Consider the following 144,179-nt stretch of genomic DNA (forward strand, 5'->3'; position numbering starts at 1 on the left):
AAAAAAGTCTGTCTTTTATGGATTTCTTTAAGTGTCATGTCTAGGAACTCCTTTTTACCTCTTATGCTTTATGCTAAATTCCAATGTCTTATTTTAATTCTATGAACTGTTTTAAATTAATTTCCAGTCCAATATGAAGATTAGATTGCGTTTCATTTTGTTTTTGTGTATAGATGTCAGATTCTTCTTGCACATGGGTTGAAAGCATTGCGTTTCTGTCCTTGCTTTCTCAAAAATCATTTGGTCACTCGGCCCAGATCCTGGGGCCTGCCTTCTAGGTGGGTGTTGAGTTGGTGAACCCCAGGATGGGGTACATGGCAGGGCTTGGGTCTCCTGGCCCTATCCCAGGGCCCACTTACTAGGTGGGTGCCGGGTTCATGAGCCCCAGTGGTGGGGGATTGGGCAGGGCTCAGGTTGCCTGGCACACACCTACTTGGACTAGCCTGCAAGAACATGTCCTACTTAATGAAAAAGGTCAAACAGTAGACACAGGCCCTATTGGAAAAGATCACTATGGCAACACATTTGGTGCTGTAGCAGGAGACGAGAACAAAGTGGACAACTACCCCAAACAAATGATGACCGCAAAAAATTTCGGTGAATGGAGCCAATGGACATTGAAAGAGTCACATCATCCTTGGATCGGTGAAATCAGCAGCATTTCAGAACTATCCAAACCACTTGGACAGAACCCTGGGAATATGTACATCTTGAGACTCTGGGTTGACATGAGGTGGCTGTTCCTCATCCCTGGGCACTGGGATGTGTGGAAAGTCATGAGTGACTTCCCCCTTTGTCTCTCCCCTTCCACCAGGAGCAACAAGAAGAAATGGCAAATTTGGAAGCAATGAATACACCCAATATTCTCTAAAGCTGGATCCTTCCCACCCTGATCAACCATGTAATCATTACTAAAAAATAAAATTAAAAAAAATCATTTGGACTAATTTATGCTCTATGCAAGCTGGCATTCTTTTTTTTTTAAAGATTTACTTTATTTTTTTTAAAAGATTTATTCATTTTATTACAGCTAGATATACACAGAGGAGGAGAGACAGAGAGGAAGATCTTCCATCCGATGATTCACTCCCCAAGTGAGCCGCAACGGGCCGATGCGCGCCGATCCGAAGCCGGGAACCTGGAACCTCTTCCGGGTCTCCCACGCGGGTGCAGAGTCCCAATGCATTGGGCCGTCCTCAACTGCTTTCCCAGGCCACAGGCAGGGAGCTGGATGGGAAGTGGAGCTGCTGGGATTAGAATCGGCGCCCATATGGGATCCCGGGGCTTTCAAGGCGAGGACTTGAGCCGCTAGGCCACGCCGCTGGGCCCTACTTTATTTTTATTAGAAAGATTTAAAGAGAGAAGGAGGGACAGAGGGAGAGATCCTCCGTTCACTGGTTCATTCCCAAAGTGGCCACAACAGCCAGAGCTAAGCCAATTCGAAGCCAAGAGCCAGGAGCCTCCTCCGGGGCTCTTGTGTGGGTGTAGGTTCCCAAGACTTTGGGCTGTCCTCTACTGCTTTCCCAGGTGACAAGCAGGGAACTGGAAGGGAACTGAAGCAGCTAGGGTATGAACCCTGTATGCGATCCCAATGCATTCAAGGTGAGGAGTTTAGCCACTAGGCTACTGTGCAGAGCCCGCAAGCTGGCATTCTTATTTTATTCCATTGATTTTTTTTTATTTATGTATTTATTTGGAAGGCAGAGTTACAGAGAGGGAAAGAGAGACATAGAGATCTTTTATCTTCTGGTTCATTCCCAAGTTCATATCAACCAGGGCTCCCATGTGGAAGTAGGGCCCCAGGCACTTGAGTCCTCCTCTGCTGCCTTCTCAGACCTATTAAGAAGGAGTTGGATTGGAAACAACTGCCAGGGCTCAAACCAGTGCAATAGGGGATGCTGGCATTGCAAGTGGCTGGATAATTCCCTGTGCCACAACACAGGATCCTTCCCCATTAATATTGTGCACATCTCTAAAATATTTTCCTGGGATTTGATAGAAAATGCATTGAACTTACAAGCAATATGGGGAGAACTAAAATTTTTACTGTATTAAATCCTGAGTCTTCCAAAAAATGAACTATATTTCTGTGTTTACTTACATATTTTTGTATCAACATTCTGTAATTTCCTGTGAAGAGATTGAGTTCAGTTTAATTTGTACCTAAGTATCCCATTTTCTTTAGAGCATTTGAAAATACTATGTTTAATTTCCATTTACACATATTTGTTTCTAATACACAGAAATTTCAGTTGCGTGTTGATCTTATATCTTGAAACTTTGCTAACTCTCTTATTAATTTTATGAGCTTTTATTAAAGAGTCCTTGGTATCATTTACATAAGTATCCATGTTATTTCAATAGGAACATCTTGTTTCTTTTCATTTTCTATGCCTTCATTGTTATTTTTTTTTTATTTCAGTGACCAGAACTTCCAAAACCATGTTGAATAAAAGTCATGAAGGTGCACTTCCGTGCCTTGTTGTTGATCTTTGAAGTCAATTAGTCATTGGCCATTTCTTATTATATTATCTGTGGACTGTTCAGTGCTGCTCTTTATTAAGTTGAAGAACTTACCCTCTACTTTCAATTTCCTCAGAAGATTTTAAAAGTTTATCCTGAATGCATGTTACTTTTATCAACTGCTTTTCTTCATCAATTTGTATGATCTTTCTTCTTTAGCTTGTTGATATACTTAATATAGTAATGACTGATTGTCATATATTAAACCAGTCTTGCATTCCTGAAATAAATGGCCAAGGTGTGTGACTATTATATATTGTTTTTATTTAGAACTGGATTCTAGTTTTCAATATATTATTGATGGTTTTGTATTTGGGCTCAGAAGAGAATGTTGTCTGGAGTTTATTTTTGCACTGTATTTAATTTTTACATTAGGGCTTTATAAAATGAGTTGGAAAATGTTTCTGTTTCCTATGTTTTCTAGAAGAGATCATGTAGAATTGGGCCAATTCTCCTTTAAATGATTAGTATAATTTTCCAGTGAAGTTATCTAGACACGGACATTCCTTTTTAAATATATGGAATAAATTTTGTTAATAGCTATAGAATAATTCAGATGATCTTTTCCACAGTGGATAAGTTTTGGTAGTTTGTGCTTTTTGAAGGATTGATATATTTCATCTAAGTTGTCACATTTATATATATGAAGTTCTTTGAACCAGTAGCCCCTCATTATTCTTTTAAAATAATAACATCTTTCATATCTAATTTTTCTAATTTATCTTCTTTTTAACTTGATCAGTCTTCCTAGTTTTTTTTTAATAATCAGCTTCCCATATTCACTTCCTTGTGCTTTTCATTATTTCAAGTGATAATCTGGGATTAACTAGTTTCTTTTCTTCTTTTTCTTTTCTTACTTGAAAGGCAGATTTACAGAGTGAAGGAGAGACGGAGAGGAATCTTCCACCCTCTGGTTCACTCCCTGGATGGTTGCAACAGCTGGTGCTGTGCCATCCAAAGCCAGGAGCCTCTTCTGGGTCTCCCACACAGGTGCAGGGTCCCAAGGCTTTGGGCCATCCTTGACTGCTTCTCCAGGCCACAGGCAGGAAGCTGGATGGGAAGAGGAACAGCTGGAACATGAACCAGAGCTCAATGTTAGCACTGCAAAAAGATTAGCTTGCTGCTCCACTGCACTGGCTCCTGCATAGTTGCTTCCTTAAAGGCTTATCTTATTTCCCTGTCTGCTCTCAAGACTTTTCTTTTCCCTTTAGTTTTTCAGGAATTTCATTATGATGCATCTTTTTAAATGTATTTAGTTGGGTTTTTTCTAACTTCTTAAATTTGCTAGAGTCTTATCTTTTTATAAATTGTGGAATTGTTCAGTCTTTATTTCTTTAAATACAGTTTTCATTCTTTCTGTTTTCCTGCTGGAATTCCAGTGACACAAATTTAGATCTTTTTTATTATTGTCCTGCTAGTCCCTGAAGTCTGTTCCTATTTCTGCCCTATTTTCTCTCTGTTGCTTTGAGTTCACTGATTTTTTCTTTTGTTGTCTCTAATTCACTGTTGAGTCTGTTTAGTGAGTTATTTATTTATGTTCAGTTCTATTAATTTTCACTTTGATTTTAATAGCTTTTATTCCCCTGCTGAAATTTTTCTCTTTTTTTCCATTTGTTTCAAGAGCATTTGTAATTGCTTGTTGAAACATTTTTATGATTGCTGTTTTAAAGCAATTGTCAGATAATTCCAACATCTGAGTCAGCTTTGTTGGTGTCTATTGACTGTTCTCATTTAATGTAATTGTTCTGGGTCTTGGTTTGATAATTCGTCTTCTATTGTATCCCACACATATGTGGCATGATGGTAAGAGATTCCTATTTCTGCTTAATCTTATTAGCAGCCAGCGATTCTACTTGGGTATAGTGTGTAGGTTCATGTCAGAGGGAAAGGTTAGCTGCTCACTGGGCCTTGTCGACACCACCTCAGCAAAAGTAAATAGTCACACTGCCTCATTGCAGATGGATAGGTGGAAGTTCAACCCTCACCTCTTGACTCCATTGCTAAAGCGAATCACTGTCTCACATTGCCACATTATATTCTGTTGATGCTAGATGGAGGTAAAGAATGATTGCCCTATTAGACCCCACTGAACTTTGTGGTGGGTTGTGAATCAGAATGTAAAATAGAAAGCCATTGCATTCCTATTCTGTTTAGTCTCATTGTTACCTAATGGGGGAAGGTGGAGGCTCAGCACTCCACTTGGCTTTGCTGTGACAGTGCCCCAGCAAAATAATCAGAACACAGCATGCTTATGCTGAGTGATGGGCCCATGATGAGTTCTTTATTCAGCCGTGCTAAAACCAAGGGGGCTATTTTCAAATGGATGTTCAGCTGGTAGAGGGCAGATAATCTCATATTCTTTTCTAGTCTACCAGGTCACTCTTTTCTTGGCCTTTTGGCAAGCAAGAAACTTCTCTCAGAGCCTTTTTTGATAGTTCTGGGTTTGGTGCTTCCTCCAGTACCCTGTCCAGGGACTTCCCATCAGAAGTACTCAAGGCCTGTGATCCCAGGTACTCAAGTACTATGATCCCAAGACAGACACTTTCACCACAGCTTTCAGAATCCTCTCACAGCTGTTTCTTTTGTTGCATTCAGTATTAACTGTTAAAGGGACGACCTGGGAAGAATCACCTACTACAGTTTGACTAGAATCAGAACTCAGAATTTCTGTGAAAGACTACATGCTTATGCTCCCAAATCTGAAAAGGTGTGCCATAAATGGGTGGAAAGTGTGAAATCTTTGTTATTGGCTCAGCCATATTTCTTCTAAATGAGTAAGTATGGATCACTTGAATGGGTAACATAACAACAGAAATTATAATTATCTGATACTTACTAAATGCCAAGTACTATTCTAAACACGTAGGGCCATAACAATCAATCTACAATCTCCAAATTCAAAAGGTTCTGAAAACTGCAAGTTTAAAAAAAAACTCACTTGGTGGCAAAAAAAACCTGTCCTGAGATGACACTAGCTTATTTGTGTCTTTATTTTTTCTACTCAATGTGATTATATATCTCTTTAACTGAAGAAATATTTTTAGAATATTTTATGGGATATTTCTCTAGGCCCCATTATGAGTGTTAAGTAATATAAAGTATATTATCATATACTCTTTCTAAAATCTAAAAATTTATGAATTCTGAAATGCAGCTGGCCCCTAGGGGTTTTAGATAAGAAATTGTGGACTGCTTCCAGCTTATGTGCCTGCCTCCAAGATTCCATTAAGGAAAAAAAAAGATTCCATTAAGGGAACATTTTTATTAATGGTCTAAAGCTCTTTCCAAATTATAACTGGAATAAACTACAGTGAGAAAAAAAAAAAGAAGAAAGAGTTGGATAAACCTAAGCAAACAGGCTAGGCTGTTTTACAAACAGGTTGTCTATTCTATTAACAACCCAACATCCTTCTGGGTCAAACAGATCACAATTTGGTGATGTTAAACACTATGACCCTTACTAGTTTTCCAATAATAAAGATGAAAGCTTGCTTGGGTGTGGTAACACATATATTCAAAAATAAAGTATCAGAACTATTGATAGATCAGCTCATGAATCAGAATTCTACCTCTTGTTCACTCAATTTAGTCTTCTGAAACAGCCACACGCGAAAAACTGCTTAGTTACAATAATTTATTTAAAAATTAGCATTAGCTCACTGATACAAAGACTAGATATCTGCTTTGCGTGTAGGTATTCCTAAACTGGAATATGACCTGACAGCTAAATTCGGTTTCATTGATCTGTGTTGGGAGCCATGTTAATTTCATTCATTCATTCATTCACTCATTTAATATTATTGACAACTAATTATTAAAGAACCTACTCTGTATAAGTCACTGTGATAGACGCTACAGACCCAAAAATAAACAAGATAGAAATATTTTCAGATGTATTTGCCTAGCAATATCTTGAATCTCAAAGTTGAAACATAAAAAGGAATGTTTGTGCTGTTTCTGATTTCCTGAAAATTGAATTATTCATTCCATTAGCTGGCAAATTCCCAAAGTATCCCATGAAGTGTCATTTACACTGGGAAAAACATGAAAAAGCACACTGTCATACAGATTTATTGATAAAATTCTATACTTTCACAAGAAAAAAAAAAGGAGACCAGAACGCTATACATCCATCAATTGATCAATGTGGTCATTTATAAGCACTCAATCCTACTTGGAAGGCTCTGACTCATCTCTAGGGTTTGTTGGCTTCTCTTTTTACCAGGCAATGTCAGTTTGACGCCCTGACCCCACTCTGGACCACGACATCAATTCTCAACCCTTTTTGTACACTAGGAATCACCTTGAATGTTTTTGAAAAAAAAAAGCATGATAAATGCTAAGAACCCCATCCAATCAATTGATATAGAACCTCTGGAACTGGGGGCTACACATAAATAGCTCTTCAGAGATTCCCATGTAATTCCAAGGCAAAGTGAAGATAAACAGCCACAATAAATCTAACTCTGCCCTCTGGTTATTGTTGCTTATGTTTGGTCTTGTAGACCAAATTGTGCAATTGGATTTTGTTAAGGTTCTACTTACCACATGCCAGGTGCTGTCATAAGCAACTTATACATACTTACATAAACTGTTTCATCTTCACAGATTGTGAAGATGTCAAGGAGCTGCTTGAGGGTTGCAAGAAATGGGTTTAACCATCTGCCTCTATGTCTATTAGATTCTGGAAAACAGCTCCAAACAAATATATTCACAAAAGAAAAAGTTGCGTTGTGTGTTAGCCCATACAAGACAGTTTCCCCTTGGCTTTCTCCCTCTAACTAGACTGTTCCTAAGTCACTTTTTCATGGAAATCTAGAAGCTGACATTGCCTCAAAACGAACTGGCATTATCCCCCTTATTTAACAGATTGGAAATCAAGTCTCGGGTAGTTAAGTGACTTGCCAAAGACCACAAAGCTGCTAGTAGAGCTGCCTTCACAAGAGTTTCAATAGAATTTATTTGGAGAAAGAGCCTTAAGAAAACAAATGAGGTTTAAATGAGTCATAAGATTGAGCCTGCCACAATAGAAGTAATGTTTTTTAAGAAGAAATATCAAAGAGCTCATTCTCTTCTTTCGTGCTTCCCATACTACATGATGATGCAATGAGGAAGGAACCAAATCCTCTAGCTGTTAATTGGTGACTTCTAGCCTAAAGGGCTATGAGAGAATACCTGCCTGTTGTTCAAACAAGCCAGTCTATGGCATTTTGTTGTGATTATCTGAGTAGACTAACAGAACTGGAATCAGCTATTCCTGGTTGTGACCATATGCCCAGCACCCAACCCAATGTCTACTTGGCACATGCTGGATTCTGTGGTTAATGGATAGACTGCAAATCTGTGCTCTCGGTCATTCTGTACACAGCTTTCCTGAGGTCCAAACCCTTTTTCAACACTAGTCCTTCTAGTGCCTGAATCTATGCCTTTCCTCTGAACCTGATGTCATACCTAGGACTTTGGTCTTCATGGTCTGGCTCAGCCATCACCGGCTATCTTGTTCTATTCTGCTTAAAGTTACTGGATATCCAAACATAGCATACAATAGCCACTGATCCCAAGGAATTCAATTCAAAGATTCGTCTATTTCCCCAGAACCAAACTAGGCATGTGCTTCTTCATATTTCATCTTCTCTTTTCTCTTCTCTCCTCTCCTCTCCTCTCCTTTCTTTTCTTCTTCTTCTTCTTCTTCTTCTTCTTCTTCTTTCTCTCTCTCTCTCTCTCTCTCTCTCTCTCTCTGTCTCTCTCTCTCTCTCCTGTCAATATTAGGAAAATCTGTTGGCAGTGATCCAAGGACTGCCTTTCATGTACCATTCCTGGGGCAAGAGAACTAACTTTCCTATGTTCCAATGCAGGAAGAGGAGAGGGTGAGAAAATGAAATTGATTCTGATCCTGGAGACATTTCCTCTGTGTGTGTGTGTGTGTGTGTGTGTGTGTGTGTGTGTGTGTAAAATAGGAGCCTGCTTGAAGAATTTTTGAAAAATGCCAGAGGCAGACTAATTTCAGGCAATCATCTCAGTGTGCATGATTGGAGATCAAAAGATGCAGAGCAGGTTGCCTGGGAAAGGATTTATCGGCAATAATGAGTGTGGCTGAGACTTCTGATAGCTTCTGAACAGGCAGATGTAATGGTTTCTTTAAAAGTCATTTGGTTAGGAATGACTTAATGCTTTCAACTGTATTTGTCCACAATTCACTCTTGGCATTTGATTCACTGTATCAGGACTCTTGTGAGCGTCCTTACACATATGTTTGTGCTGGCTTTCGACACTCAGCTCAATAGGAAAAGTCTACCTGCTAGCAGAAAGCAACTGCACTGTGACAGAGGTACATCAGTGTCTTGTAGTTCTTGTGGGTAAAGGACTTAAAAATTCAGGAATAGGTTGCATCAAGTATATTGCCACAGGGCACTGAGGATGACTCTCACTATACCTGAAGAAATCTAGCACTTTTTGACAGATGCAAGGCAGCCAAAAAGCATAAGCATGTCAGCCTTTGCAATGTCTTCTGTAGGTACTCCCAGATGAGCATACCACACATTCAGACCTCTCCCTGGCTTCCTTGCTACAGATCCAGAAATGATTAGTAGGAACCAGTGCTTATGTGGCTCAGTGGGGCTCCATCTTCCCCAGAGTGAGTATGCATGCATAATCAGAGACTCCTTCTACCAAGCAGGCGAGGTACCAGGTGAGTTGGTGGGGTAGAGAGCTTAGGGAAACTAGGGAGGGAACCTTCACATCACAGTTCCATCAAAATAGTGTTACTCACCACGTGCTTCTCATTGAGTAGAAATCAAGACTTTCACCAAGAATACTTGTCACACAAAGTCGTTTAGTTGCAGTAAATAATACCCTCAGAAATCAGGTACAAAGTTGTGGCTCCCCAAGCAAAGGCAAATGGAAATCTTTTACCTTATGGAAATGAGGAAGCAGGTATGGAAATACTTGTCATCCTGTGTACAAAGGTACACAGGCTCAGTTTAGAAAATGTCTGGAGATGCATCACATGTTACAGTAGTAACGATTACACTCCTCCTGAGGGATAGAATTTAGAATTAACATTAAGGAGAGGATAAACCACAGACACCTGCACCTGCTCAGTTATCTCGACTATAGCCATGATTGCTTATAGTTAGACTTTTGGATGGGTGGAAGCCTACAATTTTCTCATTTGAGGCAACTTGTTTCTCTTTCTATCCCTGAAAGATAAATGTTGCTAACACTGTACTCTTTTGCCCTCTTACCCAGAGACAGAGCTTCCTCCAATTCTTCCATGTGTGGAAGTAGGAGTAGGTAGCAATGACAGCTACCAGCAAGGGGGCACAAAACCAGTGGAGATCTGACCATGGGCTCATTTGGTTATGATTAGCTTTTGTTTAAGAGACTTCCTTGGAGAATGGGACAGGCATAAGGGTGAAGGGATGTAGGATAAATAAAGAGTTGCTTGGCTACATATAAGCATCATTAGCATCAGAGGTATTTGCAATTTACTTTGGCTGGCTGTAGGTGAGATTTTCACGCACCAAAAAACATCAAAGTCTTCGTGAAAGTGAAAAAAGATTGAGTTTTCCAGATTCGTGATTCTCTAAGGCAAAGACACTGAAATATCAGTGAAAGGAGAACAAAAAGCATGTAGGTACGGCATGACCAGGCCTATTGGCAAAACAGGCAAGGCCCGAAAAGGGAGCACTGCTGATGACAGAGTAACTACTTTTCCATAATGTTTCTGCCAGTGCACAGAATGCTTTCAGATGTTGCTAAACAACGTCAGCCTCTTTAGCAAACCAGCCTCGGAATTATCTTCTAGCTCACCACAAAAGACAGGGATCACTATTGGATTTTTATTCTATTTTTATTACAAAGTCAGATATACAGAGAGGAGGAGAGACAGAGAGGAAGATCTTCCGTCTGGTGATTCACTCCCCAAGTGACTGCAACGGCCGGTGCTGCGCCAATCCGAAGCCGGGAACCAGGAGCCTCTTCCGGGTCTCCCACTCGGGTGCAGGGTCCCAAGGCTTTGGGCTGTCCTCGACTGCTTTCCCAGGCCACAAGCAGGGAGCTGGATGGGAAGTGGAGCTGCTGGGATTAGAACCAGTGCCCATATGGGATCCCGGCATGTTCAAGGCAAGGACTTTAGCCGCTAGGCCACGCCGCCGGGCCCAGGGATCACTATTTGGTGTACATATTTTCACCACAAACCTATCCCCTAACCTATTCACCCACACCTATCCCCTCCACAGAAAACTCAAGAGTTATAGAAAGACTGTGAGTAATCCCAGGTGCCTGTCTGTAAGGATAGGAAAACAGCTGCTATATGACAAAAAAAGAGCTCTCCTACACCTGGTGTTCTCCACCATTTCTACCACAGACTGGGGACTAATGCCAAGAGCGCTGTCTGGTCTGCAACCTGAGCTTAGCCTATAGAGGTAGTCACTACAAAATGAGAGCTAGTAGAGACAGGGTACCAGTTTGTCTCTGCTGTTCCTGTCATTATTTGCACTGATACCAAATCTAAGTATCTAACCAATTCTTCCTCTGGGCTTCCTCCCAGTCACCTAGCTGGCAACAATGTCTCTTGATTCATCCTCCTTATAATCAGTGAATAACTGCTTTAATCAGCGAATAACTACAGAGCCAAGCATTTGATCCACTTTCTGCTGCTTTCCCAGGCACATTAACAGGAACCTGAATCAGAAATGGAGAAGCTGGGTCTTCTATCAATGCCAATATGGGTTACTGGCATTGTAGGTGGCAAGAATTCCAGCCTTGAATTCTTGTATTTTAAAAAACTATTTATTTATTGCAAATGCAGAATTAGAGGGATCTTTTATAGATTGGTTCACTCCCCAGGTAGCCGCAATGGCTGCAACTGGTCATGCTGAATACAGGTCCAGGAACTTCTTCAAGGTCTCCCTTGCAGGTAGAGGGAGCCCAAACACTTGGGTCATCCTCTATTGGTTTTCCCAGGCCATTAACAGGAAACTGGGTCAGAAATGGAGCATCTGGGATACAAACTGGCATCCATTTGGGATGCTAGTATTGCAGGCAGCGGCTTTATGTACTATAGCACAATGATGGCTCCTAAATTCTTGTTTTCAAAGTCATGATTAGGAATCTTTTAAAAAGTCTTCATGATTGTATATCATTGAGTTATTTTTAAAGGGTTAAGTATTACTCGACACCCTCATTTTTTATATCAAAAGAGCTAGTGTCCCCTCATCTATAGTAGACACAGCATAAGAGTAGTCCATTATTTAAATCCATTGTCCTAGCCCTATAAAGGCTCTAACACAGCTGCATTCATGTAAAAGGGAGCTAACAAATAGAATAAAGCAGAAAGCTGCAAATTCCCAGGTCTGTGAGTAGTGGAATGGACTTGAGAGGACTTCATAATGACTGCATTGGCAAATTGTTACTTCAGCTTCAACAGTCTAGCTCACTTTGGTGCTCATGCTTGATGTGATAATACAACCATTTCTGGATCTTCCAGGAGATTATCTCTGAGAGTAAGTGACTTTATATAGTGATATGTATTGTAACATGGTGTACATGAGAGAGATCTCTAAAACAATGTATTTCATTGTCCTTGTACAAAATCTTGCTACATACTTTAAAAGATAGACTGAAATGAGGTAAATGATAGAATGAGTCCTGTTTTGATATTTTTTCCCTTATCTCAATTATATTGAATAAATTCAGATAAATCTGGACATGCTCATACCCCGCCCACATGTCCATCATTGAGACCTAGTTAGTTATGGGAGGTGCAATTCAGGTTGGCATCTAAGTCTTCTGATGAGGAGCCTGGCACACACAGAGTGACCTCCCCAGCTTACACCACTACAAGAAGCAAACCTGTACTACAGCTCCTCTAGGGATAGGAAGGGCACACTTGAATTCGAACAAGAAGGGAAAAAAAAAACCCACAAATTCTGTAACAGTGATGGCCTGGGAAGACATTTCACAGATGAAATCGGCTTTGTGGCACCATGAATTCTTAGATGATTTCTAGCTCTTTCGGCTGCTCCCTGCTGGTGATGAGGCAATGTTCTCTCCACTGGGGCTGTGAAAGGGCTGGTTCCCTTGCATTCACACGTGCTGGGTGATGCATTGACCTAGTCTCCACATCACTATGCTGGAACAAAAGTAAAAGTCAAAGGAGAGGCATCTCAGAAATAACAAAAAAGAACACGTGAGTTAAAGTGTAATTACAAATCCACAGTGCCACAGCAGTTTGCCTTGCTTGTCAGGAGTCCATGATCCATTTCTTTGGTGTTTTTTGTGCATCTCTGGCACTTCAAAGTCTCTTTATTATTCATAGCTATCAACTCAGGCCATCTATATATTTATTTCCCTACTATTCTTGTTACTTGGTGTCTCATAGCATGCTGTGTTTTATTATTTAGATTTCTGTATTTACACAAATTATACTCAGTAACAAAGACACGATGGGCCTGATACATAGAGCCTGCAGCCTATCTTTGAAGACAGTGTTATTCTAGTATGGGTTGAATACTGTACAGTAAAATCACTGTTACCTTGGCCCAGGCTTTAAGTGGCCCACATGGCCAGGCAGAGGGACAGTCCTACTCCTGTCACATCTTAAACAGTGACATCCTCCATTTCTCATTTTCAGGACCAGCTCTAATCTCCCATCTAGGCATTCAATCCCACACTTCAGTCCACATGGTGAGTCTTGTGAGGGATCTTCAAAAAGTATGTGTGACAAAATTGTGTGTATATTTCAAGATTTTTTGCAACAAAATAAATATATTTGTAAATTGCAATTTCTATGACCTCTTTGAGGTGCCTTCATATGAGGCACATTCACCCTGCAGTGAGAGCTCAGTTTCAAGCTATTTTTCTGTCTTTTGTTGCTCTACCTCACCTTTCCTAAACTTGAGTCCAAATCCTTCTTTTGATAATTTACAAAATATACTTCATCTCACTTTCTGGATGAGGAGCTTTCTTGGTTCTTGGTGAGGACAGAGATTAGTAAACCGTAGGTCTCTGAGTTCTCGTGAGGCTGTGAGGTTCGAAGGGACAGCATTGTGGCACAGCAAATTAAGCTGCTACCTGCCATACCAGCACTGGTTAGAGTTCCAGCTACTCCACTTGCCATCCAGCTCCCTGCTAATGCGCCTCAGAAATCAGAAGATGGTGTGTTTGGGCCACTGCTGCTCGTATGGGAATTCCATATGGAATTCCACCTTGATGGCCCTTGCAAGTGTGGCCATTAACAGTTGGAAGATATCTCTTTCCATGTGTCTCCCCCTCTCTATGATTCTGTCTTTCAAATAAATAAATACATGCATACATATTTTTAAAAATCCTTTCAAGGAGCTAAGGATCACCAATCCTCATCCCCACCCATTCTATAGTGGACTATTTTCTCTGACTGACACACTCCTATTTTCTCTCAGTTGAGACTCTGAGACAGCTGTAGCTGATAAGGTTCACTGTTTACCATCCCAACCCACTTAAATAAAACAAACTCATACAAACTAGGTCACATTTAGGTAGTCAAAACTACTCCAGGGCTTTGAAGTTCCCATGGCAGCGAGGAATTTTTTTAAAAATATTTTTGTTTGAACAGCAGAGTGACAGAGAGAGGACAAGACAGAAACAGATATTCCATCCACTGGTTTACTTGCTAAATGGCTGGGATTGAAACAGGTCAAAGCCAGGAGCCTCAAACTGCATAAGGTGTCCCCTGTGGGTGTCAAGTATTTATGTTCATCATCCTCTGTTTCTCCAGGCACATTAACAGGACGTTGAATCAGAAGCTGGACAGCTGGAACATGAATTAACTCTCTGATAGGAAATGCCAGAATTGCAGGCGGCAGCTTCATCCTTTATGCCATAAGGCCAACCCTGGGAATCTTAACTGAAATTCACCCAGGTCATTAATCAGAAAAGTCATGATCTTAGAGGGTAGATCTCTTAAACAGCCGGATCTGAATTTTCTCAAAAGGGAGTGCCCCTACACTGTCCTTTCAGACTCCACTATTAACAGCCTTGACTCCTTGACTTTGCCCTAGTATCTGGCTTTGTAAATAAACAAGAAAATTGAGCTTAGTCTATAAAGTTTTAGATTTGAATTCTGTCTCTTCCATTTATAAATGTGTGGGACTTTATGCAACTTTGTCTTCCGCAATTTAGTTTCTTCACCTCTAAAGTGCAAAAGCGTGACATCTACATCTCAGAACTACCTCCAGATTAAGTGGGGCAACATCCTTGCGGAACATATCTAGCGTCCAGCATACAGTGGGTGGTTGTTATTCTGTATCACATCAAACCACTGAGGTAACATCTAGTTTGTCTATATTTAAGGCTGACACAATTTAATGGGAGCACAAAGGAAAAATATGTACTTGCTCTTCATATTTGAACCTAGCTACTATTTTTACTTTAGCTAGAACTCTTCCCTTGACAACTGTGTGGCTTAATCTTCCCCAGAGACAGCTTCAGCAAACAGGCTTTTCTATTGGCTTGGCCCTAGGAATCTTCTTATTTCCAGCCCTTCCTCATTTCCAGTCCTTCACTACATTCCAATAAGCCTTGCTTGTACTGAGCAAGGCCAGAAAACAAGGACTGGAGATATAAACCTGCATCAGATCTCAAAACTAAGCAAGAATTGGACATAGTTAAGTGAAAACAAGGGAAAGTATTGGGATGGATGTTTGGCACAGCAATTGAAACCCTGCTTTGGCTGTCCACATCCCACGTCAGAGTGCTTGGGTCAAAATCCTCACTTTGCTTCTGATTCCAGTTTCTTGCCAATGTACACCCTTCAGGACATCAATGATGGGTCAAGTGCTTGCATTTCTGTCAATTACATAGAAGACCCAGAGTGCCAGACTCCTGGCTTTGATCTGGCACTGCCCAGCTGTTATGGGCATTTGGCAAGTGAATCTGTGCATCTCTTGTTCTAGCTCTCTACCTTTCAACTATAAATATATACATGCATAAAAAGAGAAGTATGAGCATATCACAGGGGCATAAGTAGTCTGCTTTGGTACACCCCTCAGGTATGGTTCAGTGCACCTACTGAGGGACAAGTGGAACCTGTATATTTTTAAAGAAGACAAGCTGATATAGACACTTATTCACTCAAGTGAATATCCAAACCGTGAGTGCACTGTGGCTACTATGTCCATAAATTGCCAACCAAAATAAGCAAGAATGACCTCCGTGTATCTGGTCTGAGTTGTGCAGATGGACATTCAAAGCGATCATCCTGCTATACAAAAATCTGAGACAACTTCTCATTCCCTGTTGAATGAAATACAAATGGCCCACAGCATTCAAGTGTTTTCTGTAAGGTCACTTCCACTGAGCCTGCCAGGCTTATTCATCTGGCTTCTGTATTCACATCCATACTGCAACTGCACTCAATGTTCCATCCCCTGAACACACCTCCATTCACTCGCACTTCTGTGTCTGGGCTGCTAACTTTTATGTATGACCATGTCCTTGTATCCAATCTCTACCTGAAATTCTGCACCATGCTTTTGGAAAAAATATATACTCTCCCATGAAACCTTTCTGATGCCCATGTCCTCCTCTGATACATATGATCTCTTTCCTTGGAACCATGATAGATTCGGGTCCTATTTTGAGCCCAGTTTGCAGCCCTGGCAGGGGTTCAGAAGTACACAGAAGGCCCAGACAATTGAGGGAATGGTGCTGGGGCTGAGAGTGTCTGAGAAGGTAACACCTTTCTAGGGAACTAATAACAAAGCAGTACTGAGGCATCAACCTCAAGTCTGCAGTAGGAAGCAAACATGTGAAGGTCTATACAAATGACATTATCTAAATATGCCCCAATCCCAGATTCCTCAGGTCCTACCCAGGGACCTATTTGCTTTTTGGTATATATATATATATATATATATATATATATATATATATATATATATATATATATTATTTTATTATTATTTAATTACATTGTATTATGTGACACAGTTTCATAGGTACTGGGATACCCCCCACCCCTCCCCAAGCCCTCCCCCCCCATGTTGGATTATTCCACCTTATTACATAACCACAGTTCAAGCTCAGTTGAGATTCCCTCACCGCAAGCATATACCAAACATAGAGTCCAGCATCCTACTGCCAGGGACCTATTTGTATCCATGAAAAAGTCTGTGGTTGCAAAGCAAATGACATACTAAATTTCTTCCTACCATGACCCACTGGAAGATCAAAGGCATAAACGTTGTGCAATGGCCTAGGATGGTCCTAGTGATGCCAAACTGCAGAGAAGGAACACAGTGCAGTACTCTGAAAGGACATTTTCCATGGAGGAGGAATGAAACGAAGTCCCGGGAGCCCGGCTCCTCTCAGGACACACGGTCATCCTGGACATCCCGTGTATGCTTCTCAAAAGCAAGAGCTGAGTGTAAAGCACTAAGAGTTGAACACCTGGGGACATAGATAGTGTTTCTTTGGGACATCTTTGGTCTGCATCTGTGTAGGTACAGATGACACCTTGACAAATCATTTTGATTGAGATGAATCAAGCCAGTGTTGTGTGCTGCAACCCAAGGAAACTGGCAACATGCATGGGACTAGTTCTGCCTGATGACAACCACAAACTCCAGAACCATTACCTTGGTTTTAGCTTGATCATTTAATTTGCCCTACACTTCACCTTCCTTGGATAGAAATGGAGACAATAGAATCAATGAACTGATTGCAGCAAGCTGGACACGCTTGATATTGGCAATTGGGAAGTCCATTTCAGGTAAGACAGTTGCCAATCCCCAGCAGACCTGGACAAAGTAGAGGACCAAGGACTGCCGTGTGGACTGAAAGTAATCCTAAAAATTCTTGAGTTGCTTAAAGAGGGGCAACTATTGAACTTCTTCCTGAAAAAAAAAATCGGAGAAGAATGTCTCAATTCAATTGCAATTTGGATATTGAAGGATAAGAGACCTTATTTTTAATTTACAGACTTAACATACCTTGTCATACTGACAGTTCCCTAGCACATTATGGGTGATTTTTGGTCTGGTGGAACAGTGGAGAAGACCACAAGACTTAGAGGAACAGAGTGGAGACTGCAGGGCATCATGTGGAACAGCAGCAGTGCCAGAGAAAATCTCCTGCAAGAGACTGCAGGACTCAAGCAGAGCTTCAGCCTCAGCTACCCACTTACTAATTGGTTTTTGGATTATTTCCATTTTCTTAAAGATTTATTCATTTTACTTGAAAGGCAAACTTATAGAGTGAAGAAGAGATAGAAAGCTCTCCCATCTGTTGTTTTACTCCCTGTATGATTGCAATGGCCAGAGCTGAACTAACCTGAAGGCAGGGGCCAGGAGATTCCTCCTGGTCTCCTACATGGGTGTAGGGTCCCAAGGACTTGAACCGTCTTCCTCTGCTTTCTCAGGCTATTAGCAGGGAAGCTGTATTAAAAGCTGGGGCTGGCTCCGTGGCCTAGCACCTAAAGTCCTCTCCTTGAATGCACTGGGATCCCACATGGGCACTGGTTCTAGTCCTGGCAGCCCCACTTCCCATCCAGCTCCCTGCTTGTGGCCTGGAAGGGTGGCCAAGGATGGCTCAAGACCTTGGGACCCTGCACTCGTGTGGGAGACCTTGAGGAGCTCCTGGCTCCTGGCTTCGGATTGGCACAGCATCGGCCTTTACGATCACTTGGGGAGTGAATCATCGGACAGTGGATATTTCTCTCTGTCTCTCCTCCTCTCTGTATATCTGATTTTCCAATAAAAATAAATAAATCATAATGCTAAGGGAAATGAGCCAATCACAAAAGGTTAAATACCACATGTTTGCCTTAATTTAAGATGATATGATGTTATGTATAACATGTTATGTTTTGAATGTTATATGTTGTGTATAAACTAAATTGAAGTATAGATGAGGTGGTCACAGAAGGTGGCTGGGAACTCGCATTTACTTTCAACATGTTGGTTACTCATTACTATGTCAATTAATTCCATAATGATGTAAATTTTTGCTGATGGTATGATGGAGCTTTCAATTGACTGGGTTAATACTCTGCTAGCTCTGTCTTCAGACCAGAGAGGGTATACCTAAGAAGACGTTGAACTTGACTGGACAATAAGATGCTGGACTCTATGTTTGGTGTATGCTTGCAATGGGGGAATCTCAACTGAACTTGAGCTGTGGTTATGCAACAAGGTGGAGGAATCCACCATGGTGGGAGGGTTTGGGGAGGGGTGGGAGAACCCAAGTATCTATGTAACTGTGTCACATAATACAATGTAATTAATGAAGTTAAATAATAAAAAAAAAAAAACAAGTGGAACAGCCAGGATTAGAACCGATGCCCATATAAAATGCTGGAACTGCAAGCAAAAGATTAACCTGTTGAGTTACCACACTGGCCACCTACTTTTTTTTTTAAGAAAGTTCTCTGATGGTTATTTGTCCACCAATCTTTGTGTAGATGTTGGCTTTCAGTTGGAGTCACTACTTCAGAGTGGAGTTGTGGGCCCGTATGTTGAATGTCTGCTCATCATTTCTTTGAAGCATATTAATAGCGATTTACTTTGGAAGGCTTTCTGAAAGTAAACCCCATGAAAACGAGGCACAAGAGCATTCAAGAAAAGGGAAGATTATGGAGAGAAGAGATAGAAATTCAGTAAGAGGGAGAGGGGCTGGAGTTGTAGCCTGGAAGTTTATACTGATGCTGGATCATCCTAACCCATATCAGAGGGCCTCAAGTACGAACTACTCAGTGCTTCCACTCCAGTTTCTTTACTGACTCCTGGCTTTGACATGGTCCAGTCAAAAAAAAAAGGAAATTTGCATGCTTGAGTACAGCCAATCTTCCCCCTCAACAGACACACACAAATTAGAAACTCTGGTGTTTCACCCGGCAATCCTGTGTTTTGATCAGCTTTCCAGGTGATTCTGATGGAAACTATGATATGAGATACACTATTCTGTTTAATTGATGGCTCATGCTTAACCTTAGAGTCTAACCTGCAGCCTCCCAAGCAATCACCAGTTTCCTAGTCCTTGCCCTAACTCCTACAAGGCAAGGAAACTTCTCATTATCTGTGCATTACCAACTCCTTGAAGATTTAAAAAAAAAAATTTTCTCACCTGATTAAATGAATTGGGTTTAACCAGAAAACTCAACTTCAGAAATTTAGTAATCTAGTTGTTTAGTGCCCTTTTCAATTCAAAAGCTAAATTAGGAGTGTGTTGCAGCTGCTGAAGCTGTAACCAAATAGTTTTTGAAAAATTTTAGACGATGATATTAGCCAACTTCACAGTAAAAAAAAAAAAAAAAAAAAAAAAAAAACATTGTTTTGTATAGGCTAAGTGTCTTACAACTTTAGTTAGGAACGATTAACTAGACATGATTATGTTTTCAAGTAAATTATAAACATGTGAAACAGGTAGATATGAAATAAGGCACATTTAAATGATCTATCATGAATTGCTGATTAGCCTGGAAATCTCCTGTTCTTGGGTTAGTAGAACATATAGAAAACCTAAATCTAAGATGCCAAATGAGCAAATATGGCTCACTGTCAGGAACAGAGTGTTATTCAGCTCTTGTCGCTGAGTTAACCTTTCATAACCCAGGGAGAATCCATGTTTCATTTCAGCCATGACACTAAGTACTTGAGAGATGAGATGGTTTCCTTTTCTGGACCTGATTTCTGTTGCTGAAAACTGAGAATGTTTGATTTGTCTGTAAAATCACCTCGATGCCTTATATTCTGGGATTTTAGAATTCTAGAGATCCAAAGCCCGCTGTGCCCTGACACGAGTCTCTCATGATCTTTCTTTACCAGAAGGGAGAGGGAGAAGGAAAAACAGGCTGGTGGCTGTGGCTGCTGCCTGCTGAAACAATGACAGATCTTAGGAATTCAGATAATTTCGTAACTCACATGCCAGCATCTGTGTCTTACAAAACACTGCTCTGTAGAGATCAATTGTGAGAATTGAGAGCTACCTACTGTTCACTCTTTGCTAAATGAAATGCTGGAATCCCAGGGGTTTTTAATCACTGATTTGGTGAGAACAAGATATGACCAAAATGGGTAGACATGATCTAAAATAACCAGCCCTATACATGAAATTATTTAAGTGATTATAATTAAAATCTTAGACACCTAGATTTATGTAAACATCCCCTACCCTGCTCCCATCAAATACATCAATTTAGTTAAGTAGCTCAAGCTATGGAAATAATTTCATGGTGGGTGGAGGATAGGTATAGTTTGGGGGCTTCAAATTAGCCAAGTAATTGATGCAATTTGTCCACTTCTACTTTCTCTGTACCACTGATTACAGCCACTCTGTTAGTACAAACAGCAGCCTTTGTCTTGCCCCATATGTTGTCTTACCAAGACAAATTTCTTGCATGGTTATAAATACCTTACTGCATAAGATTTTCCTGAGATGAGAAGTTTTTGATTGCATTTGATTACTTTACAGAATAGTTCTTAGCAAGTTTTATTATGAACTCTCTTCAAACTGGTCACCTATCACTCCTAAACAACCTGCCACATATCACCCCATGCGTAACCTATTGCACCTGAACAAATACATTTCATACTTACATCTTCTGTTAAAAAGAGGCTTTTCTTAATGATGTTGATTCCCTTAATTTTTTACTTCCTTAAGTTGGTATAAATGCCGTCTATGTGCTGATCATCTTCGGAGCAACTTGTGAATTTCCTTATCTGGAAGTAATGATTTTTGTTCTTACTAGTCCTTTTGTGCTAGGAACTTGAGCAGTGCTCCATATTACCTTGTTTTGGAACAAAGTAGGTCATTTTAGCCTTTTCTAGACAGGAAAACTGACCATCTCTTTAAAACTGCCATTAAAGCGGGCCCAGCAGCGTGGCCTAGTGGCTAAAATCCTCGCCTTGAGCGCCCTGGAATCCCATATGGGCACCGGTTCTAATCCCGGCAGCCCCACCTCCCATCCAGCTCCCTGCTTGTGGCCTGGGAAAGCAGTCAAGGACGGCCCAAAGCTTTGGGACCCTGCACCCGCGTGGGAGACCCGGAAGAGGTTCCCTGGTGCAGTACCAGCCATTGCGCTCACTTGGGGAGTGAATCATCGGCTGGAAGATCTTCCTCTCTGTGTCTCCTCTCTGTAATATCTGACTTTGTAATAAAAATAAATAAATCTTTAAAAGAAATGCCATTAAAGCAGATAGGTACACAGAAAATTGTTCCTATTAGGGCATTTAAAATCAAAGCAACTCATGGTGTGCTTGGATTTTTTCTTTCTAAATGATTGCTTTGATCTTGTACTGCAGAGCTTCAGTAATAGGCAACTTTAGGAATAAGCATGTCTGACATTGTGGTGTCATCCTCAGGTCACCTGAATGCTGACTCCTGAGAGGTGGTATCTGTCCTGTTACCCGAGTGAATGATTTGTTACTTCGGTTTCTCTGTGATAATACATATTGAGAAATGGGTTCAAGTTTGCCTTGTGGGGGTCACCAACCCTTAATTATCATGTAAAAGATAATGTATTAGATTACCACGTGATTGCAGAGGAGCCAATGAGGTGTTTTGGAGGGAAAAAAAAATTGACAAGACTTACATGGACCGTTATGGACAGAAATGAAGACAGGGTGATTCTGATGAATGGTAGGGTGATTTAATACTATGTACTCATTCAAAAGAGTCCCCAGGGGGTGAAAATGAGCAAATGCAGAGCATTTTCCAGCCCCTCCCTCCCCTGTGTCACAGAAGCGCCAATAAAACTCCTCCACCTCCCACTCTTCAGTACCAGATCCGTAAGCGTTTAGCCAAGCATGCTGGGAGACACAGAACCACTGAGGGAAAGGAGTATCCGGATGTCTTGGATTTTCTTTCCATTCTGTTCTGTTCTGGTCTCCTGATACTACCTCATTACTAGATGTAGGCAATAGATGTGACATCTGAACTGAGCAGAAGAAATATTACAGGCACACTCTCAGGAGGCAGCAGAAATGCCTCAGAGGCAGCCTCAGCCACCTAATCAGACTTTAATTTCAATCACAAATGACACAGAATCCTCAAGCTCTGTCATTTCTAACGACACCACAAATAAAGGACAGACCGGAGACAACTCTCCAGGAATAGAAGCATTGTGTGTCATCTATATCACTTATGCTGTGATCATTTCAGTGGGCATCCTTGGAAATGCTATCCTCATCAAAGTCTTTTTCAAGACCAAGTCCATGCAAACAGTTCCAAATATTTTCATCACCAGCCTGGCTTTCGGAGATCTTTTACTCCTGCTAACTTGTGTGCCAGTGGATGCTACCCACTACATTGCAGAGGGATGGCTGTTCGGAAGAATTGGGTGTAAGGTGCTCTCTTTCATCCGGCTCACTTCTGTTGGTGTGTCGGTGTTCACGTTAACGATTCTCAGCGCTGACAGGTGGGTTTCTTTTATCTGTTATGTTTGCCGGGATGTGACATTTGGCAAAGAAAGGAAAGCTTGTGCTTAACATTTACAGGCTACTATTCTGCTTTTCTCGCGCTCTCTAACCTAGATGTAAGACTGGAAAATCTGGTAGCATTTTAAATAAACTTGGTGTAGGTATGTTAAAATTCCTGCATTAGCATCTGAGGAAAGGATGCAATTATATGCTTTAGGGATCATTTATTCTCTTTGAAGTGTGATTGCTTGCTTTAGAGAATGCCGAACGGTGTTTTTATTTTCCTCCAGTTTATTAAGTAAGAGCAGATTGTTGCAGGTGTAAAAGAAGTCATGCTTTATACATTAGTGCAGCCTAGTGGTACAATATAGTCAATGTGAAAACATTAATATAGGTGTGAAATTCAGCACATTTATATTGCATTTACTAGGAGGATGTTAAAAAGGTACATGCATGTAATTGATTTGGAATTAATCAAATTAGCTAATGGTAGAAAACTGATGAGTTTTCCAGCTCCCTGGTGACTGAATGTAGTGCGATCGCTTAATTCTGTGTATTTTCTCTATAGACATTCAATGACATTGTTTCCAGGGAAAGAAAGAAATCCTGATTGACTTTTAGAGCTCTCTGGGCAGTGATCGAGACCCTCTGTCTCACCGTCCAGGTGGTCAGATTTCAGTATCAGAATATTTTCAGTCTAAGTATCATGTTTTTCTGTGTTCCTTTTGTAAAACGATCACTGTGAAAGAAAAAAAAAATGAGGCTCCAAAATGTTAAAAGAGATGCTTTAAAAAGCCTTCCAGAAGCCTGTAAGTAATCAATGCTCAGTAGCGCCAGGAGACACAGCTGCTTCTGAGAGGAGAAAATGCTTCTCCCCGTGTCTTTTTTTGGTTTTTTGCTTTAAATGGTCATATATGCTATTTGAGAGTAGACTGGCAGAAAGCTGGAGATTTTCAGATAGATTGGTCTGAATGAGAAGGTATCTTTGCTCCGGTACAGGGCTTCCGATTTCACCCTTAACTTGCCTAAATTTGCCCACTGATCCATCCGCTTAGGCAACAAATGAGCACTTATGAATAGGAAGGAATTAACTCTTCTTTACTTCGTAAATGCGTGGAATTCCTTTCTAGGAAGGTTGAAGACTGCTCACTCAGGGGGAAAGAATTAATTCGGTTTAACATCAGTCACACACAAATGAAGTCTTTTAGAGCACAGAAATAACACACAGGTGGTGAATTACTCTCAGTCATGCACAAAACCATGCCAGCAAATATTTATTTTTCCTAAATAGGGGACCTATACAAAGATTTATAAATTGGTAATCCAGAGAACATCATAGGAGTGACTAAAGGAAAAGCTGATTAACATTAATAAAATCCTGGGATGTGCCTTCGAAATCATAACCAATGCTAGTTAGTGGGTTGATGTTGCCTTGGCTGTACATATATGGATAAAAGATAGAGCTGATGACCGCTGAGATGACTTCTACCCTCAAGATTCTGTAATGTTATGTATTTTAACCTTTGCTTCTGATTATGTATTTCTAGATATAAGGCGGTTGTGAAGCCACTTGAGCGACAGCCCTCCAATGCCATCCTGAAAACGTGTGCCAAAGCTGGCTGCATCTGGGTCGTGTCCATGATATTTGCTCTCCCGGAGGCTATCTTTTCAAATGTGTATACTTTACAAGATCCCAACAAAAATGTGACATTCGAATCATGTACCTCTTATCCTGTTTCTGAAAGACTCCTGCAAGAAATACATTCTCTGTTGTACTTCTTAGTGTTCTATATTATTCCACTGTCTATCATCTCTGTCTATTATTCTCTGATTGCTAGGACCCTTTACAAAAGCACCTTGAACATCCCTACTGAGGAACAAAGGCATGCCCGGAAGCAGGTATGTATTAATCAGGACTCACACAACTGTAATTTGAATTTAGAACTGACATCCCTACTTTTACACAGGAGCAACTGTTCATCTGCCTATGTATGAACACAACAACAATGTAGTATTTTTGTTGTGGCATTAGCCCTGGTTTTAATCCCAGCTGTATCACTTATTTGCTGAACAATCTTGAGCAAGTTCTTTAACTTGTCTGAACTCCAAGTTCCTCATTTGTAAAAATACAGGCAGGGACCTGATACTATAGGTGAGATTCTTGACATAGCTAGTTGTACAGAGCAAGCCTTCAAGAAATGGTGAGACAGCTATTTTGAGGGAGGGAACAGCTGAAGTTGGGAAGCAGTCAGAGCTATGTGCCCTGTGGACTAGTGAGGAACATTGCTCGGGCTGAGACTGCAAAGCACAGCAGCTTTGGTTTCAGAAAATGTAATAGTAAAAATGGAGTAGAATCGAAATAGGATAAAAATTAGAACAGAAAGATAGAACTGGCAAGAACTCAAAAGATTGGGGCCTAGCGCAACAGTGCAGTGGCTAAAGTCCTCGCCTTGCACATGCAGGGATCCCATATGGTCACTGGTTCTAATCCTGGCAGCCCTGCTTCCCATCCAGCTCCCTGCTTGTGGCCTGGGAAAGCAGTAGAGGACGGCCCAAAGCCTTGGGACCCTGCACCCATGTGGGAGACCCAGAAGAGCTCCTGGCTCTTGGCTTCGGATTGGCTCAGCTCCAGCCGTTGCAGTCACTTGGGGAATGAACCATTGGACGGAAGATCTTCCTCTCTGTCTCTCCTCCTCTCTATATATCCGCCTTTCCAATAAATATAAATTAAAAAATCTTTTTAAAAAAAGAGTATCTAAGCCACTTGCACAGAGATAAGCAAAGAGAGGCCAGTGGGGGAGGGGGACTGTGGGAGAGGGAATGCAATGCCAGTGCAAAGAGGACATGGTGACTCACAGCAGCTTGATTAAGACCTCTCAAAAGAGCCAGGTGCACTCTCCTTCCAGAAATGTGGACAGAGCAAAAGGGATACTGCTAGCAGGATTCTATCTGATTTTTTAAAAAGGATTTCTGTCCTCTGGGGGAAGAAGGGGGGTATGGTTCCTTTGACCTTGCAAGCAATACCCAGAGAGCTGTGCTGCCTTTTTGGTGCTAGTCCATTCCAGCGACTCAAGTAGGCTCAGGAGGCTGCAGTGGCATAGTGAATGCCCAAGTGAGCTGGTGATCTTCGCTCCACCTGTGGCCACAGGCTATGTCTATTTAACCTGGTTTTTCTTCTGCATAGATGTAGGTAGCATTATTTTTACATAAGGACACCACACACACTATTTTTATTCCTTTGACTGTACAGTTAGAATTACCATAGATTAACGTCATGACACCAATTTGACAACTTTCAAAAACTCCACAAAAATATTCTCTTTGTCAGCTTCTGCTGATGCAGTGTAGTTTTGTATAGTGTCTTTTGCTGCCTTTAATCCAATTAACTTCCAGAATTCCCGAACAGTCCTTGAGTTAACTATAGTCATCCTACGGTATTTCAAAATCAGGGGTCTCTGAATCTGGGATAATAAGAGATTACAGAATACCATGACAATTAACCTGTATTCTGGAGCCACAGGCTAACTTCCTGCCGTCCCAGCCAGTAAGCTCACAAACACATATTCAATGGAGAAGAGGTGGTTAACTGCAAACTTTCATGCAAATCTACAAAATGACTTTTTAAAATCTCTGCCAGTTAAATGGATTTATTTATTTTTTATGTCACTTTTCTTCCCCTATAGATAGAATCCCGGAAGAGAATTGCCAGAACGGTGTTGGTCCTGGTAGCTCTGTTTGCCCTCTGCTGGTTGCCGAATCATGTCCTGTATCTCTACCACTCATTCAGTTATGAAAACTCGGCGGGCGTTCATTTCATTGTGACCCTTTGCGCTCGGATTCTGGCCTTCAGCAATTCTTGTGTTAACCCCTTTGCTCTCTACTGGCTGAGCAAAACCTTCCAGCAGCATTTTAAAGCTCAGCTGTTCTGCTGCAGGGCTGAGGTACTTGAGCCTACTACTGCTGACACCCCTCTTAACAACCTGGCTGTGATGGGAAGGGTCCCGGCCACCGGGAGCACACAGATGTCAGAAATTAGTTTGACCTTGTTCTCTGAGTGTGGTGTGAAGGAGGAAGACAGAGTCTAGATTTTTCCATTTAGAATGGGGTTTTTCCTCCCAGTGGGTATATCCAACTTTAAAGTGTGCATAGGTATATGGTATCTGGGCTTTTGTTTGTTAAAATCTTCAGGAGCAAAGGATTCCTATGAGTAAAAGACAAATTGATTTTCTTCAAAGTATAAAGAGTAGTGTTACTGCGCTTTCTAATTAAAATGCAGGCTCACTACGTGCAGAAAGACAAGTCTGTGTACGCCAGTGTATTTTAAGGGAGTTTGAATAGGAGGGAAGGTGAAACAAGTTGAAAGTCAGAACTGAATTTATTTCCATCACATCTCTGATGTCTCTAAGTTGTCACATATATACATTATTTGCATAAAATTGTGTTTGTGTTTACTTGTTATGTGGTGTAATTCAGAAATGATATGTTGTACATGAAAAAGGGATCAAAATGAGGTAAAACATCCGTTATATGATGTTCTTAAAGTGCAGATCTTCATAGAGAGACAGTCCTTTGGCATTAATCTTTACTCCTTAACTAAATCTGTGCAATTTAAGTGGAAATGTTTTGGGGTTAGCAAACAGAAATTACCAAGTAAAGATTTAGGGAGAGTGATCAGCTTAAGAAGGTCAACACTAATCCACACTATGGTTCTACATGCAACTGCCAGTGATTAACTGAGAAAAGTTATTTCCTACAAATACTGTGAAGCACTTGCCTCACACTCAGGCAAGCTAAGTGGCCATGGTTGAGTGTAACATAGGATCCCTGCAGAACAATTTCTGATATTGTCACAGTGACTGAAACTCTTCCTTTAAGGAAATTCTTTTCTGATAAGCAGTGCCCTCTTTCTAAAAACACAGAGAACTACATGAAATTCCTAACACTGTGACTGCTAACAGTTCTGCTTCCTGCTTGGCTTTGTGGAACCCGACTGGTGCCCAGGTCCCATAGCATCCGGTCTATTCAGCCTCTCCCCTTGGAAATCAGATGGCAGGATATGATGTTCAATGCTCTATTCGTATTTGCTAACCAAACCCCTATTGTTGTCACTTCCCAAAACTGCTGCCAATAGATGTGTTCTATTTAGACATGTGGTTTTAGAAACTGTATTCTTGGAGTAAATTAAAGCATATGTTTGGTACCATTGCTAAATTTGTATTTTTTAAAAACTTGATTTTGAGTGTGCTTCTGGTAATTTTGAGCTTCCTGTAATGACTTGGGTAGTTGTGAATTTTTGCTAATGATGTGGGTCAAAAATGGAATATATATATATTAACATTAGACTTTAAATATCTGTAAAATTGGTCTACTTAAAGTGGAGGTGCCAACACTGTGTTATAATGTCTTTATATGGACATTGTAAAAAGTGTAAGAAATAAATATGAAATAAAAATTCAAATGACTTATGTCATTGTATAATCTAAAAACAATATTTCTGACATAATATAGCTGAGGACCTATTTCAATCCTAAAACTTATTTTCCAGTTGAACCCCAAAATATTTTTACTGTTTTCCTCACCCTGAGCAAAAACTATATTCTCACTTCAGAAGTACCAGTGAAAAAAGCCAAAAGAACACTTACCAATCTGTAGTTGACTTACGGAATTCCCTGGGTGGTTTTAGGGGCATCAGCCTCCTCCCAACCAAGAACTGTAATTAAAGTTAACAGCCCTGTTTTGATTTGGGGGGAGGAGTGCCCCCTCCCTTTTAAAACAGGCTATTTTTGTTGGTGCTAACCTTACAAGTCAGCTCCAGAATTCACAATTTCATTCACACCATCTATTGCGATATCAGAACTGTTCCCATAGGATTTCATTTTCTTGGAAAGTCCTAAATGATACACAAGAGATGACATAGGCAAAACAAATTTTGTATACATCCCAATTTTGTTAAGTCTTTTCTGACCCAATACTTTGAATACAACCATAAAAATACACTACAACACCCCCACACATACACACAGACTCACAAAGATAGGTATAACCAAAAGGCAAGTTTTCAGCACTGAAATTGCTACACAATCAGCAACACTGAAAAAAGGAGAAATAAAAGGAACTCCATCTAACACAAAAATCATTTTTTTCTGTTCCTTACTTCATTCCCCAAGTGGCCACAACAGCCCGAGCTGAGCTGCTCTGAAGCCAGGAACCAGGAACTTCTTCCTGATCTTCCTTGTGGGCACAGGGTCCCAAGGCTTTGGGCCATCCTTGACTATTTTCCCAGGCCACAAGCAGGAAGCTGGATGGGAAGCAGAGCAGCCATAATACAAACCGCGCCCACATGGGATTTCAGCGTGTGCAAGGCAAGGACTTTAGCCACTAGGCTACCTTGCTGGGCCCGACACAACAACTCATTTTATTTGACACTATTTATTAATGGATCCCTGGCACAGAATGGTTCAAACTGGGGAAATTCTTTAAACTAAGATGTCTTTAAATCTTAAGAACACAGAATGTGGGGAGAGGAAAATTCATGAATAGAGTGGGCTTGAAAGAGTGATTTTGAAAAACTCTAGTTTGGTATAGTTGAGCAATTTTTCCAGCACTGTTCCTAGTCCAGGAGAAGTGACTTCTGCAGACAAGCAGGCTTTACTTCCGCAGGTTAATATATTTTGATCCACCAAGAAGGTCATGGCCTAGTAGGCTAGAAGTGTAACGTGGACATTACAAAAGTCAGGGAGAGAAAAACGAAGCCAGAAAGGAGCCCACTGCCTGGATTCCAACAGATTCTTCCATTCTGACAGGCTCTTAAGCAGTCTATCTGTATCGTGGGACCGGAGATTGAGGCAACTCCCCTTTACCTTTTCAGCCCTGACTTCCTTGTTACCTTGAATGTTTCTGTAACTTGCAAGCAATCTGGAAGAAAAGTTACAAAGATGCTTCCAGATTATCTCACTTTTCAGAGAGTTGCTTTATGAATATATAGGGAAATAAGAACAAATAGGAACCAGGCCTTATAGAAGATCTTTCTTTTACAAATAAAGTGAAAATAAATAAAAAATTATATACAATGCTGTCAGATCTCATGGCCAACACAGTGCCATTGCAGGCACAAACTTCCAATTTCATCACTGTACTATGACGACTTGGTAACCCTCTTCCAGCCCATGCTGTTTCTCTCACACTTGGGGAACTTCTTCACAGCAGTTCCCTTTTCCGGTTTTCACACTCCCTATGTGTGTCCCCGTGCTATTATAACCATACTCCTGTCTGTTTCACTGCCAAACTTCCTGGGAGGGGCTCTTATTGGCTTAGTGAATCCCAATCTAGACTGCAGAGCTATCATGCCAGGTCACTTACACGCATCTGGGCAGCCTCTGCATTGGGGTGGCAGGGTGACACAGGACTTGGGCCTAAGGAAACTTTCTTGGACACTGTCTCAGGAAGGGGCTGTGGATACAGTAGACAGAGTGTCACGTGAATGGGCTGGTGTAGCATTATCACCTGTGCTATGAACTCGGGAATGAAACTGGAGCCGAACAACACATTGCTGAAAACAGCTGTATACTATTTTTGGATCCAAGAAGAAATAACTAGCAATGTTTAGACGAGCGCAGTAAAACTCACATTAGTCTGTAATATGAAAATGCCAGCAAGTTCAGTTCTCCCACAGTTTTGATCAGAACAGTAATGAATAAAAAATGAAAAAATAAACTATCATTCCCAAGCTGTTGGTATGGTTGAAATCATAGATTCGCATAGCTGGCTTGTGAGGAAACAGGACTTTGTAGAACTCAGGTGCTATGTTTAGAAGCACATGGCATTGGAATCATAAGTATTTCTTCTGAGCAGCTTTTCTCCATCATCAATTATGCGTTATGATATTTATGTTGACACCTCAAAGGTCCATTTCTATTTTGAAATGGACTAATAGTTCCAAAATATTGGTAAATATAAACCACATTAAGGAAAGTTCTTTGGACTCTTGTAACAATTTGAGGGAATAAAGTGTCCTTGGTGATGAAGCTTTGAGAACCAGCATTCTCATCCGGAACGCATCTCCCATGAGCTGTGCATAGCTTGCTGATTGCTGGGTCCTCAGAACCTAGAACAACGTGACACTTACTAGTTCATTAATTAGTATACCAACAAATAAATATGAACCCTGTCGTTTTCAGCAAATCGTGTAACTTTCAGGAAAAAAAAGGTTAAACCGGTTTTGGAGCAAAGGTGTGCTGCTGTTATCTTTCTAAAGGAAAGGGCCAGTATGGGTGGTTACACTAGGATTGTCTACATTTATGTTTTACGTTTGAGATTTGAGTGCTTCTGACGCCTGGAGTACAAGGCCCTCAGAGTCCATCTCCGATCCAGGGGAAAGCTAAGACTGGGAAAAGGCTGACCCTTCCACGCATCTTTGGTTCATTCATTCGCCCACTGCGCGATATATACCTATCATGATGAGTCAGAGCCAGCGCGTACCCCGGAGCCGTCATAAAGAAATAAGTAAAACACGTGGCTTCTGAGCAAAGGAAAGCTTTTTGGGAGACGGAGACGCGACTTTTTTGCGTTTGTTGGAGGCTTGAGAAACCTGTCCTGCTCGCCCCACCCACCACCCCCAAGATGGCGCCCACTGCAAGGGAATATTCCCATGCCTTCCTTCAGGGTAATGCCGGGGCCGGCTAACCAGGCCTAACCTGACGATCACCCACGGCGCCTAAGGAAGCTTCTGGGTTGCATTGCCCCAGTGGACGTCATCCCGCCTCGGGGAGGGGCCTGGTGGTCGTCGCCGAGCGACAGCAGCGCATTCCGTGGCACCCCGCCCCCTCCGGCCCCTGCGCCGCGGGCGCGCGTCGGCGCCTTTGCACGCCACAGTAGGCGTGTCGGCGCGACCCGTGACGTCAGGGCCGGCTCACAATGGCCACTGCGTCAGTCTGAAGAGGGTTCTGTTTGAAGTCATTTCCTGGCGTTGCCGCGAGAACCTGCAGTCCTCTCCGACTCGATCGGCCGCGGCGGCGCGCCTGCGCGCTCTCGCGCTCCTGCCGCGCCTTGGACCGAGCGGCGGCGCCGAGGCCCGGAGCTCCCAGCCAGGTGGACGGCGGCGGGTGTGAGCTGCGCGCGCGCGCAGTGGGCGGCGGGCGGGCGGACTGGCGCGCCGAGTTGGGGGCTGCGCGGCCGCGAGCTGTCTGGACTTCCCGGGGACTGCTGGGTCGCCGGGGGGAGGCGGGCCTGGGGGCGGCGGAGCGGGAGCTGAGCTCGGGCGACCTTCTCAGAGCCTCTCTCCGGCGTCGTTTCGGCCTCTCGGCTCGCCTGAACCCCGTGTCTGGGCTAGGTAGGAAACATGAGCGGAAACAACTTGGGTGCGAATGAGGAGTTTGATGAGCAGTTGCGAATGCAAGAATTGTATGGAGACACCAAGGACGGCGACACTCGGGGCGATCTCGGCGAAGAACCCGATTCTCTGGGGCAGCAGGCGGCCGACACCCCGTACGAGTGGGACCTGGACAAGAAGGCTTGGTTCCCAAAGGTAAGCGAGAGGCACGGGCGTCACTGCGGAGCGGGCCGTCTGGCCGCTCTCCGAGCTCGGCTCCTGCATGTGCTCTGCTCCCTGCTCCTCACCTCTCTGGGTGGTAACGCTTGTTTTTGTTGTGTCTTGCAGCGCTGATGTGTGAGGGAACACAGATCTTTCAGATGAGGTCTTAACTGCCTTTCTGTGCCTTGTTAATTTGGTCTGGGAAGGTCACTCTTGGCTGTTGCGTTGCTGACTGCTTTTTACGGCAAAGAGGAAAAACGCAAAAAGAAAATGTAGTAGCTGGTCGGTCTCAGTAGCTGTGGTCTCACTGATGCTAGGGATTCGGATGTTGCGTACTGTACTACTGTACAAAACATAGAGCCTCTTTGTTTACAGAAAGTTGCTGTTTACATATCTTACACTGAATGAACTTTGCTGGCTCCCTGCTTTCTCTGCCTCTTGAACTCGTTGTTAGGCACGTGTGTTGGAACCTGATACCCACAGCACTGCGAGGAGAGATGTACAGATCTTAGATGGAGATCTGTGCACGCCAGTTTGGAATACTTAGGAATTGTTACGTGTTTTCTTCAGCTTGGAATGACCATAAACAGTGAAACTTGGTTCTGTGAACTTTGAGTAAAAGCACTCTGTTAATCCAAGTCTCCTTTGAAGGCAGGAAAGGCCACTGCAGGGCAGGACGTGAGAACCAAGACACGATGTGTCTCCAGCATAGGACTGGACTGATCTTTTTCTAAATTCTTCACTTCTACTTTTATTTCCCATTTTGTATGTGTATAAATTCAAATCCTTCCATATTGTTAATATTTGTGCCAGTTGAGGCAAATTGCATTCCTTCGGCTTTCTGAATACATTTAGAGGAGTCTGATAGTAGATCATGTGCTATTCCACCTTTCTATGTAATTGAAGCCGTTACCTCTTCAGACTCACTTTCCCCCTTCCAGTGAGTGCTCAGTCTTGATGGGCATGGTCCTAGGATAGTACATTCTTCCTCTCCCCCTCCCCCAAAGTAGCATGTGTGGGATTGGTTGGGTTGGTTCTTATACTATATGATGTGATTTTATTACTGATAGATTTTAAACGATCATTTAGCTTTGTAATTATTCCTCATTCTTTCAATGCCAAATCACATTTGCATTCAGTGTGTTCTTTGCAGTCACATAAGCAAATACTAAATGGCAATATACATGTGTGTTTCTATACAGCAAAAAAAAGTGGATTGTGTAGAATAGAATAGAATGTTAGTTTACGGTTGGGTTTTTTCCTGTTGTATTTCCTTGTGTTTTCTTTGTTAAATATGTTTGTAGCCTTACTCATGTGGACTGTGGAGAGGTAGTAATTTGTAAATCAATCAACTAGAAAAGGTACCAGAATAATTTTAAAAGCTTTAATAGTACTGCAGACTTGCGTTGATAATTTAAGTACTTGTATCAGATGACTATTCTTGCATTTACGGCTTTATTAAGAAAAACTAGAGTTGTTATCCATGCAAACATTTTAGGGGGAGGCTACGCAACCATATAACATAATTTGAACCTTAAGGGTGGAAATAACTGAATGTGTGTGTGTGTGTGTGTGTGTGTGTGTGTGTGCTGAATTTCTTGGTTAGATCACCGAAGATTTCATTGCTACGTATCAGGCCAATTATGGCTTCTCAAATGATGGCGCATCTACTTCTACTGCAAACACACAAGACATCAGCGCCAGGCCTGCAGAGGACCCTGTGCAAATAAAAACCCCTGAACCCACTGACTCCAGAAAGAAGGGAGAGAAAAGAAAATCGGAACCAGGTAAATGGTTCTAAGTTGTGGAAAAATGAATGTGAAAAATAAAAACATGAGGGCATACTTGGGTAGTTTTTCTTTTTTTGGGGACAATTCTAATAGTTTTGAAAGAATAATGAGATTTTTTTCCCCTTAAGGTAGTGGCAGGCACCTAACTTCCTGATTTGATTAGTTCACATCCCTGTGTATGTTGAAAAATTGCACTACAGCCCATAAAAATGTACAAGAGGGGGTAGGTGTTGTGGTACAGTGGGTTAAGCTGCTATTGGGAACTCTGAATCCAATGTCAGAGCTCTGGTTTGAGTCATGGCTCCTTGGCTTATGATTCAGATTCCTGCTACCATATCCTGGGAGGTAGCAGGTGATGGCTCACCTGCTCGGGACCCTGCTACTCGGTGTGGGAGACTGGGTGGAGTTCTGGGCTCCTGGCTTCAGCCTGCCCCACCTCGGATGCTGTGAGCAAGATGAGAGCGAAACAGCAGGTGGAAGATCTCTACCTGTCTTAAAAGTAGATTTAGAAAAAGTCTACAAAAAAACACGTGTTAATCAAGAATTTAAAGAATAATCAACAATCAAGGTAAACAGGCCGTCTCTTTTCAGGCAAGACTGAATCTGCCCAAAGATTCAAATACTTTAAAAGCTAGGTAGTGCTTTGAGTTAGTGTGTCTTTGTCTTCTAAGGATAAGAGAAAGTTCCTGTTTCTAGACTGCCACAGAATGACTGTTAGATTTTCTTGTGCATTATGTATTCTGTTTCCTTTTTTTTAGGATGGTTTCATGTTGAAGAAGACCGAAATACAAATGTATACGTGTCTGGTTCGTACTCCTTGATCATTGAGATTTTTTACAAAGTGATTTTTAGTCTTGTGTGTTTAAAGTTCATTTCTTGATTTCTTGCATGTGTTTTTTTTTTTTTTTGCTGTTGTTCAGCTGTATTTATTGGTTAGAAGTATTATGTTCACTTATTACAGAGGTAAGAAAAATTAGGTGTATATCATTTTCATGCTATCTTTTCTCTCTGCTTTAACCAAACTTACGGAAGCTTATTCCTGCAGCTTTAGTGAAGTCTGTGCAAAGCATAACTTTAATGCATGTTTGCATATACAGAAAATGTGAAAATTTCTCAGTTCTGTCAATGTGAGTTGTTTATACATTGAGGAAATCAACATAACACTCACTTTACATTTCTAACTGGTAGAATGCCAGGTAGCTTTCATGTTTATTGTAGATACCTTTAGGAATGTAAGAAAAAGCTTTCTTAATATTACAGGTTTGCCTCCAGACATTACTGTCGATGAATTTATACAGCTTATGTCCAAGTTTGGCATTATTATGAGAGACCCTCAGACGGAAGAATTCAAGGTGAAACTTTACAAAGATAATCAAGGAAATCTTAAAGGAGATGGGCTTTGCTGTTATTTGAAGGTGAGTTACTGTGTCTCCACTTTCACCTCAGGAACCAGAACTAAAATCTTTTCTAGATAATTAACGAGAAATAAGACCAATAAGTGTTCAAAACTGGAGATGAGGAAATTTCACATGTGATCTTGTCAGGAGTGATGGAACAGACGAGAAGAAGATGCTTAACGGAGAAATGATTCTGTTACACTGCACTGCGGCCATCATCCATGCTTTCAGGATGATGCACCTTGTCTAAGAACATACAGACTTACATCCCAAAAGGCCAGGGTGAGAAAACTCTTGTTACAAAGGCCAGGATATGCAAGCTTTTGTTAAGCAATATCTTGGAGGAAGCTAACGGTCTCTTTGGGTTGATTTTTCTGTGTTAATTAAACTTCAAGAAATTCAGAAGGGAAAGGCAACATAGCCAGTGAAGGAAGGGAGAGAGGAGGAGATGGCCTTGGGGTTAGTTAGCCTTCTTTGTGTCCTTGGCTCCTGGTAAGTCTCTTGTTCACTGACGCTCTCAGCTCCTTCAGTCAGTGCCTGTATGTATTGCCTTGGTATGTAAGGTTATTTACTTGTTTTAAGATAATATATTATCAGTGTAAAATATAAGTGTGTAACTGATTAGCTTCTTTTATATTAAAAAAAATGCCCTTGGAGAAAGGGTTTTTCTTGATGTACCTAATCGATTCAGAATTCTGTTTGAAAATTCGAGAAAAAAAAGTCAGTGTCATTTTATTTACCTGCATTCAGCAAACACTAGCCTGGTACCTGTTTTGATAAAGTTTTATTGGAACACAGCCACGTTCATTCAATTACATGTTTGCTTGTGGCTGTTTTTTTTGTTTTATTGGCAAGAGCTGAGCGGTTGCAGTACAGACCTCATGGCCCATCAAACCTAAAATATTTGTAAAAGGACTTTTCTGACCCTTGAATTGGACCATCAATGAGATGGTAATTTTTAATGGGCAAGAGAAAGGAATGTTATTCACAGAAATGTACAGAACTTCGTGTGATCATCGTATCATAAATTATGTGGGAGAAAGGTCAGTGACAGGCAGCCATCCTCTGGTACATCTGCCACCTTAGGAGCCTGTGATATGCGTCATAGCAGGATGCAGAAGAAATGACTACGTTGTTGACATGCGCATCGGTTGTAGCACCTGAGGTTAATTACACAGTGAAATGGAAGAGGCGAAGCAGCAGACACCACACTGCGCGGTGACTGCAGTGTTCTGGTAGGGTCAGTGGAGAGCAGGATAGGCTGACAGCTTTTGGGGAGCATGGTTTTTGAGCTGGGTCTTACATGTGATGGTTTAGGGACTTGAGCAGAGTAATTTTTGGAAGGTAGTCTTCTAAAGTTCAAATCTAAGAAAATTTGAGCCTCTTGAGAAATCAAGATTCTTTAAGGATTGTCTTAAAATCTCTGTGTAGATTTTAAGAGAGTATGATTGGATATTTAAGTTTTTGAAGCCAAAAAAAAATGAAGTTTTGAGAAACTGTGTATGTGTAGTTATGTGCACATGAAAATTGAAGATTGTCAAACCAGTAATTGAGTTCCAGAAAAATTTATTCCACCAAAATGAATTCTGTGTGGTGCAGGCTTCTGAGTTGAGTTGTCCTTTTGTATTTCCTTTGGATCTTTGATGAGTGTGTAAGGTTGCTAACTACTTCCCATGTGAACTACCCACGATCCATAGACCTGCTTAATGTGTAAGCTGTTAAATAATTACCTTGCTTCTCAGTATCTTAGAGACCCACATTTTATGTGGCGAAGGAAAGTTAAAACTTTGGCTGTACTATTCCCAACTAGTTTAGTCATCTTATCTTTTAAATAGGGGTGTTACAGGATTTTGACAACTGAGTGCACACTAGATGTCATTCAAGTCCACTTGCCTGGTTCTACAGGTGAGAAAATGGGGCAGCAGGAGGCAAAGCCCAGTGAGAATAGAATTCATTGGTTACCTGCAAGGTGCCCGTCCTTAGCCTGCCCAAGCATTATTTCTTTTAATTTTGTCAGGAAACCTAAAACAATGGGAATACTTTTATAGGTAAAGAAGTTGGGGCTCAGGGAACTTGAATAACTTACCCAAGTTCACGTAGCTGGTTAGGGACAGCTATGTCATAAGTACAGGTTGCCTGATCTGCATTCCAAAATTCTTTATCACTAAAATGAGGTAATTTTGTTTACGTGTTTGTTGTTTGTATAGTCATTAGTTAAAATCCGTTGAAGTTTTACTTCAGTTAACTTATGAACTGCATTTTTGTTGTACATTTGTAAAGAGAGAATCTGTGGAACTTGCATTGAAACTTTTGGATGAAGATGAAATTAGAGGCTACAAATTGCATGTCGAGGTGGCGAAGTTCCAGCTAAAGGGGGAATATGATGCCTCAAAGAAGAAGAAGAAGTGCAAAGACTATAAGAAGAAGTTGTCTCTGCAACAAAAGTTTGTCTTTTCTTTCCTTTTTGAAGAGTTTCATGTAAATGCTCTAGAGTATTTTGATAATAGCTTCCTGGTTTTGTTCCATCAAATTTGTGTACAAACTATTTCTAAAAAAATTTGTTAAATCGTCTAGAACCTTCAGAAGCTTATAAGCTTAAAAAAAGGGGATGTGGGCCCGACACAGTGGCCTAGCGGCTAAAGTCCTCGCCTTGAACGTGCCGGGATCCCATATGGGCGCCGGTTCTAATCCTGGCAGCTCCACTTCCCATCCAGCTCCCTGCTTGTGGCCTGGGAAAGCACTCGAGGACAGCCCAAAGCTTTGGGACCCTGCACTTGCGTACAAGACCTGGAAGAGCTCCTGGCTCCTGGCTTCGGATCGGCACAGCACCGGCCGTTGCAGTCACTTGGGGAGTGAACCATTGGACGGAAGATCTTCCCCTCTGTCTCTCCTCTCTCTGTATATCTGACTTTGTAATAAAAATAAATAAGCTTTTAAAAAAATGGGGTGATTTGGAAGTAGTGGGGTTTTTTGATAAAATAGTTTAGGTTTAAATATCAGGATCATTAGTTCATTTTACATGAGTAGCTAAATTTTTACAGGTAAGTTTTTAGTAGGACTAGAATTAGAAATGATAAATTTTATCATTGTATACTGCATATATAAATATAATACATATATTATAGATATATAATGCCAAACTTCTATGAATCAGTTTAAACTTGCTGAAATATGCTAGTTTTAGGAAATAAGTTAAAATAATGAATATTTTTATAGTAAATGATAATGACTTTGTAAAAGATTTATTTATTTTTATTGGAAAGGCAGATACACAGAGAGAAAGAGATACAGAAAGATCTTCCATCCACTGGATCACTCCCCAAGTGACCACAATGGCCGGAGCTGAGCCAATCTGAAGCTAGGAACCAGGAGCTTCTTCTGGTCTCCCATGCGGGTATAGGGTCCCAAGGCTTTGGGCCATCGTCGACTGCTTTCCCAGGTCACAAGCAGGGAGCTGGATGAGAAGTAGAGCATCCAGGACACAAATCAATGCCCATATGGGATCCCAGTGCATACAAGGCGAGGAATCAGCCATTAGGCCATTGCACTGGGCCCAATGCTATTGATTTTTAACACTTGTAACACTATGCTCAAATTAATAAGATGATCATAAAAGCAATTGTGATGTTTCATAGTTTTTGCAAGAGTAGCTAATATGGATACCTACAAATTTTACGAACTCAGTAAAATTTAATGTTTATGGCAAAATTCCTAAAAATCCATCACTACAGTTTAAAAATGTTTCTTCTGTCCTCTAAGTATATTGTTCTTGAGAATGATAAGTAATTGACAATTAGAAATTTTCAAGGAGTCTCATTGAAATTTTTATATAATTAGTTTCCCTGAAAAAAAAATATATATATATATAATCTGGGGATTTTAGACAAGTCTATTTCCCCTTGTTCAGTATTTTTATTTCACAAAGTTCTCTGAATGGAGCTATAACTAAAATACATACTTTTGTTTCAGAATCAAGTAATTGTGATTATTAAATACTTAAGAAGTGATAATATTAACAAGTCATGTTTTTTTTCTCTCCAAGTCTGAATAAAATTCAGTTTCTTGTTACTGCTTCATTGCCTTAGGCAGTTGGATTGGAGACCTGAGAGGAGAGCTGGACCATCCAGGATGCGCCACGAACGAGTTGTCATCATCAAAAACATGTTCCATCCTATGGATTTTGAGGTAGGAAGTGGTCATCATACTGATAGAAATGCTGTTCTTTCAAAGGAGCTTACAGCTTGCTTTGCATCAGTGTTGCTAGTTCCCATCCTGCCTGCCTGTGTTTTAGATATGACAGGAAAGTGGAGGTAGGAATCCGTCTTAAGTTTTAGGATTTCCCTTTTTTTAATTTAGTAATCCTTGAATTGTAACCCAGGTAGAACATACAATATGTATCCTTTGGGGATTAGCTTATTTCATGGAGCATAATGGTCTCCAGTTGGGACAGTTTTGTTGCAAATGGTAGAATTTCATTCCAAAAAGAGACATCTTTAGGTAAAAATAATAAAAATGTCATGCTGCATAATTAACACAGATAGTTCTGGTAATCTGGTCAGGAGAGACAAAGCAAGCACCTCACGTCTTCAGTTTTAATGTTTTGTTCAGTGCTTACTGCTGGAATTTCCTATGCATTTCTTGTTGAATGACTAAAGTGGGCGATGACAGTGAGGATCCCTGGCATTTACTCAGCCCTACCCTGCTCAGCCTTGGGATAGGATGAATTCCCACATTGACTGCATTGGGCTTGTTTCTGTCTTGTGGTTTAGGGTTTATATGAGCATCTGCATTGATAATTGAAATTGTAGCAGTACCCGTGGTGAGGTGGATGTGGCTGCTGATGTTGGGCATCACCCACTTGGGTTTCCTTATCCTATCTAGGCTGTCTTTGCTGAGGAGGACTTCTGTGAAATTGTGGACTGTAACCCTAATACACGTTCTGTACCACTGGTCTACCTTCTCCTCTAGCAACCTGGCTATCCAGCACCTTCTATCTCCATGCCCATGGTGTACACATGAAGTGAAATGGGGCCCTTCAGCTGCAGTAGGGCTAGTGCTGTGCGTCCTGTCCTGCAGGAGCACTCTGATCTTTCATTCATTCTCCCACCCTCACTATTCTGTGATGCTGATGTATATTATTACAGTGTTTCTGGTCTGCTGCATACTTACTGCCTTGTACTAAAACTCTGCCAGGGCCTGTAACTTTCACTTCTTTCTGTCCTTTGCTCCTTCAGCACTATCAAACTGCATAGTCTCTTATCTCCTACCCTGTGAAGGAACTTGTAGGGTTACTATTTATATCAGCCTGGTGTACAAATGCATCTTCCTTGGTGTCATTCCTGTGGATGAAACCATATCCATTTGTGATGACCTTGTCTGCACCATCAAGTGCCGACAGTGTCGGGCTGCCAGGACCACTGCTTACTCTGCCGCTACCCGATGGTGGCAGGCTTGGTTTCGATAGCACTGAGGGTAGGAGTGGCGGGCAGCTGCTGGATCTCAGCCTTTTGAAAGCTCTGAGTGGTGGTCATGACGATGAGGTCCAGCTGTGGCAGCCGTGGTGACCAGGTGGGTGGCTAGGCCAAGGCTGCTGAGAGCTCTCTGGGGTCTGCTCTTTGCTTCAGCTACTGATCAAACTGCTGCCTTGGCCGTTGACCTGTCTTATTTGAATCTGTCTATCACCATAGGTTGACTTAGCTCTTCTTAGTTTAACAAATACTCTTTCCCCACAAAAACTGATATTGATTTTACCTTGACCTCTACAAATTCCCTCCAGTGAATATTTTACAAAGTGGAAGTTTCAGGCTTCCAAATCCTGATTGTTTGGTATAAACTTTAGAGTAACAAAGTCTTTTTTGACCCTGCTTTGTTTGTTTTGTTTTGCCTCCTTTCCGTTTGGCCTCCTTCAGGAGTCCCTGGACTCCAGGAGAGCCAGGACTTTGCCTGCCTTGTTTACTCTGCACTCCCAGTGCCTCTGTCTGCATTTATTAATAGGCTGCCAATATTTTATGAAGAATAATTGGAATGCTGGTAAGATGAAACCCCTGTTACTTACAAACCAGGGTCTTCTCATTCACCCGGTGGTTGAAACATTTTCTCTTCAGCATCTTTGCCAGTAGAGGCAGGTTTGCTTTTCCGGTGTTTGTGTCCCAAAGGGCTTCATAGATGATGAACAGAGATCCTTGCAGGCATTATTCTTGTTTCCCCACTTGCCTGGGACCATGTTGTTCCATTACCTTGACAAGAGCCCATGAACACTAGGGCACATGTACCAGGGTAGACCTGCTCTGTGAAGCATGGTAGACTAGCCATTTGTGAGCATTTGAATATCAACTAATTTAAATTTAGCAAAATGAGCAATTCAGTTCCCAGTTATATTACCACATGTGGTTAGTAATGATCATGTTGAATAATGCAGATGTCTGACAATTGTGTGAACACACGGCGTTCTGGAGTTCTGTTGGATGATACTTGGTTTAGATACTGTTGGCTTTCAATGAAGTAGGACAACTTGACATGTTTTGGGGAAGTATTTGATTGAAGATGCCATGAGAACTCATAGAATACGCATTAGCATTGAGCCTTTGGGTGGAAAACAGAAGCTTATTTTGCAGTTCACTCTGAGATATCAAAGGAAATCAAAGTTTAGGAGATTGACTTATTATTCCAAGCAGCATACCTGAAAATACTCTTTAGTGTCAGAATGAAGGCTAATGCTTTTAACTTTAGGAGATCTTTAGTATTCAATTAAAAGTCTTATTTCAACAGGCATTACCTGGAGCTACAGAATGAAAATTTAGATGTAGAGGTGGATTTCTCACTGTTTGTAACAGTACTATCCAATAGAAAAATAATGTGATCCAGGTATATATTTTAAGCTTTTTATAGCAACAAAAAATCACAACATGAAACCAGAGAAATTAATTTTAAAGGTCAATTTTATTTAAACCCAGTATATCCAAAACATTAATTATTTTGACATGTAATGAATATAAAAATACTAGTGTATTATATTACATTTCTCTTTTTCCTCTTGGCACTAAACCTTAAAAATCTTACAAAACATCTTAATTTTGATTAGTTACATTTTAGATGCTTGGTAACTGTGTGTGTGACTACTGGCTGCAAATTTGGCCAGCATAAATTTAGATTGGAAAAACACAAAAAAATGTGTGGTTTATTTCTTCCAGGGATAAACAAAACAATACCCTGAAAAAAAAATCTTCAGAATTGACTGCTGAGGGCTTCGATACCTGGGGCTGGGAATGGGCCTGGTAGTGAATTCTGGAGATTCCCCTGCTGGACCACAGCTCCCACTATTGAGTGTGAGAGCTGGGGCTGTGGGTAGACCAGGCTGGGCAAGGCTACAGCACCCATCAGCAACTTGTGGGCAGGGTCTGGGGGCAGATCACATTGGACTAGGCTCCAGCACCCACTGACACTTGAGAGAGCCAGAGTGATTGTGGGACAGGCCAGGCTAGGTCATGGAACCTACCAGTCACATAAGAGTTGGTTGTTGGGGTGGAACAGGCTGGCCTAGGCTCTAGCACAAATCAGTGAGAGCCAGAATCAGTGTGGGCCAGGAGGGTAGGCCACAGTACCCACTGATGGGTGCCAGGATTAGGGGCTGGCCATGTCAGTCTGGGTAGCAGCATCCACTGGCACACACAAGATCTGGGGCTGGGAACAGGCCTGACAGGGAAACTTGGGGAAATCCACTGCTTGGCTTCAGCTTCCACTGGTGAGTGCAATAGCTGTGGCTGGAAGCAGGCCAGAGCAATGGGCTGCAGCACCATTGACATATGTGTAAGCCTGGTCTGGGGGGTGGACAGGGCAAGGTGAGTACCTGGGGATGTGACAGCCAGTAGAAGAGGTAGGGGATGGAACGTTGAAAATGTTGGACCTGTCTTGGCCAGGCTTGGCAGCGTGTTCCTGGGCGTGTGGATGCACAGAGTAGACTTTGTGAGCCAATAGACCTTGGGAAGATTTTTTTCAACCCTGGTGCAACAAAACAACATCTCAGAATTCTCAAAATGCTTGCAGTCACGTACTCGGAGCACTCTAGCTGCCTCAGGGTCTCTAAGGTGTCGTCAAATGACCGCCCTCTGTCCCAACGTGGCAATAAGGAGCGGCCTCCTCTGCTTCCACCCCTGTGGACACAGGGAAAAAAAACTGAAACTTTTGATCCAGGAAAACTTCCTGCATACTTACACCCTCGCCACCCTAATCTGAGGCCCACATGGGGGTACATCTCTTGCGACTATATTAACAATATTAAAATTAAAAAAAATTTTAAAATTCTCTTCTTCAAAATTATATTTGTAAATGAAGAAATCCAGTCTGTTCAATGTAATTTCAGAAGCCTCAGTTTTTGCATTTTGAGAGAACTTTAGGGAAGGGATACCACTTTTTTTTTTTTTAAATAGTTCTTTGTGTGGCCTCTTCAGTTGGTAAGAAAAATAAAAACCTCTGTAGGAAAAATAGATGAAGTGGTTCCCCACAATGTCCAAGTTGACTTACATAGAAATTCATAGGTGGAGATCTTCCTTGTGTACGTCTGTCTGTGTAGTTAAGATTCATGTGATTGTGTTGCTTTTTCTGTCTTTTTCATGCGTGGAGGCCTGGAGAGAGATGTGTTTATTTCTACAGGGAATCTTTAATCCTTTTGTTATTATGGGGAAGAAAGTATACCCGACTTTAAGACCACCAGAAGCAGCCTGAAGGTTCTTAGTACAGTTGTTTTACACTCATGCAAGGAAGCAACAAGAATGTATGTTGTTGTGTGCTTAACATTGGATATGTGCAATTCTCTTGCAATATGGTAAGAGAGTAGAGGATCAGGACTCGTTATACGTTTTAGCCTGTGATTAAAACAGACTCCTAGAAGCATGAAAAACCGATTATTGAACCCTTGGTCAATGAAAAGGCTACGTGTCTTGTCTTCCAAGATTTCTGTTAGTGGGGATCTGTCCAAACATAAAAGCTTCTTATCACTACCATTATGAGGGCCATGGAGAACATGGGAGCTGTAAGTCTCTGACTTAGGCTCCATGTTTCTTCTGCCATCACAGTTTGGAATTGCCATTCATACTTGTTTTTTCATTACTGTGGCGTACCCCTTCTGCTGTCTGCCATATTTGTCCCTTCTGTTTTAAAGCAGAGCATTCTGTAGTGATAATAATGGCTATAGTAGCCCAATGTCATTTGATTTTATTTTTATGAACTCCAAACAAGTGAATCATACTTAGGTAAACCCTTTTTTATTTGTTAGTTAGAGTAAGAAATTTTTCGGGATTTATAGTGAAAAAAAGGGAGCAAAAGCTAATTTTGATCATTTTATTTTTGTAGGACGATCCATTGGTGTTGAATGAGATAAGAGAAGACCTTCGAGTAGAGTGTTCCAAGTTTGGGCAAATTAAGAAGCTCCTTCTCTTTGATGTAAGTTCATGAGCTAGATAAGTGAGTCGTAATGCAGTTTCTTCCCTCTGCATAAGTGAGGATTGGATATTTGGATGTCCATGAACTTTAGATGGATGTTTCTATAAAAAAGATCTGCTTTATGTTTCCCTTTTGCACCCTTTTTGTACTTCTAAAATTAAAGCACAGTAATAAAGAGTTACTGTTGTTTGTGTAGTGCAGGATAGGTTGCATGTTAACTCATTTGATTGTCACAACTCTTTGAAGTGGTTACTGTTCCACCCATTTTATGGATGTGGAGACTAAAACTTTAGAGATTGAGCACCCTGCCCCAGGTCATTCGCTGTAGCCTGAAGAGCCAGGATTTCATTGCAGGGCTATCTGCCTTCAGAGTTTACACTGTTAACAGTTCCATTTTGTTGCCTTTCGTGAGACAGTGTTGTCAGCAAAAACATTTCCAAGGACATTTCTTGGTTCTGGGTAAGACTAAGCTAAAGGAGTGGCTGGGGGCAGAAGGGAAGGAAGCTATTCATAAAGTTGTTGAGCTTAAAGGAGCAGAGAGAACACTATTCCTTACCTACTATGTCAAATGCATTTCTGTGTTTTACCTTTTTATTTTATCATTCATTCCTTTTTCTTTGTGTTTCTAGCGGCACCCCGATGGCGTAGCCTCTGTGTCCTTTAGAGATCCGGAGGAAGCTGATTATTGTATTCAGACACTTGATGGAAGGTGGTTTGGTGGCCGTCAAATCACTGCTGAAGCATGGGACGGGACTACAGATTATCAGGTAAATTCTGCACCTAACGACCCAAACTTCTCAGCCATCACCACAAATACTAACAGAACAGCTCTTTATATTTAAGTTCTGGGTTCAGTTTAATCTGTTCAGTGTTGGAATACCTATTTTAAATACTACTTTCCATTCAGAGGTTAGGGAGAGAAATGTTTCGGTCTTCCCATCTATGGGCCTGCAATTTTGAGGCTGGCTTTGGTATTGTGTTATGACAGTGAGCCAAAATGTTTATGTCCTTTATGTGTTTTAAAATACAGATGGAACTAAAATGTGAACTTTTTAAAAGATGAGATATTTTTTTCTGTACTGTTTGACATTTATTTAAATGGTCTTATTTATGGTTAACTATGACAAATCAAGACGTAAGGGTTTTTTTTTTAACTAATTGGTTTGACAGGAAGTAAGAAATCTCCCATCCTCTGGTTCACTCCCCAAGTGTCCTCAATAGCCAAGGCAAGGCCAGGCCAAAGCCAGGAGCCAGGAAGTACAGTTAGGTTTTCCCTGTGAGTTGTAGAAACTCTAGCACTTAGGCCCTCATCTTATGCCTCCCAGGGTGAATATTAGCAGAGAAGTAGAAACAGAGGTAGGACTCGATCCAGGCTGGACTTGGCATGCCAAGTGGCAGATCAACATACTGTATTGCAATATATGCCCCAAGTGGAAAAGTTTTGAAAATTGAAGGAGTAATTCTTTCAATTTCCTGAGAAGAGATAGATATCATAACATTGTGGTACTTTGATTAATATTTAGACATGCTCAGAGAGGTTATTTCTTTTTGTCTAAAAGGTGATTTTAATGACTGTTTCTCATTATCTGCAGGTGGAGGAGACCTCCAGAGAAAGGGAGGAAAGGCTGAGAGGATGGGAGGCATTCCTTAATGCTCCGGAGGCCAACAGAGGCCTTCAGCGATCAAATTCTGTTGTTGCATCAGATGGGGCAGGGCCTTCTAGAGTAAGGCATTTTTCAGAGCACCCTAGCACATCTCAGATGAATGTGGAAGAATCCGCAACCAAAATGGCACTTGAAGAGCCTATTGATGAGAAGTTCGAGAAGACAGAAGATGGGGGAGGATTTGAAGAAGATGCTGCTGAAAATGATGCTAACGGAGGCGGCCCCGGAAAAGAAGGCGAAGAAGATGACGAGAGCAGCCCGGAGCGAGAGTGTGAAGAAGGCAGTCCTTTACAGGAGAGGGCAGAGAGTAGTCCCAAAGAGGAGTTGAAGGAGAATGGGCCCAAAAGAGAATCTCAGAAGAGATTCAGAAATGATGATGAAGAGAAGAGCGCTGTGGAGGAGCCTGAGGACGATGAGCCCCATGAAGATTCTGAAGAAGGTGATGACTCAGAGAAGGAATCTGAGGAAGATCAGTCCCAAGAGCACTCCCACGACGGCTCTGAAAAAGAGTTAGGTGGCAGTGGTGTTGAAAGAAATTTTGACGAAGAGGGCTCTGAGCAGGAGTTTCATGACAATGTTCCCTACACTGAGTTACAGGAAAACGACACAGACCGGTCAGATTTTGATGAGGGCTCTGAAAGAGTGTTAGGTGAGGATGGGTCTGAGAGAGAGTGTGAAGATTCAGAAGAAAAGGAAGAAGAAGAGCCATATGAGAAAGTTTTTGACGATGAGTCCGATGAAAAAGAGGATGAAGAAGTAGATGGAAAGGAGCCTGAGAGTGCTGAGACAAAGGAGGGAGAAACCAATGCAGAGGGAAAGTTCTTTGAAGATTCTGATGAAAAGGAAGAGGATGAAGATACAGATGTGAAGGGAGACGGTGGTGTAGAAGACAAGTTATTTGAAGATGATGATTCCAATGAGAAGTTATTTGATGACGAGAATTCCAATGAGAAGTTCTTTGACGATTCTGATGAGAAGGGGACTTTGGGTGGTTTTGAGAATGTTAAGGAAGAAGGGACCCTGTCCACCGGCAGTAGCTTTGTGCTGAGTAGTGATGAAGATGATGATATTTGATCTCTTAAATTTGCTTCTTTGGGAGAGTCTGTCATCTCCATCTGCCTGTGCTTCAGGGTCATTACTACTAGTGTTACTTGAACACATGCATAGTGATAGGATGCCATCAAATCAATGCATTAAAGTTTTTTCATCGTTACCTGTGCCTAACAATTTTAAATATGTTCCTTGGCTGTTCAGTTCCAACCTCAGTTACGATGCAAGCAAACTGGATACTTGTCCCTTTGTCAGATTTGTTAAATGCATGCAGAATAATATTTTTAAAAGTATTCTGATTGAAGTTTGTGATATTAAAAAATAAGAATAAATTGATATTATGCAAAAACGAAATATTGTGCTTTGAGTTAAATTGTATTTTAAGTTCTGGCTATTGTTTTATTCACACTAAAGGTTAATTTTTTTTTTTTCCTAAGAACTAAAATCCCACAGGCGTCTGACTTTCATCTTGTGTTATCATTTATGTCCTCGTTTTGTTCCTGTAAGCTGGAACCTGTTGCTAAGCCCATGAAGGAAATAACACTTTGTAGTATTTTCTTGCCCATTCTGCCCATGTTCTAGCCTTTTGTCATTAAAATTAACTGTTAGATGTGCACATACGGTCTTATTGAAAATATAGGGAAGGGGATTAGAATTCTCCCCTCTGCTGTTCCTTAGCCCCTTTGAGTTCCTTAGAAGTCTATGGAAATTTGGAAACTTCTCGCTGGGAAGATGTATACATACACACAGCCAAGTGGCTTGTTTGCTGAGGTTCACGGATCCTCTGAGTGTAAGAATATCTGTCCTGTACATTTCGGCTTGCTTTTAACCTTTGTTTTAAGATCACAGTGCCTAGTGTTATATACAAAGTTGTATAGTCCCAATAAACTTGTGGATTTTTCTTCCTTATACTTTCCAAATTCAGAATTGTTTTTATTGCTAATGCGCTCAGCAGTTACTATAGAAAATAAATTGCATCAGTGTTGTTTCAGCATGCCTTTATAAGTGTAATCATTATCCTCTTTAGACAGAAAAAGGAACCCTATTCTTCAAAACAATTTGTCTTAAGAATTTTACCTGTTGTCTAGGGGTTACAATCTTTAAGATATTACCAGGGATGTTAAACTAAATGGAGAGTTAACAAACCAAAATGGTGTTCCCCCTAAAGATAAACAAGAAGCATTTACCAGATGAATTTGCCAAATGAATATGTGCACAGTGGTTGGGACACATAGCCCTGTAATGTAAGATCACTATAAGGGAGGCATTTTGGTTTACATTAAAATATGTACTTTTGGAAGTCCAGAATCAATCAAAAGAAGGTAACAGGTGCATCTAGTTTGCTAAGTTATTAACCATTGTGTAGTAAGAACTCCAGCGTTAGGGTATGGGAAATGCATTAATGATGTAGGGCTGCATTAACCGTGGGTGTGTGTGGGTGTGTGTGAGAGAGAGAGCGAGCGAGAGAGGCTCTTCACAAAGGTTGATCTCTTCCCCTAACCTTTAGTTTGGTTGATATTAAATAGTCCTGTCCTTTTCATATAAACACTGGAAGAAGGCACAAACAACTATAAAGTGGCAAATGTGATGATAGAAATTTACAAAGTTGTAAAGCAAACAAAGCCACATTATTAGTAATTATTAGGTTTTATTGATATTGAAAACAAAGAAACAAAACAGAGAGGCAAATTGAGGCAGAAGTGAATTCTATGCTCAAGACTTATGTGACAATTTCAAATTTGATGCTCGCTAGGCTATTTACAGAGAATACTGAAAACTACATTCAGCCATAAATTGATGAAACGTGACTTCCCTGAGTAAATTGTATTAGAACCAATGTAAATTTCACATTTGGTCTTAACAATATTACTGAAAGGTTGAAATAATTATTTTGTTGACACAAAAGAAACTTCAAAAAGATAAAATGTTAATTATTATGAAATACGTCTGTTTTCCTCTCAGGTAGTAACACTTAGCTCTCTTTGGCACCTTAAGAGTCAAATTGAGCCCATTTAGAAGCCACTACCTCTTCCTTTTCTGAGTGTCATCTGTTTCCCTGATGTAAATTATTTGGTCATTTCTCAGGTTTGGAGAAAAAGTAGAAATTAGCCATTGTATATTTTCCAAATAATAAGTTGAATCACAATTTTTTAGAAAGCCAAGCACTTTCATGTAATGCAAAGAAGTGGTCTTAATTAATTTAAAGAAAACCATGGCTTAAACTGAGAGGCTTGTAAATTTGCCCCTCAAGAATGCTGTCAGGATATATTTTCTAAAGATTTATTTATTTTTATTGCAAAGTCAGATATACAGAGAGCAGAAGAGACAGAGATGATCTGTCCCCAAGTGACCACAGTGGCCGGAACTGAGCCAATCTGAAGCCAGGAGCCAAGACTTCTTCCAGGTCTTCCACATGGGTGCAGGGTCCCAAGGCTTTGGGCTGTCCTCGGCTGCTTTTCCAGGACACAAGTAGGGAGCTGGGTGGGAAGCAGGGCTGACTGGGATTACAACCAGTGCCCACATGGGATCCTGGTGGGTTCAAGGCGAGGACTTTAGCCACTAGGCTACTGCACTGGGCCCGTCAGTATATTTGTAAAATAAAGATTTATTTGTTTAAACAGTAGAATTACAGAGAAATCTTCCATCTGCTGGTTGGTTCTCCCAAAAGAGTGCAATGATTGGGGCTAAATTTAAACTCAAAACAGGAGCCAGAAAATCCAGTTTGATCTCCCATGTGGGTGATAGGGGCCCAAGCTCTTGGACCATCTTCTGCTTTTCCAGGCATATTATCCGGGGCCTGAGTTGGAAAGGAAGCATCTTGAACTCGAACCAAACTGGCAATCTGATATGGGCTGCCGATATCAGAGATGGTGGCTTAACCAATGCACCACAACCGAGCCTGTATTGCCAATATTCTTATGATTTTCTATAGAATTCCAGATAGAACCTTTATGCAATTTTTAGACCCTTACTTCAGTTCATTTCAAATCAGCTATTTTAGGGCCAGCATTGTAATTCGCTGTTAATGTGCTTGGAAAGGGGGCTGTAGATGGTCAAATTACTGGATGCCTGCGACCCATGTGGGAGATATGGAAGAAGCTTCTGACTCTTGATTCTGCCCAGTCAGCTGTCTGTTGTGGCCGTTTGGGGCTGAACCAATGGATAGAAGATCTCTCTCCACTTCTTCTCTTTCATTCTGCTTTTCATATAAATATGAACCTACAAGAGAAATTTTGAAGTCAGTTGGCTCAAAAGATGTGTGCTTCTTACCACACTGTATGTTATGTGACTAGATTTGTTTAGATAAGTAAAACATTTTCTAATGTAAAAAGATAAACACTCCTTTCTAAAATCACAAATATTGCAAATAGCCAAAATCTTAAATGCCGTTTGGCATAAGGTATGCCTGCTTAAGAAAGATAGTTCATTATCTAAAGTTAATATTTGTTTGTTTGTAATCCTACAGGTTTATTTTACCAAGGTTTTGGAACCAAGAAAATACTAATATTATGATAGTCAAGATGTGCCACCATCAGAATGCGTAAACGCTGTCTTGTGTTCATATTTGAATTGCCGACAGCATGTGAAGGCTGTTACAGTAAGATGTATTGTTTGTTCAACCCAGGCTACATTACAGAAAGCTAGGACAGCAGGAGCAGTACATAGATGGCTTTTTGCTGCCAGTCTTTTATTTTGTGCTTCTACTTGGTTTATGCTGAAAATAGTGCTTATAATATGAGAAGTCATGCTCAGAATGGAACATATCAGAAAAGATGTCTATTTCATTGAAAGGCGGAGAGAGACAGAGTCGGGTACTCCATCTGCTGGTTCACTTCCCAAAGGACTGCAACAGCAAGGGTTGGGCCAGGCTGGAGCCAGGAGCCAGGAATTTCATCCAGATCTGCTGCAGGAGGTCCTGTTCCATGGATGGTAGAGGCCCAAGTTATTGGGCCATTATCTTTTGTCTTGCAGGTGCATTACCAGCATGCTGGATGGGAACTGGAGTAACCAGGACTTGAATGGTGCTCAGATGGGATACCAATCACTTGAGTGGCAGCTTAACTTGCTATACTACAATACTGGTCCCCAGCATAAAATGTATTTTTCACTTACATTTTTTTTCCAGGCTCATCCTAGAAGTTAGGCTTAAACATTATTTGTAAACCTGCAACATCTTAATATGGAAATTTCCATATTCAACCAAACATGTATATCTTAATTTAATATTTTAAAATGCGATTATCTTGAACTCTTCTAAAGCAAGTTCATACTGCCTCTTAAATTAAAAAGCATAAGATTGAGTTTTTATGGGATTCCTAAGAAATTAGATTAGGAATAATGACAATGTGTACAGTGCTTCTGATAATCACCTTCCTGGGAACCTTGATTGTCTCACTGACATACTGGTATGGGTACTGTATTCACAGTCATCCTAAAATCTGCATAGTTTGGTTCAGTCACTTAGCAAATACATATTGGGCTAGTGTGTGCCCAGTAATATGCTGGATGAAATGGAGCAGCGAACAATACGAGCACGGATTCTCTTGCAACGGCAGTTGCTATGCCTGTATTGAAACATACAGCCTAAAACCAATGTGATCTTGACCCAGAAAAACCACTTCTGGATTCTGGACTAGGACAGGCACATAGGCAGTAAAAATGTGTTACGTGGATTCATTTGTCCTTTTCAGACACTGGCAGCTTCCCACCGCTTCACGGGAGGCAGTTTGTTGGCTACACCAGTACCTTGTGATCAGTCTTCCCCCTAGTCTTACCACCTCAGCCCAACTGTGCAAACCAGAAAATCTGGTTTTTGATAGCCAAAGCCTGTTGGCCCTAACTCATATCTAGAAGCTGAGCACTTTTCCCCACCTCCACTGCCACCACCCTGGTACAAGCCACCAATACCTCTGATTTGCTTGCCTGAAAGCACTTCCCAGCTCATTGCCATGTTGTCCTATTTCAAGAAAAATGTTTAAACATATACTCATTTGAAAGGCAGAGGGCTGAGAAAGGAGGGACCAAGATCTTCCATCTGCTGGTTCACTCTCTAAATGTCAACAATGGCTGAGTCTGAGTCATACTGACGTCTGGAGCCTGACACACTAGCTGGCTATCCCATATACGTGACAGGGGCTTAGGCACTTGGATCATTGTCTGTTACCTTGCCAGTCACATTAACAGGATTGAAGTAGAGCAGCTGGAACTCAAACCAGTACTCTAGTACGTGATGCTGAGGTTGCAGTTAGTGTCTTAGGCACCACAATGCTTGTCTACCAAGAATATTTTTACAGAACAGCCAAGGGCATTAAAAATGATCAGTGCCCCAAATGTCCTGACAGCTTTTTTATTAAAGTACTCTAATAGTGCATAGAATAAAATCTAAACTCTGCACTAGGGTTTTCTCAGAATAGTCTTGAAACATCTTGCTCTTGCCTGACTGTAAATTCATCTCAGAACTCTCCTTTGCCCGTCACTGTTCAGTCGCACAGGCAGTTCAGTTTCTCTTGCCTACCTCAGGACCTTTGCACATGCCTGGGGTGATCTTTTTTTTATTTTATTATTTTTTTCCCATTAATTACAATGTATTACGCGACACAATTTCATAGGTACTGGGATTCTCTCCCCTCACCCCAAACCCTCCCCCCCCCGGTGGATTCCTCCATCCTGATGCATAGCCACAGCTCAAGTTCCGCTGGGATTCCCTCATTGCAAGCATATACCATACATAGAGTCCAGCATCCCATTGTCCAAATTCAACGACCTCTTAGGGAGGCCCTCTCAGGTCCAAAGGCAGAGCCAGCAGAGTGTCATCCTGTTCAACTAGAAGCTCCAACATATCATCAGCAACAATCCAGGTATGATGAGGCTGGTGCAGAGTCCACTGACTGATATAGACCATCAAAGCGTCTCCCCTTGTCCAGTATTTTGCTGCCAACACATAACTGAGGTGGTTGATTGATCTATTCCATCCTCCGTCTTTTCTTGGTTAATGTTCTGATTCCTCCATTATGATTAAGGGAGTTCCCAAAGAAACTTTGAGGTGTTCCCAGACCAGGTTCCTACATGTACTAGTAAGCACAGTGCCCACCACAATCCATCACCCCATCAGCTGGTGGTTGCAACTGCTGGGTTGGTTCTATTCTCAGCCCCGACCTCCACTGGAACCAATGAGTACTGCAGCCCATCCTGGTTCTGGCCATCACACACTCATCCTTCACTTAAACCAGTGGGAGGTGTGCTGGTTGGGTGCTGCATTCCTAACCGGCACAGGCAGCCTTGCCTTGGCATTTTATATTGTATACTTTTTTTTTTATCGCAACTGAACCTGGCCACACCCCCGCACAGCTCCAGCGCACAGACTTGCCAGTGGATAACGCAAGCTAACTCAGCCTGGTCCGCCCCCAGCCTGAGCCAATGTATGCAAGTGGGTTACTTTCCAACGCCTCTTCTGGGTTGTTTACCTCCTTGCTTCCTGCGTTTATTTGTAGGGTCAGTGTCCTGTCAGAGGAACTGTTCAGGTTCCTCCATCAGACCCCTTCCTGGTGTCAGGCTTCACGCATACCAGCAGTTCCTTGGGCCAGCTCCGCTCTTCAACCCACTCTGGTTTCTGCTGTTGGAAGTTTCAGCCCAGCCACGGCTCGTTCATACCCACATATAGCTCTTATATGGCTCAATTGAGGTTGAAACCTAGCCGAGTCCGTCCCACGTCTACCCTGGTCCTCCAGAGCACCAAACTGTGCTGTGGTCTAATCTGGCATGGTGCGTCAAGTCTCAATCCATATTTATGCCAAGGGACTACAACTGTGACCCGACCAGAACTCAGCCCCCTTCCAGTTCCTGCGTTCCTTAGTGGTAGACTCCACCCAGCCATGGCCTCCCCCAAGCTCCCCAACCAGGCCTGTTCCCAGCCAGTATTAAGTATGCCAGTGGTTGCTCTGCATCAGCTCAGCGCGCCCCATAGACTGTCATACCTCCTGCATTGTCTCCACCGGCCCTCCTAAACCATCCAGTGGGGTCAGAATTTCCACGGGGATTGGCCCACACAGCCCGACACATTCTAACCCATGGTATGGTTCTCAAATGCCAGACAATGTCATGGCCTTGCCTACTGTGACCCCTCTGCTAATTCATCATCCTATTAGGCAATGGGGACATCCTGCTGGACAAGCCCGTAATTTTGCCTTTAAATGAACTGGTGATTGGCAATCTGCACTATAAAGTGGGTACAGGATCGTCAGAGGAAGATTTACTGCCTTTGAGAATCTATAGGATTGATATACGTCCCCAGAGCACTGTGGGTTCAGCCTGGAGCCATTCATGCAGTATATCAAAGAACCCAAATTCCAGAACACCCTGGCCGGACGGCCAGCAAGCACAGCCTGGAGCCAAATGGCGCACTCGCCGCCCGGGAGTCGCTCAGCCCATGTACCTGGGTGTGCCGTGCTGGAGATGGGGCGAACCCGAGCCCCCAAGCAGCATGGCTGCCCGGGGGTTGAGGCGCTCAGATCTCAGCCCCACCGCCTGGGATAATCTTTAACCAAGATGGATTTTTCTCATCCTTTAGACTGGTTAAAACCACATGCTTAGAAATCCTGATCATCCTCTGTATCCATAGGAACCAATCCCTTCCCCCTACCCAAATATCCTTTGCTGCTATTACTATTGAGCCTTCCTCAGTGCAATTATTATACTCCTACTTTCATATGTGTTCCTTGCCATCCACCCCATGTCCTGCCATCCTAGCAGCATGGGAACTCTGAACAATCAGAGCTTGTTCCAGGTCTCCGCCCTATCTCCAGTGCCTAGAATGATGAGTGGCATGAAAAATGCAAGCAAATAATTTTCTCAGCATTGTAAAGTGTCATCCTCAAAGTGCTACTGTTAGTAGTTTCACATTTTTAGAAGAATGTGAAAAACTTCAAGTAGGTCAAGGGAAGAGGAGCAGCAAGAGTTATTTATCTATGAAACCAATGAGATAAGATTTGGAGAACATAAGGCATGGTTAATTATCATTTGGGGACACATTATTAGTTTCATTGTAGTCCTTTCTTCCAGTAGTGTAGGAAATTGGAGTTGAAGGATGGAAAAAGACCTTGCTGAGACCTTAGGGGTCCTAAAAATTTATGGAAAATGCATATTATGAAAAATCATGCTTGAATTTCAAAAATGTTGGTACCATAGGAAATTCACGCTTGAACTCCAAAAATCACTTAAACCTTCTAAAGTTTTCTTTTTAAAAAAATATTTATTTTTATTGGAAAGTCAGATTAACAGAAAGAAGGAGAGATAGAGAGAAAGATCTTCCATCTGCTGGTTCACTCCACAAGTGGCCACAACTGCCAGAGCTGAGCTGATCTGAAGCCAGGAGCCAGGAGCTTCTTCCGGTCTCCCACGTGGGTGCAGATCCCAGGGCTTTGGACCATCTTCTACTGCTTTCCCAGGTCACAGGCAGGGAGCTGGATGGGAAGTGGAGCACTCGGGACATGAACCAGTGCCCATACGGGATCCCAGCGCATGCAAGGCAGGGGCCTTAGCCGCTAGGCTGTGGAGCCGGGCCCCTAAAATTTTCTGGCATTTCATCACTAGCACCTCTAACTGAAGAACTTGTGCACCTTTATTTTCATGTATAAAATACCTTTCTTTAATGAACCATTGGAAAAAGTCCTCTGCAACATCTCTTGATTTGATCTCTAAAATAATTTGGTTCTCTTACTCCCCTACATTCTTTTTCCCTACCACTTCACTCTTCCTATTCTGTGAGCTGCTAGAAATATGGCCAAAGTTGGATGCATTTACACCTTGTTTGGATCCCTTATAGAGTAACTACACATGTTATTCTTAACCATTGGGAGTAGCTATGTGGTTACAATGAAGAAATGAGAGCCAGATTCAAACGTAACTGCCAATACTTTGGTTACAGAAATAGTCTTTGGAGTACCAAAAGACTGTGCTTCACTTTCAGTCCCACTTTGACAATGAAATCCCGAATAATAATAGGTACATGGTGAACTCAACGGAGGACTTCCAGTGAATGAGTGGGAGTGTGCAAATACATCCGTAGAATGCAAGAACAGCCCTGCAAATCTTGCTACTTTAACCTTTTTGTATCCAAGTCTCATACAGTTGGAAGTTTACTTATGCAACTTGCAGAAGCATCCATTCATTCCATGAATACAGGCTGTGGGCAAGACATTGCACTATGTCTGAGAATACAAGAAGTAACCAGAGGAAACTGTGGAGACAAAGGCGGTGAGTATATATCTTTCAAATGATAAATTTAGATGGCAGCTGTGGGGAACCAATTGAATCAGTGTGATTCACTGGAGAAAGGATGGAGAGAGAATTCTTTAGCTGTGGTGGTAAGGAATGAAGGTCCTTGAGAAGGAGCCATTCAAGACAATAGCCACAAGCTGAGAAAGCACCTGCCAAGTGAAGAGTTGGGGCGAAATGGTTCCAAGCAGAGGAGATAGGAGCAGGAAAGACTGAGATAGGAATGAGCCTCATGTGTCCCACGCCATTGTGCCTGGAGCAGAGTAAGCAATGGCAGGAGTGGTGCAAGATGAGCTTAGAGACATCTTGGGAACTAGACTGGGAAGGAGCTTGCTTGAGAAGCATGGAATGGAGTGGGTTTATTCAGAGTGGAATGGAAATCCACCAGAGAGTTGAATACAGCTAAAGTAAGCAGTGCTGCAATGTGCTTTGTATGGAAAATGAACAAAAAGGAAGAGCATAGAAGTGAGGCTATCCCCAGCTGAATGCAGTTGCCTAAGTTGGCTTGTATCTAGGCAAGTGTTACACTGCTGGAACAAAAGCAACTACTAGTGACAGACATTCTGGACCTGGTTAACGCCAAATTTGTGTTAACTGTTTTAAAGATATGTGGGAGGCAGTAGCCAGCATGCCGCAGACGGGGTCTGGGGACCTGTGCTCGGGGCATGCATGGGCCCTGGACAGGCAGGCAGGCAGGCAGGGCCCCACACACTGTTGGAAGACCTGCTGCTGGACGCACTGTGACACACTGCTGGAAGACTAGGCTTGGGGACCTGTGCACTCGTGGGCATGGGAAGCTGTAGATTGTTCAGGGAAGGGAGTCTCGGGATGTGTGGTATGGAGGATTGCTGAGGGAGAATGTGACAGGGGAGGGATTTATACTGACTGACCAGGCAACTGCATTTGCAGGTAGACAAGGAAGCTGACATCAGGTAGTTTGGAAGAGGGAAATTGAAAGATTTTTCAGAGTCAGATCAATGCATCTGCCTACCTGGGAGATCTGAGCCAGGCTAGTTAGCATTGACCACCACCCTCCTGCACACATGAAAGCTGGGGTTAGGGTGCCTCTCTGGCAGGGCTAGACCACAAAACCCAGGGCAGTGTCAGGGCACAGGGTGGACCACGTTAGGCTGGGCCATCATACTAACCAGAATGTGAGAGAAGCAGGTCTGGGGGTAGATTTTGTGGTGGATTTATGGGTTTACCCCTGTGGGACTTCCATACCAGCTGGTTTGTTCAAGAGCTGGGTGTGGTTATAGCGCAAGCTACGCATGATCATGGAACTCACTGACACTTTCAGGACCTGGGGTTGGAAACAGGCCAGGCTGATCTTGGCTACAGCACCGGAAGCGCACCTAAGAATTGGGCGTAGGGTGGGCAGGGCCACAACATCCACTAACACACACAAAAGCTAAGACCGGAGTGAGGGGTGGAATATACTAGTAGGGGCCTACCACCTGCTGGCATGCATGAGATCTGGGTGTCAGTGGGCTTGGTGGGGGAACTTGAGGAACTTCCCTGGAGGGCTACAACTCACAATGGTGAGCATGAGAGTTAGGGCTGGGTGTGTACCAGAACTGGCAAGGCTGTTCCACATGTTAGCAAGTGTGTAGGCCGGATTGGGGGCTGGGGAAGTGGAAGGGAAGTGGAAGGGACAAGACTAGGCCAAACTGTAACACACTGGCATGGAAAGGAGCCAGGATGGGGTGTGAGCCATGCAAGACAAGGCTACTACACACATAGGTTTGCATAGGAGCCAGAGATGGAGGTAGATTGGGTAAGCCTAGGCTGCAGCATCCACCAGTGAGAGTTGGAACTAGGGCCATGCTGGGCCAGGACAGAATGCAGCATCTGATGGCTAGGGTCAAGATAGGGGGTAGGCTGTGTCAGGCTGGATAAGAGCAACCACCAGCATACACAAGATCTGTGGCTAAGAGTGGACTTGGTAGGGGAGCTAAGGGGACACTCCTGTTTGGCTATGGTCCCCACTGGTGAGCACAAGGACTGGGAATGGGGCAGGATGGGTTGAATATGGCTACAACATATGTGTGGGCTAGGTCTGGGGTGTGTCAGACTGAGCTAGGACCCAGCAACCACTGGCACTCATGAGAGCCAGAGTGGGTATGGGATGGGATGGGCTAAGCTAGATTGTAGCACCCATTGATCTACATGAGAGCCAGGTCTGAGAATGGGCCAGGCAGGGCTGGACTATAGCACCAAGTGGTAAGAGCCACAACAGGTGTGGGCTGGTCTGGCAAGGCCACAATACCCACTGGTGAAGTTCATGACTGGAGGCAGAGGTGGGGGGCAAATTAGCCTGAGCCAAACACCCATGGAGTCTATCCTGCTGGGCTACTGTTCCCATTTGATGAGTGTGAGAACTGGAACTGGGGGCAGACCAAGCTGGGCAGGGCTGAAACAACCATCGGCCTGCATATGAGCTGAATTTGGGGGAGGGCCAAGCTAGGCCAGGCCACTGCATCTGCTGGTGTATGAAGGGGCCAGGATAAGTGTCAACACATCCACTAGCAAGTGCTGGGATAGGGTTCAAGTTGTGTCAGACTGGAGCACAATGCTACCTGGAAGGTATAAGACCCAGGACAGGTCCTGGGCCTAGCAGAGAAACTCTGGGGACTCTTCTGGGCTGCAGCTGCCACTGATGTTCATGAAAGCCAGGGCTGGAAGTGGGCCAGGCTGGACAATGTGGCAGCACTTGCTGGCATACATGTGTACTACTAGTTAATTGTTTCAATGAGAGCCCTCTTTTTATTCAAGAGTAGAGATGCCCACTGCAATGTATCTTCAATTCCTGTTATGCTTGAGGAGCCCTAATGATGCAGATGAATTCGTTTTAATACTTTTTCTGACTTTTTGACAGTACTTTGAGTTTTTCTTATTATGTTTCTTTTGGCATTTTAATGGGATCTTGGAAAGGGATGAGATTAAATATACTAACTCTATCCATCATCTTGAAATGAAAGTGAGTACCTTCCATTTGAAAATATAACTAAATGAATCCAAAGTTGTTGATTTTCTGCAGTTTTAGACTTTATCTTTTCTTGATTTGCTTAGAATATCATAGCTATGAGACAGTAGAGCATCCTTAAGAAATGGGAAAAAACTGAGGAATATCTCCAGCAATATCATGATTCTATTTGGAGATGATGGTCAACTGTAGTCAAGATGTCTTGTCTCCTAATCCAATTCTTCTACCACTAAAAGTAAGTAAATCAATAATATCTACCGCATGTAGCATAATTACAAAACTCACTGTGTCTGTGCCCATCTTAGTTCTCTGTCTTACTCTTACAGGAGAGCACTGCTTCCTCCTATAGATAACAATTCCTCCCATTTGCACTTTGACCCCATCATCTTCACACAATAATCACCTTACATTATTAATAACATCTTCCTCTATGGTATATTCAACCTCTTGCTGTCAGTGCAATCCTGGCCATTGACAAATAATCATGCTGACATACATCTCTTTATAACAACCTTACTTGACCCCTGAGTCTCCCACCCTCAGATTCTGTTCTTCCTGCACCTCCAAATTCCTGCAAACTATTCCCTATATTGTCAGTGCTAGCCTCTTCCTCTCCTCTTCTGCTAGGCAATGTGGGTATGCCTTTGACCTCATCACTGCAGCAAACATCTCCCACTAAAGTCAATTGATCTCTATGAGTCTAAATCTAAGTGTAATTTTTCAGGCATCAGATTCTCATACTTCTCAGCAACACTTGGTACAAGTGATCAGTTCCACTTTCTTGAAACACCTTCTTGGGACTATTGAAAAACATCTCGCTGTTATTTATCTTATGTCTTCGCTCATTCCTTTCTAGTAACATTTATAGGCTCGTAACTTTCATCATGCTGGTAAACGTTGGACTTACACAAAACTTGATCTTAATGATCTCAATCTCTCTCTATCTCCCTCTCTCCTTCTTGCTCTCTTTCTCTCACTTTCCCTCCCTCCTTACCCCCTTTCTCTCTCCCTCCCTCCTCCCTCCCTCCCTATCCTCTTTAGTCTCCCTCCCCTCTTCATGCCTTCTTACTCTCCCTCCCTCTCCCTCTCCTCTCCCCTCCTCGCCTCTCCTTTCCTCTGGTTAGCTGTATTCTACGGCTTCAACACCCGCCTACACAATTCTGACTCTCCGTTTACATCTCTTAAACGTCTCTTGCCTAACCAGCTATTCCAAGACCCCTCATGGTCAATCGCTCACAATAAAAGTCTTTCAGTCTTCCAAACATGAAGTCTTCCAATATTTCTTATCTCAGTGCAAGCTGCATTTGTAAATCAAGTATGCAACCCCTAAGTTCAGGAATTATCCTTGATACCGCTCCTTCCCTGTATGCAATCAGAGAGCAAATCTGTTGATTCGATTGACTTTCTGACTACCTTTTGAATTCATTTGCTTCATCCTCTTTCCATTTCTTTCCCCACAGCTCTCTTCTCTAGACTGCAAGAACAGCTTTCTAACTGCTCTACTCATATGCACCTACTCCTTTAGCCTTTCTCTACACCATAGCCAATAGTTCATCCATGTTTTCAAAATGCACATCTTACTATGTAATTTCTTTCTCTTCCCTAATGCTCTTTAATATATATTTATGTTAAAATATTGAATAGCTTCTTATTACTCTTAGAACAAAAAGGCAAAACTCCTCATAGTGCTTTGCAAGGTTTCTGTTGCCTTCTCTGTTCTTTTTGTGTGTTGCTACCTCCCATTGTCTCCACTTTAAAAGCACTACTTTGTTTTCTCCTGTTATTCATATTGATCTGGTCCCTCCCACCTCAGGGATTTTGCGCATGCAGTTTCCACTGCTTAGAACATTCCTCCTTCTCTTTGTTTGGTTAACTCCTTCTAAGACTAGGGTGAAGTAGCCTACTGGGTAAAGTCCTTGTCTTGCACGAGCCTGGATCCCATATGGGTGCCAGTTCTAATCCCGGTGGTCCCACTTTCCATCCAGCTCCCCTGCTTGTAGCCTGGAGAAGCAGGAAAGGATGGCCCAAAGCCTTGGGACCCTGCACACATGTGGGATACTCAGAAGAGGCTCCTGGCTCCTGGCTTGTGGCTTTGGATCGGCCACTAGGGGAATGAATCAATGGATGGAAGTTATTTCTCTCTGCCTCAAAAAAAAAAAAAAAAAAAAGACTATCAGGTCTGGGTTCAGCCTTATGTCCTGTCTTCTATGATGACGTCAGCATTCCCTACCCTAGACCTTGTTCGTGTTAGGCACTGACTCATCACCATTGCAATTATATATTTATTTCTATGAATATCTGGAGAAACAATTATATCTCCCTCCACTTATTCCTCATTATTTAATATTTAATGAGTCTCCAGTGTATACCAGAAACTACCTTTCTTGTGTATGAATCAAAATTTTTGAACCAAAATGAAAATATTCTAATTGCATTTTCAAAATCTTTTGAAAGTGTCCCTTCATATTTTAAAAACAAATAAATAATATGAAAATACTATGCAGAAAAATGAAATGGAGTGATAGGGTAGAATGAAAGATTGCCTCTTTGAACAGAACAATTAGAAGGTTTCCCAGGAAAGTGACTGAAGTGATGGAACAAGTTATGAGGATGCCTGGGGGATGCACATTCCAGGGAGAGCATCTAGCTATGGTAAAGACCAGGGAGTGTCTAACCGGCTCAAAGAACAGACATAAAGTCAGTAGGGTGGGCTTGGAGCGAAGCGGACAACAACTGGAAAGCAGGACAGAGATAGAGTTAGGGTTTATGCTCTTGAAAAGCTTATGGAAAGAGAAGCTATTCGAAACTTTTAAAGCAGGAGTAGATGGATTGCATAAATGTTCTAAGGTGACCCCTGTGGCTTCCTTGAAGTGAATGGATGAGAAAGGAGGAAGGGTGGAAGCAGAGGGCCCAGCTAGGGAACTGTGATGATAACCTGAGAAGCACTGCTATGGGCTTGCACTAGGGAAAGTTTTGAGGAAGGTGATTAGGAAGGACTGATCAGAAAGCATTTGGGAGGAAGCAATTTCAGAAATTGCTACTGTGTTCCCCCAACCCCTTTTCTTGGTCTCCTTTTCACTTATAGGAAAAGTCAAAGCCTTTCGGATGACCAATGAGGTCTTGTATGACCTGGCCCTAATCTTTCTCCCCTCACTCCTTGCCCTCCAGCCATACTGGCCTCTGAACTGTCCCGCGGACAGATTAAGCATGCTCTTATCTTTTACATTTGATGTTCCCTAGGATGCCAGGAAAGCAAGAGTCCACATGACTGTCTCCCTCAGGGTTATGGTCAAATGTCACCTTAAATGAGAATTGTTTCTTGTCCACACAGTACAAATTAGCACCCACTTGGGCACCCCTGATTCTTCCCTGTTCCATTTCTCTTCACAGGATTTATCAACGCATACCATTGTACATATAGTGTACATTTGTATATATGCACAAGGCATATAACATGTATTTGCATTTATTCCGGGAAGGCAGAGATTTGATGTGTTTTGCTTATTCCTGAATAGAATTTCCAGAATGATGCCTGGTTCACAGTTGATGACCAATAAATATATATTGAATTAGTGCTGCTGAAATAGAGTAAGAAACAAGCAGAGGAGCAGATGCAGGGCATAGGGCCTGAGTGACAGTGCCACTTACTTAGATAACACTGAGGATTTGCAAAGTGAGAATTGGGATCTTCTGCTCTGAATTTTCTGCCTGTGTCTACTACAAGTTCACAAAAGCCTTCACGGGAGACTGTGACAAATCCAGGATAAGGGGTTCTGAACTCTTCATTAACCCTGTTAGTAAAGACTTCATGCCTGAGACTGAAGTGACATCAGTTTGAGCTAAACCTCATGACTGATGTTTTAGATGCTGTTGATGCTCCTCCCCTCCTGCGCATGGTTTCAGATAAACGACTGGCCTTTGAGTTCAAGCGACAATATCACAAAGTGTTCTTTTTAACACAAAAAATTATTTTTTTAAGAGCTGCCCATTTTCCTCATTCCTGTAGATGCCCAACCAGGTTGACTCGTTGGAGTGCATTTTCTGCATTCTTAATAGATAGCTAGCAGGAAACGCCTTTATATAGCCCAGCTAGCGGGGTAGAAAGTAGCAAGGAGAGGGTATAAATGCCCAGCTCTTGCTTCCCTGAGCACAGAGCCATCGTGGAACAGGTCACACAGCTCTGACCATCCAAACACAACTTTGCCTGACGGAGGATCTTACCCTGTCTCAGGTGATGAGCCTGAATTAAGGTAGGGGAAACCCTGATCTTTTGAGGGGGTAGAGGGATGGAACCCCAACTGGGATGGAATTGGTGGACATCAATGATTTTTTTTTTTTTTTTTTTTTGGTCAGGGAGGTACAATCCGGATTCATTGTGCGTTTGGATTCAAGATCTCATTATGACAACCATCCCTTATGACTGCTCACCCCACCCTCAGAGTTCTGGGTACCATTTTGCAGAACTGTTAAAAAGGTGTCTGTGCAGGCAGACTGTGGGAGAGTTGAGGTCAAACTGCTGGCTTTGGGGTTTGTGTTCAAAGACTTTTTGTAGAAGTTTGGGCAATGTTTTCACATCCACTGGTCTTCATGGTTGGTGACTGATGTCCCCTTAGATGCATCGTCACAGCGTTTCTCTTGCCTAGATTGGAACCACCCCCAAATTTGATCACAAATGAAGAGACCTGTTATAGAGGGCTCTTTTGAAGATGCAACTGCTACTGAAGCTTCTCCAGGGGTGCACTGAGATCAAGTTCCTTTTAGGACTAAGCCATACAGTGGCATGTATATGTACAGTGCGCAATTTTTGTTTATTTATTGGTGTATGTATTTTTAAATTTGAGAATCAGGGAGAGAGAGAGATGGGGTGTGTGTGTGAGAGAGAGAGAGAGAAAGAGAGAGAGAGAGAAAACCTTCCATCTGCTGGTTCACAATTCAAATATCTGCAACAGTTGGGTTTTGGCCAGACCAAATCCAGGACCCAAATGTTTGTGCCATTCTCTGTCGCCTTCTCTGGAGCATTAGCAGGGAGCTGGGGTGGGGAGCAGCCAGCACTGGAACTCCAACCCATAAACTTTGACAAAGGCCACTCTCCAGCAGTGTCTTAACTGTTTTGCCAAACGCCTGCTCCTCTTCTCACTTCTTATATCCCTCAAACAGGAGTATGGGTTCTCTCCATTGGGGTCAAAGTTTGACCCAGGGAATCATTTGGGAGCTAGATTCAGAGAAGTGGCCCATTTCTTTCATTTGGAGTGTGTGTCGTACATTGGGGGAGGGATGAAGTGCAGAGATGTTAGTTGTGGTTTATTCAGGACCCCCAGTATCCCAGGCTGAGCATCTGGGTGTGTTGGGACTGCAATGTTGCCTCTGACATTCTCTAACTCTCCCAACTGTGATCAGTTGTTCTGTGGACTCGCCCCAAGGAGCATGCTTCAGGGTTCTGTTGATCTTATGGTCCAGCAAGCTCTTTCAACTGTGGCTTCAGGGGGAGTTTGCAAAGATAGCTTGCAAGCTGTGTCAAGTCTACAGCAGTGACTCGTGGCAATACTGAGAGTGAAAAGCACCAGTTCTTCAAAGATGCTACCTAGCAGATAGGAGCTCCCAGAAGAAGCCTCAGGGGGAAGGACAGGGGGGCGGTGCACACTCCCTGGAGGAAACCATTTGGCCAGTTTAGAGTCCTTGCTTGGGGGTTTACGTGGCATTAAGGGCCGTCCTACTGAATAGAAGGGGAGGCTGTAGCTTACAGACAGAAAGGGATCATTTGACCGACCACTTAAACAGTAAAAATGGTAGAATAAAGACAGATGCTAGAACAAAAGATATGGGGCCAAGGGCCAGATATGGCTGGCATTCTGGCACAGCAGCTAAAGCTGTCACTGGCAATGCTGGCATCCCATATGGGTGCTGGTTCAAGTTCCGGCTGCTCCACTTCTGATCCAGCTCCCTGTTAATGGCCTGTGAAAAGTCCACTTCTGACCCAGGTCCCTGTTAGTGGCCAGGAAAAAGCAGCAGGAGATGGCCCGAATGTTTAGGTTCCTGCACTCACCTGGGAGGCTTGGATAAACTTCTTAACTCTTGGCTTTGGACCAGTTTGGTCTAGTCCTGATTGTTGCATCTTTTGGGGAGTAAACTAACAGATGGAAGACCTCCACCTCCCTGTCCTTGTCCCTCTCCCTCTCTGACTTGCCTCCCTCTGTCTCAGCAGGGAGGAGGGTTAGAAGTATCACTCTGCTCCTAGATATGTGCTGTGAAATATGTCTAGTTTGTCCACCTCATATAAATAAACAAACAAATAAATAACTTCTTAAAAACATTACTTGATAATTCATGGCTCTTTGATGTATTTGTACATCTCCAGGTATCTGAAGATATAGAGTATTTTTTATTGGGGAATAATTTGCTTACGGTGAAATGCCTAGATTCAAAGCATGCAATTTGTTACATTTTGACAAAAATGTTTATTCATGTAGTAACCACCATCCTCATCAAGATGTAGGACACTTCCTATGTCTCTGAAGCGCTCCTTTGTCCTCTTTCCTTTCCTGGTTCAATCTCCTCTCCACAGGGAGCCACTATCCCAACTTCTAGCAGCATAAAATGTTTGTGCTTGATCCATGTGTGTGAAATCATACAACATAGAGTTTTTGTAGATGCTTAATATAAATACCTTGAAGTTGATCCATGCTGCTGTGTGGATTTGCAGTTTGCTTCTTTTTATTGCTGAGAATCATGCCTTTGCATAAATATGGCAGTTTTTTTTAATTAGCATAGTGACAGACACCACATCCTTCCATTTTTGGGGCTATGATAGATAAAGCTGATATGAACATTCATGTACAAGTCTTTGTGTGGATCTAGTTTTTATTTCTCTTGGTTGTGTGTTCCTACAAGTGAGATTATTGAGTCACATGGTAAGAAATGCCTAATGTTATAAGAAGCTACCTAATTTTCCAACTCATTGTTCACATATATGTAATGTATTGATATCTTCAGGAAATGTCTGGTTCTGGCATGCTGTCAATCAGTGCAAACAGCATGGCAGTGCTCAAATACTTCCTCTAGGATACATCTAAAATGATTCTGGAAGGAGAACTGAGAAGGAACACCTTACTCATTGCCTGTACTGTTTCCTCAATATAGTACGTTGACACTTCTAGTGGAATCCTAAACAATGAACTTACAGTTTTTATGTGCACCAACTCCTTTTTTTTTTTTTAATGTAAGATGAGTATGGCGCCCAGAAAGGCCATATAGTTCCTCTGAAGTTAGCTAGACAAGGGTGACCACAGGTCATCTGACTCCTTTTCTGATGTGATTTTTTTTCATTGTGCTTTTTCTGTGTGAAATGATAGTCATTGAACCATCATTTACGGATCAAGTGCTTGTGCTATTGGCTATGAATAAAGAATATGGAATGCTCTGGATCCTCAAATATCTCATAGATTTAAGAGGGAGATAGCTTATTATACTCAAGTCATTTCGATTCTACACAGAAAAATAAACAGATTAAATTCATGTTTAGACAGAGCTCCAGACAATTCAGGTTGGTCAGTTGAAGGCACAAAAGATGGAGATGGGCCCTTTGCTGCTTGGGCGTGGTCACAGCATATTTATGATTGCTAGTTTCTAAGATGGAGTGTGTGCGGTTGAAGCCCACAATCTTACTCAGATTAGGGCATCAAGAGCAGTAGGAGGATTTGATGTGTTTTATTATTTTGCATGGAAGTGATCAACCTGGAAGTCAGTGCTGATCACATGGGCTGAAATTGCCAGTCTCCCATCAGATTGTTTAGCCAGAGCCTCTGGGGAATCTGACGCCCACAGATATCTCTGGCCTGACCTTTTCTCATTCATTTGGGAGAAAAGAACCTCCTCAGAAGATAAATTTTGCTGCTTTATTGTCTCAATGATCTTCCACTTCACTCTTCATTTCTTGATGCATTCATGGTCATGTTGGCTGATGATTCCTCTCACTGGTAAGACAAAACCCCTTTGAGTATTTTCTACAACTTTTCTTCATGTTTCCTGAACAATGATTAGATAAGGTTGATCCTAAGACGAGCAGAGCATTGTTGTTCACCTTCAAAAGCTCAAAGACTTCCTGAGGCCCCAGTGATAGCCTGTACTGGTGGGAACAGACTGCTTGTCCCCAAAGATGCTGTTCATCTAAACTACATCCAAGTCATTTGATAACATAGTAACAATGACACTTTGCATTTGGTCCACAGCTCTCGTATTTGTGGCTCACCAACAATGGAAGAAATGAGGAAGACTGACGGCCAGCAGGCCAGACGTAGGCAGAGGCCTGTAAAGACAGAGTGGAGTTCCAATTGTGTCATTTTCAACTATTTCCAAGGAGACATTGGCAGCGTAGTGGATGAGCACTTCGCCAGAGCTCTGAGCAATATCAGGAGTCCCCAGAGACTGATAACCTCAAGCATGAATGAAGATGTGATCCTAAGGAATGGTGAGCATGTTAAGAGGGATGTGGGTGGAATTTCCTGTGAACTACCCAGCTCTGAAGTGCTTGATGCATTAGATGTGTGTATTCACTAAAGACAGATTCCCTTGTCCAGTGAGAAGTCACAACTCTTCTTAAAAGTTTAGTATAAAAGGGACCTGCTTAATCAACTTAATTGACCCATTTCATTATTTCTGTAACCACGTTAAATGCTGAGTGTATTGCTGAGCATGCACTGAGAGTTCTACAACTGTGTCCAATTAACATCATTAACAATACTATTATTATGGCTATCATTTTAATATTGGCCATAATGAGAAAAATAATGTCCCAGTAGTTGTCCCCAGGCTCTTGTCAACAAATACTAGATGAGTACATGAGCAAGGGCTGGAGCCAGAGGGAGAGCTGAAGACTCTTGCCATATTCCCCCAACACAATCTTTCACAGAGCCAAAGGTGTGTGTCCCACATATTATTTGGCAATTAAAACAAGAGAGAGAGACAAAGCAGTTTTGAGAAAATGAAAATGTGCAAGTTTGGAGAAAGATGTAGACACTAAGCTGACAGGGGCTGCAGTCTGACTTTTCATGGAGTCACATAGAGTCATTCATCTGGCCCCTTCCTCCATAAAAATGCATGTTCCAACTGCTTTTGTATAGAGGCAAGTGCAATTCAGACTAGCTTCATTTTTAAATATATTCACTATCATTATCATATTCATCTTTTTCCTTTTGGTTTCAAAATATTTTAATGGGTACCTGAAAGCATTCATGGCCTCATGGGTGGCTCCTGGGCATAATGAAGAAGTTCTCCCTGTCTGGTAATGTGAACTAGTTCAGTGTGTCTACTTTTTTGGAGTGTGCAAATTTACCAGGTTATGGCTGGTTTTTTAGAAAGATCTTTATTGCTGGTGCCAAGCACACATGTTGAATGTCAGAGGACCTGTGTGCCTCCAACAGGGCTGCTTCATGCAAAGCAGATGAGCAGGCTCTCTGACTTTGGAGTTTAGCCGTTTCCAGAAGCCAACACTTTTGAATTTGTACATGGTGGTGGTGTGTAGGTGTTGTGCTAACTTTGGAAGAATTCTCTTCTCTCCTAGAAATTACTTTACTGTGAAGTAATGTGATTTTCTCAAGGAATATTGTGGGTTAAGTCAGTATGTGGAAGAGCAAGTGGTAGCAGCAGGTGCTGAAGAGAACCACTGTGAGGCTTATTGCTAAAATGGGCACAAGGGGGCAGTGGAGAGAGTAGAGGTGGTGACCCTGAATGTGTTAAATAATGATTGTGATCTTGAGTGGCTTGGGGGAGTGACGCTTTGCAAGAGCTAGTAAATGTGGTGTATAAAATTTGGAAGATCTAGCTAAGTGCTTTGTAGGATCAAAATCCCAGGCACTTAACACGAATAGGCTGACATCAGCTATTTGACTTTAAAAAATTTTTATAAATGTATTTTTTCCACATGTTTAATACTTCATTAGGTAGCAAAATCAGCAAACGGAAAGCAGAAAATAAAAATAATGACAAGGAACACAAAAACATAAGCCCAGCAAAAAAATTTAAAAACCTATTGTTCCTCAGGCATATAAACAATATAAACAAAGGTTCTGTATGTTTTCTCTCTTTAATCTGTGATAACTAATACACAGAGTACAAAAATTGCAATCTACTGATACGAGAGTGACACTCTGGGATTTGATTATTATAACTCTATTTCTGAAAACACAGGCTCGTATTCATTAAAGTCATTTCCCTGTAAGTACCATCAATCCATACTCCCTCATTTCCTCTGTTCTACCCGCCTCTTAAAAAATTAAACTGAGATGAAAACCAGCATTTGAGCTACTACTTTGGATCTCTGCTTTACTTGCAGCCAAACTCAATAGTGGCATTGAGGCACATTTTTCCTCTTCTCTCCTCTCGTGCTCTTTACACTCCACCCATGCTTTTATTATCATGAGATCTTGAACCTTCATGTGATGCGGCCAGTTGGAGAGTGAACCAGCACATGGAAGATCTTTCTCTTTTGTTTTTCCTTCTCTCTGGAAATCTGCCTTTCCACTAAAAATAAGTAAATCCTTAAAAGAAACCACTCTAATTAAGATTACCCTTTCTCTCTCCTAATCTTGTTTGATCTATTAGCCACATCAGCTGCATTCAACTGCACCCTCCTTCCAGAAACACTTCCTGTTGCTACTGCCCTTAATCTCCTTTGCTGATGTCCCTGTCTGTCCAGCTTCTTTCTAAATGTTCCAGAGCTCCAGGGCACCGATCTTAGGCAATTTCCTGTTAACTGCATTCATTCCCTAGGTGATTTCTCCTACTCCCTGGTCCTAAATGCCTTCTATTTGCATGAATCCCAAATACTCATCTGCAGCTCAGAATGGATATTAGACCTATGTAGCTGCCTCCTTGGGATCTTCACTTCTTGCATCTAAGAGAAACAAAAATGTCTGCAACTATCAGAGCTAAGGAAGGCTGAAGCCAGGAGCCCAGAATTCGATCTGCGTCTCCCACATGAGTGATGACGACTCAAGTACTTGAGTCATCAGTGCTGCCTTCCAAGGTGCTCATTAGCAGAAAGCTGAGCTGCAAGCTCAGTAGTCAGGGTTCAAACAGGGCACTGCTTTGGCAGCTGAACAGCTGCTCCAAGTGTCTGCTCCTCAAATGAACTCTTAGTCTCCACTTCAACCTTCTCCTCTCAATATCTCTTCAAGCCCACCTCAATAAATGGCGAATGTATTCTTTGAATTCCTTGGAGTCGTGTTTAACACCTTTCTTTATCTCACACTCTATATCCAATCGTTTGGGCAATTCTGTTGACTTTACCCTCAAAATAGCCAAACTCTCCAAGCCTCCCCACTGCCACTGCTGTCACTTCTGTTCTAGAGGCCATAGTCTCCCCCTTGTAGTAGTTCAATAACCTCCTAATTGGTCTCAGTCCTTTTGTCTTTGTTTTCCTTCAGTCTGGTTTCAAGATAATGGTGAGAATGGCACCAGTCAAATGAAAGTCCCGTCATGGTACTCTTGAGTTCAAAATGTTTCAATAGCTTTCCATGTCACTTGGAATCTAATCCAAACTTTGTAACAGGTCTCAAGCTCATCTGGGCCCTTGATGCCTTTCTCATCTCCTATCCTACCACTTTCCACTGCACCCACTTCAGCTTAGCCTCCTCACTGCATGTAGTCTGTGCTTAGAAAGTCCTTTGGCAGATTCTCATTTTGCACTCTCCCAGGAATGCTGTGTTGCCAACATCTGCATCGTTTCCCTTTCCCTCATATGAGTTCTCCAGTGTTACTGCTCCAGAGAAGCAGCCTTGTTTGAATAACCTACATACAAAACAGAAGCTGCTACTCAGTCACTCTGTCTTCTTGCTGTATTTCATTTTTATTCTAAGCATTTGACATCACCTACCATATTCTGTGTGTATATACTCCCTTGTTGACCACCCTCCCCTGCCTTAGACTCTTGACTCCACTGTAGCAGTGATTCAGTCTGTTGACTGCTACTTTCCAGGTACCTGGCACAATGCTTGACACACAGAGAAGGTACTCAATGAATGGTGCTTGAATGAATGAAATTGTGCTTTGAATCAGACAAGGTTACCATAGAAGGGTATGTGGTATGTTGTGTAGCTTTCACAGGCTGATTGGGACCAGGCTGCTTCTACTAATAGTGTGATGTGAAGGTGTATCAGATTGCCTCTCAGTGATTTCCTCACCTCAAAAGCAAATACTATTTAACTCTACAGGCGTGAACGAGGAGTGAATGAGGAAATGCATGCCAAGTGTTGCATAGTAAGTACTATGTTGGGGCTAGTCACGTTGTGGGCAAAGTGTTAATGCTGCACACATGTTTTTGAATGGCTAGAAAGCCAGAATTAAAGGCATTAGGATCACAGAAGAGCAGGCTTTTCCCATAAGTGTGTAAGTTCTCTGGGGCATTCTGTTGGTGGCTGCTAAGGTGTTTTCTGTGCCTTCTGACTCCACCTCGCATCACTGTGGGAGGCCTCTGCACCCTTCTGGAACTTGGCTGTGGACCTGTTCTTTGGCCAAGAGAACTTTTCTCTCTGCCCAATCTCCTAGTTGTTTCATTTTCCCTGCTGAGTATCTCACAAAGTCTTTGTGAAGATGTTGCTTCTCTCACAAAGAGGACAAGTGAAATATTTGTCTGCTACAAGGGAAAGGCTGTGTCCCTTAAGACCCCTCCTAATACATCTAGGATTGAAATTTCTCCTCTGTTTTGCTGCTTGGGGCAGGCCCTGTGAAAGAACCCTAATTCCAGATTCTCACCGGAGAGATTGGATGGCATACACCAAAATTTAAAATGGTGCAAAATCTACAAAGTGACCTTTTGTGACTGCCCTTTACTTAGTGTGCTCTCGACTCCTGCAGCCAGCATTAGGCCACTCAGCCCTGACTATGCCGTGCCAAGAAAAGCAGATCCTCATTCACTGGTTCCCGTTACTGATTCATCTCCATGTTAAGGACGCTTTCTCAAGCCAAATAAGTGCAACGCCCATATTTAGACACCCATGTGGCTAGGAAATGCCATTGAATTTTCTAGCTGGTTTTCCCAAACCAAAATGAGTCTTAAAATACTCTTATCTATCATTTATACTGAGTGTGCTTCAGGAGAAAAGAACTCCACAATTTGAAGGTGTTTTTGAGTCATCTCCCTTTAAGAGGACATCAGAGGCTTCGGAGACTATGACTTCTCGAGTAGAGGGTAAAGGAAAGCGCACACACAGTGCATGAGCTTGGATGCTTTCTGTTATGCTCCAAGGTTGTTCCCCAGCCTGGCCACAGGCCTGATGATGTGCTCCAGGGCTGCTCAGAGAAGGTGGAAGGATACACACCTGCGCACCCAGCAGACCTTTACAGCTATGCTTTTTAGAGGCTTCCACTTCCTTTGGTCTCCCCTCCTTTCTGCCCTAAGTGGTGCAGGGAAACAATGCTGGGTTTGTGTTTTAGTGTAAGTATCTACGAGAGATCCACATATTCTAGTTGCTTTTGGTTCCTGTGAATACTGACAAATTCATGTCTTCCTTCCCAGCAAGGAAAAGTTGTCTGCACACACATACATTGAACCCCCTAGGTGTCAAACAGTTCAAAATCCACTGTGATTAGCAAAGTTCAAGAACAGGCAAGTAAACCTATGGTGCCAGAAGACAAGATAGTGTCTGTCTTTGGCTGGGTGATAGTGGCTGCGAGGGGGCGTGAGGAGGACCCATGCAGGGTGTGGAAGGAAAGTGTTCTTGTTGGTTATACTCCGTCTGGGTGCTCATTCTCCTTTGTGCAAATCTCTCCAGTCTCATGTTTGCAGTGGAACAGTTTTCTGTATATGTTATTGTATTTCACAAAACTGCTTTGCAGTTGGTGTAATTATCTTCAGATTAAAGAGAAAGAAGCTGCAGCCCAGCCAGGTATGCTCCTGGACACTGATCACACAGTTGTGTGTTAGAGATTGCAGTGCAGGTCTGTCAGACTCCTGGGTTAATTTCTTCATGTCTTTTCTATCCTGCTTGCCTTTATAGACCCAGACAATGGCCCCTGTGAGAAGGTTAATACGTATAAGCACTAGATTTAATGATGTTGATGATAACTACCACATATTCTAAGGACCAGGCTCTCTGCTAAGGCCTGTCTATCGGATTATGACGTCAACTCTTCACACCAACCCATTAATTCTCACTGTGGACATTAATCCATTAATTCTCACTGTGGACATTTTCTTGGTGAAGAATTCAAGGCTCAGAGTTAAATGGCCTGCTTAAATTCCACCCCTATTAAGGGCTAGCTATAACATTTTTTGCTAGGTGACTTTGATGTCGTGAAACTACTCACTTAATTTTAGTTAGCCACTGTCTTGCCTTGCCTTGCCTTGCCTTGCCTTGCCTTGCCTTTTTTCTTTCCTCTCCTTTCCTCTCCTCTTTCTTTCTTTCCTTCCTTCCTTCCTTCCTTCCTTCCTTCTTTCCTTCCTTCTCTATCTCTCCCTTCCCTCCGGAAGAAAGGAATTATTAGTTGGAAGTAAATAAGGTAATTCTGGATTGATCATTCATAACTGTGACTCATCTTTTGGGATGCTATTTGCTTACTAAATAATTTTCCTAATTACAAAAATAAAATATGTCTTTTTGAAGATTTAGAAAACAGGAAAGATTCAGGAAACCAAAAGGATTGAACATAGTCATAAACATATGTCGATGTCATCACATATTTGAATACATTATTTTAATTACTCAGGAGTGTCATTTCATAGATGTACCAAATGTTAGACTTTATGAACATTTATATTGTTGCTAAATTTTATTTATTTTTAGCATCATTTTGAACATCCTTGCAGCTAAATTTTTACATGTACACTTTATATCCTTAAAATAAATCACTGTAAGTGAAATTACTGGGTCAATGGGTCTGCACAAATTTTGTGGTTTTGATATCTACTGACAAATTATTCCCCAGAAACATTATGACAATCTGCTACTCCTCAAAACCAGTGGTGTGTGAAAATGCCGTACTCACCAATTGTTTTTTTTTTTTTTTTTTTTTTTTTTTTTGGACTACAACCTGAAAAAAAAAAAAACAAAAAAAAAAAAAAAAAGAAAATAAGCTCTTGCTGTATTTTGACTGTTTATTTTCTCTCTCCATAGGAAAAAATTATGGAAAAAAATCTATTATTTCTCTTTGTGATTCCTGGATTTTCTTTTTTTTTTTTTTTTATTAATTATTATGCATTATGTGACAGTTTCATATGCTCTGGGAATCCCCCCACCCCTCCCCACACCCCTCCCCCCTGGTGGTTTCCTCCACCTTGATGCAGTATTACAGTTCAAATTCCATCAAGATTCTTTCCTTGCAAACATATACCCAGCATAGAGTCCAGCTACTCATTGTCCAGATGGGTTGAACAGTTTGTTGGGGAGACCATTTCTGGTCCAAAGTCAGAGCTGGTAGAATATCATCCCAGTCAATTAAGAGTCTCAATATAACATTAACAGCAATTTGTAACATTATGGAATTGACAAGGTTTTGCGTAACCAGTATGTTAAAAAAAACAAAACAAAACAATACAAAACAAAAAAGAAGCAAGTTCTTAACCACAACCTATGATTAGCTCATTGACATTTCAATTTTAGTTCATATACAGGACCAGCTGCTATATACCTTAAAATGGCTATAAGGTACCATTCAGCTGTCTCGTGTCTGTTTCATTTTAGTATTTAGCCATTTGTTGTGTTGAAGTCTAATTTTACTGATCTTGGCAGATTTTAGGATAATCTAGACTGGCTTGTAACTCTAACAAGACATTTGTCAGCAGTTAAGGTGCAGAACATTTTTTTTTTGGGGGGGGGGTGTGCAGGAAAGCCCCCAACACCATGGTAAGGAGTGACTAATCTTTGTGTCCTACCCAGGAAGGCATTAGCCAATCCATGCCAGCTCTTTCCTGTCGGATTTCAAGCTCTACTTTTTGTTGTTTGTCTATTTATTTTAGGTTTTTTTTTTTTTTTTTTTAGTTTGTATGATTGTTTGTTTGCTGTGAGGGGTTTTCGGAGCGATCCTGATGGTCATTGCAAGGGAGGGTGGGGGTCCAGAGGTGGAGCCAGGCTCGGTCCAGAGAAAGCTCTCCTCCCTGGTCCCGAGGGACGTTTATTGTTCTTCTGTTTCTGCGGACCGCTCAGGGCTTCTGGTTGTCATTCCGATGACGTTGGTTTCTGCGCGGTAGTGTTTGGACTTCTTCCATCCCCTGCGGGAGCTCCGGTTAGGGGTGGGTGACCTCAGAGTACTCGGCCTCCGAGGGCATCCAATTCCCTGTGGCCTCCTTGGCAGTTGGGATATAGTCCTTGTTGCTCGTATTAGTAGTTTGTGGTGAAGGTCTGGGAGTCTTCATGGTTGGGATCCAGGCTTTCTCCTTGCCATCTGCTCTACCCTGGAGTGCCCCCCTGCTCCACGCACATGACCTCCTGTTAAGAGGTTGTCAGGATCGCACCCGATTCCCCCCTCATGCATTGGTATAGTAGTTTTACTATTGTTTAGTGCTGCTTTGAGTCTGTTGTCTATGAATTACCAGATTTGATCATGATAGGCTATATTATACTTTTTCCTCACTCTTTTTATGGTCCTGAAAGGCTTCCCTGCACTCCCCCCCATTACGGATTAACATAACGTATTGAGGGTATAGTAGGTTTTACAGTTTTTCGATGTAGATCTTAAGTATTCTGACATTAATTGTTGGTTTATAGATTATATCACATTATCTTATTGTATTGGATACAGGTTGTTAGAGATTGCAATAATATTACAATATACAGGTACTATCAGGTTGTCATCTTTTCATCTCAGATTAAGGCAAACATGTGGTATTTAACCTTTTGGGATTGGTTCATTTCTCTTAGCATGATGGATTCCAGTCGGGCCCATTTGTCCACAAAGAACTGCATTTCGTTTTTTTTAATAGCTGAGTAGTATTCCATAGAGTAGATGAACCATAGCTTCCTTATCCAGTCTTGTATTGATGGGCATTTTGGCTGCTTCCAGGTTTTTGCGATTGTAGATTGTGCTGCTATGAACATTGACGTGCATGTTGGTTTCTTGAGTAGGAGATGTTTTGGATATATCCCTAGGAGTGCTATTGCTGGATCATATGGCATGTTGATTTTCAGTTGCTTGAGTATTCGCCAAACTGATTCCCATAGAGGCTGTACCAATCTGCAGTCCCACCCGTACTCACCAATTGTTAAATTGAAAAGGCAAAGCGAGTAAGAGCATGGGGTTTAGAATGCTGCAGTGCTACCAGTGTGACCTCAGGCAATTTGCTTTAACCACTTGGAGTCTGTTTTCACATTCGGGTTGCTGTGAGGATCATATGAGATCATGTATGTGGAGCAAAGTGTCAGGCTATTGTAAATGCTCAGTAAACATGTTATTCTCTACTTATAAGTTGTTTCTGCCTGCCTCGGAAGTGTTATTACCTGAGAAGGGATACAGACTGGGTAAGACTTCTGAAATCTCCCTTTGAATACCAATATCAAACCGTCATCTGTATCTCTCCTGTCTCCAACATTAGGTGACTGGTAACAGTGCAGATTCTGAGGTCTCACACTAATTATCACCTTGGTTTTTCTGGATTCATTACACTGAATGTTGCAAAGTAGTAAAGAAGCTCAAAGTGGGCTTGTGTATGGGAAATTATTAAAATAAGAATAGCAAGAGGAATCATTTATGGATCAGCTACTGAGTGTCAGTGTGTGAAGCCCTTTACATGGATTATTCCATTCAATCATATAACACTGTCATGAGTCTCAGAGGGGCAGGGGAGAGGCTTGCTCAGTGTCATGCAGACAAGAAGTGGACTCCAATCCTATCTGACTTCAAATTTGTGTTGTTGACCAGTTTGAATGCTACTGTCCTCAAGGTTTAGTAGAAAGCTGGGCACATGAGAGAGTGTGTATGTGCATATGCATTTGTGTGCAGTCATGAGTTGCACATGTGTATGAGCACATGCACGTGTATCACTAGAACAGTATTTAGTCAGACACTAGTATGTGTCAGGCCCTGTGCAAGTTCTTAGGGATGTATAGTGAATAAGAGAGAACTCATTCCAACCATTTCCAGTGCCTCCTAAAAGACCGACAGTAAATGAATAAGTCAATTAAGCAATAAGGACATTACAGATTAACATTACAGTATGAAGGACAGAAAACTGTATAGTCACAGAAAGCAGTTAACAAATTCCAGATTGAAGGTCCAAGGGAGCCTTTGGTGTGTCCTGAAAGTAGGCTGGAGTAAGGAGTCAAGGCCACCTTGCAAGCATAGGGTGGAAGGTAGACCCCCTGGGGTGGAGGCAAATGCTTCAGTGCCTGAAGACATATTCCAGAAGATTCTGAAGCTCCCCAAAGTGATTATGGGTGGGTGTGGGCGGGGTTTCTGCGTGTGGGCGGGGTGCTGGTGGAGCCTAAGAAGAATGACCTACTAGTTTTACCCGAAAGAAATGGAGTGTGAACTGGTGACTAATACTGTCAAGGCAACCTGCTCTTAGGACCAAGTGCCTCAGTGATTGCAGAGGCATGGATGGAACTAAGAAGTAGAGCCTAGGTGCCTGGGATTAAGATTTTTGGAGCAGAAGTGTTTTATAGTCCCACTCGAAGAAAAATCTGTCTTTCCCAAGTATTCATGAAATAATGCCCAATGCCTTCCCCATTCTCCTGTGCATTCATTGATACAGTTTAGGGTATAAGAAGGCAGCAAAATCTCCAAAAGCTCTTTGTCTCTTGCCTCCTGAGGTAGTTAATGGGTTACTTGCATAAGAAGATGTCACCAGAACCACTTCTAGCACCAGTGGCACCACAAGACAGTCCAAGTTATGGTTTCAGATACCTTCACACACGTACGAGGTGAAAAGAGTCTGGTTGTTGGAGTGGTTTGTTTAAGAAGCCACATGCGGCTCATCAAAATTCAGCCACCTCCCCCTCTAGAATCCACCAACACTCAAGCCTAGTCTGGAAAGGTGGGTTTTCCCAGAACTCATGAGGTCCACTACGGGTTAATGTGAACTCAGGGTTGCAACACCGTGTGTTCTCACAAACTCCCAAACTGTTCTCTGGTGACCCTGTGAGACCTTGAACCATGCTCTTACCTCTGTCCCAGAATTCTGAAGGGTAAAGTAGTTAGGAGAAATAGTGAAAACACTCTGAGGCCCTGCTTTCCTCATTTCAAATACATAGTAAGAACCTAGGTCATATGCATGAGCTCTGTAAAGCGTGTTCAGCTGGAGTCTGCCCAGTTGCCAGAGGGTTTTTCTTTGCTCCCAATCTGGGAATAGGACATGTAGTACCTTCATTCAAGAAGAAACATGGACAGTGATTAACCAAACCATTTAATCAGTGATTTGTCACAGAGTGCCCTCAATTGCTTCACACCTAGAGCTATGAATTTTCAAACATAGGATTCATTCTCAGGAACACATCTCAATATGCTCATTTGCCCATGATTTCATTACAATTCTGCCAGCACACATAACTGATTGCCAGTGGTTTGAAGTGCTGGGCCAAATGTTCACATAGCATAGGTATGAGTTCTTTTTTTTCTGTATTACACAGAATGTCGTGGTGAGGGTAGAGGTGAAAGAACTACAATAACACTGTGTAGGTCCCGTGTTTTCTGTGAACTTTTCACTTTTTAATATTTGCTTTTTTTCTTTTTTGTAACTCCTTTTTATTTTTAACTTTTCTTTAAATGTTTTATTTTTGATGATATTTACATAGCTGATCGGGGCACAAAGGGTCAAGGGCTAGAGGAATGTGGGTAAGACCATTCTTTCCACATTCTCTTTTTGCCTTCCTGTATAGGGGGGGCGTGGGGGTAAAGGGAGAAGTCACACCCAGCCTTCCAACCATCCCCGGGTCCCTAATGTGGGGCATGCTCTGAAGGCACTGCTCAAGTGGTTTTGATAGTTCAATAGTTCTGAATTGCTGCCAGTCTCGGCACTCCAAGCATGATGAAATCTCCAGAATCCACTGGCTGACATAGTCCACCTTAGAGTCTTCATTTGCCTAGATTATTGCTTTTTAAAGATTCGTTTATTTGCCTTGAAAGTCAGACTATAATGGGAGAGAGGGGAGGGAGAAGAGGGAAAAAGGAGAACTAGGGGAGAGGAGAAAAGAAGGAGGGAGAGCATAAGGGAGAGGAAGAGATCTTTTATTGCTTCACTCTGTAGATGGCCACCGTAGCCAGTGCAGTTCCTGACTAAAGCCAGGAGCCCACCTCCTCCTCTGGGTTTTCCATGTGGGTGCAAGAGCACAATCACTTGGACCATTCTCTGCTGCTTCCCTCAGGCCATTAGCAAGGGAGCTGGATTGGAAGTGGTGCAGCCAGGACTTGAACTTGCACCCATTTAGAATGCTCACACCACAGGCAACAGCTTTATCTGCAATGCAATTTTTATTTTAGTTGACAAATAATAACTGTAAATGTTTATAGGGGGCATTGTGCTAATTCCATACATGTATGCGGTATGTACATCTCCTTAAACTTCATCATTTCTCTAAACCTTCAAGCTCTTGCAGCTACTTATAAAATATGCAATTCAGATTTTTTTTAACCTTGGGTGAAGCCAGTCAAACTGAACTTTCAGGAGAGCTGCAAGAGGCCTGTGTCAAACGAAAAGGGGCCAGCATACCAGGCAGCTAATCCTGCTTCATAGTCATACCTACACCCCTCTTTTATTATCTTGGATACATGATTGGCTCCAAGATTAAAGCACCACCTCTGAGAGCTCCTTCCCTCCTCCCCTTCAACTGAGTGGGTGCTTAGAACGGGGAAAACACCTGTCCATAACATGAACTGTCCTAGAATGTGATATCCTGCATTCAGCCACTTAGCAAAGGTGCAGGCAGAGTGAGGTCTGTGGAACTAAAGGAGACATCATTTCCACTCAACTGTGCAAGAAAAAATTTGAATCATCTCTTGATCTTGAGCATTCTGTATTTGCAGGACAAGGTCCAAGAAACTCTTTCCCTATTCATCACTCATCTCCCCAGCTCATTCCCCACTACTCGGCATTGCTGTTATGGCTCAGTTTCTTGTCTTTTCCATGTCCCCAAGTCCTTGGCAAAATAGTTCAACTCCAGAGCTTTGTGAGTGGTCATCACAGTAAACACTGCACAGTTTATACAGTTCTATGGAATTCCGCTGTTCAATGTATGTGGAATACTAGCTATAAAGTCACTGACAATAAAGAAGCTAAACAGCAGTAGCAACCAAACACAAATCAATCATTATCCTAGAAAAGTTCCACAAAGAAGCTCATTGGACAAGGAGATAAAGATGTATTTACAACAATGCTCACTAAAATATTGCTTGATAACTGGGTGGAAATGACTGAGCTGCCTACAGATCTGCCTCTGTTAGCCATATTCCTGTTGTATGATGCAGTACTGCTCAGCCATTCAACACGTTGCTGTTTGATGCCATTCATTGTGATGGGAGGATAATTATTGCTATTTTAAATGAATCAAAAGCAGCTTTAATGACAATATGAATTTTGGAAACAATGTGTACATAACTGGGAACATGTTCTAGAAAGAAGTGCAACTAAAGTAGAATATCTGCTAGTTTTGGATATTATGATTGATGTTTTTAGTCTTTTCTATATTTTCTTCAAGAATGTGTTAGCAAGAAAAACATTCATCTACTTCCATTTTGAAAACAGCAAATGGACACCTAACATGTCTTTCAAAATCTTTCCTTCTCAGATGGTGACATGCCTCCATATAAGTGGCGTTTCCCTTCATGGACAAATTCACAGCCAGAAGGGTTTCTTGCAAATGACGTCGGCAACTATAGCTCGGATGTGTCTGTTCCTGTGGCTGTGGATCAGCACCCACTGACCCTGACTGGGACCACTTCTGCTCAGCCCACGGAGCTGTGGCATTTTGCCCCCACCGCCAGCTCCAGCCGTCCAGAGGCTGGTTACTCTAATGCTGTCTCCACTGGGTGCTTGGTTCCAGAGCGCCAGTCTGATGGGAAATGTGAGCCCCTTCTAAATATCCTTCAGTAAAACAGATTTCTACTCCTTCCTCAGGCCTGAGGGAAGCATACACACCTGTCTAAGTAACTGGAAGTGTAGGATGGCTCTTTTCCCCATAGGCATCTCCTCGGTGGACTATGAGGAGATACCTACTGGCATCTGCAGGATTGCCTTTGATTGGTGGTAGTGGGGAGTGAATTGGCATGAAATGGTGTGCCCAAGATAAATTACTGTCTCTCTGGATGTAAGACTGCTGAGGAACACAATGTTCTGCTTAAATGTTCCATTTATCTTCACTAAGCTTCAATGATGTGCACAGTTTAATGACTGAAGGTTACATATGTAGCCAACCAGTCAGAACTGACCTCAAGTATTCACCCAAGTCTTTTGACTTGGCCTCACCTTATAAAAATTATGGGCTACTGTTGAGAATCGTAGAGTCTTGCATTTGCCTCACTGGGAGTCACTAAATCCATTAACAAAACATCTCTTTGACGTAACCACTGGCTCCAACACTGTTCTCAAAACAAGTTGGCAACCTGCAGTGATGCCAGATTCATAAACAAAAACAAGAGCAATCTACACCAACCATCTGCTCCACGCATTAAAATTCAAAGCAGTAGGAGAAGCAGTCCCACAACTACCTGGAGATTTGATGGGGCCTGGCTGTCTTTGGCTTGCTCCTGCCCACTGGCCTCCTCCTGTTTGGTTTCTCTTGGATTTCTCCTCTCCTACTGCATGAACTCAACTGCTCAAGAGGCTCACTCACTTTTCATTCACCAACTCACCAAACAAAACTGGAATTTAGCCTACCTGATCTAAAATATGTGTCAGGAAACAAGACTCCTTCTTTGTAAGTGAATGGGTGAATAGTTGGCCTATATTATACTCTTGTAAAAAAGGCTATCCACACTGCTGCAAACTTGGCCTTTCATGTGAAATGTTTGTTACAATAGATGGGAGCCAAATCTGCATCTTCTGGGGTTCTGCTGTCTGAGCAACCCCTTAGTCCGAGTGCATCTGTGATTTTACTGTGCTATGCTTTGAGAACATAACTGGAAGTTGTTTTTACTCTGAGCAAAGCATAGAGTACACAAAAAGTCCATTCATCACACCCTACCTTACCTAAGTCAGGTACTGTGTTCCATCTTAGCATTGAAAACAAATTCTCCATTGAAATATCACTCCATCATTTCCATAGTTTGATTAGGAATCTACACAGACAGTCAATCATAAAAACGTCAGGCTTGGGAAACCTGTGAAAACTCCCACCCCATACCCATTTTCATAAGGCTCTTCCTGTTGAATTTGGAGAGAAAATTAGGTCAACTGTTTTTGTACATATGCCCATGCATACATATAGCAAAGCTCTGTTTCAACAGTTGATTAAAACACAGATGGCTCAAATGAGCACCTTCCAAATATAACAACTCTATACAATTCGAGTCCAACGTGGCAGATATTTAGTGAGCACCTACTATATACCAGGCACATCATAGCAAAGTCATAATGCAGGTACTGTATTATTCTGGACACCTGTGGACACATTCATACTTTTTTTCCTTCAAAGTCTCAGCCACCTGGGACACTGCACACCTTCTACTAATACAGAGATGAGTTGTGCTCTTTGATAACTGAAACTTCAGGATCAATTGAAGCAGTCAATTGTCCTTACTCATGAAGATGCAAACAAAATCTAAGGGATCTTAAAAACCTAGAAGCTTCTATATTTTTACAACATCTGATGAGAGAAAATAAGCCAGATGTTCACAAAGTGATAGGCAGGCCATTTGGGGACCCTGGAGTGCTGGGGGGGGCACTATATAGGCAAGCCCCAGAGACATAATCTCCAATTATATTTTCTTATGTTTTCTAGATAAGAAAACAAATGTGCACCGCAATCGTGGATCTGCCAATACCAGCCAGGCAAATGAAAGTATGTATCTGGTTCAAGTTTTGACAATGTACTCTGAATCCTGAGAACACATGTGGGGGCACTTGTAGTGTGAAAAGCAGCACTAATAGAAGACTTATTTCTGTCAACTAGTATTTTTCATAAACATAATTGGTTGCATCTTAGTCTCTAATAGTGCAAAATTTCAGGTTGTATAAGATTTCCTGAATGTTTCTATTTTGCTATAAATGGCTTCACTGAGTTATTTGATCTGAGCCAAACTTCACCATGGTAACCAAGGTGACTCAGAGAGATAAACAAATCTGTGAGGATTAGCTTGTTCTGTCACAGGTGTTCAATTCAAACTATGCATACAGGGCCACCTCAGGACTCTGTAGTCAGGGAACATGTCAACTGAGGCAAAGCCACATCCCTGGGCTCCACATCCAGTTTAAAAGTTAGATTCATACATTCTTGAAAATGATTGATCTGAGTGGAATGGTCTGAATTCTTCACGGTCTAGATTTGTGGTTTGAAAACCAGCTTTGAAATTATTGGCTTCAGGTATTTAGCCATGTTTCGTAATCTTTGCATGCCTCAATCACCTCATTTGTACTATGAAAAAAAATAGTGCCCACAGCATAGGGTTTCTGTGAGGACTAATTGAAATAATAAACAACACAGTGCCTAGGTTACAGGAAATCTTCCAAAAGTAGAAGTCTTTGTTTGAAAGGTAGCTACAAATTGGGGCAGTAGTGGGGAGAGAGAAGAAGAGAGCAAGGGAGAGAAAGAGAGAGAGAGAAAGAGAGAGCGCTATCTTCTAGTTCATTTCCCAAGTTGGTTACAGCTAGGCTAGACAGAAGTCAGAACTAGGAACTTCATTTGGGTCTGCCACATGTGTCACAGACTCAAGTGTTTGGAGATCATCTTCCACTGCTCTCCCAGGTTCATTAACAGGGAGCTAGACAGGAAATGGAGAAGCCTGGAAGTGTTGTTATTCTATAACACCAGCAAAATTGTAAGTATTTTCAAAGGATAAGACCAGACACAATCTATCATAAAATCATTGAAAACAATTCTAAATTAAAACAGCATGTTACAATGACTTGAATTAGTGATGGAAGAGATTATTTCAAGTGTACATGGGTATCTATTGTATCCAAGAATAAAGAAGAAGGAAAGAACAGAGCAGTACTGCTTTGGGAAAGTAGTAGGGAAATAGTTTTGTTCATGGAGAGAAACTGAGGAATGGTAGGACATAGATGCATGGCTATGCCAACAGTCTGGAGTCTGCCATTCTACCACTGTAGGCAGAGGAAGGAAACAGAGATCAAGGTGTGTGTTTGTAGGGGATGGGGATGGAGTTCCTAGAGTTTCAGGTAAAGGACAGCATCATGTTAAATAAATCACATAATCCTTTGAATAGGAATATTGATGATTTTGAAATATTTCTTGTATGAGATTCACATAAATATTCCTCAAAGGAAGGAAGACAGTCTCCTCTTACCTCCTCAATATGGACCTGATGCTTTCATGCTTCTCTGACATGAAGGCTAGGTGATATAGAGCCTTAAGGATCAAGTTGGGATACTAGATTTCATATTCTAACTGATTTGGTGATCCTACTTGATAAAATTATAAAAAAAATATTATGGACATAATAAATCAGAGAATGACAAGAATCAAAATGGATAGACTAGCCAGGAGACATGAGAAGATGATAGCTCTGTTAAATGGCAATAGTAAACATAGAAGGCGATGCACTTGGGATAAACTTATCTCTTAGTTTATCTGTTACAACTTGTTGATGAACTGTATGGGAGTGATGAGGGACACAGAAGAAGCTCGTGACACTTAGGTTTCCTGCTTGAGGAACTAGGTGGATAGTATTACACACCAAAATGGTAAAGACTATCAGACAATAACATTCTATTGGGCAAGGTGAATCTGAGGTACCCATAAAACAGTCAAGTAGGTATGTATTTTCAACAGTTTCATAAATATAGGAGTGGAATTCAGAGAAGAAATCTGAGAGAACTTTTAGAATCCATTAATATGGTGCATAAATGACAGAGAAGACTATTGAATATGAGCATACAGGCAAAAGAGGTAAATACAGAAGAGAGCAGAGGAGAGAATCCAGAAAAATTACTGTATTCAAAGGCAGGGAGCACGAGGAAGCAACAAAGCACATTGAGAAGGAGTGGCCAGTGTTAGAGGAGAACCAAGACGGTTCCGTACAACAGAATCTTCAAAGAATGCTTCAAACCATATGAAATGATCAGATATGTCAAAAGCTGTGCAGAAGTCCAATAAGAGAAGGACAGAAAGTTTCCATTGGATGTGGCATCAGAGACATTGGGAAGCTTGTTAAGAGCTATTTCCACTATTTCATACGGAGGTCAGGTTGGAGAGGGTTGAACAGTGCCTGGGAGATGACAGTGAATGACTGCAACTTCTTAGAAGAGCTTAGCATTGAGTAAATGAAGAGAATGAAGTGGTAACTGAAGTGGAGATTTTAACAAAACAAATATTAGAGGCTATTTGTGCCAATCATTTGAGTATATTATTTCACTTAATCCTCATTCTCCATCCTCAAAGTTCTTGATGTTACTCATAAACCAAGGGACAACTTGACCACGGAATAATTTGACTACCACATACAGAGACACTGCTTTTAAAAATGAAGTAATAATGATAATTTATTGAGCATATATTTGCTAGCCGCTGTTCTACAGCATTATATGGGGACTCTTACAGTCTAAAAAATATATGCTATGAAAACATTATATATGCAATTAAAAAGATTTTCACCAAGGCAAATTTAGCTTTGATGCCATCTTCCCATGAACTTTTAAAAATATACCCTCATATGTGTTCCACTCATATAATCATCACCATAACACTAGGAGGTAGCTGTCATTGAAATCTCCATGTAACAGAAGTAAAGTGAGGCTCAGCAAGGCTTAGGTAACTTGCCCAAGGTCACACGGTTAGGCAGTGGGGGGACAGCACTCAAACCTGGGAGTCTGACTTCAGAGCCAGCTTCTTCAGCATCATGTTTATCCTGTTTTTCAGGAAACCAGTCTCCAGAGAGAAGAAAGGATATGTTCTAACATTGAACCTTGGTTTGAAGAGAAGAATTCTTTTTACCAAACAGGATTTAGTGTTCTTTTCTGTTTCTGCTACTAAAGAATAATGAGCGAATTTATAATCTCCCTTAAAAATATGCGCTTGTCTGCCTTAGCACCCTACAGCAGAGGGTTTCTAACTCACAAGTGAATTCCCAGCATATGAAGTAAAGGAGGTGTTCTTGAGTGGGGAGCATAGAGGGTCTTCTATTTGTATGTCCCACTCCCCGGTATATCCACTGAACTGTAGCACTCTCACACTTCCATGGTAGGGTATGTAAAACCAAGGCTGATCACATGGTATCTTCTGGTACTGCCACATTTTTCTGATACCAGAAATGGCCTGAAGCTTTCCTGCCTTAACCAAATGCTGGCTTGCTTCATTCTTGCCTCTAAGAAAAGCATTGTGAAAATGGGGTGGACAAGACCACACATCTTCAAAATCTGGGAGAACAAAAATCAGTCTGGTCCTGATGTATGACATAGTTTCACTAGACAGTTTTGATACCTCAATTCTAAACAGAGGATCCCAAATGAAATTGAGAAATCTTAACTTAGAAATTGAGCAAGCTGCTCTATCCCAGGTTGAGCCTGGGGCAGGCGAGCAGGGCTTTTTCTGTTTCCTTAACATTTCATGGAAGTTTCTGTCTTGTTTTTCATTTCATGCATAACATTTGATTGGACTTTCCTTCTTCTCTTGCTTTGAGAGTGAGGAATCTAGCATTCAATTGCCAATAGGCATCTAAATCATAATGGAGGCTTATAGTCTCCCAGATGGGCCCACTTGACTTCTATAAACATTACAATGCTTCCATTTGCCCTTTCACTTTCTGTTGGTTAGGGAACTGTTAGGATCATCCACATTGCTACCCAAAATGCCTTTCATCAAGCCGGAGGAAAAAGGCCTGGGCATATTGGTCCAGATAAAATGACAATTTGACAACCTCATTCATCTTTCAAATCTAGGAGACAGCCTTTTGTCCAGTGTAAGCTCACTACTTACCCATTAAAAATTACAGCCACCTCTGCTTCTTCTCCATCCACATTCCACTCATTACTGTGTAATAATGCAGAAAGCAAATAATACTAAATCTGTTCTTTGCTGCATGGCTCTTTATTCTGAACCCTAAGTTCTTTCACATTTGTTTTCTTATTCAAATTTTCCAACCACCCTGGGTTTGCATTATTACCTTCATTTAATGTGTGGTTCCTACAGGTTAGAGGTGTTAAAAGCCCTGCCCAAGATCACATAATTAGTAGCCCAGACACCACTGAAACTTGGGCCTGTATGCAATGCTCTTTTCTCTCCTTCATAATAGTATCACAGATTAAGTCAGCTTGCCTTTAAATAGTTTCCTCTCCCATCTGCCACGTAAATAAAGATCACAACTTCAGCTTGAGTGGATTGGTGAGCTTAGTAGCAATTCCGTAATTCTCTTTTCTCAAGAACAATTTTTACAGTGTGCTACATGTTTCCTAGATTTAGTAAGAAGAAGAAAAAAATCTTAGTATATTGTCCCTCAGTATTATTTATCTTCAAAAGCAACATTGCTTTTAGGTGATGCTTTGGGGATTTCAAGGTGGAGGCTCACTCTTGCGTTTGTGTTGTATAATTCTACAAGAGTGCGTCCATCTATGTTCAACAAAGATTTGTCTCTGTTAGCAGATGACAAAGGTCATTGGAAGTGAACTCTTACTCTTCTGTGTAAGGAAAAACGAAGTGATTCTGACAGGGATGGCATACGTAGTCTGGGTGATCCAATGACATTTCCTTACAAAGCCCCAGAAATCTTGAATAAAGCTGGAAACAGTCATTGATTTTCCTCCTGAGAGGGAGAAGACAAGACCTCCTGCTGCTTAGAGACCCCCCCCCCCCCCGGCTCTCTAAAATGTGCAGATAAGTCCCTGCCCAGGTCACTTACTAGTTAACAGCATGCTTTGATTTTCAACTTTCAGTGTCTGCACCGTTTTTCTTTTACCACTTTATTTTAGAAGACCTAACTGGAAAAGCACTCATTTTAATCACTTGTTCATTTTGCTTTGCCAATAAAAAAAAAATCCACCCCACTCTGTGGTGTATATGGTGTGTACTTCCTTATACACAAACACACAAACAAATGTGAAGTACTTGGCTCCTAGTATTTTGTTTTTTAATGTGCCTTCATCTACACTTTTGTCAATAATCTTGTGAGATATTTATTGGGTGAACTGTACAGGTGGTGGTAGTAATTAAAAATAGCTTGTTTATTTATTTTCAAAGTCAGAGTTACAGAGAGAGGGAGACACAGAAAGAGATCTTCCACCTGCTGATTCACTCCTTAAGATGACAGCAACGTGCAGCACTGGCACAGGCTACAGAAAGGAATTTCATCCCAGTCTCCAACATAGGTGGCAGGGGCCAAAGCACTTGTGTCATCTTTTGTTTTTCTAAGCCACTAGCAGGGAATTGGATTGGAAGTGGAGGATCGAGGATGTAGCATCCAAGACTCAAACAGGCACCCATATGGGATGCTGATGTTGTAGGCAGTGATTTTTTATACTACCCCACAACTTCAGCCCTAGTCGCGGATTTTTTTTTTCTCACTAGATTGGTCAAGGTCTTGAAATTGGAGAATCAGGCCTAGTAGAGCTGCAATCCATAAAACCCATTCTCATTTTTTCCTACAGTTTTAAAAAATTGTTGGGTGCTTTAGCTCACCAACTGCCTCTACCCTGCAATCTACCCCCTGAGATCCACATCCATACTTGACCTTTGCAATCTAGAGTAATTGAAATTGCTTCAAATGGGCTGAAAGCTCTCAAAGACTTAAAAATGAATGGAAATAAATTCTGAAGTCTTGAAACAAAATCACCATTCCATGAATAAATGCTGAGTAGAATATAACAGCTGGTTCCTGCCATATAAACAAGAAACTTTGATCTTTCACTAGCTTATCATACTTAACTGAAAATAGTTTTGTAAGCCATTTATATTTTCAAAATTTCAAGTTTTTATTGTAAGATTTTTAAGATTGATTTTTACTTATTTGAAAGGCACAGTTAGATGAAGATAGAGAAGCAGAGGGAAAGATCTTCCATTCACTGGTTCACATTTCAAAGAACCACAGCAATTAGGGCTGTACCACACTAAAATCAGGAACCAGGAGATTCTGGTCGGTTTCCCATGTAAAGTGCGGGGCCCAAATACTTAAACCATCTTCTGCTGCTTTTCCCAAGCACATTAGCAGAAAATTGGATTGGAAGTGGAACAGCTGGGAGAAGAATTAGTGTCCATATTGGAGTGCTACGTAGTCCGAGAACTCCTAGGTCAACCATTCCCTATCAGATCTCCAACACGGGATGGAAGAAACCCAGATCCTTCCTCACAGGATCTAATGACATTGGAATAACAGCCAGGAGCCCTGAACAGTCTTCAGAAACAGAACAGGAAGCTTCCTTCAGGACTCAGGAGAGGAGCTTTCTCTGGTCTTAACTTATTTCCAACTTTGGCTCCTCACCCTCTCCTGCAGTGACCATCAGGGTTGCTCTGCAGCCACCAAAAAAAAAAAAAAAGATCAGATAGACAGAGACCAATAAGGAAAGCTTAGAACAGACAGGAAACAGTCAGCTTGGACTCCCATATACCTTACTAGGTGGGACACAAAGTTACTCCTCACTATCCTCACTAAGGAATGGAAGATTTCTCTGCACACCCCTCCTAAACTGTTCTGCTCCTCAGTCGTTAACATATGACTTGTTAGAGTTATAAGCCTGTTTGGACTATCCTAAAATTCACGTAGTTCGGTAGAAACCACGCTTGAATACTATAAGCTCTTAAATATAAAAAATGAAAATAGACATGAGACAGCTGAATAATACCCTATATAACTATTTTAAGGTGTATAGCAGCCGGTTGTGTATAAACTAAAGTCGAGATATCAATGAAGTAGTTACAGCATGTGGCTAAGAACTTGCATATTCTAACATGTTGGTCACTCAATACCATGTCAATTAACTTCATGATGTTGTAAATTGTCTTTGAAGTTGTGTAGTGGCTTTTCATTGGAGGGGATGATACTCTGCCAGCTCTACTTTTGGACCAGGGATGGTTTCCCAGTGAAACTGTTGAATATGTCTGGACAATGAGCAGCTGGACTCTGCATGGTCCATGCCCACAATGAAGGAATCATGACTGGTTATGATCTGTACTAATGTAACAATATGGAGGAATTCAATATGGAGGGAGGGTTTGGGCAGGGGCCGGGGGAATCCCAGAACCTATGAAACTGTGTCATAAAATGAAATAATAATAATAGTAATAATAATAAAAAGAATTGATGTCCATGTGGGTTGCTAAAGTTGCAAGCTGTGGCTTTACCCATTACTCCACAGCACTGGCCCCTATTGCAAGATTTTAAAGTAACATGTTTCTGTGGATTTTATAGATGAATGTGATTATAGAAGTGAACTGGAATATAGCATTTTCACGAGGATTATAGATTTCTCACTATTTATAAATTTATAAATTAAGTCTCAGATGCTTTTGTTTATTTTATTCCTAATTTTAAAGATTCTGGATGTTCAGGAACAAAGTAATGAGCACATTCATTCGCAGCAGTAACAGTTACTATTTAAATATTTCAAGGTGGGCAGTCCTTGAATGGATTAAAAAACAAGATCCAAGTAAAGTCATTACTGAAGACAGTATAGAGATTCCTCAAAGATCTGCAATTAGATCTACCATATGATGCAGCCATCCCACTCCTGGAGTTTTACTCAGATGAAATGAAATCAGCCTTTGACAATGTTATTTGTACCCCATGTTTATTGTACTCAGTTCAGAACAGACAAGACACGGAATCAATTCAGATGTCCATAAACTGATGAGCACATAAAATGAGATACACTCCTCCTGTCCCCGCCCTCCCCCACACACTAAGGAATACTACTTAAACATTAAAAAAAAAAATCCTTTTTACTTATGATTAGTGAAGTGAACCATTCCCAAAAGATAAATATGGTTTGTTTTCTCTGATTTGTGGTAACTACTACGCAGAGTACAAAAGCTATAATGTTTATGAGGAAAACTGACATTTTAACATTGGATTATTGCTTGTAGCCCTTGTCTATGCTCTTGAGGAACAGTGGTGGATTTTTCCCTACTTATTAGTTGTAGAATTCTTTACTTAGTGGAGGCCCAAGCTCATTATTGTAAACTAAACTGAAAACATTTCATTATAAAACTAAAAAGGTCTAGCATGATGCCTCAATGGCTAAATCCTCACTTTGCAAGCGCCAGGATCCCATATGGGCACTGGTTCATGTCCTGATCATTCCACTTCCCATCCAGCTCACTGCTTATTGCCCAGGATAGCAGCACAGAATGGCCCAAAGCCTTGGGACCCTGAACCTGTGTGGGAGACATGAAAGAGGCTCCTGGCTCCTGACTTTGGAATGGCCCATCTCCAGTTGTTGCAGCCATTTAGGGAGTGAACTAGTGGATGGAAGACATTTGTCTTCCTTTCTGTCCATAAATCTGATCTGCCTTTCAAATAAAAATGAATCTATTTTTTAAAAAAGTAAAAGAAAAATAAAAATGGGAGGAGAACAGCAGGTAGGACCAATGGGTAAGAGGGAGGGCAGAGTGGGAACTATTACTAGACACTTAAATCTGCATATATATAATACATGGAATTTATTCACCTTGAATAAATAGAGTATAAAATGCAAAAAAAAAATAATATAAAAATATTCCTTGTAACTTCACTGGGCCCCAAATAATTCAGGTTAATATTCCTGTCTTAAGTTAGGTGATTAGCAGCTTAATTCCATCTGCACCTTTAGTTCTCCTTTGTCATGTAGTATAACATATTCATAGCTATTGGAACCCTAGTTATAGGCAATTGCCTAGGTTGTATTGTGCCTAGGCAAGTTTTATACTATTGGGAGGAAAGCAGCTAATAGTTGATGGACATTCTGGGCCTGGTTAATGCCAAATTTATAATTATACCAGCATGCTAGCACAGTTGCCTTTTTCTTTCTTTCTTTCTTTTTCTTTCTTTCTTTTTCTTTCTTTCTTTTCTCTCTCCTTCCTTCCTTCCTTCCTTCCTTCCTTCCTTCCTTCCTTCCTTCCTTCCTTCCTTCCTTCCTTCCTTCCTTCCTTTCCTCTTTTAAGATATGTTGGAGGCAGACATGGTCCCACCAGCAGATAGGGTCTGGACCACTGGACTCAAAACTCCATCTACGGAGAAAACCACAGAATCTGTGGTCTGATCCCAGTGGAGTATATGTGTCAGAACTGGGTCTCTTTGGTTGCTGAAGCCTGAGCAACAGCCTGCATGCCCCGATGTGCATGGAGAACATGACAACCAGTTCACTGAAGCCTGCAGAAGACATCAAGTACCATGGAGGGTAGAACAAATTGGACAGCTCTCCTGGTCAAGCGAGTCTCCGGGCTAGTGCAGACTTGAAGGTAGACTGCATCAGGCAATGAGTCTTGGAAGGATTTACTCAACCTTTGTGCAATGAATTTCCTCAACCTTGGTGCTATCTCAGAACTATGAAAACCACTTTAGCATTACCCTCAGAACATGTTCCACATTGGGGACCCTGGAATGACATCAGGTGGCTGTCTCCCATCCCATGGTAGCGATACAGTTGGGCTGAGCAGCCCTCTCCTCTTTTCTCCCTATTTTCCCCAGACACATGAAATAAAAGGAGATTGGAAACAGTTGTCTCACTCACTTTCCCCCCCTTCGTCGACCCTCCCCACCCTAATCAGAGGTCCACATGGGCATGTAAACACCATCAAAAATAAATTTATTATAAACATTTTAAAAACAGCTATTGGGTTAGGAATGTGGTCATGGTTAGGGATATTAATCCTGTCACACCACATTTGGAAGCCATCAAACCTATGTGTATATGCATTTCTCCCCAAAGCTATCATATCTGAGGACATCAGTTTAGTCCTCAGATATACGACAGAATTAATGTATGTCAAAAGCAATAGGTGTCATCCCTTTAAGTAAAGGAAGAGTCTACACTTAAGAACATGCATACTGAAACACACACACACACACACACACACACACACACACATACACTGGGGTAAACATTTGGCTAAATTGTTAAGATCAGAGTTAGGATGCCCACATTCCACATCAGAGTGCCTGGGTCTGATACCAGGCTCCACCTCCTGACATCAGCTTCCTACTAATGCAGACCTTGTGTCTAATGCTACATACTCAGTATGTAACTTATTTTTATTTTATCTTCACAATACATAGCTGTTTCTACTCCCATCATGCACTAAGAAATTAAGGCTGTGGGGAGTTTGGTGATATCTTCCATCATCACACAGCTAGAAGCTAGAAAGAGCTAGAATTCCACTCCAGTTCTTCCCTATCTAAGACAAGTGTTGTTGCCACTAGTCTGGGATTTTAGCAACTTTTTCCTGATAAACTTTGTGTTCCCTTCATATAATTTTACAATTGAAAGAAATGAAGCTTAAATTTATGCAGGCTACAAAATCCCGCAGCTACAATCTCAAAACTGTTGCTCCCAGTTCTTGTGAACGTCAAAGGCTGCAGGCATCAGCTCTGAGATTTAATCAACAGCAACAAAGCATAAGAGCATCCCTAATTCAGAGTCATTCTTTTTTTGTCAAGGTAGTGGGCGTGAGAAATGAGAAAGCCGTTTCTTTTTTGTGATAATTACTGCTTTTGGTAAAGACAGTCATCTGTATCTATATAGGAGCTTGTCTGTGTGATCCCTTGCTATAACCTAGGAAGTAGGGGAGGGAGAAATGTGCAGCTGCTAACTAGGAGGCCTGGAATTTCAGTCTTGCAAGACGGACAAGTTCTACAGATCTGCTGCATAACAACACTGTGAATATGGTGACTACTAAACTACACTTCAAAATAGCGTAATACACTTTAGCCTATGTGGATTTTTTTAAAAAGATGTATTTATTTTATTACAAAGTCAGATATACAGAGAGGAGGAGAGACAGAGAGGAAGGTCTTCCGTCCAATGATTCACTCCCCAAGTGAGCCGCAACGGCCGGTGCAGTGCCAATCCGAAGCCCGGAACCAGGAACCTCCTCCGGGTCTCCCACGAGGGTGCAGGGTCCCAAAGGATTTGGGCTGTTCTCGACTGCTTTCCCCGGGCACAAGCAGGGAGCTGGATGGGAAGTGGAGCTGCCGGGATTAGAACCGGCGCCCATGTGGGATCCCGGGGCACGTTCAAGGTGAGGACTTTGGCCGCTAGGCCACTGCGCCGAGCCGGAGCCTATGTGGATTTTTAAACTAGAATCTGAGACTAAAAATAGTTTAGAGAGTTCTGAAAACTATACTTTTTTACTTTGATTTAAAAAGAATTCTAAAATTTCTTTAAAAGGAGAATAAATCACAGACACACATTCAGGGATCGAGTGGGCAGAGAGGGGAAAGGTGCGAGAGAGGTGATGCTACTTTCATCTTGTGTCCATGGAGATAGGGGGCACTCCTGCTTGCCTGACTTCTCATAGTTCTGTGAATTTTTAAATGAAGCCCAAGGAAATAAAATAATAAGAGATAATGAGCATGTTATTTTCCCTGCTCTAACATCGTAAGTGTATTTTTTGCCTTTTCCATTGTAATCAGTGTGCATCTAGAATTTTCAGATTGCGGACCTGAATCAGTCATACTCATAACAAAATGAAAAATCAAGCTACAGAGTTGATAGTAATAACAAAGAGTTGTGCAACAAGCACTTTTCCACACTTACACTTTATATGTGAAATAATCCACACTAACTCCAGCACTAAAGTGTCCTTTTAAAGAACTACTAACTTGGATTGGTGTTGTAGCATTTGGGTACAGTGAGTTAAACCATCACCTGCTGTGCCTATATTCTTTCTGGCTGTGCCACAGGCTGCTCCACTTTTCTTCCAGTGTCTTGCTAATACACATGAAAAGCCTGCTGTGGATGCCCAAATAGTTGGGCCCCTGCCACCCATGTGAGAGACCTGGAAGACACTCCTGGTTCCTGGCTTCAGACCAGCCCAGTTATGGGCATTTGGGAAGTGGATCAGTAGATAGAAGATCTCTGTCTCTCCCTTTTTAACTCTGCCTTCCAAATAAGTAATTACACCTTTTAAAAAAACTGTTAACTTTAAATATGCGTATATATCAGCTATATTTGGACACACCACTAGATGGTACAAAAACGTAGATTTCTGGTAATGATTCACTCATTTGGAAGGTAACAGTATAGTATTTAAATTGAAATACTCCCAAAAGGTTCATTGTGAATTTGGAAAGCAAAACATGGTGGAATAACATCTAGAGAAAAAAACAAGACATCATTGTTTTGTGCTAGTTTATTTTCCAGATTGCCAATGACAAAAAATGGCACATTTGGGGAAACCATTTAGATATTTTCAAAACTTCCCAACTGTCAGTGTGGTATTTTTTTGTCCAAAAATACAGTTATAATGGTAATATGTGTACTCCTAGTGGCTTAAACTTCGTAACAATTAGAAGGATGTATTTTATTAGAAAATCAGAACCATTACTATTTTCTGATTGTTCAGGTTTGTAGGTCCCATTTTCTAATATAGACTCAAGGAATTAGGAGACAATGAGAGTTGAAAGCTCTAGGACAGAGTTTTTTTTAAGAGGCAGCTGGGGGCGGGGGCTGGTGTATGCACAGCAGTTATGTCAGCTCTTAGAATCCTGCATCCCATACTGGGGTACCTGGTTTGAGGTCTTTCTTCTCTACTTCCAGTCCAGCTTCCTGCTAAAGTACTCCCTCGGAGGCAGCAGATAATGCATCTGCTGCCTACCACCCACATGTGATAGTCTGCTGGAGTTCTAGGCTCCTGGCAATCGGCCTGACCCAGTTCCAGCTCACAGGCATTGGGGGAGGGAACAAGCAGGTAGAAGACATCTTTCTTACATTTTCTCTCCCTCTCCCCTTCTCTCTCTGTTTTGGAAAAAGATTAAAGACAAATGAATAAATAAAATTTCAAGAGACACCTGAATAGAAGTTGAGCAAGACGAACATGAGAATGCATAAATAAGGGACATCGGAAGAAGCAGTGATGCCTGTCCAAACAAATACAAGAGTATATCTTGATGGACATTTTCAAATGAGTAATAAGCACAGTGTTTGAACTATTCACTGTTATTTCCCCAGAAGCAGAACTGATGGTGTCTCACTCTCCAGCAAAGCAATTCAGCATTTCCTGCCTAAGTGCTCTGCTCACATCTGCACGTTGTCACTGACGTTAGTCTTGACTGCAAGCTCCAAAGCTGAGAGATGATCAGTTTTCAGGCCTCCATGACATAATTTCATAGCTTGCAGGAGGTTCCAGAATTTCAAGCATATTTTTCTGCTTGTGAAACAACAGATCTTGTGACACAAGAATAGCAGATAATAAATTGATGTTTCAACCAAGCAAAAACTCAACCAACAAATTTGTCAGAATTGGTTACTATTACTTTTAACCTGCAGCTGTAAAGCTGATAATTCTGAATAAACTGAAATGCACCATTACTATCCCTTTGCCAAAAGGACAACCATCTTTAGAAAAGCAACAACCAAGTATGAACCATCATGCCATGTGGGATCTTCAGAAAGTTTGCGAAAAATGTGTATTTTGAAAAAACTATGGGTGTATTGCAATTTTTTCACCAAAATAAATTTAACTGTATTCTCCAGGAAATTTTATGTGCTTTTGCTAATATTTCTGAAGATTAACATATTTGAAAAACAGAGAGAGAATGAGAGATTTTTCCTCTGCTGGTTTATTTCAGAAAAGGCTGCAACAAATGGCCAAAGCCAAGAGCCAGGATTTTTCTTTTTCTTTTTCTATTTTTTTTTTTTTTTGAGTCTTCTATGTGCATGACAGGATCTCAAGTACTTGGGCCATCCTCATCTACTGCTTCCTAGGTCGTTACCAGGGAATTTGAGTATCCAAGGGGTGGCTTAACCTGCTGCACCACGATGTCTGCCTCACCTTCATAATTTATTGTCCTTAGCGCAATGACCCAGTTCTGTAAATTTTTATTTGACAATAAATGAGCAATAACAGAATCATGCCACTGACCAAATTGATATTAGTCAACAACAAGAATAACTAAATTCCCTGCTCCCTCCTGGATCTTTCCCCTGCCCTCGACCTGAGTCTGGGCTAGCTTGCCTCCTCTGAATTCCCATGGCTCCCCGGGCTTCCCTTAGCACTTAACACAAGATCACAGAACAAGTCAGGTCACCTTCATTCCATTTGTATGTTTTCTAACTGCGCTTCCAGCCTCCATATTGGTGGATGACTGATGGACAAAATATTAATTCCACTCTCTGTTCCAGAAGCACAATTTTGAAGCTATGGAATAACGAGTGTACCACAATTTATGCAGGATTTGTGACTCAACTGACTGCATGACCTTTGGTCAGTAGCTCAGCTCCCTGGGAGCCATCTTTAGTCTGAGCAGTAGACTCAGGGACAGACTTTCAGGAGGTCACAGGACGTTCTCTGCAGGGCTCTGAGAGTGGAGTAGATTGCTTCTCCAGAACAAAGTGGACAGGGAGTGGCTATCATTTTTGTGATTAGATATAGGGCCTTGGGCTTCAAACTGCCCAAGGCTTGAGACATATCTCCAGTGCATTGTGACGTACTTCGGGCAATTGCCTTGTCTCTAAAATGTTTTTACTAGGCCTGATTTTGTACATCTGATAATCATCATCAACCGTCCTCAAGGTGAATTCATAATTGGGTGTGTATACATGTATATAATATTCACAACGATTGAATAATAATGGACGCAATTGACTAGGCACTCATTGTGCAGCAGCAGGCCGTGGACTAAGTGCTTTGTGTCCATCATCTCCTTGAACCTTTTTAATAATTCTTTGAGATGAGAACTAGTGTTCTCTTTCATGGATAAGAAAATTAAAGCTTTGAGTGCTGTAGTAAGTGGCCCAGTCCATTCAGCTGGCGAGCTGTAGAGCTGGGACTCAGACCTAGAGTTGTTGCACTCTTTGAGGCCCATACTCTGAATCCCTTCACTCATCTGCTCTGGACTAATTATGGGATGTTAAACTAGAAGCCAGTAAAAGCCCAAAGATAAAAGTAGATGAAAGGAAAAGCTTCTGCCTTCTCTTGACGTTCTAGCATCATTTTGGTGTCAAATGGAAAAAAAAATAATGTTACTGGAAGCAAACAGGCTAATTCATCAATATGCTGGACCCCTCTTCCCATTGCCAGCTAAAATAATTACCACCTATTCATTCATGTTAAGGACTTTTGTCTTGGAGATGCGGGGCTTTTGCTTGGCCCCGTACTTACCTGGAGATCATTACAGTAATATGTAACTGAACAGCTGTCTCAGAGACCTCTTGCAGAACTGGCTCACAAACAGATCACACGTCACCAGGTCAGAATCTTTTAAATCCAGGAATTGTATCAAAGTTTGAAAGAATTTTTGTCAAACACACTTAGCTCTGCATTTAGGCAATGGAAATCACCTATTCCACTGCTCTGCCCCAGAGAGTTTCAGACCTCATGGATGCTCTCTGCGGCTTAGTTAACATTGGGAATGGCCTTGGTGACTAAAACTGCTCTTGCTGCCCTAGTTTCAGATTGAAGTTTGCAAACTGCTTAGGTGTCAGGGAAACACATTTTAGTCAAATCAACCACCATTTCCACCTTTTAGAGACAAACCAACGGTAGTTCAAGATCAGAGGGATCCTTGGGCTTGCCTGGAGTGAAATCCATGCCTTAGTGTTTCTGCTGCTCTCTGCCAGCCCAGAGCATGACTTGTTCAAACTACTGCTTCTACAGCTTCTGCTATTGCTGTTGCAACAGTCACTACCATGGATACAATTTTACCAATTGTACAGATTCTGAGCACCTGTATCCAGGTGCTCTGGAGACAGAAATGAAAAATATTCTTCCATATTCTTGGCAACATCTGTGTAGTGCAAACGATGAATTCTCAAACAGAATTAAAATGAAGTGAAAAAAAAATGTCAGTCAACAAGGGTTTCCTGGGCCCGGCGGTTAAAGTGCTCGCCTTGAAAGCCCCGGGATCCCATATGGGCGCCGGTTCTAATCCCGGCAGCTCCACTTCCCATCCAGCTCCCTGCTTGTGGCCTGGGAAAGCAGTTGAGGACGGCCCAATGCATTGGGACACTGCACCCGCGTGGGAGACCCGGAAGAGGTTCCTGGTTCCCGGCTTCGGATCGGCGCGCATCGGCCCGTTTCAGCTCACTTGGGGAGTGAAACATCGGACGGAAGATCTTCCTCTCTGTCTCTCCTCTTCTGTGTATATCTGGCTGTAATAAAATGAATAAATCTTAAAAAAAAAAAAAAAAAAGGGTTTCCTAACTCAGCAGGACAGTTGTGTCTTGGTGTCTGCAAGGACAGAACCCACTTAGACACTAAAATCTGCTCTAGTTCCTGGAATCAAACTGAATAATAAATGCAGATAACCTATACAGCCTTCCCATATACTTTATGTTGACTAGGTTACTTCTAATACCTACTACAATGTAAATGCTATGTAAATAAGTTATACTATTGCTCAGGAATAATGACAAGAAAAATATTTGTACAGAACAAATTTTTTTTGATTCAGAGTTTCCAGAATTCAAGGATTTAAGACCCAAATGTGGCCGACTAAGTTCCCTCTGTGTCCGCTGCTGAGTGCGGTTCTGGGGAAACAAGGACGAAGCCATTAGCTTGATGCATATCTCTTCTCATCTGATCACCACACCTAACCCCACACACAAGTCTCAGAAATTTTGAGGGCAAATATTAGTAGCCTTATTATTTCGATTTGGAAATCCGTGAAGATGCATGTATTGTTATATTAACATAACTGACTGCTAGGCTACAAAGGCTTGGGCTGAGCTGATATGGAATCCTCTGCTTTTATTGTGGTACTGCACTGATTTGTGCTGCTTCTGGAAAGGCCAGTTAGTATAATGGTGAAAGCCAAGTACTCTTAGAGGCAGGCTGCCTGAGTCCAAATCCTGACTCTATCATTCTCTATTGTCAGACAAATTATTTGACTTTTATGTACCTTCTTTTCCTCACTCGTTTTAAAACTAATTCAGGCCTTGTTCTGTTTAGCAACAAAATTCAAGCACTGGAACTCATCACTTTGAATTTTAAAAGAGTAGGAGTTGAATAACAGAGCTGAATACCAATAAAATGTTTCTGATGATTTTGATGACTAAGATAGTAAATGGTTCTGCCAGTAATGCAATCAATAGGCACTCGATGTCAGTTTTTAATCACTGTCAACACAGGAGACAGAACAACTCTGGGAAAGTGTGAAGAAGAGGTGTGTTGTAAGCTCAGAAGCAGTGTAAGTGCTGCTGAGGACACAGCTGCAGAGGCTGCTTGGACAGGTGGTTTTCCAGTCCCCGGAAAAAATACCTCCTCTTTGCCTCTCTTAGTGCATTTGCAGAAATAATGGATCAAATTGTGAAGGATCATAATCACCCCGGAGAGGGCATCTCTGCCTTTGTAGAATACAGAGCAAAATGAACCGGTTAAAAGGACCAGAACTCAAAAATAGGAGTCTATTGTAAAGGATTTATCATTGAAAAAGTTCATCTTACCCTTATCATCAAAACAGGAACAGTAGGAACTGGTTCTCAGAATCTGAGCAGAGAATCAGATGGGAGATTTTAATTTGATTTTTTTTCCCTCTATGTCGGCATGCTGGGTTTCTAAAACAGTCCCTTTCTTTAGCTTTGTTGCTTCTCAGCAAATATCACCAACACCTCCCCTTTTACTCCCTTCATGAGTCCTTCTTTCTCAACCCCTTCACAAATACCAGCATTTCTCAGGAGTTTTCCTTGGCCTAAAGCTTTCACAGACATTTTTAAAATGACTGCATCCTTTCCCATAACATCTGTGGTCATCTGTCTTCATGTTGGTAACTCCAAAATATCCATCTCCTGTTAAAACTGTTCAACAAGTGTTAGACTCATCGCCTTGCTACTGGACACTGAAAAGCAGAGGCCCTTGCGGCCTTGCGGCGGTGCCATGGCATAGCAGGTTAAGCTTGTGGCACCAGCATCCCATATGGGTGCCGGTTCATTTCCCAGTGTCTCCGTTTGCAATCCAGCTCCCTGCCGACGTGCCTAAGAAAGCATTGGAGGATGGCCCAGGTTCTTGGGACCCTGTACATATGTGGGAGATTCAGAAGAAACTCCTCATTTTGTCATTTTGGATCAATTCAGCTCCAGCTGTTACGGCCATTTAGGGAGTGATCTCTGCCTCTCCTTCTCTCTGTAAATCTATGTTTCAAATAAAAATAAATTAAACTTTAAAAACAAAAAGAACACAAATACATGAGGCCTCAAGAGGCAGCAGCCCCTGCAAATGTGTCCCTCTGCTTGTGTCCTTTGTATGATTTAATGATAGCATCATAAGTCCAGTCAGCCAAAGTAAGAACTTGGAAATCATGCTTTTTTATATTGAGGAATCATTCATGTGTGGCATTATCCACTCTTTTGGAATATACAACTCACTGTTTTTTAAACAATTCACAAAGTTTTGTAGACGCACCCTCACAATTCAGTTTCAGAATATCAGCAGTCCCTCTGGTCTCTGACACAAGTAATCTTTGTCTCCTTGAATTTGGCCATTTTGGATATTTCATGTAAAAGCAATCAGGCCATATACGGTCTTTTGTGACTGAATTCTTTCTCCTCATGCGATATTTGCAGAGTTCATCAGTCTTGATAAAGAAGTCATTCATTCCCTTTTATGTGACTGAAAAATATTCCATTGCATAGATCATACCACATTTTGTTTATTCATTCCACAGTTGATGGACATTTGGGTAGTTTCCTCTTTGTGGCTATTATGAATAATGCTGCTATGAATATTTGCATACAGGTTTTTGTGTGGACATGTTTTCAGTTCTTTTGAGTGTATACCTAGGAATACAATACTGGGTCACATTATGACTACATACAAGATTTTGAGGACTTGTCGAAGTATTTTCCAAAGTAAATGCACTGCTTTGCAACCCCATCATCAGTGTGTGATGGTTTAAAGGTTTTTTCAGGATTATTCTTACTCCTCCCTCTCTTCCAGCTTCTACTAACTTATGTCTTTCCAACATAATGTCCTAAGCATCTCTTAAACCCATCCTTAGCTCTCTAGTCCTGCTACTACTGAGCTCCACACGTTGTACAGCTACCACCTGGGCTATTGCAATAGCCTCCCAACTGATTTGTGCTTCTGGTTACTTCTTTACCTGCTGTCAAAAAATGAGCTTTCTAAAACAGTCACCTGAAATGCCCTTGGCCTGCCTGCAATCGTTCTATGCAGGAGCTTCCAAACCTAGCTGTAGAAGCACCTGGGAAGATTTCAAACACCTGCTTCCTCAGACTGTATCCTTGGCTGATTAAATCAAACTCGCTGGAGGTGGTAGTCCAGCATTGGTACTGTTAAAGCAAGCTCCCCAGGTGATTTTAATATGTAGCCAAACATAGAAACTCTGCTTTAGTATCTCCCTATTGCTCATAAGCTCCAAACGCTCATCACGTAGTGAACTGCTCCTCATTCCTTAAAGTTCAACATCCCTTAGGACCTTGTTCTTTACCACATCCTTCTCGTCTTTTGAACTCCTTCAGCCATATTGGAATTTTTCCTACAGAAAACTGAGCTCTACCCCTTTCACCAACACCTGAATTTGCCATGCATTTAAGGGAGACTCTTGTGAAGGAATAAATGAATATATTACTACTTTAGAAGAATTAAAACAGTATTTTGCTGTGCACCATCTTAATAGTCAGACCCCAAAGATAACCAGACCAGAATAGACAAGATCTTCCACTGTAGAGGCAGGGCCTGGTGTACCCAGGCCACACCACACCATACCAGTGTTTCTTGAATGAATGTACCCTTTTACAACATTATCAGCTTCCCCAGTCAGGAGAATCATAGGTACCATTGATCTTTGACCCCAACTGAATAAAGTGGTTTTTGACTGGAACACATTGAACATGAAACAAAGTAGAAGTTAACATGAAATGATGACTTAATAGGTTCTTCCTCTCCTCTAAAATTCTAAAACCCCTGAGAAAAGGAAATGGGGGTGGGGATTGTCACTGGGTGCACCTGAATGCAGGATACTACTTTGTGACCAACTGTAGCATCTCCATTTCCTGAGCCTGTCCCAGCGCTCCATCTGACCTCTAGGGCATCCGTGTGAAGTTCTTCTTCACTCTATCGTAACCCCAAATCCCAGATACAGCTTGTCTGTCCTGATAAATCTTTGCCTGCCTGCCTGCCTGCCTGGTTCTCATAGCATAACTCCACATTATGTACCTGGTCACAATCACACCATGTGCCAAGGATCATGAGTTCTCATAAACCCATGTACTGAGAAGGAGAATAGCCTTGCCAGCCTTCAGCATATCCCACGTCAGGCCCCAGAACTGACCCCTTGTTTAGATGTTCTCTTTTCATGAGGGTACTCCAGAAAGTTTGTGGAAATGAAATTGAAAATTTTTGGTGCATTTTTAAAACTATGCATATAGATTTTTATAGTAGCATTTTTTCGTGAACAGAAGGGATCATCTCTGTACATCTCAGTATTAAAACCACACCCTGACACTGCTACAGACTGAATGTATTCTTCAAATATGATGATATAAGGAGGATGAAACTTTGGGAGATGAGGATGAGGCCCTGATGAAAAACTTTGTGCCCTTGCAAAGGTGACCCCAGAGACCCCAAATACCCCTCTTGACAGGGGAGGAAATAGAGGTATGACTGTCTATGAACTAGGAAGGGGACTCTCAATACTCAATGAATCTGCTGGCAATTTGATCTTGCATTCTCAGCATCCAGAACTGTGAAGTATACACTTCTGTTGTTGATGAGCCACAGACTTTATAATATTATAGAAACCCCAACAGACTGGGGCAAACACTAGCACTAAATGCCCAAACTGCACTCCAGCTCTAAGAGAAAGCACTGCTCAAGGAAACATACACATGTTGCAGTGTATTATTTTATCCTTTTTGTTTTAAAAAAGATTTTATTTATTCTTTTTGCAAAGGCAGATACACAAATAAGAGGAGAGTCAGAGAGGAAAATCTTTCATCCACTGATTCACTCCCCAAGTGGCCACAATGGCCGGAGCTGAGTTGATCTGAAGCCAGGAACCAGGAGTTTCTTCCAGGTCTCCCACGTGGGTGCAGAGTCCCAAGCCTTTGGGCCATCCTCGACTGCCCTCCCAGGTCACAGGCAGGGAGCTGGGTGGGAAGTAGGGCCAACAGGACATGAATTGTTGCCCCTGTGGGATCCTGGCACGTGCAAAGCAAGAACTTTAGTCACTAGGCCACTACGCCAGGCCCTTTGTCTATGTTTTATTGCTGTTTGATTAATGGTTCTCAACCTTGGCTGCACATTGGAATCACTTAGAGAGTCTTTAAAAATTCTGAACTACAATTCACTCCGTCAAGCTAGATGTAATGTGTAAAACAGTGACAATACTGATTCCTGTGTCTCAGAGCACGCAGAGAACCTGAATTTGTTTGGAGGACAGTTCAGACATTAGAGGTCTTAAAGCCGTCCAGGTGATTCTAATATACAGGCAGGCTTGAGAGATTGCTCTAGGGCTAATTCCTAGACATAAAACACACGTCCTCTGCCTTGGTTCTGAGGAGTTGATATGGACAGTGCTACAGCTTGGTCTTAGGATGGCTCCAGTGTCCTCCCCACTTTCTCTTATGTCCCGTACCTTAGAGGCTATGCTAAGGTCATTGTTTGGGTATAATAGCTATCTCTGTATGCTTCCTTCCTCTCAGGAGTTGAGAATTATTTCTCTTTATTCTGCTTCTATCTTCACTCTTATTTGAACCTCGGTCTTTAAATTATCCATCTGTCTTTAATTCTTGGCTTCTTTCTGTGTCCAAAAAAAAAAAAAAAAAAAAAAGTTGAAATGAGAGAAACATATCCCACACAGAAACTCTCTGGGGTTTGGTCCCAAATCTTGTAACACCTACTTTCCAATCAAGGGTGACTAAATTGTGAAGTAGCACCACCCTCACTCCCTCCTTTTTAGTTCCTCACAGTGCCCTGCAACCAGCATCTTATAATTAATAGCCCACTAGCACTGAAAAGATCTTTCTTTCTAAACTGGGCCTTGAAACTGTGTTTTCAAAATTCTGACCTAAATTGTAGGCCAATTTTGGATTTTTGTGTTATTTGTTTTGCTTTTTTTTTTTTTTTTTTTTTTTTTTTTTTTGCTCGGTTTCGGCAAATACTTGAAACCAAGCACAAGGCAACATGATAGCAGTCAGGCTATTTCAGCACACCCAGAAAGAAAAGCTTGCGTTTAAGCAATAAACTTTGGTAGGAAAAGATAAGGATCAGCAACCTGGAGGCCAAAGCTCAAGCTTCATGTGAAGGAAGTGGGATTCACTTTTCCAAGTGGCACCCAGAATCGGTTTGCAGGGCCTTCTTTTTGCTTGGCGAGTGGGATTTTTCGAGTGCACATGATCATCAGTTTTGAAACATCTCCCCACCAGATTGTTACTGACCAAGCCAGAGGTACCAAAGAAGCCTTCTCCCTGAGAAGATACCTCCCACACAGCACCCCACTTCCTTTTCAAACTTATTTTGCTCATCAGCAAGAAAATGAAAATGTCTTTTTCATGCTCTACAATCATCTCCCCAACTCAGCAACTTAGGATGCCTCTGTCACTTTGATTTATTCTAATGATTTAAATAAAATGTCAGCCTATTGAAGATCTGTAGGGGACCGTGGGTAGTGTCACCCACTGCTCTGAAAGCCAACGGATTTCAACTCTCTGGGCGGATGTCAGATATGGGCAAAGCTGAGCCCGTGGGATCTCCTTTGCTTGTGCTTCTCAATGGGGTGGTTCAAGGTGGCTCAGGTTCACGCATTGAGGAAATCTCTTGCCTACCAATTTGAATGGCACTGTCTTTACAGGAAGGAAAATTGTCCATGAGCAGAGACTTTTCTCCCAACTCTGAATTCTTAGGGAGTTTGATGCCTAATGAAACAGAATGTTTTTATCCCAACCAAAGTCTGGTTTTACTGGGTTGGCACTAGCCCCATCAAACTGACAATTTAAATGAAGGTGCCACTGATTGAAGACTTATATTAGGCTTCATTCATTAGTCTGACCAACAGCCTCAGTGGCGTTTGGCATAGAAGCATGAAGCACTCATTTCATGTTAGCCATTGCTATAATTATTGAAAGTTCATTTGCGGAAGACTCCATCAGTATTTGAAAGGTCCCATACAGCTGGGATTTGTCCTCAAATACATTCTAATTTCTGTAAGTAAATTGTACTGGTGACTGGCCTGGGGCTCTAACATGCTCAAAATAAATGCAGAGAATTGTGAAAAGTATCTGATAGGGTTGAAAATCAGTGAACTTTAATGGATCTTGGAATGATTGGTGAGTATCTTAGGCTTGGAAAGGCAAGAATTCTCATGGACTGTGATGGATTCTATGTGAATTTGGCATAAAGATTAAACCTGTATTCTCCTGTTTACCTCTTTTAAGAAGGAAATTGATGGCAGCCCCTGCAGGAAAGACTGAAATGAAGCACTTAGCAGAGCCTCCTTCTGCTTTTCAGTGGGGAGTGACACATTAGCTTAATAAGTCGGAAGTTGTTAGCCAAGTGTTATGTATAACAGAGACCTGATTTTGTTCTTTGCTGAAGTTGGTATGCTTGCTCTAGAGCCCTTGCCAAGTGGCCTTTGTGGTTAAACAGCTAACTAAGCTCTCTTTTAATTTGTTTTAAAGTAGAGAATATTTGGGCACATTTTACTTCCTCCAATGAACATCAGTGACCGCCTCCTCTGTGCTAAGTTCTGAGGGTGCAATGAATAGCAACATCACATGCTTTCTCTGATATAAAGCAATCTTCATGCAAAATACAAGATAAATAAATATATAGGTAAGACAGTTCCGGTCTTAGTTTCCAAGTTCACAGTCTGATCAGGGAGACATTGATGTGCTCAAGCCAACTCCTACTGCCTGATAGATTTGATAACTGTTCAGAAATTTTGCAAGCCAGTATGTATAAACAGTTGCTAAGCATTTAATTATATGAACTTAAAATTTAACAAAACACACTTAAAACAAAGGTCTTGGCTACTCAAAACTTATCACTTCATAATGTATTTAATGTCTTTTATTATCTATGCTCTTGAGTTTACCTACAAATATGGTATCAGTATAGTACAAACACAGTGTATTTGTGTACTGCTGGGCACTTCTTCACAATTCAGTTATGTGACCTAATGGCAGTACCTTTTTGAATCTGGCCAGCATATTTCTACCGTGAGAAAAGGTACTCATTATAAACCAGAAAATTTGTTTCCTTTCAGAAAACCAGTTACTAAATATTTACAACACATCAAGATGGACTAGTAAATAAGCGATTACAGTTAATCTGATGGGTCACATATTTGTGGAGGAAAATGATAAAGTAATGAAACAAGGCATAGCACAGGAGACAGGTGCTTCAGCAAAGTCCTGAAAGATAACTACTATTGAAGAACCAGAAGTAAGACAGAGCAGAAGTGACTGAATAAAAACAATGGCAACCCTTGCTCTCAAGGGTTCTCAGTCGCCATATAATGGAAACAAAAGAGATGCCAGCCCAGGTACTCCATGGGGCCCGCTGGGGCTGCTATAAGGGATGCAGGAGGCAGCGCAATACTCGTGAGGGTAAAAGGGTTTCTTTGAAGAGGTGACATGGCTTCCTAGCCCAAGATCAAAATAGAACTAAAAGAAGCAACCTCTTTGGGGGTAGAGGTAGAAAAGTAATCTCTTATATATTAAAATAGATTGCTAACACACACTCTGTGTAAAACAGTAACCTGTTCTTTTAAAGGGAGTTCTCAAGAAGTGCCTCATTCTTTTCATGAGTTTATGTAATCCTTGACACACTGCCTTGTGAATGCGGGGGTGGGGGCTTTCGTTTCTAGTGCAGTCTCACACCTAATGTTGAGCTTTGCTTTGTAACAGCCCTGAGGGCTTCCAAATGCTGCCTGAATACTGTAGAAATGGAGCAGAGGAAAATCAAAAGCATTTGTTCAATTCTGCACTACACGGAACCAAAGACTTCATTTGGGTGAGTGATTATTAAATCCTGTATGCAAAACTTGGGTGCTTTCTAAGCCTTTGGGTTTCGTGGGTAAGGCATGAAGACCATTCTCAGTACCTACTACTGCTTAACTTCCCCAAGACAACTTGACCCTCAGATGAAGATCGATTCTGTTCCATCATATGTGTGATGTGATGAGCAAGAACCTCAAAGGGCTAGCTGGTTTCTGAACCAATGAGAATCTAAGAAAGATTGTGTTGCTTTGGTAAGAACCCATAGGGGAAAATACCTACTTTCTCTTTAGACTCCTTTTTAAACTAAAGGTCAGATTAGCAATCTAAAAATGAAACGAATTGAAATGAGAAAGAAGAGTGTGACATTTTACCCCAAGGACAGCAAGAGAAGGAGCAGTTCTAGTTATCCGAGCACCCGAGTCTGAAATGGAGGCCCTTTCTGGCAGACACAGAATTGACAGTGGCACAAATAAACTCTACTTTCTAGGAGCTCAGACTAAATATTCTTAAGCCCTCTGTGTTTTCATTTATTTTGCATTATAGTCAAATTTCTTGCTTGCTAGCAACAGAAACCCATCAAGTTGGTTCTGATACAGGTAGGTAGGGAAATTGGATTCATTCCGAGATATTAACCAAATACCCACTGTGGAAAAAGTACCCACTCTGAGGTAGAAGTCCTTGCTAAGCAGTGACTAAGAGGGACACAGACCCTGCCATAACATACTGTACTCTCAAGAAGGGAAAAATATCGAAATGAACAAACACACAGTGTGCTCTTTAATCACAAATATGACTTGCACCGTGATAGCCCAGAACGAGGGCTTAGAGATTCTGTTCCGTCCTAACCTAACACAGCTGGGAGAAAGACCACATCAAGCGTCCCTTGAGAAAGAGATGCTTGAGAAAACTCAGGAGCAGACCTTTTTGTCTGAACTGTAAGGAGGTATTATTTGGAGCCTTTGTTTCTCTTTGCAGTTCTCTTATCAGGAAATAAACGTTACAAAATCTGCACAAAAAGAATAATTAAACTCAGAAAAAAAATGTGGACAACTCTTCAAATCTGCTTTATAATCACAGGCAAAGAAACCACTTTCACCAAAATGCTGTTTTTTGGTTTTTGTTTTTTTTTTCAAAAAGGAATGTCCCCAGAGCATCCATTTGCCCCAGGGTTTATTTTGTGGCTACTTTTTACACAATTGCTATTGCGTATGACTTTTGAAAGATGTGTATCTATTGCAGAAGATACCCATGACAAGGAATTCCATTGGCAAGTGCATGACCTTTACTCACAGGAATGATAGGACTGAAATGTTGCAGTGGTGCTGATTAGGTAAACATGACATTATTTGAATTTTAATTCTCCATCTTGATGAATAATTATTTATTTTTACACTACTGCGAACTAGTGACCATGTTAATTCTTGTTGCACACTTCTCACACTGCGTCTCAAGCACTTCTGTGATACCTTCACAGTTAACTGTCCATCTCAGAAGTCAGAGAGAAGGCACTTGAGTTGTTCTTTGCCCCCTAAACTTTTACTCAAACATGGTTGTGACAAAGGAACTGCCTGAAGCTGACTGGATACATCCAGCGGGCACCATTATGGCTGGACACAATCCCATTTTTTCCTTTCTTTTCTGTGTCATTTCAGTCTTACTATATGTGCTGTGAAAGTTTTGAGCACTCTTTTACCTTTCTTAGAGGCGGCTCTCCTTCATCTTCAGAATAGCTTCTAGATACAGCAAAAGATCTCCTCGATGACCTCACCCCATCCTCATTTCAGAGGTTATGGCTCCACCCAGGTAGACAGAAACATTTGACCTAAGAAACAAACTGGCCAAAGATTTCTGCAAAATTGGCAGGTTTCCATTTTGTAAATCTTCTTCAGTTGCAGAGACTTGAAGAAAGCCTTGTCTTTCAAATATCATTTGGAATTTTTTCTTCCCCTGAACCCAAATATCAGCATGAAACTGTCAAAACCACAATGACAGATAGAAAGGACCAGCCTTACCTGCATTTATAATAAGCACTGAAATACAAAACCGTGAATTCTAGGCATGCTGTACCACTAGAGGTGAGGGGTATAAATAATTGTTTCAACTACTAATATAGCAGTATAACCAGCACAATTGCTATTACCACTTGCATTAAGCTTGTATTATATGCCAAGAGGTGTTGTGTTAAACGTTATTTATTTCACTGGGTTGGCTCAGCAAACTTCTGGGGGTATATGTGATATGATTCCACTTTACAAATGAGGAAATTAGGCTTATTCAAATTCTGTAAGTTACATATGAACATCTGTGTGTAGCTCTTTGCAGTTTTTCCATAGGTGATGAATTGTGTAACCAACACCACAATCAAGATACTTCAATGTACCGCCACCATAATATTTTCTTGTTAGCCTTTTTAAGGAGAGAGAGAGAGAGAGAGAGAGAGAGAGAGAGAGAGAAACTCATATGTTGGCATGGACAAAAGTCAGGAGATAAGGACACTATTGAGGTATCCCACAAGGGTAGCAGGAATTCAGTTAATTGAGCCATGCTTATTAGTCTCCCAGGGCTTGAACTGGTAGAAAGATGGGAGTCAGGAACCTAGCTAGAAATTGAACTCAGGTACTCCAATATGGGTTTGTAACCACTACATTAAATGCTGACTTTCTGTGTTACCTTTTATAGCCACATCTAGCCCCTCTGCCCTGTCCCTGGAAACCGTCAGTCTGTTCTCCATCATTACAGTTTCGCCATTCTGAGAATGATATACAAATAGAATCATAAAGTATACATCCTTTTGAGATCACTTTTATTTCCGTAATGTGATTCCCTCAAGATTCATATAAGTTGTTACTTATACCAATAGTTCATTCCTTTTATTTCTGAGTTCTAGTCTATGATATGGGTGCATTACAGTTAACCATTTACTCACAGAAGAACATTTGTATATTTTCCATTTTGGAGATTTTACAAATAAAGGTGCTATGGAAATCAGTATGCAAGTCTATGCATGCAAAGTTGGGGCTATAGAATTGATTGTAGTAAATTTTAACCAGTATTTTTTAATATTTTCATTTAAAATAATTTTTAACGTATTCAATACAGTTCATAGATCCAATTCTAAGACTTGAATGCTAATCCTCTCCTCTCTCTCTTCATAATTCTTCCTCTGTCCTTCCTTTTCCACTTTTTTTCTTTTTTGTGAGGGGAGATTTTTCAGATAATGCATTTTAAATTTACATTGCAGTAAAAAGTGTTACTACATTGCTAAATTAGATGTTTAAGTGAAAAGCAAAAAATACTTTGGTTTACTAAGAATATAGATTATGGCTATAAACAATAATTGAATCAAAAATGGCCATTTTACTATACAGTAAATTTTAAGTAATCACAAATCATTACAACTATAGCAATATAATGTTGTTAATCATTGCTTTGACAATTACATAAAACTAAATGTTACAAAAGTATATTTGCACCAATGGTGACACACACAGTTTTCTTCCTTTCTTGTTTTTTTCTTCTATTTTTTTAAAAAAGCCAGCTCCTGCATATAAGAGAGAATAGGTGGTATTTATCTTTATTTGACTTATTTCACTCAACATGATGTCCTTTAGTTGCATCATTTTGATGCATATGATAAAAATTATATTGCTTTTTGTAGCTCTATAATAAACTGTGCACTTGTACCACATCTTTTCATCCATATGCCTGATGATAGAGATCTTGGTTGAATCCAAATTATGGATATTGTGAATAGTGCTGCTATAAATATGGTGGTGCAAGTATCCATGTGATACAATGTGTTCATGTCTTTTCAGTCTATGCCCAATTTGTAATGTTGTAAGAAATTTCCATATTATTTTTCACTGCGACATCAATTTACATTCCCACCAGCAGTGTGTAAGTGCTCCCCCTTCCTCCACATCCTTGCCAGCATTTGTTACTCTCACTTTTTTGGATTTTAGCCGTTCTGAGAAGAGTGAGATGACATCTCATGGTGGTTTTGATTTGGATTGCCCTAATGACTAGTGATACTGAGCATTTTTCATATATTTGTTGTCTATTTGTAATTCTTTTAAGAACTGTCTATCGAGGCGTCTGCTCATTTATTAACCAGATTAATTGTGTTGTTTTGAGGTTTTTTAAAGTTGCTAATATATTCTGAACATTAATTCTTTGTCAAATAGATAGCTTGCAAATAATTTCCCTAACCTGTTGGATGTCTCTTCATGCTATTGATCATTTCCTTTGTTGTGCAGAAGCTTCTGAGGTTGATTTAATCCCATTTTTTTAAGTTATACTTTTGACTTCCATGCTTTGGGGGTCTTGTCCAAGCAATAGTCCCTTATGCCAATGCCTTGGAGTGCTTCCTCTGCATTTTCTTCCAACAACCTCATAGTCTTGGGTCTTAAATTTAGATCTCTGATCCATCTGGTGTCATTTTTGTGTATGGTGAGAGGTTTGGATCTAATTTCATTCTTCCACACATACACATCCAGGACCATTTGTTGAATAGTTTATCCTTACTCCACTCTATGGTCTGGACACTTTCATTAAAAACAAAAACAATGAATCAGTTGATTGCCTGTATGTAGAATAATTTCTAGACTCCATGATCTGTTACATTGATTAATATAGCAGTTTTTATGCTACTACCATGCTGTTCAATTGTGATAGTTTTGTGGTACTCTTTGAATCTTGGCCAGGCCAATCTTAGCTCACTGGCAAGTGCAGAAGCCAGGCTGGAATGCAAGACATGCCTGTCTAGGCTATCACACTTGCTGGTTTGCATGCGTCAGGGATGGGAGTGGACTGGTCAGGGCCAAGTGCCAGCCAAGTGCCAGCACCTGGTCAGGCCAGGATGCAGCATCCGATGGCAAAGGTCAAGACAGGGGATGGGCTATGCAGAGCTGGATAAGAGCAATCTCTGCAAGATCTGAGGCTAGTAACAGGCATGGTTGGGGAGCTAAGGGGACAACCGAGCTAGGTTGTGGTTCCCACTGGTGAGCACGAGAACCAGAATGGGGGTGGTGGTCTGAGCTGGACATGGCTGCAGTGTCCCTCAACATGGACATGGACAGGCTCTGGGGTGTCCTAGACTGGGATAGACTCCAGGATCCACTGGTGCTCGTGATAGCCAGAGTAGATATAGACAGGTTGGGCTAGGTTTCTGCTCCCACCGGGCCACATGCTCCATCAGGGCATGGGCTAGGTGTGGCTGGGCTGTAACATCCAACAGTAAGAACCAGGTTGTGTATGTGCTGGTTGAGCAAGGCTACTGCCCCTGCCCAGACGAGAGGTGAACTAAATTAGCCTGGGACAAGGACCCACCAGTGTGCATGATATCTGCCACTGAGAGGAGACCCAATAAAGGAGTTTGGGGAACTCCTTTGTCAGGGTGCAGTCCCTACAGGTGAGCAGAAGAACCAAAGCAAGGAGCATCCCAGAGCAGACCAGGTTAGAGTACCTTCCAGCATATGTGTGGCTCAGGTATGGGGGCAGGCCAGGCTGGGCCAGCTCATAACATCCACTGACATATCTGAGAACCAGGATGGAGTGCAGAAAAGGCTGTGTCTAGCCACATCACCAGCCAGTTCACATTAGGGCTGGGACTGGGGGCTGATTGAGCCATGTTGGGCAGCAGTTCCAGCCAGCGTGAGCTGGAATGGAGGCAGGCCAGGCCAGGCCAGACTACAGCATCTTCTGGCAAATGCCAGGTGGGACAGGCCACTGAAGTGGGTTGCAGCACCCACCAGCAAACATGAGACCAGAACAGGGAGGTGTGCCTGGTAGGGGAGTAGTGGGAACTCACTGTTGGGTCACTGCTCATGCTTATGTGCATGAGAAATGGAACCGGGGGCAGACCAGACTAGACAGGGCTACACCTGCTGGCATGCATGTGAACTGGGTTAGGGCAAGGGCCAAGCTGGGGTAACCGATTGTATCCACTGGTACAGGCATAAGCCAGAATGAGGGGAGGCGGGTTGGACTTTGCCACAGCATCAGCTGGCAATTGCTGGGACCGGGGCAAGTCCTGTCAAGCTAAACCAAAAAACCACTTGGAGAGTGCAAGGCCTGAGTTAGGGAATGGGTCTATCCAGAGGTTGTGGGCTTCTCTCTGAGGGTGAAGTCGGTTGGGTTGAGTTAGGCTTCAATGCCCAACGATGTATACAAGATCTCAATGGGATGTGGGACAGACCAGATCAGTCCACTGCACATGCTGGCAGGCACAGGAATCACAGCTGGGAGACCGGTCCAGTTGGGGTTATTGGGGGTCGCTCTGATTAGGCAGCAGCTCCCCCTGGTGTACCTAAAGCTGAGCGTGTTTTGGGCAGGGCAGGATTGAACCGTAGCACCCATTGGTTTTGCTGAAGATGGAGGGCAGAACAAACTGCTCAACTACCCCAGTGAAGCTTGAGAGCAAATTTCTGGGCCAATGGAAACTCAGAGGCAGACTGTGACAGCCAATTGACCTCAGAAGTATTTCCTCATCCTTGGAGAGGCGATATCAATAGCATCTCAGAACTATCGAAACAACATGAACAAAACCCTCAGAAAATACTTAACAATGGGGACCCTGGAATGACATCATGTGACAGCTCCCCATCCTCCTGGTATGTGGAGGTTGAGAGGCTGGGTGTGGTTTTTCCTCTTGTATCCTTGCCTCCCCCAAATGCAGGAAGAAGAAAAAGAAAATGTGGAAATAATGGTCTCACCCACTATCTCCTGATCCTCGAACCTCCCCATCCTGATCAACTATATAAACATCATCAAAAATAAAATTGAAAATGATTTTTAAAAAAGAAAAGTGGAGTTACTTTCTCTTTGAATGTTTTGTAGAATTCAGTGGTAAAGCCATTAGATCCTGGGCTTTTCCTTGGTGAAAGACTTTGATTACTGCTTCACTGTCATTACTTGCTATGGTGCCTATTGAAATTGTGTATTTCTTTTCAATTTAAGGTTGGTAGGTTGTATCCAGGATTGCATTCATTTCTTGGAGCTTTTCCAGTATATCAGCATTTAGTTCTTCATAGTGTTCCTTACGAACCTTTGTATTTAACTGGTGTCAGTTGTAATGTCTCGTTTTCATCTCTAATTTTATGTATTTCAGCTTTTCTTCTGTTTTTCCTCATTTGTCTAGATAGAGGTTTATCTGTTCTTAATCTCCAAAATACTCTTGTTGACCTGTTATATTTTTTAGTTTTAATTATATTTATTTCTACTCTGATACTTATTATTTCTAGCCTCCTGTTGATTTGGGGCTTGGCTTGTTCAAAACGTATTGTTAGATTTTTGAAGACATTTCTCCTTTTTAATGTAAGCACTTAATGCCATAAACTTTCCTCTTAATACTGTTTTTGCTATGGAAGATAGGTTTTTATATAGTGTGTTCTTATTTTCTTTTATTTCAACATTTTTCAATTTCCCATTGATTTGTCAGTAACATGCTATTTAGTTTCCAAGTATTTATGAATGTTCTCTTGTTGTTGTTAGTGTCTAGTTTTGATCTAGTTTATGGTCTAAGATGATACATTGTATGATTTTAATCATTTTGAATCAGTGAGTCTTGAATTTTGGTATAAAGTATAATCTATCCTAGAAAATGTTCCATGTACTAAGACTATGTATTCCGTAGCTATCCTGGAAATGTCTGTTAGGTCCATTTGTTTAATGGTATGTCTCAGCTCTGATGCATGTCTATTGTTTCTCTGTCTGGATGACCTGTCCATTGATGAGAGTAAGGTGCTGAAGCCATCCGCCACTGCTGTGTTGAAGTGTATCTCTTCCATTATACCTAATAGTATTTCCTATGTATATTTGGGTGGTCTTGTTTTGGGTACATATATGTATATGATTACTGTGTCTTGCTGAATCGAATCCTTTATTAACATTTAAAATGTCCTTCTTTATTCCTTTTTAGAGTTTTTGATTTAAAGTCTGTTTTACCTGATATCACCATAGCTACTCCTGCTTGTTTTTGGTTTCTGTTTGCCTGATATATCTTTTTTCAACCCTACATTTTAGTCTGTGTATATCTTGGTGAAGTTAATATTATTATAGACAATGTACAGTGGGTTTTGGTATTTTATCCAGTCAACCAGCCTACATTTTTTGGCAAGAGAATTTAATCCATTTACATTCAAGGTTTGTATTTATAGATAAGAACTGACACCTGTCATTTTGTTGCTTGAATGTAGGCTATGTTCTGCTAGTGAATTTCGTGGTAATTTTTTATTTTTTTTCATAATGTCTACTTCTAACTCAGAACTTCATTCAGGACATCTTATAGAGCTGGTCTGATGGTCATGAATTCTGTTTTTCTGTATGGAAAACACCTTATTTTGTACTGGTTCTTTTTTTAAGATTTATTTATTTTCATTGCAAAGTTAGATATACAGAGAGCAGGAGAGAGAGAGAGAAAGATCTTCCGTCCGATGATTCACTCCCCAAGTGACCGCAACGGCCGGTGCTGTGCCAATCCAAAGCCGGGAACCTGGAACCTCCTCCGGGTCTCCCCCATGGGTGCAGGGTCCCAAGGCTTTGGGCTGTCCTCAGCTGCTTTCCCCGGGCACAAGCAGGGAGCTGGATGGGAAGTGGAGCTGCCGGGATTACAACCTGCGCCCATATGGGATCCTGGCACGTTCAAGGTGAGGACTTTAGCCACTAGGCCATGCCGCCAGGCCCCTTGTACTGGTTCTAATTCCTGTTACTACACTTCTGATCCTGCTTCCTGTTAATATGCCTGACAAAGTAGCACCGGAGCAGCACAAGTGTTTGGGCCTGTGCATCCACGTGGGAGACCTGGAAGAGCTCCTGGCTTCTGGCTTCATATAGGTCCAACTCCAGCCATTGCAGCCATCTGGGGAGTGATGGAAGATCTGTTTGTGTGTGTGTGTGTGTGTGTGTATGTGTCTGCCTTTCACATAAATCAATAAATCACAAAAAAGAAAAAGATACCTTATTTCTCCTTCACTTTTAAAGGATGACTTTTTGATACAGTAGTCTTATTTTGGAAGTTTCTTTTTTCCTTATAATACTTTGAATATATTACCCTACTCTTTTCTCACCTATATTTTTTTTCTGAGAAGTCTGATGTTAATCTAACTGGTTTTGCTTCATATTTATCATGATTCTTTTCTGTTACTGCCTTTAGGATTCTCTCTTTGTCCTTAACGTTTGACAATTTGACTACACTATGCCTTGGATAAACCCCTTTTGACTGAGTCTGCCTGGGGTCCTTTGAGCTTCTTGTATCAGGATACCCATATCTCTTTGAAGACCTGGGAACTTTTCAACTACGATTTTATTCAGCAGACTTACAATGTTTTTTTTTTGCCTTTTTCTTTATCTTCTCCTTCAGATATACCTAGTATATGAATATTTGGTCAATTACTAATATACCATATGTCACAGACTATATTTCATTCTTTTTTATTCTTTCATTTTTATTTTTGTCTTATTATTTCAAAAGTTTTGTCTTCAGGGTCAGAAATTCTTTCCTTTACTGGTGTATTCTGCTGTTAAAGCTCTCAATTCTAATTCCTACTTGGATCTTCTTCATGATTTCTGCTACCTTAGTAATATATTCATTTGTGTCATTCATTGATTTCCTTGTTTCTTTAATGTGTCTATCTGCATTCTTTTGTATTTCATTGAGTTACTTTATAATCATTATTTTTAACTCTACATCTGGTATTCCATAAGTGTCCTTCAGTTCAGTATCTAATTCTGCAGGGTTATTGCGTTCTTTTGGAGGCGTCATACGCCCTTGCTTCTTCATGTTGTCCTGTGTACCTATGTTGATGTCTACACATCTTATGTAGTTGTCCTTTCTTTAGAGTAGGTTTTATTGGAAAAAAAAAAAAACACTTACGTTCTACATGAAATGTAAGTTATCACTTAGCTTGTTGCTTTGGCTTTAGTTCTACAGGACTCCAGGAGTGTGATCTCTGAGTGATTTATTTTGTGTTAATCAAGGTTGGCCGTGTCTATAAAATGACAGTTGGATCTAATCTTCTGCAGATCATAAGGATAAAAGTATGACTTTGAGATAAACATGGGTTCCCTAGGCTGTGTGTCTTTGGTCCACAGAGAGTTTGGTGTCAATCTCCCTGGTGATTGTGATAGCCAAAGTCTTGTTCTTAGAGCTGAGGGCTGTTGCCTTGTCCCACTACAAAGCCTAGTGGTGCCGGGACTCTTAGTACCAATTGCTGTGTGGTACTACTTCTGTGTGGTGCTTATGGGTCCTTCTTAAGGTCCTGCTAGGAAGATGAAACTCATACTGTAGCTTCCAACATCAGCAGCCCTAGTGCAGGGACTAAAGATCCAAACTGAACCCTGTTCTATTTCTACACATGGACTGCAAGATAGTGAGCAGGTATCATTATTCTGGCGGGTATGACCATGGAGATCTGAAATGCAGGTAGGATCTTCTCTAGGTCCACCAAGTAGATTCTAGTGGGATTGAAATTTTTCGAACTAATGTATGGTAGTATTGTTGCAGGGTACAGATTTCCCAGGGTAGAGTGGAATTTTGATGAGCTGCTGCTGGTGCTAGCCCCCAGAAGCTAAGGGAAATCCCCCTGGTTCACACAGAGTGTGTAAATGTAGCTCTGTGGCTAATGCCCCAAAACTCCCACAGTTTGAGGATGTAGGGAGCCTCTGCTTTGCCCCATAAGTTCCCCTGATTCTAATTCTGATTGATTCTGGTAGGAGTTGAAGAGAGGCCCACTGTGAAACTCTTCACTGCAAAGTCCAATGCTCTGTTGGGTTTAGAGTCGGGACAGGAGCGATTCGACTTCTGTTCTCTAAGCTCAGCAGTTGTTCAGACCCCAGTCAGCTCCCCCAGACTGAAGCAAAAGTCAATGGGCAACTGTGGAATTCTCTATGAGTTAAAACTGTGAATGGTAGAACATACAGCTATTTCTTCCTAGCTTGACATGGTAAGCTGGCAGCTGGCAGCTGGTTGCTGCAGTGCCTCTGTCTTTTCTCCTCTTGTCATACAAATTCTTCATTTTTTTTTTTTTGCTTCTCCACCAACAGTCTCCGTCAGTCAGACCCTTGGAAGAGTGGTCCTTCCTTTGTTATTTTCATACCCCGAAGCAGCTAAGTTGGTGCGACAATATCCTATTCAGTCATCTTGGATCTTGAGCCGTCATTATAATTTTATGGCTCCAGGACATGTTATATGTTTGTTTCATTGTTGAAACAGTGATCTATATTTTTTCTTTTTACCTTTGTCAAATTTGCTACAGTTTTACTAACTTTACTGAGGTTTTTAGAAATTTGTTTCTACTGATTTTATTTGCAATATAACTTATTTTTGGTCTTAAATCTATTGTTTCCTTAAATCTATTGTTTCTATGTTTTTTATGAGTTTGTCTTGCTTTTCTTTTTCTAGATTCTTAAGGAATGTGCTTAGATTGTTGACTTGACTTTTTTTACCCTTTACTGTTTTGTAATGTAAGCGTTTAGTGCTATAAAATTTTCCTGTCATGATGGTTTTACTTGCTTCAAAAATGTTTACATGTTATGTTTCATTTAATCTTCATTCAATCCTATCTATTTTTCAATTTACTTTGATACACCCTGCTTGACTTATGAAGTATAATGTGCTGTTTAGTTTGGGCTATTCAGAGATTTTCCTTTCCTCTTTCTGTTATTGAGTCCCAGTGTGATTCCATCTTTTTTAAGAGCATGTTCCATCTGACTTCCGTCTTTGATTATTTTTTAAGACTCTTTAATTACCCAAGACACAGTTATCTTGGTGAATACTCCATAGCGACTTGAAAAATATGCATATTTGGTTGTTTGTGTAGGGTGTTCTATACATGCCAATTAGAGCCTGTTGGTTGACTGTTAAGATCTAAAAACTGCTAAGTGTTGATTGCTAAAGTCTCCAACTACAATTGCAGATTTGTCTATTGCTCCTTTCAGCTCTGTAGGCTTTGCCTCTGTGTTTTTACAGTTCTGTCTATAGTGATTTTCTCAGTGGATTTTCTTAGTAGATTGATACTTTTACCTGTCTTTAGTACTTTTCTTTGCTCTGAAGTCCACTTCATCTGTTATTAACATTGTCACTTCTACTTTTTACAATTAATGTTTACATAGCATATCTTTTCCACCATCTTACTTTCTAATCATCTTGTTATATTTCAACTGCATTGTTAAAGCCATATGATTGGGCCACATTTCTTACAAGAAACTCTACTGGGGCCAGCATTGTGGTGCAATGGATTAAAGTGCCACCTACAAGTACTTGTATCCCATAATGGATGATAATTTGAACCTCACCACTCTACTTCCTATCCAGATCCTGAGAATGCACCTGGGAGAATAACAGAGGATGGCCCAAGTGCTTAGACCCCTGCACCCATGCAGGAGACTTGGAAGAAGCTCCTGGATCTTGGCTTCAGCGGCTCAGTCCTAGCTGTTGCAGCCATTTGAGAAATGAACCAGTGGATGGAAAGTCCTTTTCTTTCTCTTTCCCTCTCTGTTTTTACTCTTGAAAGAAAGTTGTGGTGTGTTTATTTGGCTGGGTGGTCAAGATGCAAGATAGAATACTTGCATCAGGTATTGGAATGCTGGGTTTGACTCCCAGCTCCAGCTGGTGATTCCAACTTCCTGCTGATGCAAACCCTGAGAATTACTGATGATGGCTCAAGTAACTGGGTTCCTTCCATTCATGAGAGACATCTGGGATTTCATTCCCAGCTCCTGCCTTTGGCCTGGTCCAGCCTTAGCATTTGAGGGTATTTGGAGAGTGAACCAGGGGGTGGGAGCTCTTGCTCAAGCCTCTAAAATTTGAAAAGTGAATAATTTTCAAAAAGGATTTTGAATGACACATCCTGATTTGCATTTCTTAAAGATCACTCTCTCATTGTGGGGAATGCGTTGGATGGGACCAAGAGAAGAATGGAGAAGAGAGGGAGTTATTTCAGTAGTCCAAGCAAGAGATGATTGGTGCATCTAGACCAGATATTACTTAGAGGAGCAACTGTGGAAGTGGAGAAGAGAGGTCAAATTTTGATGCACTTTCAACATATAGCCCATCGGATTTTTTCAGAGTTTGAATGCAAGAGATGAGTCTTGAGGAGTCAGTGATGATTTTTAGGATTTTCCTTGAGCAGGTGTTGAACTGCAATGCCATTTACTAAGATGAGGGAAGGCTGAAGCCTGCACCATGGTATAGTAGGCTGGGCTTCTGCCTGTGGTGTTGTCTTCCTATACAGGTGCTGGTTTGTGTTCTAGCTGCTCTGCTTCTGATCCAACTCCTTGATTGTGTGGCCTGGGAAAGCACTGGAGGATGGCTGAAGTCTTTGAACTCCTCTACCCATGTCGGGGACCCAGAGGGGTCTCCTGGCTTCAGATTAGTTTGTCCAGTTATGGCCATTGCAGCCATCAGGGGAAATAGTCAACAGATGGAAGATCTCTGTGTGTGTGTGTGTGTAACTATGCCTTTAAAGTAAAAGTTAATATATATTTAAAAAGACTGAGAAGAAGGGTTGTGGGGATGGGATAGGAGGTAGAGAGTCAAATATTTTGCTTTGGTCCTACTGTTTTAGATGTGTGTTACACATCCATGTAGTTAAGCATAAGGTACAAAATACAATGTTGAATTCAAATAATAGATCTGGATTTAAGATTACAACTCTGGATTGGTCACACACATTGATAATATCTGAAGGTGTGGGACTAGATGAAATCGTTTAGAAAAAATAGACACGATTCTTACACTCATGCAAGAATCAGGTCTGGGATCACCCCAGATGAAGTTTCTTTGGAGATCCCTCCAACTGAACTGCCGATCTTAGAACCCCAACAATGAAGAGACTGTCAGCCAGTGGACTCTGAATAGGTTTATTTGTGATTGGAACTGTGAGATTGGCAGCAATCCAGAACTGATGAACTATCAAAACTGTTTGAGCAGGACCCTCGGAACGTGCCTCCCGTTGGGGATCTAGGGTGGGTGGGAGGCTGGGTGGGGCTTTTCCCTTTGTTTCTCCCCTGAGCCCAGATACAGGGAAGAATGATAATATTGTCGTGGAAACAATGGTATTACCCACTTACACCCTGTAGCCCTTGACCCTTTGTACACTAAACAACCAAGTAAGATTATTAAAAAATAATTTTTAAAAAAATGAGAAAAAAAGAAAAAGAAAAAAATAGGCTTTATCCAGCTTACAAAAAAGAAAGAAAGAATAGACAGCTGAGAGATCCTACTCTAACATTTAAAAGTGGGATAAGTGGGGCCCAGTGTGGAAGCCTAGCATTTAAAGTCTTCGCCTTGCATGCACCTGGATTCCAGATGGGCACTGGTTCTAATCCTGGTGGCTCCACTTTCCATCCAGATTCTGCTTGTGGCTTGGGAGAACAGTGGAGGATGGCCCAAAGCCTTGGGACCCTGCACCTATGGGGGAGACCCAGAAGAGACTCTGGGTTTCAGATCGGCTCAGCTCTAAGCATTGTGACGGCTTGGGAAGTGAATCATTGGATGGAAGGTCTTCCTCTCTGTCTCTCCTCCTCTCTGTATATCTTACTTTCCAATAAAAATTAAATAAATCTTTTTGAAAAGTGGGATAAGAGGGAAGACAATGGCAAAAAATGAAAGTAGCAGCTGATGAATAGGAAAATATGGTGTCATCAAAACCCAGAGAGGAAAGTATTTTGAGAGAGAGAATTCATATCAAATCACACCAAATGCTCAAGAAGCTAAGTAATATGAGAATAAAGAAGTGATCATTGCGTTAAGAAATGTGAAAGTTATTGAGGAGTTTCACAAATATATTCTCAATATAGTGGTGGGAATGAAAGACCAATTGCAGAGGGATGAAGAGTGCATGTATCAAATGAAGAATAAAGAATCAAAGTGTGAAATATTCAGGCAGAAGAATATTATTTGACTATAAAAAGGAATGAAGTAATAATACATGACACAAAAGAACTTCCAAACAGAAAGAAACCAATTATAAAAGAACAAGTAGTGTGTGTTTATATGTGTGTGTGTATGTAGATTTGATAGATAGATAGACAGATAAAATGTGAAGAACAGACACCTATGTAGAGAGGGGAAGTATATTAGTGGTTTTTTAGTACTTCAATAGTTTGGGGACATAGTCAGTGTTAGAAAAAGGGTAGTTCACTTTTGAAGAGATGAAACTATTCCAAAATTAATGTGTTGATGGTCACACAACTCTGTGTACATACAAAAATCATTGAATTATACATTTCAATCAAATTGATTGCATTCTGTTATTTTCATGCTGTGTTAAATATATCTTAACAAATCTGTTATTTAAAAACCAAGAAATGGGCAATAAACAAAATTTAAAAGTGGCTGACAGGAAGTGAGTGGTGAAGTAAATGGGATTAGAAAAGAATGAGATTTTTTTGTTAGGATGCGTGTATTTTTATTTTAAAGACAGATTTGAATAGAGAGAGACAGGACAGATCTTCCATCCACTGGTTCCCTTCCTGTATGGCCACAAAGGCCAGAGCTGAGCCAATCCAAACCCAGGAGCCAGTAGCTTCTTCCAGGTCTACACATGGTTGCAAGGGCCCACGGACTTGAGCCATCCTTCTCTGCCTTCTCAATCAATAAGCAGGAATCTGGATTGGAAATGGAGCAGCAGGGACATGAATCAGTGTTAATATGGGGTGTGGGCACTTGCAAGCAAAGGATTTGAGCCATAGTGTTGACCCTGAGAATATGCTTTTTAATATAGGGATTATTGGATAGTGTATGTTGAGAGCCTGAATGTAACAGGAGGGGAGAAAGTCATGATCCAAGACAACTATCTTCAGAGCCTGGTGGCCTCACAATATATGCAGACAGAACTTTTCTCTTCACACTAATATTGTGCTCCTTTTTGAATTTTACAATTCTGTATTGTGTGTTCACTGAAAAAATATACCTAACAAAAAAAAAAAAAAAGAAAGAAAGATACCTAGCCATTATCTAGGATCCACTTTCTTCCACCACTTCCCCACTAAACTATGACTCAATTCTATTATTTTTACTTCCTCAAAAGCCTTCAATCTTGGCCCCTTCTCATTCTCCCTCAATCTACCTGGAGCAGATGGCAGTATTTTCTGATGGTACTATTATACCACCTTCCTAAATATTGTTTCTGTCCTTTCATTTCCCACTTGTGATCCATCCTTTAATCTGCTGCTGCAGTAATATTTTAAACTCAGTGATCAATCCCAGTCTGCTTAGTTTCTCAATGTTCCTTCTCCCCATATTGCTACAGTAGAAGTTCTACACTTAGTGTCTTTGGGATTTCAGTGACCACATTCCAAAAAGAACTCTCCCCAGTATTCCTCCTTGCCCAGTCGTGCTCATTTCACTGTCCACCCAGGCGTTCAACTCTAATACTTAAAGCTTATCTTCATTCTTGTGTTTTCCTCATTCCCTAATAAGTGCTAATGATTGTACTTCAAAATTTTTTTTCCCAATCCACCTAGTTCTCTCTACTTCCACCACTGGCATGCTGATCAAAGCACTCATCACTTATCACTGGATTGACATATTGGCCTCCTACTTGATCTCTCCATTCCCATCATTAGCATCTGCAAATCCATTCTTTTCCTTGAGCTATGGTCATTTTTCTTTGTGCAAAAAGAGTTATTTAGTTGAATGGCAGAATTACACAAAAAAAGAGTGACACATAGGGCTTAGCACTTTAGCCTAGTGGCTGAAGTTCTCACCTTGCATATTTGGAATCCCATATGAGCGCTGGTTCGTGGCCCAACTCTTTCACTTCCCATCCAGCTGCCTGCTTGTGGCCTGCAGGGCAGTTGAGGATGGCCTAAATCCTTGGGACCCTGCATCCGTGAGAGACCTGGAGGATGGTCCTGGCTCCTGGCTTCGAATCGGCTCAGCTCCAGCTGTTGTGGCCACTTGCAGAGTGAACCAGTGAATGGATGATCTTTCTCTCTGTCTCTCCTTCTCTCTGTAAAGCTGACTTTGAAGTAAAAAAAAAAAAAATCTTAAAAAAAAAAAGAGTCACACTCACATAGGGTAGAGAGAGAGAGATTGATTTTGTTCCCCTGTTCATGCCACAGTTGCCAGAGCTGGGCCTGGCTAAAGACAGGATTCCAGAGCCCATCCATGTTTTCCAAATGGATAACAAGGGCATAAGTAGTTGGGTCCTTTTTCACTGCTTTTCCAGGCACAATAGCAGAGAGCTGTATGGAAAGTACAGCAGCCAGAATTCAAACCAGTGTCCAAATGGGATACCAGTGTTGCAAGAAGCAGCTTAAACAGTTGTACTGTTCCCTCAGTAGGGAAGAATATAATAGCAAGTATGACTATGCTTATAAATCTGTATTGTGAAATGCATGAAATTGGCTCACCTTAAATAAATAAAATAATTTGAAAATTTTTAAAAAGACAAAAATAATGCTGGTCCCCATTTTAAATAAATATGTGATTTGATTCTTCCGCTTAAAATCCTTTAGTTCAGAGGATAGCCATTGTTCTTACAAGTCCAGGCTCCTAACTTTGTCTACAACACTCTCCAAGGTCTGATCCCAAGTCTGCATCTTCATCTCTGCCCTTCCTCTGCCCTTTACACACTGGACTTCAGTCACAGTGATTCTCTCTTCCTGGAATGCATCATGCTTTTCCTTACCTCTCAACTTGGCACATGGATATTCTCACTTCTGACAATCCACTCCCCATGCCATCAGCAGCTCCAATGTTAGTGCTCCTAGGCTAACTTCTCTGGCTTCCACTTCTAAACACCAATGTTCACACTTCCACTAATGTGTCTACCACTAGCAAGTAGGTCTGTCACCATTGTTGGACCCTGAGACTTAGGAAGATGGGAACCAAGTCTTGCCTCTCAATCTGTAGACTAGAGGCTGACAGAAAAAGGCTTTCGTGGATAGAGTGCCTAGGTTTGAGTTCCGGGTGTTTTCCAATTCCAGGAGGCAGGTGATGATTCAAGTACTTGGGTCTCTGACACCCAAGTGGGAGATCCTGATTGAATTTCAGCGTACAGGATTTGGCCTGACCCGGGTTTATGTATATATTGGTTGCCTGAGGAAAACAGATTCCAGTTTACAAACAGCACTCTAATTCCAACAGCAACATGAGTTTTAGTGAGCTGCACAGCACCTAGTTTCCAAACACTGAATGGCCACTCATAACCTAGAAAACCAGTGTGCACTGGAAGGGAACCTGAACTGCAACTGTTCTTCAATGTCTCAACTATATCTGAATGTTTCTGATGCTGTGACAGGCTGAACTTCTACTTTCCTTCTTACAGGAATTTGGCTTCTGGACAGGAACACATGTCACCCTTAAACTCCAACCGACCAAGGCAAGGTTAGAAAAAGGTACTTTCCAGAAGTTCACCATCCCAGGCAGACACACGGTGCCTGGCTTGCCTTCTCAGCAGCTCTGACTTCCCATCTGAAAACTGACTAATATTTGCTAATTGTATGTTCTGAGATCCTTTGATGAAAATGCCATAGTGTGTAAGTATCTAGTATTGTTATGAATAATAAAAAAGGAATGAAGTTTCTGTTGCTTACTCCTTGAACGATGTTATAAAAAAAATGGATGTCTCTTGCCAAACCACAGGACATATTTGCATTGCAAAAAAGAGCCTTAAAAACATATTTAACCCCATCAGTTTTTCACATTCAACATAAAAATAAAATTGATTTTTCCAAGGCTCTCTTGATTACAAAATTGCCATAGAGACTTTTGGTGTCATCGCGACCTGTGGTCAGCAAGCTTCCATTTAAAAACAACAACAACAACAAAACTCTACAGCAATGGCTAAACAGTTCAATATTTTGTCTACATAAAGCAGCACTACCTTTCTGGAAAAAATGCTCCTTTTACTACTTTAAATATGCATTTTCAAGACAACCACTGTGTTCTCACAGAACTCTGTTGTTTGGACACATTGATTCATAAAAGAGACTTGTGCCCCTGATATGAAGCAGACCAGTTAAAATATCTTCAGAGATTTTCAATAACAGGAATTATAAAGAGTATAAATTCCTTGGCAGCAACTGTGAATGTATGGCTGCAAATCCAGCCAGCTGCTCACATCCAGCTGTGTGAAAGGGGTTTGAGAGAATGAGGCTGACACTGAGAAATGGCAATGAGAAAGGGAAAGAGAGAGGAAGGAAAACAAGGATGAAGGAAGAAGAGAAAGAGGGGAAAGGAGAAGAGAGAATTCTTGTTAGTTATCTGAATTCTTTCCTTTCCCACAGCTTGGTTGCATGAACTGAAAGGTAGTTTTTTGTTGCTGTTGTTGTTGTTTTCGCCTAGGCAAAATTCAGTCGAGGTTGAAACCGCTGGAAATCACAAGAATGTTTGACTAAGATACACACACACGTCACATGCTACTAGCACTGGAAATGAATTAAGAGCCTTATACTCTCCAAGTACTTTTAGCTTAAAACACGTTTTCTTCTATCAAAGGGACATTGCTGAAGCATAGCCTGCAGTAATGATCTGTGGAGAAAGGAAAAGAGAATGTGTTAACATTTTCAAGTACCTGGGTAGGAGTGGGGCTTTCCAAATCATCCAGTCAAATCTCCGTTGCTCATATAAGGAAACAGAGAAGCAGAGAAGTGAAAGGATGGTGAGCTCCCAAAGTCAGGCTCATAGTAAATTAGTAACATTACCAGAGCCAGATTCCAGTCCTCTTAATTGCTTCTGCCTCTGAAATTAGGTAAATGAAATTGTAGTGCATGTTAAAAAAATCAAGCCTAATTTTCCACATGAAGCATGTTATTCCTTCAAATTCATATATACGTAAAAATGTCAAGAATTTCAAGTTTATATCTGCTAAGAATTATTACCAAGTTAGTTTTGCAAAATATTTCAATACTTGTCCAATTTTCAAATCTGGCATTAAGACCTGATGAAAAATCAGGTGTTCAGTACTCTTTGTTATACCCCTCATAAAGCTGTTTCTATATTCAGCCTCTAAAAAGTGACATGGGCGTGGGAATTTGACACTGGTTTAAATGACGTGTGAGATGTCTGCCCCATGTTATAGTGTCTGGGTTGGAGTTCCAATTCTGCTTCCATTTGCAGCTTCCTACTCATGCTACTGGGAGGCAGTAAGTGATGGTTCAAGTATTTAGGCTCCTGTCATCCATGTGGAAAACCTAGAGTGAGTTCCAGGCTCCTCTGTCTAGCCTGGCGCAGCCAAGACTCTTGCGGGCACTTGGAGAGTAAAGCAAGGATTGAACAATCTCCCTCTGTCTGTCTCTGCCTTTCTCTGTGCCTTTGAAAAATATGCTCAGTTTTCACTTTGACAATTGTATCCTCAAGATCTGCAGCCTTCCACAAAGTGATCAAATTGTCATTGCTGTGGTGTTATATTGTAACCATTGTGTGTGTGTGTGTGTGTGTGTGTGTGTGTGTGTGTGTGTATTAAGTACGTATTTTGGAGATCGCCATGATATATCTCATGTCATTGTAAGGCCCTTGAACATTTAGTTATAAGTAAACTTGTGTAAGTAAGGCTTTGTTGAATGTAATCAATCAACTAATTGATCAATCAGCCAATCACTGAGTACTTGGTAGACACCTAGTATCATTTTATTTATTGGGAGAGACAAAAGAAATGTAAGACCTCTTAGACATCTTTCAAAAAATGTTTATTTTTATTTGAAAGATGTTTTTACAAAGAGAGAGAAGGACACAGGGATAAGAGAGTAAGATATCTTGCATTAGTTGTTTTGCTGCCTAGATGATTGTAACAGCTGGAGCTGAGCTGATACAAAGCAGGAGATGGAAGGTTTTTCTGGGTCTCCCATGTGGGCGCAGGAACCCAAGCACTTGAGCCATTCCTCGCTGCTTTCCCAAGCCATTAGCAGGGAGCAGCCAAGACTTGGACTGGTGCCTATGTGAGATGCCAGAGTCACAGGCCAAGGCTCAGCCTACTGTGCCACAGCGCTGGCTGATGTGAGACATCTTATATATATGAAAACATATATTATCCACTATAAACATACAGCAGATTCTCTATGGTGGTTTACTTTTGTTATAATAGGAAGCTACGTGATAGAGTAGAAAGAACACATGTATTGGAGTCTGACTGTGAGTTTCAACATGCATTACTAATTGTGCAAACCCACAGAAGATCCAGGCCACCACTGTGCTTCACTAATAATAGTAATAACATCTACCTTTCAGGATTATTGTGATCCTTAACTATTATCACTTACTGGCACATAGTAGGTGCTGAAAAAGTGCTAACTAGTTGCATTAGTCTGTTTTCTGTTTTTATGACAAAATACCTTTTATGAATACAAAAAGTTTGAGGCTAGTAAAGTGGTGTGTCAGGCTAATCTTCTGCCTGTGGTACCAGCATCCCATATGGGCACTAGTTCAAGTCCTGGTTGCTCCGCTTCCCATCCAGTTCCCTGCTTATGATGTGAGAAAGCAATACAGGTTCAAGCACTTGGGCCCCTAACACCCACATGGGAGTCCAGCTGGAGTTCCCGGCTCCTGCCTTCAGCTTGCCTTAGCCCCAGCTATTATGCTCATTTAGAAACTGAAGCAGTGGATAGAAACTCTGTCACTCTGCCTTTCAAATCAGCAAATCAATCAATTAATATTTTTTAAATCAGATTAAATTTTTATGACATTAAAATAAGAAGTTAAGCTTCTTAAAATAAATGCATTTTTGAAAATAAGTAAGAGTGCTGTGAAAGTAACGTCAGGGTGGAAACAGAAGAGAGCTACCTACCAGTCATTGAGTATCAGCCACATCATGTGATATTATTTAACTGCTTGCTTATTTAACTGCTTGGTTATTTTACTGATCAGCAAATTGAGGCCCAGAGAGATGAGGTGACTTATCCAAGAGTGTACAGTGAATCATTGATCCAAACATGGATCTATTTAACTCCAAACTCCATACTCATTGCAGATTTAGAATAACTATTGCCAGTTCAACACATATTTATTTGCTTTTTTCACATCATAAAAAGTTTAGAAGTTAGTGTTTCCAGGGCAGAGCTGTCATCTTGTGTGCTAAGTTCTTTCTACTCCTGCACCTTTTATGCATAGACATTACCTTTGTGATCTAAAGTGTACTTAACAACTCCAAGCATCACACTGTGGCCTGACAGCTTCCCACCCACCTTCCCGTAATCCTCAACACATCCCACCTTAATCAACTATGTAAACATCATCAAAAATAAAATAAAATAAAATAAAATAAAACAAGAGCTGTTTGGTTAAGTGGAAAAAATGCTTGAAAATTTTTAAGAAAAATTGGTGTAGGGGAGAAACTATCTTATCACATGGCTCTTTTCTTTCGATAGAAAAATCTTTCTAGGAGTCCCTAGTGGAATTCCTCTTGTCTTGCTGACAGAAACTAAAACACATGGTCATCAATAAATACAGTGAAAGGAAAGAAATGACCAACTATGTTACTGGTTGGGTTTTCTAAGACCAAGAGCTCTTGGTTTGAAACCTGACACAGAGATCTGCTATCAAAAACAGGCTTGGAAAAGGGCAGACCAATGAACGGGGATCAAACTGTTTCTGGTCCAAGCAATCATTTCTGTACCAACAACAGAGTTGCTCAGTGCCACTTCTCTGTGAGCTGGAGGGAAGCTCTCCAGCTGCAGTTTTAAAAAGAAAAGCAGCATGCTGTAGGTAACTGCCTAGGTTACCTTGTTCCTTGGCAAGTGATACACTTTTGGGAGAAAAGTAGGTAATAGCTGGCAGGCATTCTGGACCTGGTTAATGCCAAATCTGCATTAGTTAACCAATGTACAGTATAATGGCCTATTTTATGTTTCTTTAAAAAAATATGTTGGGAAGGCAGGGAATGCTGGGCTGGGACATGCCACCCTCGCCCCCAGGCACATGGCACCACTGCACAGTGGAGCTGTCTGGGACCGTGTTGGACTGCGAATGGCTGAAGGCATGTTTGACAGGGCAGGAGTGGCTTTTAGGGCTTCCATGGACCAAGCCACAGCACACACAGAGGTAGATGAGGGATCTGAGATGGGGTGGTTTAGAGGGAGGAAACGAAAGGGCATGTCTGAGTCAGGCCAACACACCCACCTACATGAGTGAGCAGGACTGGGCTGAGCAGGATTGTCTGCTGCCTTACTGCCTAAACAGAAATTAGGGCTGCAGCAGGGTGGGGAGCAGCAGGCAGGCAGGGTGAAAGGCATGTCTGGCTCCACTAGGCTGCAGTTGAGGATGTAGAGTGCCTTCTCAGAAGATGGAAAGTAGAGAATGTTGGACAACTCTCCTAGCCTAGTTTTGCAAGTGTCTGAGTCTGTGGATGTACTAAGGTGGACTTGGTCAGCCAATAGACATTGGAAAGATTTTCTCAACCCTGGTGCAACAAAGCTGACAACATCTTGAAACTATCAAAACTATTCAAGTAACACCCTCAGAACATTCTTCCCCACATCGGAGTCTCTAAGGTGTTATGACACTGCCCATGCCCAGGTGATACCATGAAAACAGAATTGAACTTGTTTTAACTTGTAACTAATATTCTTGATAAAGCTATTTTTTATATAAGTAGAAAATCTATTTTTCTATCTTTGTAGGAAAACATCTGTCTTTTTTCCCTTCCAGAAGAGTCAGGGCAGGCATCTTTAGCTCCTCAACACAGTTAATCACAATTCAACTTTGTTCTCTTTTCCACTTAGAAACTTACTGAATCAGAGCAAAATGAGCACCTGATTGTCCTATGAAAGTAGGAATTCCTCTTGTCTCCCCAAGAATAGAGAGGATGTATGAAGTCAATCAGTATTCACTAAGTGACAGTTCATCCAGAACACTTCACTTCAATAGCCGTCAGGGGAAGAAAGGTAAAAAGGTACCAAGACTGTCAAGACTAATTACCTTGTATCTGGCCTTTTTTGTTTTGTCTTCATTAGCTCATTGCATGGTTCATTCATATAAGAGTAATTGTGCCCTTTCTATGTGTCAACCACTGACTATTCTAGACACCAGGGGGATAGCAGTGAAAGAAAACTCTGAACCCTCAAGGAACTTAATACAATCTCTGATATGGGAGAAATCAATACCCGTGACTAGAAATGCAGCATATGATAGCGTGAAAGAATTTTAAAGTGCCTCCAGGTTGGTTTGACTTCCTTATTGGACAGGTGAAATCTGGGGGACCCAAAGTACAGGTGTAATTCCTTTGTCTATATCTAAAATGCCATGATACACTTAAGTAGCAGAATTTTAAACTTATAACTGTTACTGAAGGACTACACTACTGTAATAAATATGGGGGCATGGGGGGAAGGAAAGGAAGGAAAGGAGGGGTTGCTTATACCTACAAAACTATCATGGAAAATAATTTTTTAGATACACTTTTTAAAATACAGTCACATAACTGATCCAGGAAGCCAGACTTGAAAATCATATTTCCTGAATAATTATAGCTAATGTCTATTAAGCGCCTTGTGCACATGGTGGGGAAGGGAAGGAGGGTAGAAAATGCTCATATTCTAGTATATTCACTTACAGAAATGAGCATTTTGAAAGGTCCAACCTGTTATCACATTAAAGTCTTACAATCCCTTTAGGTTGATAAATTGTCATCTCTGATGAATTCATGGGGAAAACAAAGACTAAGAGGTTAAGTAACATGCTCATTTGACAAAGCTGGATTTTGAATTTCAATTACTTTGCTGTTATAGTCAGTATTTCTAGCCTCTGTACTATGCTGCCTCCTGGCTCTCTGTAGGTTACTTTTCATTGTTCTCTTTCTCATGCCTAGGAATAGTGTCAATCAGTGAAACATTCAAAAGTAAAACTCTAGGTTTCACAAACTTAGCAGTTCTAAGGAAATCCATAGATGGACATTACATATTCTTATACAACTTGGATTTGAAGTTGAAGTGAATTTGAAGTGAAATATTCATGTAGAATTCAAAAAGCTATTTTGAAAACAGTGTCATCTTTATGTTTGAAAAATATTCTAGAACAGTTAAAGCTATTTTTAAAAGGATGGGCTGACTCCCCAAACTAGCAATTCTAATCAATTTACAACCTACACAAATAAATGTCTTTCGCAATAACTTGCTCCACTTGTACTGCTCATACCCGATGATGTATTTATATTCTCAGGCACCCTGGCCAACTAAAATAAAATATCTGTTAAAATTAATCAAGAAAGCCCGATAATGTTATCTCCAAGTTGGTCTCATAAATCCAACATTGTACCCTTGTTACTACTTAAGTTTGGTCCTCATCTTTTGAGGGGGGGAGTGAGGAGTGGGGATGTTGGAGCCCCTGATATGAATCTTCATGATGCCTTTTCAAATTGTAATAAAATAAAAGAAGAAAATGAAACAACAATTAGATCCACACCAACTCCTTTTCCGGTAACATGTAATTTTTATTTACTTTTTAGATAAAATACTGTAAGTTGCGTAAGAAGTAGCTCAGTATCAGCAGTATAAATAGCAGCACAGAATCAGGTACTGACATTTCAGCTGCATGGGGACATTTGATGACTCAGATGCATTTATAACAAGGAACCAGGGCATCTTGACATTGCTCTGTCTTGTCCTGTGTACAGGAGAAAATCAGGATATCAAGGAACTGTGGTCCTGCACCTGGAGTCCTTGAAAGTAGAATTTTCACAGAACTCTGAACAGTGCTTGAATCAATAGAATTTTCAAAATAAAGTCACCCAAATAGCAGGCTCCTTAATGGAGAAGGAATGTTTGGTGGTCTGTGGAGGTATTATTGGAGATAAAACATTACATAAGCATAAGAAAGGAATCAGACTAATGCTAGCATAAGCAAGACTTTAGTAACTTCTCTAAAGCCCTTATCCTGTGCTTTTTTTTTTTAACAAATTATGAAAATCAAAATGACCTGAATCAACAGAAATCTAGTCTCTGCCATTCGAGAGGCTAGAAGTCTGAAAGGAAGGTACTGGCAGGTTGCTTCCTTTTGGAGGCAATGAAGGCAAATCTTCTTCATCATTCCTCAAGTTTCTAGTGGCTGCCACTAACACTTGACAGTCCTTGGATTGTACAACCCTTTCTGATGAGTGACAGTAGTCCCATAAGCTCATAATGAGTTAAGAATTTCCCATTTTTCTGTGCAAGCATTGTGGTACAACAGATCAAGCTCTGCATCTCACACTGGAATGCTAGTTTATTGCTGGCTGCTCTGCTTCCAAACCAGCTCCCTGTTAATACACCTGGGAGAGCAGCAGACGATGTTCCAAGTGCTTGGACCACTGCACCCACATAGGAGACCCAGATGTACTTCCAGGTTCTGAGACCAGTTGAAGAGTGAATCAAATGATAAGAGATTCTTTCTCTTTCTCTCACCTCATCCTCATCCTTCTCTCCCTCTTTGTCTCCCCTTCTCTCTCTTTTGGTGTCATTCTGCCTTTCAAATAAAGAAATCCTTTTTAAAAGTTCTCTGGGTGGTTTAATGATTCAAGAATACTTATTTATTAACTAATATGGAAGTGAGTGGTGAATCTGTGAGTGCTGGTGTAAAGGCAGCTGAAGAATTTTTGGAACTATGTAGTGGAATATTACTTTCCAGAGAAATCTTGTGAGACAAAAGGAGCACAGCAACAAACTATAGCACACAGCCTGGGTGTGCAGTAGGCTAGCCTGGGTGTGAGGTAAGCTATCACATCTAACTTTGTGTTAGTACCTCCTGTGATGTGCCTGCAATGACGACATGGCCTAAAAAAGAATTTCTCAGGATGTCTCCCATGATTAAAGCATGCACCACTGTAACCATGTCTGCACTGACCCTGTTTCCAAATAATATTACCTTCTGAGGTTCTGAGAGGAAGTACATTTTGGGGGGACACTAGTCAATCCAGAACACCCTATGCTAGGATTTAGAACAAGCATAATTATGGTGGTCCACAAAAGAGTTGTTTGGTATACCTAGAATCTAATGTGTTTTTTTTTCCTAGAGCTGAATAAGCAAGCAGAAATAAAATTCCTGTTTTGAAGGGAATGTATGCAATAGTAGAGTCTGAATGGAGAGCTTCCGGTTGCTATTTGTAAATTCCCAGTGTGTTGGAAAATATTCCCATGTGGAGATTGTTTGTGGCTTCTTATTAGATTGGAGCCCACTTGATTTCTGATTCTTACTGGAGTCAATTATTCCATTTTCAAGAGGTCTTCATGTTACCTACTTCCCATGTCTCTGCCAAGCCACATATTACATGCCAACTGTTTTCTAGCATTATCAATCAGGTGATCACTGTAATTTCAAAGAGAAGATAGCCGATTTCATTTGCAAAGGCGAAGCAAATACCGCCAAGGGTCTCTTGACCATGCATTAACACAATGAAAGCAGCATTTACTCCCATGCTACTTTCATGTCTGCTGGTGAGGATTGATGTGAGTTGTGTAGACAGCAAAAAGCAGTTGGGGGATTTTCTGAAGAGGCTACAAATTCCAGAGCTCATCTTATGACTTCTCAGAAGTCTCTGAGGCTTAGTGTAGGGACCATCAGGGAAAATGCAGACCCTCATTCCTCAAATAAACCATCAAATTACAGAGTTGAAGAGGGAATCCATCTATTTCATTTTTGAATTACAACTATCTAAAGAGTCTATTGTTTCTGGTGACATGTAGATCGAAAACTCCTTGGACAAAGTAGAGATAATGAGAAAACCAAATGATGTCTTGATGAAAGTTTCAGCCCCTCAGTTTGTTAAAACCTTTCTTCTGTTTGCTGTTACCTGTTTTGTCTGCTTCCTAGCAACAGAAAAGCCTTTCACCTTAGGAATTTTCACTAAAGACTGAACAATGTGAAAGCAACCACCAAAGTCCTTAGGTCTTCTTAACGTCCAATGTAGAAACAAAACTCTTGCTTGGCAATAATTTTTTGAAATATATAATTAGCATAATAATTGTATATAAGAGTAATCTTCAAAAAGTTCACTTCTTATGGTACAGTGTGATAATTCCATGTGAGACAACCAAACCAGGATGATACCTATTTCTGTCTCCTCAAATATTTATTGTTTCTTTGCGTTGGAAAAATTCAGACGCCTCTTAAGCACTACAACATTTATTCTCCCTTAATTTCCCTCGGGCCAAATAAGAAAAGAACCTACCAGTAACTCCTGGGACAAGTTTGTCATTGCTAGATATTTCAAATTTAATCTAGCCTCTTCCCAGACACACTATTGGAGCAAGAGCAGTGAAAAAGTTATCCAGACACAAGAAAGTCGTCAGCAGACTTTTTTGTTGTTATTGTTGATGATTTGTAACTGCTTACTCCATTGAATGAGAAAGCCTTTCCCTTCTTATAACACAAAATTGAACAGCCTTTCTCCCCATGTATGCATTACTTAGCCTGTCTCCCACAAGCAACTAGTAGAATTGAAACATGAGCCCTACAATGGAGTCACCACTTAGGATGCCCATATCTCATGGTAAAGTACCTGGGTGGGGCCGACTGCTCATATTCCAGATGCCTGCTCACCTGTGCCATGGAAGGGGGCAGTTGCAACAAGTGACGGTTTGGGTGGTTTGGTCCCTGCCATCCACTTGGGAAACCCCGAGGCAGGCTTGCTTCTGAGATTAGGCATGGCCCACTTCCAGATGCTGTGGATATTTTGAGGAGTGAATTGAAGGATGGAAGTTGTCTCCATCTCCCAATTTTTTTTAAAGAAAAAAAAAAAACTTATTAACAATGCTCCCGGGCCCAACTGGAAACCATCATGCTAAGGAAAATGAGCCAATCCCAAAGGGTTAGATACCACATGTTTGCCTTAATTTAAGATGATATGATGTTATATAAAACACGTTATGTTATGTATGTTATGTTATATGTTGTGTATAAACTAAAATTGAAATGTCAATGAAGTGGTCACAGAATGTGGTTAAGAACTCACATTTATTTTTAACATATTGGTTACTCAATACTATGTCAATTAATTCCATAATGATGTAAAATTTTGCTGATGGTATGTTGGAGCTTTTAATTGATCAGGATGATACTCTGCGGGCTCTGCCTTCAAACCAGAGAGGGTCTTCCTAAGAAGCCATTGAACTTGGGCCCGGCGGCGTGGCCTGGCGGCTAAAGTCCTCACCTTGAAAGCCCCGGGATCCCATATGGGCGCTGGTTCTAGTCCCGGCAGCTCCACTTCCCATCCAGCTCTCTGCTTGTGGCCTGGGAGGGCAGTCGAGGACAGCCTGAAGCTTTGGGACCCTGCACCAGCGTGAGAGACCTGGAGGAGGTTCCTGGTTCCCGGCTTCAGATCGGCGCGCACCGGCCCGTTGTGGCTCACTTCAGGAGTGAAACATCGGATGAAGGATCTTCCTCTCTGTCTCTCCTCCTCTCTGTATATCCGGCTTTCCAATAATAATAAAATCTTTAAAAAAAAAAAAAAAGAAGAAGAAGAAGCCATTGAACTTGACTGGACAATGAGATGCTGGACTCTATGTTTGGTATATGCTTGCAATGGGGGAATCTCAGCTGAACTTGAACTGTGGTTATGCAACAAGGTGGAGGAATCCACCGTGGTGGGAGGGTTTGGGGAGGGGTGGGGAGAACCCAAGTACCTATGAAACTGTGTCACATAATACAATGTAATTAATGAATAAATTAAAAAAAATGCTCCCAAGCCTCATTCACGCTGACTTTCAATAAAATGCAGGCATTATTATGAGCATAATTATGGGTTTCTAGGGAGGGATGTGGCTTATCCCGTCCCTTTTTATATTGGACTTAAAACCTGAATATATATATATATAGCTGCATTTCTCACATTGGGCAATATTTTTGTGTCATGTTCTACATGGGAACAATGTACTTTCATGAACCACATTTGTTTACAAAATGTGAAATGATGCAAATATCTATCAATAGAATAATGAATTAAGTTATGATGAATTTTTCAATAAATTCCCACACAGTTAATAAAAAGTAGGGAGTTTATATATCCACATGATAGATCTTTGAATATGATATCTAATGAAAAGAAAATGGAACCAAGAACACTATGTATACCACAACCACATTTGTGTAAGGTAATGTAAAAAAAAAAAGCCAGAGATGGGTATAAATGAATACATAAAGTCTCAGAAAAAGGAAGACAGAAAGCTATGATGCTGAGTATAACTTTGAGGCACCATAAGGGGACAGAGGTGCTATCATTTTGCTTTTTTTTTGTCTGTTGTTTGCTTGGGATTGTTGTAAATACCATGCATTACAATTGTAAACTTAAAGGACTTTTAAAGAGTTGAGAATAATCTATGTATTTCTAATACTATGCAAGCAGAAAAAAGAAAAATGGAATTGAAGTTACTAGGAATCGGTATTTTAAGAAATTTATCAGGTAATCCAGATGCAGGTACTAGAATTACATATGGTTTTAATTTTACTTAAAGATTTTAAACACTTTAATATTTTGCATGTTATCTCTAATTCTAGAATGCTGGTAAGCTTCAGGTATGTTAATAATATTTTAACTTCATCCCCAAGTACTTCAAAATGTGTCTGCTAAGAACAAGAATATATTTCTGCAAAAGCACAAAATCATTATTACACCAAGACATTTAATATCGATGCAATGATTAAAACTAGTCTTATTTGCCAATTCTTATTTCCCAAATTGTTTCATAGCACCTTTGATGGTGTTTACTCTGATAGCCAATGAAGAAGTATGCATTACAATTGGTAGTAATATCTCTTTGTCCCTATAAAGCAGCAGCTTTCTGCTCCCATCTCACCTCTTACTCTTTGAGGACCATATTCTGAGAAGTGCTCAATAGCTGCAGTTGCTATTGTACTTTTTCGTCCTCACTCCATTATCCATTTTTAGTGTTTCCAGGTTCTCTCTCTCTCTCTCTCTCTCTCTCTCTCTCTCTCTCTCTCTCTTATTTTTAAGATTTAGTTTTATTTGAAAGGCAGATTTACAGAAAAGAAAAGCTGGAAAGACCTTACATCTGCTGCTGGTTCACTCCCCAAATGGCTGCAATGTCCAGAGCAGAGCTGGTTTGAAGCCAGGAGCCAGGGTTTTTTTCCCAGCCTCCCACATGGCTGCAGGGTCCCAAGGACTTCAGCCATCCTCTGCTAGTTTCCCAGGCCATAAGTAGGGGGCTGGGTGGGAAGTAGAGTAGCTGGGACATGAAATGGTGTCCACATGGAATCCCAGCGATTGCAAGGGGAAGGTCAGTCGATTGATCCATTGTGCTGGGCCCCAAACATTCTGTTAAACAAACAACATCAGAAGTTTATTCCCACACTCCATGTACATATCAAAGTCACCAAGGTACTCCATGTTCTCCTAGTGACACAGTGAATCACTCACTCCTTAATATACTTTCTCCCCTCAGCTCATGGGCTAGCATTTCTCACCTTGGTCTTTATTTCTTTGATCATGCTTCAGTCTCCTTAGTGGTGCAGATGCCCCAGGCTGCAAGCTGCAGCTCCTTACCTCTGTTCACTTCCCTGCTTCATCTACTCTACCTTCCATGCAGCAGCAAGAGTGTTGCATGTAAACTTCAGTTAGATTCGGTAACTCCTATTCTCAATTAAAACAGGCTAGTGGGTTCCCACAATGCAGTCTCCCCTCCTTACCCCTTCAGGCCTGAATCTTACTGCCCCAATAACATTGCTGTGAGTCTTGTCACCTTGTTTCCTGCAGCTCTCTCCCACCACTCCCTCAGTCACAATCCCGGCTTCTCAGGTACTTTTTTTCTGCTTCGAGCATTTGCTATGTCTCATCAGTCATATCCGTTACTCCCTCACTTCCTTGGAGGACCTTCACAGACAGCCCTTCGTTCTGTTCTCTGTAAAGCAGCAGCCCACCCTACCACGCTGGACATTCTCTTGCTCTCTTACGCTGTCTGATTCTTTTTTTTTTCCTATAAACACCAGATATAATATGGATTCATTGTCAACTTGTTTATGGGCCAACCTTTCTACATTTAAATATAAGCTTCAGCAGGGAAGAAACTGTGCTTTGTTCACAGCTCCAACTCCAGTGTCTATCCTAGTACCTAAACTAAAGAAGCATTTTTAATGAAAGAACGGATGGATGAACTAATTATGTCAATTATTTAAATGCATGCACAGAGGTCTCTGAGAATACACAGGAAAAAAAGGCCAATGGATACTTTGGGAAAATAGAGATCCTGAAAGACGACATTCAGTTTTTATCTATTATTCTCTTTGTTTGAAAATTATTGCACATACCTACTATGTTTGTAATTAGAAAAATATCAACAGTAAGGATTTTAAACAGAAAAAGAGCTTGAAAGAGCTCTTACAAGAGCAGGTTGGGCAGCAGGTGGCAGGATTGTTTCAACTTCTATTTCTTTCTGCCAGGCTGGCATGGACCAGAGCCCATAAGCATGCTGGCCTGGCACTGATACAATGTTGGGAAGACTGCAACAAATATAGAAAAATAAGATGCAACTAACAAATAGCATAGCATGATCAGTGGCAAATTCTGCATGTCAGGTTTACCAGATTTTAAAATTGTTCTTTGTGCTTCCATAAATATTTTGCTTTTATCTTTTAATCAACATGTAATAATCGCAGAGTTTGAAAAAGAAAGCATTTTACCTTTCTCTCTTAGCATTATTGAGATGTAACTGATACACAAGATTTTGCATATGGCAAACATGTATGTTGAGGAATTAAAAAGTATGTATACACTTAGACATCACCACATCCCTAAAGGATGTTAAGTCCTGCATCCCCAAGTGGCAGGCTGGCAGGGGACAAGATCTTAGAGGAATTCTATTGCATTGATCTGCCTATGGAAGCCTCAATAACATGCTTCCAGTTAACCTTGGGACAACAATGCTCAGCATCTGGATTTAATGGGTTGTGGATTTATCTCCACTTCAGAGTGCTCTTTCCCAGGTATTAACTGAGAGGGTTAGAGCTTATGTTTTTGAAGCCTTGTTTAGGTTCATGACTACAGTTTGTGTACATGTCTGTGTATTTGAAAAAGGAAATCTAGAAAAATATTTTCATCATCATTTCCTTACTCAGCTCCCAACGCTTTTCTCTGCTTTATGACAGCTGCTGTTATCAGACATTTCGAAGAAAAAGGAGTGTTGTCCTTGGTAACAGCATCAAAGCAGTGGTTGAATGAAAGCTGCCATTCTACGTGACTGAGACAGAAGGCAGAAGGGACTGATCATCCCTGATGCCACCCTGCCTACAGGATATACTACATATCTAATATTCCTTGCTTCTTACACATGCACCTATGCATATGAACACATTGTCCACGTGCACATGTGCACATACACACACATTTAGCTCTGGACAGAGAACTCATAAAGTGTCCCTCTATGTTTTACTCTGCTTTCAGGTGTCTTTGCCCACTTCATGCATTCAGAGTGGCCCAGTGCTGCCTGGTCACACACCATAATCCTGCAGAATTTCTGCTGGCCTAGTCCTCTTCAACAACAAAGTGTATGTGTATGTGTGTGTGTGTGTGTGTGTGTGTGTGTGTGCAGGCACACACTTGTTTGGGCATGGAGCAGGAGGAAGGGGCACTAGTCAGTGTAAGCAGACCAAGATTTCATGACAGTGCTTACACAACTACCACAACTTGGCCAGGAAAAGGAAATGAGGTTGCTATAGTTTCTGGCTTTCCTTCCCGAAGCTCATGACCTCTCCTTTGGCATCTCTGCTCCCCTCTGCACATCTGCTCTATTTTGCTAATTTTGTTGACTGCTTTCCTCAGAATGTTTGTTCATACAAAGTTCCTCACATCTGAGCCCATTCTAAGTATGTCTTACAGTATTTTGAGCCCAGCCTTTCAGTGTCTCAGGCTCTCAGCTTACCAATACCATAGTTTGAAGAATCCAATTGTCCACGGTCATTTTTAAAGCCAGGCTGTTGGGAGCTAATCTGCAGGTAGGTTTTGAACAGTGTTGAATTTTCCAAATTCATGGAGAAATTTGAACTTCAAACTCAACAGTCAATGGATTAATGGTTCAAGGATTAGAGTGCAGGTTCGGTCCAAGTAGGACATCTGAAGGTGGGCCTATGCAGTGACTGGATTGGACTATGCTAGTAATGAAATCATGATGATTTTATAACAACATATATGGATATGGATGTGAAGAATGCTCTCTGTCTATCTCCATCCTGGCTTCTCATGTGATTTCCCCCTCTGTCATTTAGACTCTCGCCTCACCCGAACCAATGGGGCCACCCAATCTTGGACTTCGAACTTCCAAACTGTTAGCAGAAATAAATGTTCATTCCCAATAGTTAAAAGTAATAAAAAGCTGGCTCATATTCTTGCCCAAGGAGTCATTATTGGATAAAATGCCTACCAACCATGTTGTAATTGGACTGGATTAGGAAGGGATGGGAAATTTAAGGGTACTTAGGGATATCAGAGACACAGACAGAGCAGATTTTCTACAGATAAGCCAGCACATAATCAGCATCTCAAATTGTAGCAGACCTGGAAGCAAATCTGATGAAAACCCAGAGCCCATGAGGATTTGCTAATCATACATGCACCCAGTATATTCTCAGAAACCACCGGAGTTGTCAGATCCAAAGCCCCCTTAGACCTACTCATTTTGTGTAAGCCCCTGCTCTTCAGTCCCCACTGCCTCCTCGTTGACTATCTTTGTTGAAACAACATGCGGTACATCCATATATTAGAGTATTATTTAGTTATGTAAAGGGAGTACAACATGAATGAACCTAGACAAAATTATGATAAGGCCAAGCAATAAAACACAAAATATCATATTCTATGTGGTTCTGCTCCTATCAAGGCTCAGAATAGACTCTAAAGAGGCAGGATGAACATTTGTGGTTGCTTAAGCCTGGGGATATTGCAGGTACAGGATAAGAACTAAAAGATATGGAGTTCTTTTTGAAATCATGAAAATGTTATAGAATTAACTAAGGTTCATGTTACACATATCTGTGAATATGCTAAGATCCACAGCTCTCAAAAATTTAATGAGACAGAACTCCAAAAGACTTGTACTCAGATTAGTAAGAAATAGTTTAAGTGAAGGAAAAATATTAAGCACTTGGCACTCCCAATCGATTTT

General features: G+C 41.4%; 3 protein-coding genes across 5 annotated transcripts; all 3 read left to right on the forward strand.

The window, feature by feature from the left end:
* The first annotated feature begins 22,338 nt into the window (after nucleotides 1-22,338).
* Nucleotides 22,339-27,065, forward strand: BRS3 (bombesin receptor subtype 3). The gene is made up of 3 exons (XM_004587741.3): nucleotides 22,339-22,918; nucleotides 24,467-24,818; nucleotides 26,603-27,065. The coding sequence occupies exons 1-3, from the start codon at nucleotides 22,485-22,487 to the stop codon at nucleotides 27,002-27,004; spliced, it is 1,188 nt and encodes a 395-aa protein (XP_004587798.1). The 5' UTR covers nucleotides 22,339-22,484; the 3' UTR covers nucleotides 27,005-27,065.
* Nucleotides 27,066-31,930: 4,865 nt separating this feature from the next.
* On the forward strand, nucleotides 31,931-48,532 carry HTATSF1 (HIV-1 Tat specific factor 1). 2 transcript variants are annotated; one of them, XM_036497842.2, is made up of 10 exons: nucleotides 31,931-32,006; nucleotides 32,248-32,442; nucleotides 34,055-34,235; nucleotides 34,997-35,044; nucleotides 35,499-35,653; nucleotides 37,916-38,079; nucleotides 39,721-39,820; nucleotides 44,984-45,073; nucleotides 45,703-45,840; nucleotides 46,666-48,532. In XM_036497842.2, the coding sequence occupies exons 2-10, from the start codon at nucleotides 32,257-32,259 to the stop codon at nucleotides 47,809-47,811; spliced, it is 2,208 nt and encodes a 735-aa protein (XP_036353735.2). In that variant the 5' UTR covers nucleotides 31,931-32,006; nucleotides 32,248-32,256; the 3' UTR covers nucleotides 47,812-48,532. The 2 variants fall into 2 exon arrangements, with proteins under 2 accessions (XP_036353735.2, XP_058514558.1); XM_058658575.1 differs by having other exon boundaries at nucleotides 31,933-32,006; nucleotides 32,189-32,442; nucleotides 46,666-48,531.
* An 8,421-nt stretch (nucleotides 48,533-56,953) lies between these two features.
* VGLL1 (vestigial like family member 1) lies at nucleotides 56,954-88,819 on the forward strand. Of its 2 annotated transcripts, none has more exons than XM_058658667.1 (5): nucleotides 56,954-57,039; nucleotides 68,272-68,510; nucleotides 81,754-82,029; nucleotides 83,905-83,964; nucleotides 87,001-88,819. In XM_058658667.1, the coding sequence occupies exons 1-5, from the start codon at nucleotides 56,990-56,992 to the stop codon at nucleotides 87,036-87,038; spliced, it is 663 nt and encodes a 220-aa protein (XP_058514650.1). In that variant the 5' UTR covers nucleotides 56,954-56,989; the 3' UTR covers nucleotides 87,039-88,819. The 2 variants fall into 2 exon arrangements, with proteins under 2 accessions (XP_058514650.1, XP_058514651.1); XM_058658668.1 differs by lacking the exon at nucleotides 56,954-57,039 and adding an exon at nucleotides 64,062-64,296.
* Nucleotides 88,820-144,179: the final 55,360 nt, after the last annotated feature.

This window comes from Ochotona princeps, chromosome X (assembly GCF_030435755.1).
Source record: "Ochotona princeps isolate mOchPri1 chromosome X, mOchPri1.hap1, whole genome shotgun sequence".
Taxonomy (NCBI): domain Eukaryota; kingdom Metazoa; phylum Chordata; class Mammalia; order Lagomorpha; family Ochotonidae; genus Ochotona; species Ochotona princeps.

Bases quoted from the DNA above. Each gene is read 5' to 3' on its own strand.
- BRS3 (XM_004587741.3), top strand. From the start codon at position 22,485: ATGCCTCAGAGGCAGCCTCAGCCACCTAATCAGACTTTAATTTCAATC. The intron at 22,919-24,466 runs GTGGGTTTCTTT...ATGTATTTCTAG, and splicing joins ACGATTCTCAGCGCTGACAG to ATATAAGGCGGTTGTGAAGC. The intron at 24,819-26,602 runs GTATGTATTAAT...CTTCCCCTATAG, and splicing joins AAAGGCATGCCCGGAAGCAG to ATAGAATCCCGGAAGAGAAT.
- HTATSF1 (XM_036497842.2), top strand. From the start codon at position 32,257: ATGAGCGGAAACAACTTGGGTGCGAATGAGGAGTTTGATGAGCAGTTG. The intron at 38,080-39,720 runs GTTTGTCTTTTC...TCATTGCCTTAG, and splicing joins AAGTTGTCTCTGCAACAAAA to GCAGTTGGATTGGAGACCTG. The intron at 39,821-44,983 runs GTAGGAAGTGGT...TTATTTTTGTAG, and splicing joins TCCATCCTATGGATTTTGAG to GACGATCCATTGGTGTTGAA.
- VGLL1 (XM_058658667.1), top strand. From the start codon at position 56,990: ATGTCTGAGAATACAAGAAGTAACCAGAGGAAACTGTGGAGACAAAGG. The intron at 68,511-81,753 runs GTGAGCATGTTA...TTTCCTTCTCAG, and splicing joins AGATGTGATCCTAAGGAATG to ATGGTGACATGCCTCCATAT. The intron at 83,965-87,000 runs GTATGTATCTGG...CCTGTTTTTCAG, and splicing joins TACCAGCCAGGCAAATGAAA to GAAACCAGTCTCCAGAGAGA.